A 144179-nucleotide genomic window follows, 5' to 3' on the forward strand; every position below is an offset into this window, starting at 1 on the left:
AGTGTGTTGTAAGCTACAGTGCCCACTTGTTACTGACCACAAATATCCAAAAGTTGAAACTAATCTACGTACAATAAAATGTTTAATAAAAGAATAAGAATTAAACAAAATATTTGAAGCTATTTACAATGTATTACTCAGCTATTATTTACATGGTACAGTATAAAAAATTAAGCTCATTGGGATCTATGACCATGGCTTCTTGAAGATGTATAAATGCACACCCAACTTTGTTTAATTTTTGCCTTGTCACATATCTGTTAGCAATAGATATTTAAACCCCAATAGACCTTGTGGAGTTTATTCACATGGAATAAAAGCAGACATTTGATGACCCAGATGTAATAGAAACTCTTCTTATTGATCTGTGTAGCCACTCCTTTTTAATACTATGAAGGGAAAATTAGGCAAAAATGCTCATTACATTGAAACATATTCAAAATATCTCCTACTCTCAATCTTAGGGTAGGATTGGGCTTGATAAATAAACCTCAGTGTTTTGTAATCCAGGAGGGCTCCGAGTATACGGCGGGTTCCATTCCAGCGCCCGCCGTATAGTGAAAATCGCCGGAAAGTGAATCCGGCAATTTTCAGTTATGCGCATGCGCAACTGGCATTTTTCGCGACTTAGGATCCAACATGGTGGCCCCCTTCTCAGTGCCACCATATCGGCGGACCGTCGAAAAGCGGAGTGCCGAGAAGCGGGGCCCTGATGTACCATACTGTATTATAAGAAGAAATAATCAAATAAAGATATAGTTCATTATTTTTTTATTTTTAAATCACAGCATAACATACCATGCTCAGTACTTGATTAATAGTAGATACATATTATTTGGTCATTCCAGTTTGTTAATGCACAGAGAAATAAAGAAATAGTTCGACATTCTTAAATAATTCGACATTCTTAAATAATTATATCGTTTTTGTTTGTGTTCATTTAGGTATATCCACAGAAGTTCATTAAATCTGGGCTACTAACTTGACGTTATCTAAATAGGTAACGTCTGTTAGTGTCCCTGAGTATAAAGGCTATTCTCAGAGCCAGAAGCTATTCTAGCCATCTCTTACCTACCAGGCAATGAGTGCATAATCTAGGGGTGCCTTATGACCCTACTGTATTTCTTTGGGTTTTCTGCTTTGTTGTTGAGGGAACGCCTATTTTGCATATCATTAGCACAAACGTCCATTATAATAATGCAGGGGCTCATTATGACTGAAAAGAGCTCTTAACATATTGTTATTGAGCTCTGAAGATCCCTGTTAGCACTTAACGATATATTAACTGAAGTAAATGTATTGGTAAGTATTTACAGTAACAGACTTGAGGATCCACCCCATTGTTGTCTCCTAAACATGGGGTATGGCGCAGATCATATGTGGTAATGGTTTGGTTGAAACTCCAATTCCTGAGTTTAGATTCACATCAGTGACACCAGAAGGTGGGCGGAATGTGAATTTCTGCAGTAGATTTGTGAAAAAGATGAAAACCTCCATTCTTGCAAGAGTCTCCCCAGCACAAACTCTAGGACCTGCAAAACAAAACACACAGCAGCGCTTATCAATCCAATAAAGGAATGCATCTTAAACGTATTAGGCAGTCAATATGGTAAATATTAAGTAGAGCTTGGTATGTGTTTAATTAGAGTTGATAGATCCCTAAACCTTCCTGAGCTTCTATTTTGTTTGTCTCCTTGGTGGGAGATGAGAAAATACACCAGTTGTAGAACTAAGCAAATTATGAGACGGATAAATGGTATAATTTAAGTAGCAGAATACTATAGGAAGAAAGCATTCTCTAATTTGGTTACGATAGTTTACAAGAATGCCTTTCTGCAAGTAGCAGTGTATGTCTACAGCTCTTGAAAATATCAAGTCAACTAGGCAATACTAGTACTACAATACTTCAAGCAATTTTAAAACATCTAACCCTTAAAACCCACAGAAAAGCAATACTGCAAGAATGAGCTCTTCTGTTTCTATTAATGATTGGAATAAGAAACACAAATTCACCTGTTTAAGAACTGTGACTCTCGTCAAAGGGGTATAAAGAAATGGATATTGTGGCGTTCCAAGTTAATAGAGATGCTAATCATTATTTTATTATGCGACATGTTAATATTTAAAATAGGTGTGCACTCTAATGAAGTCCTGCCAAACATGAACAAGATGTAACCTATTTATTTTTTAGCTTTCTTTTATTGTTTTGCAGGTTAATACAGAGATGAAGGACGGGGGGAGGGAAAGATTACAAAAATAAAAAGGAAGGCGATGGGGTAGCATTTGGGGCACTATGTACAGTAGGGGAAAGACACCTCCTGTGGTGCTGAGGAATGGTTTGGATGTGGTTGTAGACAAAAGTTCCTTTCTGGACGGATTCCCTCAGAAAAAAGAGAAAAAACAAGCATACACACTACAATAGTGCATTACCTAGGGACAACTAGGATATTAAGGGAGCAAAATTTAATACATGTAAAAATACAATAAAATGCAATGAATTACACTAAAAATACAATGAAATGACACTAAAAAATACTATCTGTGCCTTTGCATAGGAACCAGATGTCTTGAGATTTGCTCCTCTTTGGTGTAAAATTGGAAACCTACTCACCAAAAGTGACTAGGACATAAGCGTTATTGAATTGGTCTTGTCAACAGGTGAAACCGAAGCTGTAGGTGAGAATACGCCAGTGAACGGAAGAGGATCCCCTTCTTTGTTCGGGAGTCTGCTAGCTGCTGCCTGCTTGCTGCTTTCTCCCAGAATTCGGCCGATCCGCTCCTCCTGTGACGTCACCAGCTTGTGCTTCTCAGCTACGGTGTCCCTGTGATGCCAAAAGACCTCCTACGTGTTTCGAAACTCCAAATAGTGGGTTTCTTCCTCAGGGATAGTTACTGCATGTGTCCATACTCATATATATACACCCATTCCTTAATTTATGGAAATTGTTAACTGCAGAGTCTCATGATTGGTGTTAGATGTGAATGAACCATCTGAGTGACAATACATTAGTGCATAATACATACATAGCAATATAACATTATAGATTTGTATTCAATTTAGCAAATAAACAAATCAATGAAATAAGCAAATAAGCAAATTAATGAAAAGAGCAAATTAATAAAATAATAATAAAAAAGAGCCAATTAATCAAAGGCAATTGAGCAAGTCAATGAAAAGCAATTAAGCAAATAGATGAAAAGCAATTAAGCAAATAAATAAAATGCAACAGCAATCTATATAGGCTTTGGTTGTGATTCTGTGAATTACAGAAAAATGATCTTCCTTAATAGTGTTTAACCATATAATTAGTCACTACACATAAGCCAATATATAGATGGATATGTCTTGCATAAAATTAAATAAAATTAAATGCTAGAGTGAGATTATAAATAACAATTTCAATACAGTGATGTTAGTTTTCACAGATCTTAAATAACAAACATGATCAGCTAAATACAATTGAACTAATTGCTGATTTATATATGAGAGACTATGTATCATGAAGGAACTTTAGGACATTATTCTTATAGTTAAAGAGTGAACTAATCAATTAATATATATTTAAAGAGTGAAATAATCAATTATTATATATAAAGTGAAGGTAATGTTATTTTTTATAATTAATAATATATAAAAGTGACCCTAAACTACGTATTTGTTGATACTTAATATAATATAATATTAAAGTGTACTAAGTGTACACTTTAATATTATATTAAGTATCAACAAATACGTAGTTTAGGGTCACTTTTATATATTATTAATTATAAAAAATAACATTACCTTCACTTTATATATAATAATTGATTATTTCACTCTTTAAATATATATTAATTGATTAGTTCACTCTTTAACTATAAGAATAATGTCCTAAAGTTCCTTCATGATACATAGTCTCTCATATATAAATCAGCAAATAGTTCAATTGTATTTAGCTGATCATGTTTGTTATTTAAGATCTGTGAAAACTAACATCACTGTATTGAAATTGTTATTTATAATCTCACTCTAGCATTTAATTTTATTTAATTTTATGCAAGACATATCCATCTATATATTGGCTTATGTGTAGTGACTAATTATATGGTTAAACACTATTAAGGAAGATCATTTTTTCTGTAATTCACAGAATCACAACCAAAGCCTATATAGATTGCTGTTGCATTTTATTTATTTGCTTAATTGCTTTTTATCTATTTGCTTAATTGCTTTTCATTGACTTGCTCAATTGCCTTTGATTAATTTGCTCTTTTTTATTAATTTTTTAATTAATTTGCTATTTTCATTAATTTGCTTATATGCTTATTTCATTGATTTGCTTATTTGCTAAATTGAATACAAATCTATAATGTTATATTGCTATGTATGTATTATGCACTAATGTATTGTCACTCAGATGGTTCATTCACATCTAACACCAATCATGAGACTCTGCAGTTAACAATTACCATAAATTAAGGAATGGGTGTATATATATGAGTATGGACACATGCAGTAACTATCCCTGAGGAAGAAACCCACTATTTGGAGTTTCGAAACGCGTAGGAGGTCTTTTGGCATCACAGGGACACCGTAGCTGAGAAGCACAAGCTGGTGATGTCACAGGAGGAGCGGATCGGCCGAATTCGGGGAGAAAGCAGCAAGCAGGCAGCAGCTAGCAGACTCCCGAACAAAGAAGGGGATCCTCTTCCGTTCACTGACGTATTCTCACCTACAGCTTGCGGTTTCACCTGTTGACAAGACCAATTCAATAACGCTTATGTCCTAGTCACTTTTGGTGAGTAGGTTTCCAATTTTACACCAAAGAGGAGCAAATCTCAAGACATCTGGTTCCTATGCAAAGGCACAGATAGTATTTTTTAGTGTACAGTAATTTCATTGTATTTTTAGTGTAATTCATTGCATTTTATTGTATTTTTACATGTATTAAATTTTGCTCCCTTAATATCCTAGTTGTCCCTGGGTAATGCACTACTGTAGTGTGTATGCTTGTTTTTTCTCTTTTTCTGAGGGAATCCGTCCAGAAAGGAACTTTTGTCTACAACCACATCCAAACCATTCCTCAGCGCCACAGGAGGTGTCTTTCCCCTACAAATACCAAATCTGGGAAGGAGATTCCAGATTCACTTCTTTGGGCAGCTCCAGGACTACCTTCGGACTTTATATCACAGGTTTTTGTAAATCAGTGTTTGCATGAGCGCTTTTTGTACACCTTTATTTTCACCAATTTGGGGCACTATGCATACATTTGCTCATCATACTCTTAGACATAGTTACATAGTAGATGAGGTTGAAAAAAGTCCATCAAGTTCAACCTATGCTAAATTTAGACAGCAGATACTTTATCCTATATCTATACTTACTGTATTTTGATCCAGAGGAAGGCAAACAAAAAACCTCAGTGAAATATCATCCAATGATATCTCAGAAGGGGAAAAATAAAGTCCTTCTTTACTCCAAGAATTGGCAATCAGATTACTCCCTTGATCAACATCCTTCCCATGTTTACTTATTTGGTATATCCCTGAATACCTTTCCTTTCTAAAAAAAAAAGATGTCCAATCTTTTTCTGAACAAATCAATTGTATCTGCCATCACAGTCTCCAAAGGTGATTTATTCCACATTTTAACTGCCCTTACTGTAAAGAACCCTTTACTTTGTTGCTTGTGAAATCTCCTTTCCAATCTTAAGGGATGGCCCGAGTCCTTTGTACTGCCCTTGGGATGAATAGTTCTTTTGATAGCTCCTTGTACTGTCCCCGAATATATTTGCATATAGTTATTATTGCCCCTCTTAGACGCCTCTTTTCTTTTTTTTGTAACTTAAAACTTTTATTTTCAATCAGCAATGATACAATGTTATATCCATATAATACGGTACAATTTTCAGCATCCAATGCACTATATCCAGAACGCATTTAGTACAAGTAGTTGTACTCACATATAAACACAAAAAACTTGAGGGGGAGAGGGTGAAGTGAAGTTGGGGGGATTCCCCCAATTTATCCCCATTTAATTTGTAAATCACCTGTTTATTCTTGCTTCCCAAATTCATAACCTTACATTCACCTGTATTACACCTCATCAGTTACATAGTTAGATAGCAGATGGGGTTCAAAAAAGACATATATCCATCAAATTCAATCTATGCTAAATTTAAACGACAGATACTTTATCCTATATTTGTATTTACAGTATTTTGATCCAGAGGAAGGCAAATAAAAAAAATCCAGTGAAACATCATACAGTAATATGCAGTCTCATTTAGGGAAAATTTAATTCCTTCTTGACTCCAAATATTGACAATCAGATTTTTCCTGGATCAACATCTTTCCAATGTTGACCTTTTTGGTATATCCCTGTATACCTTTCCTTTCTAAAAAGATGCCCAACGTTTTTATGAAGATATCTATTGTATCTGCCATCACAGTCTCCACTATTAAGTCCTTCTCCATCAAGGATTAATTATTCTTGCTTCCCAAATGCATAACCTTACATGAATCTGTATTAAACCTCAGAAGAAGGAAGAGATCGATGCTGCAGCCACTCGAGAGGGACAGAGACTCACCAGGGTGATTAAAAACAGGAGCATTTATTTAAACTACATGAAGGGAACACTCAGGACAATACAAGAATGTGAGAACATCCTCCCACGTTTTTCGGGCCTAGCCTGCCCTTTCTCAAGGAGTATTACGTTACAGTGGGAGGGAGCTATTTAAAGCTTGTTAGTAGATGTGAAACACCTGAACAAATTAATGAATATAAAATAACAATTGCAAAGGATAAAAACAGATTAACATAAGAGACATTAAAATGGATATCAATACAAGGATATAAAATATGTAAAAATATGTAAAATGTAAATAGATATACTTTTAAGTGAATAAAGTCATGATGAAATTCAAGATATATCAACGCCAGGGATTAATTATATCATAGAATAACAAATGTTAGCATATTGAGTATCCCAACATCAAAATTATATAACACAAAGAGTGTTAATTCCTAGCGGATATATAATTATATCAGGATATTGTTATGTTAGTCTTATGAATTATCCTTATATGAACACATCTGTATAATCAACTTAAACCATATAAATCATTATATAATATATACCTAACTTTCATAGAGAACTAGATACCATATTATGGAACATCCAATACATTCTCATATGTATTATATAAAGCATGAATATAATAACAGAATAAAGATGTAGTATATGGTTATTTAATGTAAATGCATGAGAGGGGACAGGAGGGGGGAGGGAGAAGGGGGAAAAGGAAGGGGAGGGGAAGGGGAGAGGAGGGAGAGGGGAAGGGAAGGGGGGGGAGGAAAGGAGGGGAGGGGAGAAGGGGAGGGGAAGGGGAAAAAAAAGAAAAGCACAATACTAGAATGGAATTCCAGAAAATCTTTTAGGTCCCATTCTGTATTGAGACCCTTTGGAATGATTGTGTCAATAGTGAAAATCCAAAAAGCTTCTCTTTGATATAAGATTTTTGAAATGTCTCCTCCACGTATACTGTCCCGGCCAGCTTTATTCTAAAGCTTGCCGGGATGAAACCGGGGCTTTTCCTCCGATTTAAACAGAGTTTCCCGCAGTTTCCCGCGCGGTGGCCGCTTCACAAGATAAGCGCTAATGGCGCTTATCATTTCAAAGCGCCCGAGGCGCGGGAAACCGGCCGAAAATGGCCGAAAACAGCCGCGCACCGTCCGCGGGTTTAAAAATCCCCGCGGTGGCTCTCGGCTTAGATTAACGCTGGCCGCCACTGTATGTGTTTTAATGCGTTCAAAGGCAATACATTTAAAGTTTTTTAGACTTCCATATTGGCAGTCTTTAAAGTGACTGGAGACTGGATGAGTATTATCCATATTTTTTTATATGTCTCATGTGTTCTATCATCCCTATTTTGAATGCTCTATTAGTAAGTCCCAAGTATCTTTTATTGCACCCACATGTGATCATATAGATCACATGATCAGAGTTGCAACTAATGAAGGAGAGGATTCTAAACTTTTTGTTATTTTCACTATTGCTAAAGGTATTAGATTTTTGAACATATTGGTAGATTTTGCATTTTTCACATGGGAAGCAACCTCAAAGGTTGGGGAACAAAGTATATTTATTAGCATCATTTTTATTTGTAGAGACCACATTTGGTGAAACCATGTTTCCTAAGGTTTGGGCCTTTTTAAATACAAATTTTGGATCCATAGCAGCCATATCTTTCAAAAGTACATCAGTATTTAAAATCTTCCAATGTTTCTTAATTATGGACTTAATATTAATTGACTGTGTACTAAATTGCGTGATGAAAAATGGTGATTCAGAAATATCTGATTTTGAATCATGACTATTTTTAATCTATTTAACACGAGAAAAAGTAGAGAGATCTGTATTAATCAATTGATCTCTAGGTATATCTCTTGCTCGAATAAAGGCCTGATGTAAATTACCAGAGTCATAACCCCTTCTGTGAGCTCTTGAGAGCTGATATCATAGTCTTCCAGAGTGGAACAATTCCTACGAAGACACAGGAATTATCTATATTGCAGACCTTTAATAAGATTGCGATTGTGGCAACTGGACGCATGTAGCAAGGTATTACGAGATTGTTGTTTCCTATATATTTTGGTATATACTTGCATGTCCAAACCGACATAAAGGCACAAGTCTGAGAAATTGATGTGGTGTTGGTGATAGTGATGTGTAAAGGTGAGATTATAACTGTTGGTGTTAAAATAAGAAAACAAGTTATCTAATTCAGTGATAGTGCCAGATCAGACAATGATGAGATCATCAATGTACCGGTGGTAAGTGACTATGTGTTGTCGATAGGGGTTTCTATCTCCAAACACATGGATCTCCTCCCACCAACCCATGAATAGGTTGGCTTAGGAAGGGGCAAATGATGACCCCATTGCTGTACCACGTGTCTGGAGATAGAAACCCCCATCAAACCCCCATAAAACATAAAGTAGTTGTGAGTGAGGAGGAACCGGATGCCATCCAGCAGAAAGGCAATCTGTGCGGGAGAGAGGGTAGCATCCGATTTGAGGAAGTGTTGTGCAGCAGTGAGTCCGTGATGGTGAGAAAAACTGATATAATTATATATCCGCTAGGAATTAACACTCTTTGTGTTATATAATTTGGATGTTGACAAAAAATATATCTATGGCGCTCTGCACTAGTAATATACCATATATATTATATAAATAAATTTATACAACCAGTGTCGTGGATATTCTCCCTTTGGTATAGATGCTCCACACGTGGTGGGTACACATGTAAGGAAAGAAAATCAAAACATAGTGTAATACTGTTATACACACATATAAACATGCAACATGAGACAGACGCTGAGAACAACAGGTGACAAATTACAAACACATTTAATAAGGTATATCATTAAAAATACATAAAAATACATAAAAACATATATAAGGATCTGGTAGGATACTCCAACTCAAGTGGGGGTTCCTGCTTACCGAATGTAAGAAGGTATCAGGCAGTGGATATTGTTAAAGAGTATCCCCTCTTGTGGATGGCTGCTGCTGTAACAAACTCCTGGGCTCACACGTGGAGTCTCCTGCGTGGATAGTGCCGGGTCCTTCAGCCTGTGGCATCCGCCTCTGTACGCCGTGGACACGTGATGCTGGCGTGTAGGCTGGCCGCTGTAGACGCCTCCTGCCTGGCCGCTGAAAGCGCGCCAACCGGAGCAGATTCAAATGCAGATGGATTTGCGCCAAGAAACAGCAGTCCGCAGGTAGCAGCTATCGATTCCAAGGGGGACAATAATCACCACTAAGTGTGGGAGACCTCACAGAACCACCCTACGCGTTTCGAAAGTAAAACTTTCTTCCTCAGGGGTAAACGTGATATAAAAAAGTAGTCCCTGTATGTCCCGGTATATAAAGTCCCGTATTAAAGGTGCAGTACACCATTGTGAACTTGATCATGCGCAGATGGATGCGCTGGGACTCTCAGCGTCACAAACATAACATAGACACAAGACAAAAATGAAAAATGACAATAAACAATTATTATTAAGTAATATATTACACAAAAGTATATTATTAGTACATACATCATTTTGGAACCATAGGATACAATAAAACATTATCACTATATAACATGATAAAACTGAAGGTGGATAAAGCTGTTAGACCACATAAGTAATAGTATATGTGGCCAAACCACAATTATGCGAGAAGTATATTGAGCAGAATGTGACTTAGTGTAAACCAAATTGATTGGCTAATATAATAGGTGACTAAGGGGTGAAATGTGCCCCGTGATGTGTTAAAATATTTGGTGTGCCAATATGTGTAAAAATATATGTAAATGTATATAGGTGTGGCATATACTATAGGGGGAGTGATGTGTGAATATATAATAATATACACTAATGTGTATAAAGATGTGAGTGTATATATAATGATGTGTGAGACAATAATAATATACTATATAAAATACAGTGACTAGTAAATACAATATTACCTAGAAATATTAAATAATATTTCGTGATAAAGTGATTAATGTGAATTGCTTATAAACCATATATTAATATTTATTATTAGATAATATTATCACAGGGAGTGAAGTGCTCCTATGGTGATTGAAAAATTAATAAAATAGAATATAGTGTCTAATAAATGGCCTACGATATTTAGCCAAAGGAACCTATGTGATGGAGTATAGATCATGGGGATGGATGGTTTATCTTTCCAGAAGGAATGGCTTAAGGTCGAATTCTATGTTTAGTCCCAAGGGGGTTAATGTTTGCAATTCGTAAATCCAAAAGGATTCTCTCTTACCTAACGTACCTCCCCTATTCCCACCGCGCCAGTTGGTCGTAACAGCCTCAATCGCTACACATTTTAGACCCTTAGGGTTTTTACCGTGCACTAGGAGAAAATGGCTCGACACGCTATGTGAATCCAGACCTCTTTTAATATTATAGATGTGTTCGTAGAACCGACGTTTAATCGGTCTAGTGATCATGCCCACATACTGCAGACCACAAGGACATTCAAGGAGATAAATAATATTTGTGCTGTTGCATGTAATGTGTTGTTGAATGGTATATTGTTTTGAAGTTTGAGTTGAAGTGAAAGTTAATTGTTTAGAACTAAATTTACATGCTGTGCATGTATTACATGTGTAGTACCCTTTAGTGACATTTTTGTTTATATTTGTTCGACATTTAGATCTAAGTGGACAACTGGGAGCTAACCTTTGGCCTATGTTTGGTGCATTGGTAAATATTATTTTTGGTTTCAAAAGGGAGTATTTTTGATAAATCCGTGTCTTTTCTCAGAATTGGCCAATACTTTTGAATAGTTTTCCTTATCCCTGGTGCCATCTGGTTAAATTGTGTTATGAATGGTATTTGAGTTTGTGTATTGGATGATTTGAGTTTATACTCCAAAAGAGTCGATCTGTCTAATGCTTCGACCTCAGAGATAATTTTATCAAGATGATTTGATGGATAATTTTTATCGATAAATCTATTTTTAAGGTCCTGCGCTTGGGTTTGGAATGCTTCTGTTGTGGAACTATTTCTTTTAAGTCTGATAAATTGACCTTTGGGGATGTTATTGATCCACGCAGACCTTTGGGGATGTTATTGATCCACGCAGGGCTGTGATGGCTATTGGCGTGCAGATAATTATTCGCCTGAACCTTTTTAAAATGAGTTTTAGTAAGGATGGTGTTATTATAAATATATATAACTAAATCTAAAAATTCTAATGAAGTATTACTGGAGGCAAATGAAAATTTTAAATTAAAAGGATTATTATTAATGTACATTTGAAACCTGTCAAGCTCATCTAGTGAGCCAGACCAAATAAAGAAAATATCGTCTATGTAGCGCCGCCATAGCACCAGGTTCGCTCCAAAGGGGCAGCTGGACCAGATGTAATTATTTTCCCAGCTGCCCATGAATAAATTAGCATAACTGGGAGCAAACCTGGTACCCATGGCGGTACCACATATCTGCAAATAATATAAATCATTAAAATTAAAATAATTATGTGAAAGTATAAATTGAATGCCTGAGGTGAGAAATGATTTAAGTGATGCTGTAATGGAGGGATCATTATCTAAGAAATGGTCAATAGCCTCACAGCCCTGAACGTGGTCGATAACTGTATATAGTGATGTGACGTCGGCTGTGACTAAATAATAATGTGGTTGCCATTGAATGTCCTTGAGTGTCTGCAGCATGTGGGTAGTATCCCTAAGGTATGAGGGGAGTTTTATAACGTACGGTTGTAGATGATGATCGATGAATTGCGACAAATTTGATGTAAGAGACCGGATGCCCGACACAATGGGGCGTCCCGGCGGTTGGTTGAGATTTTTATGGATTTTGGGTATTATATAAAAGATAGGGATAATGGGAAACTGGTTATATAAAAATTCAAATTCCTGTTTTGTTATGGCATTTGTATCCAAACCTGTGTTAAGAAATACAGATAGTTGTTGCAAATAATTGTCAGTGGGATTAGAGGAGAGGGGTTGGTAAGTAGAGACATCTCCAAGAATACGCATTGATTCCTGGAGATAATATGTTTTGTCCATAATTACCAACCCCCCTCCTTTATCGGCTGGCTTCATTACGATCGAGCCATTCTCTCCAAGTGCGCGCAGCAGATGTTTTTCCTCCATAGTGAGGTTATGTTTTTTAATTTTGTAGTTTCGACTCTGCTGTTCCAGGTCGTCGGTGACCATTTGTGCAAAAGCATTAACAAATGGCCCACCCGCAAACCTGGGAAAGAAAGTCGAAGGTTTTTTTAAACTGGTATTGGTACTAGGTACAGGGTTGATAGGGAGATTTAGACTGCTGTCCTGACGTGACACTGCGTCTTTGACGAAATATTTTTTGAGACATAGCTTTCTGACATATTTCTGTACGTCCACACAAAGTTGAAAGCTATTCGGGCCTATAACAGGGGCAAAGGACAGTCCTTTAGAGAGTACCTCCTTTTCTTTATTAGATATTGGCTGTTTACTAATATTAAATATATTGGTGTAAATGGGAGTTACCGTCTGAGTTGTTTCCCTAGTCTTTCTGCCTCCTCTCTTTCCTCTATTGTGTTTTTTCTTTTTCTGTCTCTTGATGTCCCTTCTTTCCCTAGCAGATCTTTTATTGCTTCTCTGGCGTTCTGCTGCTCTCTTGTCCTTCTCCAGTCTAAAAAAGAAAAAGTTGGTTTATCCCCTTTAGTCTGGTTGGAGCTATTATTTTCTTGCTCAAAGTCTACCAGTGGTTGATACTTATTGCTTTGCTAGTACTGCTCAAAGATGCTGTCAATTTCCCTATCTAAATGTACAACTGGTGTTTCAGGTTTATTAGTCTGATTGGGCTTCATGCGTTTATCTACTCTCTTAGGTTTGGGGGACAAAAATTGAACTGGTTTAGGAGTAGTCTCTTTATTGCTGATGATCACTTTTTTATAGTGATCCGGTATCTTGTGAGAGTAATCCTTTGGAATATTGGCTTTAGGGTGTCTATATTTAACATTTTCTTTTGATGTTTTTTTCCAACTCCTATAGCACCCCGTCTTATAGTCAATTCTATCTCTTTGGAATTTGGACTGTTTGCGACCTATAGTTTCCTTCTGGAAAGTGTCCATCTTTAATTTAATTTTATTTTCCAGGGCTGGCAATTCACTATGGTCTTTGAAAACTTCAAACTGCTCCTTTAAATGATTGATCTCACTATCCAACGTCTGTAATAGAATTTTACGTTTGGATATGAGTAATCGAATGAGTTCAAAGGAACAGTTATCAAGAATTCTATTCCATTCCAAGAGGAACTCCTCACTATGGAAATCTGTAGTAGATGGTTTAAAAATTCTTTATCCACGTGGTATTCTTTTCTGCTCAACATACTTCTCAAGTGTGATCACATCCCACATTTGCTTGATCTCACTCATAAGTGATTTTTCAAGTCTTTCAACAAGATCATACATGTTATCTGGGACTTCCTCCCTATCAACTGGTGGGTCATCATCTGAGAAGATTTTATCAATATCAATATGTCTATTTGCTCGTAGGGCAAATAACTGAGACATGTGAATGTATAGGGATTTAAGCTGCTAACCTAGGGGAATGGGTACAGAGTGGAAAACAAATAGGTAGCGCTATATCCCAATAGGCAGGCAGCCTGTGATATAATCCTGACCCCCAGTCAGGTAATGAGTATGACAAAAAATATATCTATGGCACTCTGCACTAGTAATATACCATATATATTATATAAATAAATTTATACAACCAGTGTCGTGGATATTATCCCTTTGGTATAGATGCTCCACACGTGGTGGGTACACATGTAAGGAAAGAAAATCAAAACATAGTGTAATACTGTTATACACACATATAAACATGCAACATGAGACAGACGTGGAGAACAACAGGTGACAAACTCGCATAATTGTGGTTTGGCCACATACACTATTACTTATGTGGTCTAACAGCTTTATCCACCTTCAGTTTTATCATGTTATATAGTGATAATGTTTTATTGTATCCTATGGTTCCAAAATTATGTATGTACTAATAATATACTTTTGTGTAATATATTACTTAATAATAATTGTTTATTGTCATTTTTCATTTTTGTCTTGTGTCTATGTTATGTTTGTGACGCTGAGAGTCCCAGCGCATCCATCTGCGCATGATCAAGTTCACAATGGTGTACTGCACCTTTAATACGGGACTTTATATACCGGGACATACAGGGACTACTTTTTTATATCACGTTTACCCCTGAGGAAGAAAGTTTTACTTTCGAAACGCGTAGGGTGGTTCTGTGAGGTCTCCCACACTCAGTGGTGATTATTGTCCCCCTTGGAATCGATAGCTGCTACCTGCGGACTGCTGTTTCTTGGCGCAAATCCATCTGCATTTGAATCTGCTCCGGTTGGCGCGCTTTCAGCGGCCAGGCAGGAGGCGTCTACAGCGGCCAGCCTACACGCCAGCATCACGTGTCCACGGCGTACAGAGGCGGATGCCACAGGCTGAAGGACCCGGCACTATCCACGCAGGAGACTCCACGTGTGAGCCCAGGAGTTTGTTACAGCAGCAGCCATCCACAAGAGGGGATACTCTTTAACAATATCCACTGCCTGATACCTTCTTACATTCGGTAAGCAGGAACCCCCACTTGAGTTGGAGTATCCTACCAGATCCTTATATATGTTTTTATGTATTTTTATGTATTTTTAATGATATACCTTATTAAATGTGTTTGTAATTTGTCACCTGTTGTTCTCAGCGTCTGTCTCATGTTGCATGTTTATATGTGTGTATAACAGTATTACACTATGTTTTGATTTTCTTTCCTTACATGTGTACCCACCACGTGTGGAGCATCTATACCAAAGGGAGAATATCCACGACACTGGTTGTATAAATTTATTTATATAATATATATGGTATATTACTAGTGCAGAGCGCCATAGATATATTTTTTGTCATACTCATTACCTGACTGGGGGTCAGGATTATATCACAGGCTGCCTGCCTATTGGGATATAGCGCTACCTATTTGTTTTCCACTCTGTACCCATTCCCCTAGGTTAGCAGCTTAAATCCCTATACATTCACATGTCTCAGTTATTTGCCCTACGAGCAAATAGACATATTGATATTGATAAAATCTTCTCAGATGATGACCCACCAGTTGATAGGGAGGAAGTCCCAGATAACATGTATGATCTTGTTGAAAGACTTGAAAAATCACTTATGAGTGAGATCAAGCAAATGTGGGATGTGATCACACTTGAGAAGTATGTTGAGCAGAAAAGAATACCACGTGGATTAAGAATTTTTAAACCATCTACTACAGATTTCCATAGTGAGGAGTTCCTCTTGGAATGGAATAGAATTCTTGATAACTGTTCCTTTGAACTCATTCGATTACTCAAATCCAAACGTAAAATTCTATTACAGACGTTGGATAGTGAGATCAATCATTTAAAGGAGCAGTTTGAAGTTTTCAAAGACCATAGTGAATTGCCAGCCCTGGAAAATAAAATTAAATTAAAGATTGACACTTTCCAGAAGGAAACTATAGGTCGCAAACAGTCCAAATACCAAAGAGATAGAATTGACTATAAGACGGGGTGCTATAGGAGTTGGAAAAAAACATCAAAAGAAAATGTTAAATATAGACACCCTAAAGCCAATACTCCAAAGGATTACTCTCACAAGATACCGGATCACTATAAAAAAGTGATCATCAGCAATAAAGAGACTACTCCTAAACCAGTTCAATTTTTGTCCCCCAAACCTAATAGAGTAGATAAACGCATGAAGCCCAATCAGACTAATAAACCTGAAACACCAGTTGTACATTTAGATAGGGAAATTGACAGCATCTTTGAGCAGTACCAGCAAAGCAATAAGTATCAACCACTGGTAGACTTTGAGCAAGAAAATAATAGCTCCAACCAGACTAAAGGGGATAAACCAACTTTTTCTTTTTTAGACTGGAGAAGGACAAGAGAGCAGCAGAACGCCAGAGAAGCAATAAAAGATCTGCTAGGGAAAGAAGGGACATCAAGAGACAGAAAAAAAAAAAACACAATAGAGGAAAGAGAGGAGGCAGAAAGACTAGGGAAACAACTCAGACGGTAACTCCCATTTACACCAATATATTTAATATTAGTCAACAGCCAATATCTAATAAAGAAAAGGAGGTACTCTCTAAAGGACTGTCCTTTGCCCCTGTTATAGGCCCGAATAGCTTTCAACTTTATGTGGACGTACAGAAATATGTCAGAAAGCTATGTCTCAAAAAATATTTCGTCAAAGACGCAGTGTCACGTCAGGACAGCAGTCTAAATCTCCCTATCAACCCTGTACCTAGTACCAATACCAGTTTAAAAAAACCTTCGACTTTCTTTCCCAGGTTTGCGGGTGGGCCATTTGTTAATGCTTTTGCACAAATGGTCACCGACGACCTGGAACAGCAGAGTCGAAACTACAAAATTAAAAAACATAACCTCACTATGGAGGAAAAACATCTGCTGCGCGCACTTGGAGAGAATGGCTCAATCGTAATGAAGCCAGCCGATAAAGGAGGGGGGTTGGTAATTATGGACAAAACATATTATCTCCAGGAATCAATGCGTATTCTTGGAGATGTCTCTACTTACCAACCCCTCTCCTCTAATCCCACTGACAATTATTTGCAACAACTATCTGTATTTCTTAACACAGGTTTGGATACAAATGCCATAACAAAACAGGAATTTGAATTTTTATATAACCAGTTTCCCATTATCCCTATCTTTTATATAATACCCAAAATCCATAAAAATCTCAACCAACCGCCGGGACGCCCCATTGTGTCGGGCATCCGGTCTCTTACATCAAATTTGTCGCAATTCATCGATCATCATCTACAACCGTACGTTATAAAACTCCCCTCATACCTTAGGGATACTACCCACATGCTGCAGACACTCAAGGACATTCAATGGCAACCACATTATTATTTAGTCACAGCCGACGTCACATCACTATATACAGTTATCGACCACGTTCAGGGCTGTGAGGCTATTGACCATTTCTTAGATAATGATCCCTCCATTACAGCATCACTTAAATCATTTCTCACCTCAGGCATTCAATTTATACTTTCACATAATTATTTTAATTTTAATGATTTATATTATTTGCAGATATGTGGCACCGCCATGGGTACCAGGTTTGCTCCCAGTTATGCTAATTTATTCATGGGCAGCTGGGAAAATAATTACATCTGGTCCAGCTGCCCCTTTGGAGCGAACCTGGTGCTATGGCGGCGCTACATAGACGATATTTTCTTTATTTGGTCTGGCTCACTAGATGAGCTTGACAGGTTTCAAATGTACATTAATAATAATCCTTTTAATTTAAAATTTTCATTTGCCTCCAGTAATACTTCATTAGAATTTTTAGATTTAGTTATATATATTTATAATAACACCATCCTTACTAAAACTCATTTTAAAAAGGTTCAGGCGAATAATTATCTGCACGCCAATAGCCATCACAGCCCTGCGTGGATCAATAACATCCCCAAAGGTCAATTTATCAGACTTAAAAGAAATAGTTCCACAACAGAAGCATTCCAAACCCAAGCGCAGGACCTTAAAAATAGATTTATCGATAAAAATTATCCATCAAATCATCTTGATAAAATTATCTCTGAGGTCGAAGCATTAGACAGATCGACTCTTTTGGAGTATAAACTCAAATCATCCAATACACAAACTCAAATACCATTCATAACACAATTTAACCAGATGGCACCAGGGATAAGAAAAACTATTCAAAAGTATTGGCCAATTCTGAGAAAAGACACGGATTTATCAAAAATACTCCCTTTTGAAACCAAAAATAATATTTACCAATGCACCAAACATACACTGGCGACACACTTTATTCGAGCTCGGCTAGTCCCACGAATTCGGGTATACCCGGGTGTATTGAGGTTTGTGACTGTTTTCTGCCCGAGTGCATTGAGGTATTTTCCATGCAGGGATTGAAGCATTTTATTCCCGCTGGCTGCAATACTGCACAGTACATATATATATACTGCATTACAATTCATGAATTTATGCCATCTGGTAGACACGCGAAGCATTGCAGCCTATTAAATCCTAATCATTATCATTTAACAGATCAGCCGCCCGTCAGCCAGGCATGAACCCAGGCTGGGAAGGCAAATGCAACGGGGCTTGTCAGAGGTGAGGAGCGGCGCATTCCAGGTATCTGCCAGGTACATACCGGGTATTTGCTCGAATAAAGTGTGTCGGTGCAGTAGGCCAAAGGTTAGCTCCCAGTTGTCCACTTAGATCTAAATGTCGAACAAATATAAACAAAAATGTCACTAAAGGGTACTACACATGTAATACATGCACAGCATGTAAATTTAGTTCTAAACAATTAACTTTCACTTCAACTCAAACTTCAAAACAATATACCATTCAACAACACATTACATGCAACAGCACAAATATTATTTATCTCCTTGAATGTCCTTGTGGTCTGCAGTATGTGGGCATGATCACTAGACCGATTAAACGTCGGTTCTACGAACACATCTATAATATTAAAAGAGGTCTGGATTCACATAGCGTGTCGAGCCATTTTCTCCTAGTGCACGGTAAAAACCCTAAGGGTCTAAAATGTGTAGCGATTGAGGCTGTTACGACCAACTGGCGCGGTGGGAATAGGGGAGGTACGTTAGGTAAGAGAGAATCCTTTTGGATTTACGAATTGCAAACATTAACCCCCTTGGGACTAAACATAGAATTCGACCTTAAGCCATTCCTTCTGGAAAGATAAACCATCCATCCCCATGATCTATACTCCATCACATAGGTTCCTTTGGCTAAATATCGTAGGCCATTTATTAGACACTATATTCTATTTTATTAATTTTTCAATCACCATAGGAGCACTTCACTCCCTGTGATAATATTATCTAATAATAAATATTAATATATGGTTTATAAGCAATTCACATTAATCACTTTATCACGAAATATTATTTAATATTTCTAGGTAATATTGTATTTACTAGTCACTGTATTTTATATAGTATATTATTATTGTCTCACACATCATTATATATACACTCACATTTTTATACACATTAGTGTATATTATTATATATTCACACATCACTCCCCCTATAGTATATGCCACACCTATATACATTTACATATATTTTTACACATATTGGCACACCAAATATTTTAACACATCACGGGGCACATTTCACCCCTTAGTCACCTATTATATTAGCCAATCAATTTGGATTACACTAAGTCACATTCTGCTCAATATATTTCTCGCATAATTGTGGTTTGGCCACATACACTATTACTTATGTGGTCTAACAGCTTTATCCACCTTCAGTTTTATCATGTTATATAGTGATAATGTTTTATTGTATCCTATGGTTCCAAAATGATGTATGTACTAATAATATACTTTTGTGTAATATATTACTTAATAATAATTGTTTATTGTCATTTTTCATTTTTGTCTTGTGTCTATGTTATGTTTGTGACGCTGAGAGTCCCAGCGCATCCATCTGCGCATGATCAAGTTCACAATGGTGTACTGCACCTTTAATACGGGACTATATATACCGGGACATACAGGGACTACTTTTTTATATCACGTTTACCCCTGAGGAAGAAAGTTTTACTTTCGAAACGCGTAGGGTGGTTCTGTGAGGTCTCCCACACTTAGTGGTGATTATTGTCCCCCTTGGAATCGATAGCTGCTACCTACGGACTGCTGTTTCTTGGCGCAAATCCATCTGCATTTGAATCTGCTCCGGTTGGCGCGCTTTCAGCGGCCAGGCAGGAGGCGTCTACAGCAGCCAGCCTACACGCCAGCATCACGTGTCCACGGCGTACAGAGGCGGATGCCACAGGCTGAAGGACCCGGCACTATCCACGCAGGAGACTCCACGTGTGAGCCCTGGAGTTTGTTACAGCAGCAGCCATCCACAAGAGGGGATACTCTTTAACAATATCCACTGCCTGATACCTTCTTACATTCAGTAAGCAGGAACCCCTACTTGAGTTGGAGTATCCTACCAGATCCTTATATATGTTTTTATGTATTTTTATGTATTTTTAATGATATACCTTATTAAATGTGTTTGTAATTTGTCACCTGTTGTTCTCAGCGTCTGTCTCATGTTGCATGTTTATATGTGTGTATAACATTATTACACTATGTTTTGATTTTCTTTCCTTACATGTGTACCCACCACGTGTGGAGCATCTACTGTATACCAAAGGGAGAATATCCATGACACTGGTTGTATAAATTTATTTATATAATATATATGGTATATTACTAGTGCAGAGCGTCATAGATATATTTTTTGTCATACTCATTACCTGACTGGGGGTCAGGATTATATCACAGGCTGCCTGCCTATTGGGATATAGCGCTACCTATTTGTTTTCTATAATTTGGATGTTGGTATACCCAATATGCTACCATTTGTTATTCTATGATATAATGAATCCCTGGCGTGGATATATCTTGAATTTCATCATGACTTTATTCACTTAAAAGTATATCTATTTACATATTTTTACATTTGTTTATATCCTTATATAGATATCCATTTTTTTTTTGTAAGTTACATTTTATTGCAAATTTCAGACAAAAGATACAATTTACAATACATCATACTTGTGATCTGAAGAGTAATCTCAACTGTGAATTGTTATCTAATCTGAGAGAATTCCCGGCTTTTCGGGTGCTACTCTGCCGTGAATAACAATAATAAATAATAAAGAATAAGAATAATAAAAATTTTTTTTTTTTTTTTATAATAACAAAAAAAAATGGGGGGGCTGGGGGGAGGAAAGGTAGGGTGAGGGAGGGTCTGGGAGGGGCACCACTCCAGGCACTATCTGCTATCTACTGTTCACCATCGACAAATCGCTGCCTTTCCTACACCGTCCTACATCGTCCCAGTCAGGTCATCCCCGCCACTGTCTTGTCTGTGTACTCGTCTCATTTCGGGATCTCACACCCAAAAGAGAACGCATCTAAAACTATCATCGCCAGATTGTTTACTCTCTACCCCGGGGATATCTGTCTGCGCCAGCCAAGGTGTCCATACTTTTAGGAAATTGGTGCCAGTGTCGTTAACTAAACTCGTCAACTTTTCCATCTGGCAGATAAACCACATTCGATACCGAATCTTTGGGATACTTGGAATATCGGGGCGTTTCCATAATGCTGCGATCTCGCTCCGCGTTGCTATTGCGAAATGTGCTATTAATTTATTGTGTTCTTTGGACAGTCCCATTAATGGTCTGTTCAAGAGGAACAGCTGTGGGTCTGGGGGAATAGTGAGGTCGAATATCCTCTGTATCCAATTTCTAATTTCTTCCCGCACTGGGGAGATCCCCGGGCAGGACCACAGCATATGTAACAGGTTGGCTGATCCCACACACTGCCTAGGGCACAGCGGGGAGGATCCCGGCACGAACTTGGTTAATTTCATTGGGGTAAGGTACCACCGCATTAAAACCTTATATGCATTCTCCTTAAGTGTGATGCAAATTGAGCTTTTTGCCGTAGCTAGGTATATAGCATTCCACTCCTCATCTTCTAGGGTCTCTCCCAAATCTTTCTCCCATTGGATTCTAAAAGACAGTGTTTGCTGTCTAGAACCTGCATAATCGATCACCTCTCCGTACAGCTGTGATGTGAGTCCCCTAGTGTCGGTCTCTGCCAGACAGAGCTTTTCAAAATTCGTCATGGGGGATAAGGGGCAAATTTATTGTAGAATGCTCGGAGCTGGAGGTATCTAAAAAAATCCGAATGGGGTATATCTTTCTCTAACCTGACGTGGTCAAATGTTTTAATCTTTCTGTTGTAACCCTCCAGGTCTTTGATCCGTATAAATCCTTTTTGTTTCCAAATTGACTCATCTTCCCCTAGCAGGCCCGGAGCGAACTTGGGATTGTTCCAAATTGGGGACATTGAGGAATTACCTGTTGTGAGGGAGTATTTAATCTTAGCAGCCTCGCAGACAGATAACGAGTTGGTCATCGAGGAGAGCGGCGCGCACGCGAATTGTCACGCTGTTTTAGGTAGCCAAATCAAGCTGCTGAGTTTTAATGGAGCACATGAAGCACTCTCTAGCTCCACTCATCTTTTCAGTTGCGGGTTGGATTGCCATTGTACAATTTGGCTTAATTGAGCCGCTTTGTAGTATGAAAGCAGGCAGGGTATTGCTAGGCCACCCGCTAGTGCAGGTCTTTTCATATTTAATTTATTGACTCTCGGTTTTTTCCCTCCCCAGATAAACTTAGAGATTTCAGACTGAAGTGAGAGCAGAGCCTTCAGTCTAAGTGGCACTGGTAACGTCTGGAAAAGCTATAGGGTACGGGGGAGTAAGTTCATTTTGACGCTATGTATCCTACCTATCCAGGATATCCGTATGGAAGACCACCTATGTACTGTAGGTCAGATATCAATGTCCGAATTAGGTTGGGATAATTTGCGTTACAGATGTCTCTGGAGTCTTTGGTTATGTAGACTCCTAGATATTTTATGTATTTCTGTTGCCAATTGAATTTAAAGTTTAGTTGTATCAGCTTCTCTACATGTCTAGGGAGATTGATGTTGAGGGCAAATTTAGATTGATTTATTTTGAATCCAGAAATGTCCGAAAATCTGTTTAATAAGTCTAAGAGGTTTGGAAGGGATGTGAGGGGTTTTGAAATAATTAAAAGGATATCATCTGCATACAGGGCCGCTTTATGTGATTGAGAATATGCGTTTAACCCTGTGATGTCCGGATTTCCTCTAATTTGCACCACCAGTGGTTCAATACATAGGGCCAACAGAAGAGGGGACAACTGGCATCCCTGTCTCGTGCCGCTTTCAATTTGAAAGGGAAGTGATGGGAAGCCCTAATGTATCACCCTGGCGGTAGGTCCTGAGTATAGATAGAGAATCGCCCCACTAACCCGATCCCCAAAGACAAATGCCCCAAGCGTCTCTCTCAGGTACGGCCAGTCTATCCTATCAAAAGCCTTGTTGGCATCCAGACTTAACAGCATACTTTGTGTGTTATTTGTATTGGCTAATTCTACCAGATCAATAAATCACGAGTTTTGTCCGCTGCCTGTCTTCCCTTAATGAATCCAACCTGATCTGGGTGTATAAGTCTGTGTAGTATTAGACATAATCTATTGGCCAATAATTTAGCATATATCTTAATATCGGTATTAATTAGGGATATGGGCCTATAACTTTTGCAATCCAGCGGATCCTTACCAGGTTTATGAATTAATGATATAGAGGGGTTTCTATCTCCAGACACGTGGTACAGCAATGGGGTCATCATTTGCTCCTTCCTATGCCAACCTATTCATGGGTTGGTGGGAGGAGATCCACGTGTTTGGAGATAGAAAACCCTATCGACAACACATAGTAACTTACCACCGGTACATTGATGATCTCATCATTGTCTGATTGGCACTATCACTGAATTAGATAACTTTTTTTTCTTATCTTATCACCAACAGTTATAATCTCACCTTTACACATCACTATCACTAACACCACATCAATTTCTTGGACTTGTGCCTTTATGTCGGTTTGGACATGCAAGTATATTCCAAAATATATTGGAAACAACACTCTCGTAATACCTTGCTACATGCGTCCAGTTGCCACAATCCCAATCTTATTAAAGTTTTGCCATATGGACAATTCCTGCGTCTTCGTAGAATTGTTCCACTCTGGAAGACTATGATATCAGCTCTCAAGAGCTCACAGAAGGGGTTATGACTCTGGTAATTTACATCAGGCCTTTATTCGAGCAAGAGATATACCTAGAGATCAATTGATTAATACAGATCTCGCTACTTATTGTCATATTAAACAGATTAAAAATAGTCATGATTCAAAATCAGATTTTTCTGAACCACCATATTTCATCATGCAATTTAGTACACAGTCAATTAATATTAAGTTCATAATTAAGAAACATTGGAAGATTTTAAATACTGATGTACTTTTGAAAGATATGGCTGCTATGGATCCAAAATTTCTATTTAAAAAGGCCCACACCTTAGGAAACATGGTTTCACCAAGTATGGTCTCTACAAATAAAAATGATGCTAATAAATATACTTTGTTCCCCAACCTGTTAGGTTGCTTCCCATGTGAAAAATGCAAAATCTGGCAATATGTTCAAAAATCTAATACCTTTAGCAATAGTGAAAATAACAAAAGTTTAAAATCCTCTCCTTCATCAATTGCAACTCTGATCATGTTACATAGTTACATAGTAGATGAGGTTGAAAAAAGACGTACGTCCATCAAGTTCAACCTATGCTAAGTTTAGACAACAGATACTTTATCCTATATCTATACTTACTTATTGATCCAGAGGAAGGCAAACAAAAAAACACATTAAGAGGAAAAATTAATTCCTTCCTGACTCCAAGAATTGGCAATTGGATTAATCCCTGGATCAACATCCTTCCCATGTATACTTATTTAGTATATCCCTGTATACCATTCCCATCTAAAAAGATGTCCAACCTTTTTTTGAACAAATCTATTGTATCTGCCATCACATTCTCCATGGGTAATGAATTCCACATTTTAACTGCCTTATTGTAAAGAACCCATTCCTTTGTTGCTGGTGAAATTTCCTTTCCTCCAACCTTAAGGGATGGCCCCGAGTCCTTTGTACTGCCCGTAGGATGAATAGTTCTTTTGAAAGCTCCTTGTATTGTCCCTGAATATATTTGTATATAGTTATCATATCCCCTCTTAGACGCCTCTTTTCTAATGTAAATAAATCTAATTTAGCTAGCCTCTCCTCATAAGTTAGAATGTCCATCCCCTTTATCAATTTGGTGGCTCTTCTCTTCACTCTCTCTAGTTCCATAATGTCTTTTCTTAGGATTGGTGCCCAAAATTGTACTCCACATTCAAGGTGTGGCCTTACTAATGCTTTGTAAAGGGGAATAATTATGTTTACTTCCCTTCCATCCATTGCCCGTTTGATGCAAGATAAGATCTTGTTTGCCTTTGCAGCTACTGCATGACATTCGGCACTATTGCTAAGCCTGCTGTCTACAAGCACTCCTAAATCCTTCTCCATCAAGGATTCCCCCAATATATCTCCATTTAATTTGTAAGTCGCCTTTTTATTCTTGCATCCCAAATGCATAACCTTACATTTATCTGTATTAAACCTCATTTGCCATTTACCTGCCCACGTTTACAGTCTCTCCAAGTCCTTCTGAAGAGAAATTACATCCTGCTCTGATTCTATGACCTTACACAATTTAGTATCATCAGCAAAGATGGAGACTTTGCTCTCGATCCCAACCTCAAGGTCATTAATAAACAAGTTAAAAAGCAGGGGTCCCAGTACCGATCCTTGAGGTACTCCACTCACGACTTTAGCCCAACCTGAAAAAGTTCCATTTATGACAACCCTCTGTTGTCTGTCCTTTAACCAGTTTTCAATCCAGGTGCATATATTATTACTGAGTCCAATTTTCTTTATTTTGTACACCAACCTCTTGGTTGAAACCGTATCAAAAGCCTTTGCAAAATCTAAGTAGACCACATTAACTGCATTACCCTGGTCTAAATTCCTACTTACCTCCTCAAAGAATCAAATAAGGTTAGTTTGGCAAGATCTATCCTTCATAAATCCATGCTGACTATTTCTAATAATTTTGTTTTCCATTGGGTATTCCTGAATATTATCCCGTATTAAACCTTCAAGTAGTTTCCCTAGTATTGAAGTCAGGCTTACAGGTCTGTAATTCCCTGGGTGTGATCTAGCTCTCTTTTTAAATATAGGCATCACATCTGCTTTACGCCAATCTTGTGGTACTGAGCCTGTGGAAATGGAGTCCTTGAATATTAAATATAATGGTTTTGCTATTACTGATCTTAACCCCTTGAGAACTCTTGAATGTATGCCATCGGGGCCAGGTGCCTTATTTACTTTAATTTTTTCAAGTCGCTTATGAACTTCTTAATCAGTTAACCAATTGTTCATGAATATGGAGGTTGTGGCTTCCTCCTGTGGCGCTACTATTGAACTTGATTCTTCCCTGGTAAACACAGAGGCAAAGAATGTGTTTAATACCTCTGCTTTTTCCTTATCTCCAATAATCTGCCTACCCGTCTCACACTGTAAGGGTCCTATATTTTCTTTTCTCATTTTTTTGTTATTAAGGTACTTAAAGAACTTTTTAGGGTTGACCTTACTTTCTATTGCAATCCTTTTTTCATTATCCATTTTTGCTAAATTAATTGCCCTTTTGCAATTTTTGTTACATTCCTTATAATTCTGATACGATGTCTCTGTCCCTTCTGACTTAAAGAATCTAAACGCCTTCCTCTTCTTGTCCATTTCCTCCCCTACCTGTTTATTTAGCCACATTTTGGTTTTGACTTATTTTTTTTATACTTATTACCCAAGGTATACACTGATAAGTGTGCTTTTCTAACAATGTTTTAAAGACTGCCCATTTATCTTCTACATTTTTCCCTGCAAAAACATCATCCCATTGTATTACTACTAGATTAGACCTCAGTTTATTAAAATCTGCCTTTCTAAAGTTTAAAATCTTTGTTGAACCCAAGTAATCTGTTTTTTGATCATTTATTTCAAATGAGACCATGTTATGATCACTGTTACCCAAATGTTCCAGGACTTGAATATTTGTTATTACTTCTACATTGTTTGATATGACCAAATCCAGAACTGCCCCTCTTCTGGTTGGTTCCTCAATAATTTGGGTCAAATAAATATCTTTAAGCACCCCCAAAAACCTGTTTCCTTTTGTTGTAACGCTAATCTCATTGCCCCAGTCTATGTCTGGATAATTAAAATCCCCCTGTAACAGGGGATTTATCCCTGTTCAGGTAATGTGCCTCTAATCCAGCAGTGTGGTGGTTAACTGCTGGTAGTCAATTAACAAAACACCACCTGCCTGATTAGATGGCTTAGAAAGCCTGTCTTTTGAAACAGGAAGTGAGAACTCTTTAGCTGACACCTGAGCTGAACTTTTAGACACACTTGACTTGAGCTCTGCCAAAAGATAGAAGAGCTGCTTTCAAGACACAGGGAAAACTTCTACACCTGTATGCTGACCAACCCTGGAGACAAGGGAGCTGAAGCAGGGACAGTGAAGATTTTCCCTCCAAACCACAAGGAACAGATAAGACTTTCATTCTTAAAAGACTGCTTATATCTGCTTATTGCATGCTATGTGTTTAGGGTTGGGAGAATTGCTTAACTAACGGAGATGTGAATTAATTGCATAGGAGTTCACTAGAAATACTCCCAAGTGGATAGAAGCTTTGTACCCCCCCCCCCTGTGTTTGGATACTTTCCTGATGAAAAGGTAAAGGCACAATAAAGTCTATTATAATTTCACCTTATAAAGCCTCCCATTGTGTACCTCTGTGAACGTCCGTCTACACCCCCATTATGCAAACATGACCCAGTTTTGATGCCTTCTCCATTTGCAAAAGTATTTTAGCTTCCTCAATCTCACAGATATTTGGTGGTTTATAGCATATTCCCACAAACATTTTCTTTATACTTTTAACTCCACTGCTAATTTCTATCCACATGATGAAAAGGAAAAGGCACAATAAAGCCTATTATAATTTCACCTTATAAAGCCTCCCATTGGGTACCTCTGTGAATGTCCGTCTACATATGGTGTCCGAGGTGGGACAAGAGGTGTCTTTGTAGTTAAAAAGGACCGGAGATTTTTATGTGAAATTTTTTTGTTATGCTTTTTGCCTACAAACAGTCTAAACAACTTGAAAAAAAATAAACCTCTCATGCAGCAGAGGCAGAGTTAAAGTGATACACACCACTGAAACTTACACTGCACTGAAACTTACAAAAACCACAGATGGACTCTTTTCCCCAATCCCAAGAGACTGCTGAAGCAGGTAAACCTTTAATTTCCTATCACAAAGTTTAATGCGGTCATTGAAATAGGGATTTTTCCTTTTAGCCATAGTCAGGGTTCAAGAAGTGAGCCAGCCCTTAAAAAGGGATAGGTGTTTGTTGTTTTCAAAAGTTTCGCTGAAGCAGTGAGTACAGATGGTGACCCATGAGGGGTACTGATTTTGCAAATAAAGGTTGCCACACCGCATAGGGCTACCAGCTGTGAATGGAGTATATGCAGAAAAGTGTAAAAATTGATACAAGACTGTGCTGAAGCAGGGGAATTTTTAGCAAACAAATGCTGAGTGTATAATTTCCCTATAAAGGAAAAGGTTTTTCAAAGCCAATTGCTGAGTGTTGAGTCCACTACAAAGAATGTTTTTTTTTTCTGCAAGTAAAAAAGTATGCCTATTATCTTGGGAGCAAAACAGACACCCAAAGTGTGAAGTGTGAATGCCATAATACCCAAAGATGAGACTGAAAATTACTGAACTCAGGCAGAAAACCAAATTCTGTTGCTGAAGCGGAGGATTACACCTAGCAAGTAAATGGTGTATAGCAAATAGACTTTTTTACCTAGCAACTGCACATCTTGTATACCTGATAAAAGAAAATGCATGCACTGTACTGCTGATATTGAAAAAAAAAATTACCCAAGAAAGAAAAGTCTACAGAGATGCCTGTGAGAGCTACGACCTCTACAAGCACAATATGACCATCTGTAGGACTACCACAATTGGGGGTTCTAGCAAATACGGTGGCAACAACTGCAATAGCGCCTCCTGAGGTCAGGAAGAAAATTACACCTGATAGCCTAAAAATGGAGGACAAGATACAGCATTCCTGTAATGAACCCTACCCCACGGAAGAGTGGCCCTTACAGTCCAATAAAGAGGAAGACATCTCTTACGGGGAAACCGAACCCCAAGAATGGTGGGGGTGCCTGAACTTGGCACGAACAGAAAAGACCGCTCCCTTTGATGACGAACATGATCAGCAGGAGACAGAGCGGGAGCAGTGGATCACCGAATACGGTGTCATCCAAATCAAAAAGGAAGAAAAAGAAAAGTGGTTCTTCACTTACCGTGGAAGTAACAGACACGTCCGCAGATCCTGTGGAGGAAAAGGGGGACCGAATTGCTCTGCAGCCTAGAAAAAATGGAGAATTCGTCCCACGGTTAACCGAATATCCAGAGGGCCCAAGGCAGAAATTGTGTACCCCAAAGAAGTGTCTGTCCGGTGCCAACAGTGAGGAACCCTCAACCAGTCATCCCAGGGAAGTGAAGCCGGAACCAGTGAGTGACGATCCCTCGACCAGCCCTGAAGACGCCCTAAAAATTGCCAGGCATGACTGTGATCTGCTCTGTGAAGAATTGGAAAGGGAGAGAAAAAATAATGCTGAGATACAGAAGACTGTGCTCGCAATTTACTCTGCGGCCAGGACAGAATTGGACGATCTCAAGACTGAGCTAGATACTGCAAAGGCTACTATTTCCGCCATGGATGAAAAGCAGAGCCAATCTGATAAAATGGTGGCTACGCTAAAGCGGAAGTATGAGGAGGCACTGAAGCAGATGACAGTCTTCCAGCAAGAGGTTCACCCTCTTCGTATAGAGCTGAATGCCTCACAACAGGAGGTCAACAGTGTCCGGATAGAAGTGGACGTATCTCAGAAAGAGGTTCAGACACTCCACAGAGCACTGGATGCCTCACATCATGGGACCAACAGCTGCCGCACAGACCTGGAAGTTTCCAAAAAGGAACTACACAGTCTCACTGAGGAGCTGGACATTGCTAAAGAAACTATTGGTAATCTTGATACAGATCTCAAAGTCTCTCAGAAGGAGCTTCAGACCCTCAACCTAGAGAAGGATGTCTCACGCCAGGAGAGTGTCATTCTCAAAGCAGATGTGCGTAAATGGAAGGAGGACTGCAAAGAAGCCCTGAAGAATACAGAGACTGAAAAAAGAGAAAATTCAAGATTAAAAATAGAAAACTTAAAACTGAAAGAAGAAAATTTTCAGTTGACAGAAGAAGTCAAGGAAAAGTTTGAAGCAGAGCACCGACTGCAGAACCAACTGCAAGGTCTGCGTACACACCTCCAGTATGTTGAGGAGAAGCAGCAAACGCTGCAGGAAGAAAAGCTGCAGGCTGCTAAAGAAATTCAAGTGCTGCAGGAACGTCTGATGACCCAGTATGTCCCCGCAAAGCAGCATGAGAAACTGAAGGCTACCCTGAGCATCACCAAAGCAACGCTAAAAGCCAAGTTTAGAACCCAGGTGACGCGGCACAAAAGGGAGCACAAGAAGGTCCAGAAACTGAAACAAGTAACTGTGGCCCAAGCAAAGAAGTTCATAGTGCGCCACAAGGCAACAAAAATTACAGAGCTCCAGAATATGAATGAGACTCTGATACAGACTCAGAGAAAGCACCAGTATCCCACAGTAACTAATACCCGTGAGGACAAGGGTACAGTGAGAGTTGGGGACTCCATGCAACTTCAAAACAAAATTACGAAGTTTGAGCCACCTAAGAAAGCACTAGCCAAACCTACAGGTGCCCAACAGGCAACAAACAGAGGTAGGAGTGCAGAATCAAAACAAGAAGAGTCCTTAGCTGAGGAAGCTGAAAAAATAGGACGGTCTCTGGAAAAGGAGGTGGAGGTGCAACTCGGTCCCAAAGAAGCTGAACTGGCGACTCCGTGGTTTGGAGAAACTGCAGAAAGACCACTTCAAGAGCAGAAAACTCTAAGGGCTAGTCCTAACGGCCCTACAACTGTTGCCATACACTTTGTCTACAAAAAGAGGAGTGCCCGACGCAACAGAAATCTCATGACCGCGCACGAGATAAAAAGACTTTACGTGGAAAAAGTCCTCCTCGAGCGACTGAGGAGTGCTGCTCTCAAGCACCTTCGGGAGGAGACAAAAATAAACTGGAGAAAGGGCTCCAATCCCAGCGGGACAGAGGATTCTCTTCCTCCATCCACTCTCATTCAAGTCACAGAAAGATCTCAAATGAGAGTGGAAGGATGGGCTTTGGCCGTGGTAAGCCAGAGCTTCCCACAAACAGGGGAGGTATGTAACAGGGGACTTATCCCTGTTCAGGTAATGTGCCTCTAATCCAGCAGTGTGGTGGTTAACTGCTGAAAGTCAATTAACAAAACACCACCTGCCTGATTAGATGGCTTAGAAAGCTTGTCTTTTGAAACAGGAAGTGAGAACTCTTTAGCTGACACCTGAGCTGAACTTGGAGACACACTTGACTTGAGCTCTGCCAAAAGATAGCAGAGCTGCTTTCAAGACACAGGGAAAACTTCTAAACCTGTATGCTGACCAACCCTGGAGACAAGGGAGCTGAAGCAGGGACAGTGAAGATTTTCCCTCCAAACCACAAGGAACAGATAAGACTTTCATTCTTAAAAGACTGCTTATATCTGCTTATTGCATGCTATGTGTTTAGGGTTGGGAGAATTGCTTAACTAACGGAGATGTGAATTAATTGCATAGGAGTTCACTAGAAATACTCCCAAGTGGATAGAAGCTTTGTACCCCCCCCCCCTGTGTTTGGATACTTTCCTGATGAAAAGGTAAAGGCACAATAAAGTCTATTATAATTTCACCTTATAAAGCCTCCCATTGTGTACCTCTGTGAACGTCCGTCTACACCCCCATTATGCAAACATGACCCAGTTTTGATGCCTTCTCCATTTGCAAAAGTATTTTAGCTTCCTCAATCTCACAGATATTTGGTGGTTTATAGCATATTCCCACAAACATTTTCTTTATACTTTTAACTCCACTGCTAATTTCTATCCACAAGGTCTCTACATTTTCATCATTCCCTTCATAGACATCATCCCTTATAATAGGTTTTAGATCCGGTTTAACATATAGACATACTCCACCTCCCCTTCTATTTGTTAGATCCTTCCGAAAATCCCTGGCTGTGCTCAAAGCTGTGACCATGCAGCAAGCTTAAGCCTATAGGGAACCATGTTAAAAATGGTTTTTGAAGCAAAAAGTGGCACTGTGTGCTCATTTGCATGTCATTTCCCAGAATCCCTTGCTGCAGTGGAAGTGCTGTGTGCAGGGTGATAATGGTGAAAGGCGGGGTTGCAGACCTGCCTAAGACATGCAGATGAGCATACAGTTGTATTTACATTTGCATATTTGCTTTGCTGTAGAGGGTTTTTGTCACTTTTTTTACTCACCATAACTTAACTCAGTATGGTAAACCACATCCTTTAGCTTCTTTGCATACCCAGTTCACCAACCCTACACTGATGAGACCATTAAGGTCAAAACAGCTGTCTGTGGGTGGTTTTCTGGGTATGCACCTTAACCCTGGCTGTGCTCAAAACTGTGACCATGCAGCAAGCTTAAGTCTATAGGGAACCATGTTAAAAAAGGTTTTTGAAGCAAAAAGTGGCACTGTATGCTCATTTGCATGTCATTTCCCAGAATCCCTTGCTGCAGTGGAAGCTATGTGCTGGGTGATAATGGTGAAAGGCGGTGCCTAAGACATGCAGATGACCATACAGTTATATATATATATATATATATATATATATATATATATATATATATATATATATATATATATATATATATATATATATACAGTGTTCGACAAACCTATACATTTGCACGCCCCGGGCGAGTGGATTTAACATCGTGGCGAGTGCCTCACACGTTTGGTACTAGGTGGCGAGTAGATTTTTTTGTTCGGCGAGTAGATTTTTTGGTGATTTGTCGACCACTGTATATATATATATATATATATAGATCAAATGTAATACAATATTACTGTGCATGTCAGAATGATTCAAAATATTCACACCCGGAGTTATGTGCTGTATTTAATACATTTATTTTCATTCACCTGAGTGCTGTCTCCCTTTTTGCTGCTATGCGGTAATGTATACTTTTATTATTTATATGGGACATGCACCTATTCATTATTGAATTTCTATTGGAGTGCCAGTGATTTTTTATAATATATATATATATATATCAAATGTAATACAATATTACTGTGCATGTCAGAATGATTCAAAATATTCACACCAAAAACACTACTTTATGAGCTTGTCACAGTATACAGTCCAAAATATAAATTTTCTATCAAAATGAAAGACAATTCTATTTCACAAGCACAGATACCTGCAGAAAATGGCATAAAAGCTGCTTTCTTTATGAAATTGCCCTCTGAATCAAGGAAATGATTTGGATTGAATTGATCTGGCTCTTCAAATTGTGTCTTGTCATGCAGAACAGATGTGAGCAATGGGATAATAAATGTCCCCTGGAAATGAAAAAAAATGTGGATTAGCTTAAATAAATGGTTTAAAAAAGGAAGCATTCACACTCCCTTCCTTCCTTCACTTAGCCTATATAGAGGACAATTTAAACTGAAAATAATATTCATGGTTTTTTTTAAAACAAAAATGCTTTTACAGTACACATATTAACATAATATTTAATAATTGTATTAATTATTTCTTGGAGTCAATGGAAAATCACATTGTTCATAAAAATCCCAGACAGTGATGAGTTTCTTTTACTTGGAAAGATGTTATTTAATAAATAACAATATCCTGTAAACTATGCTTTATGTCCCAAATACCAGAAGGCTCGCTTTGCACATGCCTCCGAGATAAAGTATATTAACCAGACAATTTCAATCACAATTTTAAGATAGAGACCCTGAAAACACACATTTTAAATTAAAGCTCAGCAATTAAGCATTTTCATAGTTCTCTAATGTGACTACATGACTCACTGCATACAGTATGTACTTACCCTTTTGATCATGCCTTCCAAATGTTGAACTTCCATGCAGTGCTTCTGCCTGCCATCGTACATAAACTATTTTGGGTAAGAGACTCCTTGCTTTTAAATGGGATGCACATATCCTCATTTGTATTCTTTTCCCCTGTATTATATCTTATAAAACACTGCACTGAGTGCACGGTTGTCACTATATAAAATAGAAATAGACTATGCAGTGCAGTAAAACCCTGACAAGTATGTACTTCATGTCTAAATAAAGAAATTGTAAGGATTCTGCTCGATTCGTGCTGGATTTTGCGGCCAGTTCAGGTTTTCCAGACTCCTGCCCTTTCTGCTTAACTGGCCATTTTGTGTACTGGTAGCCTGCTATACAAGGTGGCAGTTCCTGGTGGGAGTCACCAAGCAAAGTTCATACGTTGCAGATCTTGTTGGTTTTTGCTGTCACGCTTTACCTTTTTGCCTATTTTGGTTCCCCTGTTGCTGACCCTGGACCGTGACCCCGACCTCGCTGCTTTCTGCCTGCCCTGAGCTCAGCTTGTCTTATGGACTTTGCAACTCTGCTGCCAGCCCTGACCCCTGCCTGCTTACTGACCACGGATACTCTTACAGGACTCTGTCCCTGGACTCAGTTCGGTTTATTTACATCCCTACCTCAGCCCTGCAGTTCCGCTACCTGATTTGAGATGAGCACCATCACATAAATGTACAAATGTTGATTTCTTAGGCCTACCACAGAGTACAGTATTTCACTTATAAGTGCCCGAGGATGGGAATTGATGCTGGATTCAGCTAAAGCCAGTAGCAGGGTTGAGCAATACTGTACTAACACAATTATTGTCAGGTAATCAGATTCCAACAGTATTGTCTAAACAATAAATGCTAGCTTTAGTTTGGAATGCAAATAATAGACTTACTTTTGGAATAAGATATCCTTTAAAATTGACATCTTTAGTAGTTTCATGTGGCAAGCCCATTGGAGCAGCGACAGCAAATCTCTGGATTTCATGCATAACTGCATTTGTGAAAGGCATTTTTGTATGGTGATTATAGTTAGGTTGTGCTGATCCTATCACTCTCGTGATCTCTTCCTGTACCTTTTCTGAACATAAGAAAAAAAAGAATGTATATATATATATATATATATATATATATATATATATATATATATATATATATATATATATATAAAATATATTATTTGTAACCCACACTGCTCGGCTCCTTAGGAGTTTATATCAAATGGCTCTTAACTTAGCTTGCTCAGTCTTTGTTACCTTGTCAGGGTGCTAAACCTGTGCAGGGTGGGCATTGGTAATGCAATGGTGGGTGTCAGAAACTTTATATAAATGAACAGCAGATTTTTAATCATCGTCGATTAAGTCTCATTTACATTGTGAAATACAAACTAACTAAAAAACTCTCTATCGGCGCTCGATCCAAGTGACAGGTGATTATAAATGATTACACCAAAATGAGTGACTCAAGTGTAAACAACAAATGCTGCCTAGGGGGCAATCAACAATAGATCGTTCAAATCCAAATAACAATACAAATAAATACAAATAATGTCCCCGGCGCAAAAATGTGGTGATGACGTCAGTGGCGCAGCGCCCAAAGTGCTTCCCCACACACCAGGATACGACGCGGGTGACGGCTGACAGCGTGCACTGTACTAGGCTCCTCCTCCCTACGCGTTTCGTGACGCTACGTCACTTCCTCAGGGGAAGGAGGAGTCCAGTACTCTTGTGCCTTAAATACATGCACTAAACTAGTATCTGCCCACAGATGGGCGGCGTTACTTAATATCAAGTGGGAGGTTAATTTAAAGGACCAGAAACAGCTCGCTTCCTATATTGCGCCGTTGGGGTCATGCTAGTCCTAACTTATAACCCTCTCACACTGACATTCCAAGTCTCCTTAAAAATGCATAATTAAACATACTATGACATTAAAATAAGCACTTGTTGTTGGGATTAATTGCTTATATAAAAAAACATATAAAACAATTGATAAAATTACATAAAAGATGGTGACATAATACAAAGATGGATATACAGTAGCAGATCAATTTAGGGATCTTTCAAAAAAGAAGCTAAGTCAAAATCAATATTTAGACCTAAAGGGGACAGGGTTTTTAATACATATATCCAATAACTTTCTCTTTTTGACAGCATTCCCAGCCTGTCCCCCCCACGCCAATTTGGTTTTAGATGTTCAATACCCATACATACAAGGCCATCAGGAATCTGATTGTGCACTAGCTTGAAATGATTAGAGACACTATGCGTCTCGAGACCCCTCTTAATGTTATATATATGCTCGGCAAATCGCCTTTTGAGGGGTCTCCCTGTGCGCCCTATATATTGCAACCCGCATGGGCATTGCAGTAAATAAACACAATAGTCTGTCTTGCAGTTAATAAATGTTTCTATATCATAGACCACTCCTGTTTGGTTTGATTGAAAGGTTTTACTCCTAACACTATTCTTGCACCCAATGCATTTGCAGCATGTATAATAACCTTTAAGGTTATTTAACCATGTGACGATTGCGGAATCTACATCACACATTCCCCAATCTGTGAGGTCAATAAAATAGATAGAAAAAGTATTCTATGTAAGGACCCTCCAATAACCACTATAAAGAAATCTGATTCATTTCCATTTTTTGTAACCCAGTACAGTGGTCTGGCCCCTACGATAACAAAGGTCCTCACTAAGCATTGGGGCATACTACAGAGGAACCCAGTTCTGAAAGAGATTGTCCCAGATAAACCCAAGATAGTATATAGACGGGCAAAGAACTTGAAATCCCGGCTGTCACCAAGTTGTCCCTTTGGTGGCCTTCGAGACCGCCACGTCACATGGTTAAATAACCTTAAAGGTTATTATACATGCTGCAAATGCATTGGGTGCAAGAATAGTGTTAGGAGTAAAACCTTTCAATCAAACCAAACAGGAGTGGTCTATGATATAGAAACATTTATTAACTGCAAGACAGACTATTGTGTTTATTTACTGCAATGCCCATGCGGGTTGCAATATATAGGGCGCACAGGGAGACCCCTCAAAAGGCGATTTGCCGAGCATATATATAACATTAAGAGGGGTCTCCCACGCATAGCGTCTCTAATCATTTCAAGCTAGTGCACAATCAGATTCCTGATGGCCTTGTATGTATGGGTATTGAACATCTAAAACCAAATTGGCGAGGGGGGGACAGGCTGGGAATGCTGTCAAAAAGAGAAAGTTATTGGATATATGTATTAAAAACCCTGTCCCCTTTAGGTCTAAATATTGATTTTGACTTAGCTTCTTTTTTGAAAGATCCCTAAATTGATCTGCTATATCCATCTTTGTATTATGTCACCATCTTTTATGTAATTTTATCAATTGTTTTATATGTTTTTTTATATAAGCAATTAATCCCAACAACAAGTGCTTATTTTAATGTCATAGTATGTTTAATTATGCATTTTTAAGGAGACTTGGAATGTCAGTGTGAGAGGGTTATAAGTTAGGACTAGCATGACCCCAACGGCGCAATATAGGAAGCGAGCTGTTTCTGGTCCTTTAAATTAACCTCCCACTTGATATTAAGTAACGCCGCCCATCTGTGGGCAGATACTAGTTTAGTGCATGTATTTAAAGCACAAGAGAACTGGACTCCTCCTTCCCCTGAGGAAGGTACGTAGCGTCACGAAACGCGTAGGGAGGAGGAGCCTAGTACAGTGCACGCTGTCAGCCGTCACCCGCGTTGTATCCTGGTGTGTGGGGAAGCACTTCGGGCGCTGCGCCACTGACGTCATCGGTAGGCGCGCGACCTCGTGGACAACTCACCACCAACGGAGTACAAGCTGCGGACGGCATCCTTGAGTGGCACGTTTGCCCTCACACATTGTGAGTGTATAAATTGCTGCTTTTTAATAGTGTTTAATAAATTTTTATGCGGAGTACACTAGGCTTCTTTTCTATTCTCTCCAACCGCGGCTGTTGCTGTGTATGCTGCTTCTGGAACGAGTTGAAGAGAACCTTCTTGGGAACCACGGGGGGTCCGTGGGGATCAAAGTGGAAGAAAAGAGCCTAAAACAGATTCTCTCCCCTGAATGAGCAAGAGTCTATCTTGTAAGTAAGGATATTCTTCAACTGGTGGGGGTATCTGAGTCAATATACTGCGCAATGGTGTGTTTTTTTCTTTATTTGTGATTGCAGACACCACCTGGAAATCACACCTGGAAGAAAACTCACCTCATTCAATTTGTTGATGTAACACTCCACTAACAGGACTGCCAATATATCCAGGACTGTCTTTTGATATGGTACTGTAATCATCATCACCACATTTTTGCACCGGGTCATTATTTGTATTTATATTTGTATTGTTATTTGGATTTGAACTCATTTACATTGTACATATTATTTTGTGTATAGTCTCATCACTGTTTTCTATGTGTGCTGTCGGTATCCTCTGCCCTAGCTGCTCCCAATCTCAACCTGCTAGGAAGGCTTTACTAACTCCTGTTACCTAAGTAATCACTCTACTGTGGATCGTCGATAGTGTTACCTCTCCTTTGGGCCCTTGCTGAGCCTTGTACTACTTTCTCTCTCTCTCTGTCTGTTGTCAGTATCCCCATCTCGGGTACTGCATGCCATCATGTATCCTGTGTGAGAGTCTGCTATGGACCCTCCGATGGGGCTGGTCCAACTATGCCTCGGGGCATAGGCTGCCTCTATGTGAATTATTAGAGTTGTGGAATTATTAGATTAGTGGAATTATTAGGGTAGTGTGGAGCTATTTCTGGGGGTGCTATCTAAACAGAGTACTGTCCCTAACTAGAAAATTATAAAGGGATCCTTAACGTATACTAAGCATATCTAGATTATAAACACTATTCATAGTGAGGTCTCTCACATGCAACTCCTCCCACAACTGCACCATCTAGAACCTTCTTGCTCCTATATATACAGTATTCTGCTATGATATCACTATCACTAGGCAGAAGTGGACAGAGCTATAATTCTGCCTATTAACTCTGCACCATGTAATAGGGTTAAGGGTGTTATTCTGTGTGGGTCCAAAACGTTAACCCTCTAAGGCCATAGTAATCACAAAGGTGGGTTACATATGTAATACAATTATATTTTTCTCTGCTGTACAGTATATTATATTTCCCTTCAGAGAGGTTACATTGATAACCAATGTTTAAAGAAGCCTACATACCATATAATATTGAATGTATACAAAATTATTACAATATATTCAGTCAGTAATATATCTGGAAATTGTGATCTAGCTATTATACTGTAAGCAGAAGTTCTAAACCAAGGAAATGCAAATGGTAATGAATAACCCCATTGTATCTGCTCAAAAAGACATAACATGGTACAGTACACCCAGCTGTGAGGAAGCCTTTGCTTTGGTGGTTTAGAGGATTATCTCCTAAACGTATGATTGAAGGTTAGATTGTAATACATTTGAAGCAAGAACACCATTCTCTCAGTGCTTACTTTGTATTCACCTATTCCCATATTAGTGCATATTTGCTGCATTAAGCTTATCATTGTATAGCCTTTCAGTGGCTTTATAAGTAAAAATTGTTAATGGTACGTACAGTACATGAAACCTTAAACAATGGTAAATACCCAACCCAATTGAGACAGCTGAATTTACTAGATGAGGTCTTCCTAAAGTAAATATTGTAGCAATCAATGCAATCAAATATTATTATATGATCAAAGCACAAGATTATGAGATCTGAGAAGAACCTGTGTAAGCTAACAAACCCAGAAGTTTTTTTTTTAAATAGTATTTAGTATACAATACTTTAGTAGTTAGTCATTAAACCCATATATTTTAAAGCTTGGTCACCTGGGGAGTCTCGATGTGATTTTCTGTTTTGCAGAAAAATATTACACCGAGAAAAACTAAATGTTAAGAGTCGTACCTGTGTCATTCTGCTAGTAGACAATAAAAATTATTGCATTTTGCAAAAACTTCTTAAAAAGAACTCACATAGTACAATATATTGAAGTCACTACAAAAAGTAAGTAACCATCATTTCAGCATCATAGCCAAATAGATGGAGAACCAGATTCTGGAATGCACAGTTCATTTGGTTACGGATCAATAACAATTACCTTGAATATCTGGGTATTTCATCATCAGAAGAAGACCCCAGCGAAGGGTGGTAGCTGTTGTTTCCAGTCCTGCACAAAGCATATTTCTTACAACACTGGTCAGGCTTTCATGATGGAAATATGATTGAGGATTTCTTTCCTCCTGAAAATTAGAAGATAAGTAATGTATTGTTACAGTATTATTGCCAGTTTATTGTCATGTGACTGAAGACTGTGCCCAAATAGAAAGTGAAATACAGAGGTGTATTTCTTACAAAATGTCAAGCTGTGGCAGGAACGTTTAGTGTGTCAGGCAAACACATTTAGAAGTTAATAGCATTGTGTGATAAATCAATCTGTTGTCCAATTAAGTGTGTGTAGCAATTTGAGTAATAATTAAATACATTATTTAATAATGGAGGGTCTGATGAAAAAGATTGCCAAGGTAACAAACCCTGAGGTTATATTAAATGTATGGAAGGAACCTCAGATCCATGGTTTTAGGCTCAGGGTTATGTGGCCACGCCAATAATGGAAAAACGTCATTCCAAATCAAAGTGAAAGAATGCACGATTTTGCTGCCTGCTGGATAGCAGAACAGTATACAGTCATAAGTGTGCAAAAACAGAAGTTAGAAGATAAAGGGAATGTTTTAAAAAAAAAATCACTGAAAACACTGCTGCTGCTGCTGCAGTGGGCGTAGGAAAACAGCAAACACAGTTGAAAAACGGGGAACTTTGCAAAGAAAATTAACAGCTTGTGCAAAGGATGAAAAATGACATGGGGACAAGTAGGTCGCCTGTCTTCTAGCAATACAGAAGATGATTATTCATACTGTATAAAATAAATAAATAAGTTAAAGAACAGTGTTATGATAATACCATGAGATAATACATCTGGTGCTTTAGGGGTTAATATAGCTAGTTTGATTTAAAAAAAAATACAAAATATTGGGTTTCTGACAGGTCAAGACTCTTCCTAAGTCTGTCCAGAGCTTCAAATAGGACTTTATTGGTGGGTTATCACTTATGGCCCACTAAAAGTACAATATGTGTTGTATGGAGCTGATAAAGTCTCGGGATAAGGGCATTTGTTTTTCCAGAGATGGGATTAAAATATATCTCTCTTGACAAATTTATAAATAGGACCCTTTCAAGCTACTTTCAAAGGCATTCTCTAGTGAGTTCTGCAAGGATCAGGGTGCATGGCTGTAATAGGGGAGTTATCCCTGTTCAGGAAATATGCCTCTAATCCAGCAGTGTGGTCGTTAACTGCTGGTAGTCAATTAACAAACACCACCTGCCTGATTAGGTTGCTTAGAAAAGCCTGCCCTTGAAACAGAAAGGGAGAGTGTGCCTGAAGTCTCACAACTTGTGAGACTGAACATGGGGACAGATGTTTTCAGCCTGTCTGAAGAAATACTGTAGCAGAGCTGCTTGCAAGACACAGGGGAAACTTCTAAACCTGAAAGCTGACAAACCCTGAGGAAAATGTAGCAACCCAAGAACAGAGAAGACTTTCCCTCCAACTACAAGGAACAGATAAGACTTTCCTTTATAAGACTTTTTATATCTGCTCATTTCATGATATATGTTTGGGGCGGGGAGACATGCTTATCTAAAGGGAGTTGTGGACTACACTAGAAATACTCCCAAGTGAATAGAAGCTTTGTTTACCCCTTGTTTGGATGGTTTCCTGATGTTAAGGAAACAGGTGCAATAAAAGCTTTATTTAATTTCACCATAACAAGTCCCCCTTGCATAACTCTGTGAGCGTCCGCCTACATATGGTCGTCAGAAGTGGGATGAGAGGTGGTCATTGAAGTTAGAAGGGACCCGGAGATTGCCTGTCAAATTTGTTTGTGGTTTTTGCCTACAAACAGCCTGACCAGAGATCTCATGCAGCAGAGACAGAGTTAAAGTGATACACACCCAGGCAGGAAATCTACACTGCACTGAAACTTACAAAACCACAGATGGACTCTTTTCCCCAATCCCAAGAGGAGAGAGAGAGAGAGAGACTGCTGAAGCAGGTAAACCTTATTTGCCTATCACAATAAAGTGTAATATGGTCATTGAAATAGGGGGTTTGCCTTCCAGCCATAGTCAAGAAGTGAGTTAGCCCTTAAAAGGGATAGGCGTTTGTTGATTTCAAATGTTTCGCTGAAGCAGTGAATCCAGATGGTGACCCACGAGCGATACTAATTCTGCAAGTAAAGGCTGCCACACCGCATAGGACTACCAGTTGTGAATGGAGTATATGCAGAAAAGTGTGAAAATTGATGCAAGACTGTGCTGAAGCAGGATAATTTTCAGTAAACAAGTGCTGAGGCTAAAATTGCCCTACTGGGCAAAAAGGAATTGCTGAGCTGTGTAAAAGGTATCCCAAAGTGTGAAGAGTGAATGTCATAATACCCAAAGTTGAGACTGAACTCAAGCAGAAAACCACATTATTTGGCTGGAGCAGAGAGAGACAAAAACCTAGCAAGTAAATGGTGTAAAGCAAACAGAAGTTTTTACCTAGCAACTGCATATCCAGCATACCTAATGAGAAATTATACCGAGCAAGTAAATGATGTAAAGCAAATAGATGTTTTTACCTAGCAACTGCACATCCTACCTGATGAGAGAAAATGCGTGCACAGCACTGCTGATATTGTAAAATTTACCCAAGAAATAAAAAGTCTACAGAGATGCCTGTGAGAGCTAAGACTTCTACGAGCAAAATATGCCCACCTGTAGGACTACCACAATTGGGGGTTCTAGCAAATACAGTGGCAACAGCTACAATAGCGCCTCCTGAGGTCAGGAAGAAAATTACACCTGATAGCCTCAAAATGGAGGACAAGATGCAGCGTTCCTGTAATGAACCCTACCCAACGGAAGAGTGGCCCTTCCAGTCCAATAAAGAGGAAGACATCTCTTACGGGGAACCCAAATCAAGTCACATCCACAAAACACCCCAAGAATGGTGGGGGTGTCTGAACTCGGCACGAACCGAATATCCAGAGGGCCCAAGGCAGAAGTCGTGTACCCCAAAGAAGTGTCTGTCCGGTGACAACAGTGAGGAACCCTCAACCAATCATCCCAGGGAAGCGGAGCTGGAACCAGTGAATGACGATCCCTTGACCAGCCCTGAAGACGCCCTAAAAATTGCCAGGCGTGACTGTGATCTACTCCGGGAACAACTGAAACTTGAGAGGGAAGATAATGCTGAGTTACAAAAGACGGTGCTCACAATGTACTCTGAATCTGGAATAGAATTGGACGATCTCAAGACTGAGCTAGATACTGCAAACGCTACTATTTCCGCCATGGATTAAAAGCAAAGCCAGTCTGATAAAATGATGACTATGCTGAAGCGGAAGTATGAGGAGGCACAAAAGCAGATGACAGTCTTTCAGGAAGAGGATCACACTCTTCGCGTAGAGCTGAATGCCTCACAACAGAAGGTCAACAATGTCTGGACAGAGGTGGACGTATCTGATAAAGAGCTTCAGACACTCAACCTAGAGAAGGAAGTCTCACGCCAGGAGACTGTCATTCTCAAAGCAGATGTGCGTATATGGAAGGAGGACTGCAAGGAGGCCCTGAATAGTACATAGACTAAAAAAGGAGAAAATTTAAGATTAAAAAGAGATAACTTAAAACTGGAAGAAGAAAATTTTCATTTGACAGACGAAGTCAAGGAAAAGAATGAAAAGCTGCAAGAGCTTAAGGAAATAAATAGACTGTTGGAAGGTGAGAAGTTTGAAGCAGAGCACCGACTGGAGAACCAACTGCAAGTTCTGCGTACGCACCTCCAGATGTCCGAGGAGAAGCTGTGAACTCTGCTGGAAGACAATCTGCAGGCTGCTAAAGAAATACAAGTGATGCAGGAACGTCTGATTACCCAGTATGTCCCCGCAAAGCAGCATGAGAAACTGGAGGCTACCCTGAGTATCACCAAAGCATCGCTAAGGGCCAAGCTTAGAACCCAGGTAACTCGGCACAAAAGGGAGCACAAGAAGGTCCAGAAACTGAAACAAGTAACTGTGGCCCAAGCAAAGAAGTTCATAGTGTTTCACAATGCAGTGAAAATGTGGAAGCAAGCTCAGAAAAAACAAAGTGTACAGATAAATTCCCTAAGAAGAGACTTGCAAGATGCACTCAAACATTGATCATTCGCGGTTGAGATTACAGTTCTACAAGGACAAGTATTGACCCTGACTAAGCTTCAGTATCCCACAGCCACAAAATCCCATGAAGACAAGGGTGCAGTGAGAGCTAGGAATACCGCTCGTCTGAAAAACAAGGTTGCAAAATTTGAACCACCTAAACGAGCACTAGCAAACCCTTCAGCCACTCAACAGGCAACAAAAGAAGGTACACGTGCTGAATCAAAACCAGAAGAATCCTTAGCTGAAAAGATGGGACATTCTCTGGAAGTGGATATCGATTTGCAACTTAATCCCAAAGAGGCTGAACTAGCAACTCCATTAAGTGGAAAAAGTGCAGAGAGACAGCTTCAAGAGCGGAAAACTCAAAGGGCTGATTTTAAACGCTCTGCAACTGCTGCCATATAGTTTACCGTCAATAAAACGAGCACCCGACGCGAGGGAAATCTCATGACCGCGCATGTAGCAAAAAGACTATACTTAGAAAAAGTCCTCCTCGAGGGACTGAGGAGTGCTGATCTCAAGCACCTTTGGGGGGAGACACGAATGAACTGGAGAAAGGGCTCCGATCCCAGTGGACTGAGGGTTCTCTTCCTCCATCCACTCTCGTTCAAGTCACAGAGATATCTAGAATGAGAGTGGAAGGATGGGCTTTGGCCGTGGCAAGCCCGAGCTTCCCACAAACAGGGGAGGTATGTAAAAGGGGAGTTATCCCTGTTCAGGAAATATGCCTCTAATCCAGCAGTGTGGTGGTTAACTGCTGGTAGTCAATTAACAAACACCACCTGCCTGATTAGGTTGCTTAGAAAAGCCTGCCCTTGAAACAGAAAGGGAGATTGTGCCTGAAGTCTCACAACTTGTGAGACTGAACATGGGGACAGATGTCTTGAGCCTGTCAGAAGAAATACTGTAGCAGAGCTGCTTGCAAGACACAGGGGAAACTTCTAAACCTGAATGCTGACAAACCCTGAGGAAAAGGTAGAAACCCAGGAATAGAGAAGACTTTCCCTCCAACTACAAGGAACAGATAAGACTTTCCTTTATAAGACTTTTTATATCTGCTCATTTCATGATATATGTTTGGGGCTGGGAGACATGCTTATCTAAAGGGAGTTGTGGACTACACTAGAAATACTGCCAACCTTGAGAAAGTCCTGAGGGATGAAACGCATTGGTGCGTGGTCCTGTACTATTGTCAAGCTGACTACTAAAGGCTAATATATATTTTTATCCCATGTTTGGAGTTGCCCTTATTTTTCTGCGTTCCTGGATGCTGTGAGCTGTGCTCCTTTTCTCTTCTACCTCCAAGTGGATAGAAGCTTTGTTTACCCCCTTGTTTGGATGGTTTCCTGATGTTAAGGAAACAGGCGCAATAAAAACCTTATTTAATTTCACCATAACAAGTCTACCTTGCATACCTCTGTGAGTGTACGCCTACAGTGGCAAATAACATTTTCAACCAAAAAGAGTTTATTTATTAAAAATGAGAATATCATGTGATGTCATCTATTCTGCATGATAACAGGTCAATCTCTGTAATCGTGGCAAAAAGTCAAATCTAACCATAACACACACTACATGGGTAAGAGGTGCCAAGGACAGACATCCATTTGAACCTCAAATTTAGCAGCAAGAAGGTTATAATTAGTTACATATGTCATATGTCATAATTGCCTTAATCTATTGATATCAATCACATGTGTCTAAGTTTTAGAGAAAGGAAGTTATGAGTGCATTTATATATTGAGGCAAAGAGTAAAAAACAAATGTGCAGATGCCTTTTTTCTCTGTTGTAACACAGTCAACCTAGCAGCTCGTTTACGACAAGGTTGGGTTTTTGAGTTTGTCAATGGGAAAAAAATGGTATATAGGGCTTGCCCTGGAATTATGAAAACAGAATTCAACAGAGGTGTGTTTGGGACCAAACACGTGAATTCTCATATTTCTATGCCAGTCACCTCTCTGGGGAAAATCTATGGCATATAGAAAAGTGCTGTATTTGGTATTTCTGTTTTAACCTGTTATTTTAAGAAACTGTTTTGCATTAACTCTAATTGTATGTTCTTATAATTATATTTTTCTGTTATCTGAAGCGCTGTATTTTCATATATTTTACAATTCTTTGATAAGTAAAACTTTGGGGTTCTGAATGAACTGTTGCATGCTCTGGAGAGAGTATTTACATTTTTGGTCACATTTTGCAACAACAGATTTGTAACTGGTTGCATGGTGCTTAATTTATTCTATAATAAATAAATAGGGACCTGAGACCCTAGCAGATATATTCATTTACATATTTTGTATAACTTCTCTGGTGGTAGAAGCATATACTGTAGATATGATTTCAATTGAGTAAGGGGTTAATATTAACTAATTGAATGTACCTTGCATAGGAGAAAGTTGAGTTGGCAAGAGTAGCCATGTGTATTAACCCTGGTTGCATATCTAAGTCACGTGATCACTTGTGTGCTACTTGTGACAGATGGTATATTGGGACAGATTGCGGGGAGATATTGTTAATTTGAGGGAACTTAGCGATGGTGAATAGTGGACCAGCTTGCAAGGTGTGTTAACTCTTGTCTTGTATGCAGGGCACGTGCTCACAGGTGTGCAGTATGTGACAAAGAGTTAGAAAACAGGAGTGCTGCGGTGGCTGCTTTTAAAGTACCTAAAATGAAGGAAAGAGATATTTATGATATGGATTGGGATGTTATAGAAAATGTATTGGTGATTGCGAGACAGAGTATGACCATGGGACGTCAGTTGAAATAGGGGTCATTCGAACAGCTAGGTGGATGTACAGGGACTTACAATTTCAGAAGCCACTGTACTGTACATCGTTCACCCTCTAGGTGGGAAACTGTAAGAAAAGGAGGCTGGTGTTTTTGTGTGTGCTTGTGTCATATGAAATGTCAATTTGATGATGAAAAGATTTATAAGTAAGACTAAATTTACTTTGAAGATAGATAATTTCAAGTTGCGGTGATATGTATGAAAGTACTGTATATAAGGCACTTACCTTCTTTTGCCGCACAAGGAATGCATCAATGAAGCTCCTCTGATCATTTACGTCTAAATCCTGTATATGTCTGACATACATACTTTTAATTAAAGCATCTAGTACTTTCACCTTGTTTAAAACAGATTTGTGACTGCCAGGAAGAAATCCAAGAACTGGGCAGATATTATACAACTAGAAAACGGAAATAAAGCAGTAAAATCAATGAAATCTAGCCTAATACAGTACATTACATTTTCTTAGAGAAAAGATTTTATTTGTCTCTGCCTCAAGCACTAAGCGGTCAGGACGGAACAAGAAGAAAAAAATTACATTGCATTAGAAGATGAGGAGCTCCGAATGAACCTTGGGGCTTACAGAAGGTTTCCTTGATAGGCCCTGGCCTTATCCAGTGTGTGTTACTGCTATTACACTTTTATAAGACTGTTTAGATTAGGAAGACATTTAAAGCTACAGTAGGTTTAACCTATAGTTATATATGGTTCAGGTTAAACCCTTCATCCCAAGCTAATCTCAATAGGTTTAATATTATTTTATATATTCTACGTACAGTCAAAAGCATTTACTGATGCTATTGCATACTTTAAAAATGTTACTTATAAATGTTGTAATCTATTGTGATAAAACTGATAACCATAACATTGCATTCTTTACAGTACATGTCAGAGGAAGATGTATACTTCAGCCTACTAATTCTTAATTAATACTTTCTACAGTATTTGCCTAAGTAAAACATATCTGCAACATTTAAAGTATTGAAGTTACAGCTTTTAACATACAGAAGTATTTTAAAGTAACTTCTTATGGAATGTTACAAAGCAGGCCTGCACAACTCGTAAAGTGTGAAGGGCCGAACTGCTCCAAGGAAAAAAAAATTGGTCCGCACGGGTAAAATCATCATTATCACCATCATCTCTCCTCCAGCACCTCATCATCATCATCATCATCCTCATATCTCCCCCAGCACCCTTCATTCATCATCCTCATATCTCCCTCAGAACCCCTCACTATCAACCTTTGCGATTCTCCCCATCTATCTCTAATACTCCCATCTCTCCCACTCACCCACACACATAATACTCCCCCTCCACATCAAACACAAAATACCCCCCTGCACAGCACACACATCACACCCCCCTGCACCTCACATCCCTCTCCCCCCTTGCACCTCACATCAATCTCCCCCTTGCACCTCACATCACTCTCCCCCCTTACACCTCACATCACTCTCCCCCCTTACACCTTACATCACTCTCCCCCCTTGCACCTCACATCACTCTCCCCCTTTGTACCTCACATCACTCTCCCCCCTTGCACCTCAAATCACCCCCTTTCACCTCCAATGACCCCCCTGTACCTCAAATCACCCCCATGCACCTCAAATCATCCTGTTGTACCTCAAATCACCCCCTTGCACTTCCAATCACCCCCTTGTACCTCCAATCACCCCCCTTGCACCTCCAATCACCCCCTTGCACCTCAAATCACCCCCCATGCACCTCAAAGCACCCTCCTTGCACCTCCAATGTCCCTTCTGCACCTCCAATCACCCCCCTGCACCTCCCATTACTCATCACCCTCCCCCTGCACCTCACATCACCCATCACCCTCTCCCCCCCTGCACCTCCCATCACCCTCCCCCCTGCACCTCACATCACTCTCCCCCTTGCACCTCCAATGACCCCCCCTGCACCTCCCATCACTTATCACCCTCCCCCCTGCACCTCACATCACCCATCAGCCTCTCCCCCCCTGCACCTCACATCACCCTCGCCCCCTGCACCTCACATCACTCTCCCCCTTGCACCTCACCTCCCTCTCCCCCTTGCACCTTATATCGCTCTCCCCCCTTGCACCTCACATCACTTTCCCCACTGCACCTCACATCACTCTCCCCCCTTGCACCTCACATCACTCTCCCCCCTTGCACCTCACATCACTGTCCCCTTTTGCACCTCACATCACTCTCCCCCCTTGCACCTCAAATCACCCCCCTTGCACCTCAAATCACCCCCCATGCACCTCAAATCACCTCCCATACACCTCAAATCACTGCCCATGAAACTCAAATCACCCCCCTGCACCTTCCATCACTCATCACCCTCCCACTGCACCTCACATCACCCATCACCCTCTCCCCCCCTGCACCTCCATCACCCATCACCCCCCCTGCACCTCACATCACCCATCACCCTCTCCCCCCTGCACCTCACATCACCCATTACCCTCTCCCCCCCGCACCTCACATCACCTACAGGGCCCCAACAGAAATCATGGGGCCCAGGACAAATAAAAGGAGCAGCCCCCCCCCCCCGAACCCATAGCGCACCTACCACGAAAAAATATCTTTTAGCGCGCAACTTTTACTTAACTGTTTTCTTATTGTGATACAGAAAAAAACATTACATCTCCCCCTCCTCATACCTCACCCCTCCCCTCCTCATACCTCCCCCCCTCCCTCTCCCTCCACCCACCCTCTCTCCCTTCTGCCCCCTCTCTCCCTTCTGCCTCCTCTCCCCCCCACCCCTTCTCCCCCCCCACCAGCAGCCCGTTTCTCACACCCACCCCCGCACCAGCATGTTTTTCATACCCACCCCCCACCAGCCTGGTTTTAACACCCACCCCTCCACCAGCCCGTTTTTCACACCCACCCCCCCACCAGCCCGTTTTCCACATCCACCCCCCTGCACCAGCCCGTTTTTCACACCCACACCGTGCACCAGCCCGTTTTTCACACCCACACCCTGCACCAGCCCGTTTTTCACAAACACCAGCCCGTTTTTCACACCCACCCCCCCAGCGCTGCACCAGCCCGTTTTTCACACCCACCCCCCCAGCCCTGCACCAGCCTGTTTTTCACAAGGGGATGTGAAGGAAAGGTGAAGGGGTGAGGTGGGGAAGTGGATTGGGCACTCCCTGGTGAACCAATATTGTTGTTGGGAATACAACTAATAACACACAATATAACACCAATAGTGGAATAGTGAAAAAATAAATGTGTGTAAAAGCAGCTCAACTTCCTCTGATGGGACAGTTCCAGGTCCCAGAAGGGTAGATTGTTTCTTGGAGATGAGGAGGAGCGCAGGTAGGTGTAGCAAAATATGCAAAAAAGAATAACAAATATATAGTGCAGATGGTAAACACTGTGTAAGTAGATGTAATCTATAGAATAGAACTCACATAGATCGCAGAAAATATCACGTGTCAGAGATCCTTCTCTCTCTGACTGGAGCCCTTTAAATGGTAACAGGGAAATCCCTCAAGGCACGGATATATATGGATAAGAAGAAAAGCCACAATAGTGCATACTATTCCAATAATGTATTATGCATACAAATAACACGAGTATATCACACTCACATTCGCCATGTATAAATCGGGTGGGGGAGAGAACCGCAGCTCGTTGTATATTGGTGTAGGTGTAGGCAGCTTCACAGCATTCAGGATTCTCTTCCGCGTGTGTCACAGCCGTCGCGTCACTTCCGCTATCGCGTCACGGCTGAGGGCGGAAGTTCCCAATGGAAGAGATCTAAGACCGAGTTCTGCCAGTCCTTCAGAGCTTGTTCTCTCTCTTCAAACTCTACGCGTTTCGTGACGAAGCATCTGCCGTGACGCGATAGCGGAAGTGACGCGACGGCAGTGACACACGCGGAAGAGAATCCTGAATGCTGTGAAGCTGCCTACACCTACACCAATATACAACGAGCTGCGGTTCTCTCCCCCACCCGATTTATACATGGCGAATGTGAGTGTGATATACTCGTGTTATTTGTATGCATAATACATTATTGGAATAGTATGCACTATTGTGGCTTTTCTTCTTATCCATATATATCCGTGCCTTGAGGGATTTCCCTGTTACCATTTAAAGGGCTCCAGTCAGAGAGAGAAGGATCTCTGACACGTGATATTTTCTGCGATCTATGTGAGTTCTATTCTATAGATTACATCTACTTACACAGTGTTTACCATCTGCACTATATATTTGTTATTCTGGTTTTCCAAACCGGGGCCTGTAACTCAGAAAGCAGGGGGTCTCTGAGGCAGAAATCAATGCGGTTCAGCTCAGGGAACCCCCTGCTCCCGCACACTATTATTAAAATTTACATTAATGCAGCTTCATTACCTTAGTGGATAGCCGCTAAGGCAATGAAGGGGTTTAAGGCACATTAGCATGTTTATTGGGGACAATTGCCCCCAATAAACAACACACATCCCCCCTGCCCCCTAACACATACATTACTGTAATGGGCAAAATTACTACAGTATTATCCACATATGGGTAATAATGCATTTGCCCATTTTAAATACATATAAATTACAATAAATACAGTCAATATATATTTGACACTTACCTTTTACAGGCACCCACGATGAAGGCCGTCTACATCCTCCTCTTCATTCTGCCCATGCCCCTCCAGTGCTGCAAAACATGCACAACAATCACAATAGCCAATGTAATGTCCCCTAACCCCTTAATCACCATAGCAGTTATTAACCGCTACAGTCATTAAGGGGTTAACCCACCCTCCCCCACCACTCGGGAGGCCTACATACCCTCCCCCACTAATCCCCCACCCTGTGAGGCCTAACCACCATCAACCACTACCCACAAGGGAGGTCTACCCACATACCCTTGGGGCCAATACCCCCCCCCCCAGCACCCACAATAAAAACAACACACAGCCCCACAATAAACATCATTATATTTATTAAATACATTACCCACCCCCTGTGCCCCCCCCATAAATACATGATTTATCATTTAACATACAGGGATCATACCCCAGCACCACGTGAGTCCCCGGTGGGCCTGACGGGTCACCTCACAAACCTACAGGTTACCAGCAACTTGTTTCATACAGGTTCTGGAGGCCTGGTGGTGGGTCCCGCCAGGCGCCATGGCCCCCAGGAGGTCTCCTCGGGTCACCGTGAGCCACAATTGGGTCCCCACGGTAGGCCCGCAGATGTCTGGGAGCCCCGGGGTCAGACCTACAGGTGTCTGAGGGGCCTCGGGTGGTTCCCACGGGGGTCTGGTGACCCACGGGTGGGCACTATGGGTCTACGGTGTCCCCACAGATGTGGGGCCACCGGTTCTTCCCCGCACACTACGGGTCCTTGGTGCCCCCACAGATGTGGGGCCACCGGTTCTTCCCCGCAGACTACGGGTCTGGTACCCATGAGATAACCGAGGATACCTCAGGTGGTCTCCAGAGGTCTCACGCAGAACCAAGGAACAAACCCTGAATGTAAAAAAAATAAACCGGGCCTATACATTAAATACATCCATGCACCCCCCCACCCCTAACACATACAGTACAATAATGTGCAAAATAACTATTATCCAGATATGGATAATAAATTATTTGCCCAATATTACACACATAAAACATGCATAAATCAAAACATGAATTTTTAATTTTAAAATCACCACATTGCATGTTAAAATAAATCCAGCATCGATTGTAAATATAAGCCAACAAATCAGCAGCTACACAAATGTATATGAAATGTCACACGATTGCATTGAGTGTGTACATGATGCAATTAATCTGTGCATCATGTAACACTATGCAAAATATATGTAACAATAAAATACAATATGAACAATGTCCCCTAACCAGCAATCCCATTATGAAAATAAAATTGAAAGTAAGCCACATCAATACAATTAGCATCAATCAATTAATCCATCTCCTCAAACAATTACATTACAATACAAATCAATTATACAATTCCCTTTTCAATTCCTAAAGCCAAACCATTGCCAAAATAATTCTAATTTAAAATAACCTCCATCATTCTAATCTAACTACCATAAAGAAGCCATTACAATTAACCTGTAACTAAATACAATTTACATTATTCACAACAATGACAAAATAAAGCTGATAAATACATTAGCCAAACATGAAAAGAACATAAACATTAGCAAAACAATCAATTATTATCCGTGTATGTCTATCCATACAGATAGATAAACATTACATACATGGGCAATAATAGAGCATAAAATACAATGCATTTACATACAAAAATCACATAGAATACACCCATTCAGTGTCCGTGAAAGTATTATATACATAGGTACATAGCTACATTCACGGGCATTAAATGGGACTGAAAAAAATAAAAGACATGAATCAAAAATCATAAAAACCTGTGAAAGTAAAAATAATAAACTTTTCTTTTGTTTACTCACCATTAGATGTCCACTCACCGAAATCAAGGCGATTGATGGATAGATTCTCCAAGCAGGCACATTTTGTACCCCTCAAGGGCCTTCCTAATTCCGCCACGTTAGCCGATGTTTATACTAAAGAAATCTTCAGATTACATGGTATTCCTCACACTATTGTCTCAGACTGAGGCACACAATTTATTTCTAAATTCTGGCGAGCATTCTCCCAAATGCTTAGCATTTCCCTTCTGTTCTCCTCGGGCTACCACTCGCTGACCAATGGTCAAACTGAGAGGATGAACCAGTCCTTGGAACAGTACCTGAGATATTTTGTGTCCGAATCTCAAGACAATTGGGTGGACTTATTACCATGGGCAGAGTTCGCAATCAATTCTCTCAGGAACGAATCTACGCAGGAATCCCTTTTTTTTGTTAATTATGGTTTCCATCCCAGCCGCCTCCCTCTTTCCTCCACCCTATCTGGAGTCCAGGGTTGATGTTCGGGTTGCTAACCTACAAGACTCCTGGATAAAGATTCAAAGGGCGTTGCTAGGGGAAGTCCAAAAACAGAAGACTCCGGCGGATCAGCGCCGACTGATGGCACCGGAATATAAGCCACGATACAGAGTCTGGCTTTCCTCCAGGAATATTAAACTCAAAACACCTTCCCCGAAGTTGGCGCTCAGATTCTTGGGTCCTTTCAAAATCCTCGAACAAATAAACCTAGTAGCATATCGTCTCCAGCTACCACCATCCATGAAATTACCCACAGTCTTTCATGTCACCCTTCTGAATCCATTTTTTCAGAATATACACTTTCCAGATCGCCCTCTCAGACCCAATCCTGTTACTATACAGAGGCAACATGGTGATCACCTAAGTAAGGCCCACAACTATTAATCTTACTACATACAATCACACTCTCAGTATACTGAGTAACTTTAAAGTTTCTCCATCAGGACTTCATGTTGGTCGCGCTCTATGACGAGTATAGTGACGTCATTATTAATAGTTGTGGACCTTACTCAGGTAACCACTAGTTGAGTCAGAGTGTGTGTGGTGTCATCTGAATGGCCAGGGAGAGTTACATAATAACTCCTATCATTCATACAATGCACGCTCTCCTCTGTAGACCGTGAACATCATTAAGTACAAACCATTCAGTCTTCCTACAGGGGAGGGGGCTATCCCGCGAGATCGGCGGGTGCCGATTTCACTCATGACGTCACTCTGAGTGGAGTCTTGTCTTACCACCTAGAGCGTGGCTGCAGCACTTACATTCAGTCTAATACACATTATTGCTTGTGTGCTGCTGATGACAAACAGTGGTCATTTACATTTATTAAAAGGCCACACTAAGGGCCTTATTCAGAAAGACTCGATAATTATCGCCCAAAATAGGTACTCATATTCCGATAGCCTCGATAAGTGCTCGATAACGGCCTGTATCGACGCAAAATTTTACCACCATCCGAAATTCGCCAACTGAGCGGCGATCAGCCGCTTATCGACCATTTTCGGAGGGTTGATAAACTTGCACGATTCAGATACCCGCGAGTCCGCTGTTGCGGCCTATCGCAGCCCATCGCAGCCCATCGCAGCCCTAAAAGGCGTTCTTCTCCCCAAATCCAATTCACCACAACATTTTTGGTAAATTGGTGGGGAAATGGCCTCGATGAGCTGCGATGTGTCGGGACTTAGAAAAAATCAGGCCCTTTTCCTGCCTCGGATTGATGCCGGGGGTCTCCGGAGCTGATAGCCATTAATAGCAGCTCCGGATCCCCCCGGCATGCATCCGAGGCAGGAAACATGCATGTACAGCATCTTCATTACCTTAGCGGCTAACCGCTAAGGCAATGAAGGGGTTAAACACCCATGCCAGGCTTACTGTAAAAACATACAATACAATACAATACAATAATGTGGCTAGCGGGGGTGGGTGAAGAGGGAATTTGGCCCTTAGTGGCTGTTTAGGCATTGCGGGGGGGATTGCGGGGGGAGTTAACCCCTTCATTACCTTAGCGGTTAATAACGCTAAGGTAATAAAGGGGTTAACCCAACTGCTACCCACCCGCAAGGTCTAAACACCCATCCTTAGGGCTAAAACCCCCCTCACCCACCTGTGAGGCCTAAACACCCACCCCTGACTGACTATACCCACCCTATACCCATTGAGTAGTATTGTGGTAAATCATACCCATATAATAATAATATGGGCATAATAAGCCTCTATAGCACTCAATGGGCACCCTATCACAATACAGTAATACACAAGACACACAGTAATAAAACATAACTAAACTCAAAAAAATCACACGTCACTAAATAAAATCAGTAGCCAGCTAATCCAATCAATAGAAGCAATTACATCAACAATGAATTAATTAAACCATTACCCAATCAAACCAATTAATTCCTAAACCAACTCAAAATGAATAGTAACACTAACCAATCCAAACAATTAATTACTCCAACATTAATGAATGTAACCATTAAAAGACAAAGAAATAAATTAAAACAATCTCTGAAGTAACCATAAAACACATTAGCTAACATAATATAGCATTAAGTACAAGCGAACACCAATCGCAAACCTTTTATTACATTAAGCATGAACAAACAAACAATCACATCCACATAATAAACTGCAATGAAAAATAGCAACAGCAAAACCAAGCGAGAAATGCCCCCAAATATTGGCATAATAATGTATTAATCTGTACCCTAAAGAGGTACAGATTAATATATTATCAGTCAATGTGCCTCCCGCAAAAAATCAAAAAACACATCCAAAGATGAAACCTGTAAAAAGAGACATTTACAAACATTGAATATATTACTTACCATTATAAGCGGTGGCCCTCCGACTCCCAGGGAAACAGGAAGCTCCCGTACCTTGAAGGCCTCCAACAGCATCCGATGCCATCCGCAATGAAAATCCGGCTCAGGTACCCCAATCTTCTGTTTTCTTTCTTTAATCACCTTCTTCTATCTTCATCTGTAACCATTTCTTGTTCTTCTTTATCTTCTTTCTTCATCTGTCAATCCAAAATACCCCATGTTAAATCCCAGCCGATGCTGTCTCGTCGGCTTCTTGGGCTCAAATGAGGCGTCACGGCTTAAATAGGGCTTGTGACGTCACATTTAGCCTCAAAATGGTTAACAGCCACCTGATTGGCTGTTAAAACCATGTTCCGACTTAAAAAAATTTTTTTGGACATGACGTCACTTAAAGGGAATGATGCCAGCCAATCAGAATGGCTGTGCTTCATTTGCCTTTAAGATGATGTCACTAAATCCAAGATGGCCGCTGTGTCACACGGTATTTCAGCCAATCAGAGTGTGGAATTGGTTCTGAATACCGTGATAGCAACACCCAAAAAAACGGCATTTTACATTCCCTGGCGATATTTTTTTATCAACCCTCTCTGAATAAGGCCCTAAGTGACATATTTGTACAAACAGGAGACATATAAATATGTAGGCAAATATGTAGGAAAGATGTAAACAAATTTGTTTACCAATTTGGAACAATCTTTCCCTGTTTATATGACAGCACAACATCACAATTCATTCATTGTGGGGTATGGTTTAGCTGCCAACAGTACTCAGCATCATCTGTATGCAGCTGTGAGTGTACCTATCTCTCAGCATGTTTATAGTTGTGGTATAGCTAGTACATTTAATCGTGGGACATATTCAGGTATCCACTAGAAGAGCCAGTATATGATAGTACCTGGATCTATTTACAGTTTTATATAGATCAGTACAGCTACATTGGCACAATATAGTATCATATAGTGCACCCAGGCTACCCTCAGAGGGAAACTATCAAGACACCCAGGTGGAGGGGGTTACCTGTGGGGTAGCTGATTATCAGGTGCATCAGTCAGTGTTTCTCATAGACAAGAGAGATACACCTTTTCCCCTTTGGCTGTTTAGAGATAGGTAGGATACTCAGCCGTTCACTATGCATATGAGGCCTCACACCAATCACACTACATGAGAGTTTGGTGCACACTGCATGCATCAAAACCCTGATATCACAATATACTTGCTCTACAACTAGATTTCCACACAATAACAACTATAGTTGTTATAGGGTGTTTATGTATATTCTTTAGGTGGTTAGTCATGTGCAGGCTGCACACAACTTTGGCTACATTGTCCATCTAATATAGCCTTCATAACACATATTCCACGTGTTTATCACCCAGCATAAGTATCCACACAGTTCGAGATACTGTTTGTGCATTTGCTGTTGGCAGGGATTCTAAGTAACCAAATCTGCTTCTAAAGACCCTGTGACAGGGTGAATAAACGTCGCCAGCCCTATGCCTGGCAGACATGTGTAGGTCTGCAGTGCAGCAGTGACGAGGTTAACTTTCAGCTGAGTTAATTAGTCTGATCCCAGCTGCCTCATCAAGGAGTTTTAAAAACCCCAGGCTGTACACGCATGCAAGCTGGCTGAATAAGAGAGAGGACTGAAATGCTGAAGTAGGATTACTGCTATAAGGTCTGTCTTCAGAATATTTTGATGAACTGTTTGTGTACTGTTCCGCTGGAATCTAAACAGCCCTCGTTGGGAAAGGGCAAGCCCTGCTCAGGACTTAAATTCTGTTTTGTATGCTGAAAAGAAGCTGTTTTTGTTTTTGTGTGCTGTATTTAATAAGGCTCAATAAATAAGCATTTGCTAGAAACCTACGTGTGGTTGCATGTACCCTGCAACAGACCCACTTAGGATATATAACAGTCTGGCGACACTTTGGAGCTCTAGTATGGTTTTTAAATGATATTATTTGTGTATAGTTCAGATTTCAATACAACTTTATTATTTTTAATATTATTAGGGTAGTGTGGATCTCCAAGGGTTCTTTTCTCTTCTCGTGCCTCTTCATGTGCCTCAACCCTAATAGCACCTCTCTAGCACGTACATACATACTGCTGCGGCAGACTTTATTCTAACAAATCACCGGTTTGTACCGGGCAGGTACCTGGAATGTGACACTGTTCACCTGGAGCATGCCGCGTTCCAAGCCAGGGGTGATGCCCGGCTGACGCGCGGCTGATGTGTTAATTTATAATGGTTCAGGATTTATTAGGCTGCAATGTTTTGCGTGTCTGCCAGATGGCATAAATGCATGAATTGTAATGCAGTATATATATATATTGTACAGTATATATATATACTGTATAACAACCCCTATAACCCCTAACATACAGTACTGTACACATACAGTACTGTACAGTATATGCACATCAATGATACTATGGGCCGGCGGGGGCGAGGTGTGTTTGCAGCAGAGAGAGATCCGCTGCTCTCTCTGCGCAAACATCGGCACATTAAAAATTATTTAAAATACATTTTTATTCATAGTGTACATGTGCAGGGGGTCTCCGGAGCTGAACCGCTGTGGTTTTAGGTCCGGGGACCCCCTGCTCCCCGAGATACAGGCCCCTTTAGGGGGTGCCGGTATCCCTCTGCTTGGTTTACAGGCCGCGGTCACGTTATCGGGACCTTTAAATGCAGATTGATACCGGCACCTCATAAAGGAGGCTGTATCTCGGGGAGCAGGGGGTCCCCCGATCTGAAACCAACGCGGTTCAGCTCCCGAGACCCCCTGCACATCTACACTATAAATAAAAATGTATTTCAAATGTATTTATTTATATTGATTTATTTATTTAGATTTATTTATTTATTTTTTGGGCGGCTGCTGTGTGTGAGTTTTTTTTATTGTGGGTAGTGGGGGTGGGTGAAGGGGGTATTAGCCCCAACAGTGGTTGTTTAGGGCTTGCGGGGGGTAGCGGGAGGGCTTAACCCCTTCATGACCGTAGCGGTATTAACTGCTATGGTAGTGAAGGGGTTAAGTGCACCCGCAACCCCCCCACAAGTCCTAAACTCACACCAAGGGCCAAATACCCCCTTCACCCATCCCCGCTACCCACAATAAAGCGGGCACGGTGGGTTAACCCCTTCATTGCCTTAGCGGCTATACGCTATGGTAATGAAGCAGCATTTCTGTATTTTTAATAATATTGTGCAGGAGCAGGGGGTCCCCTGAGCATTAATTTCTGGCTCAGGGAATCCCCTGCTCACTGTACAATATTATTAAAATACAGAAATGCTGCTTCGTTACTGTAGCACATAGCCGCTAAGGTACGGAATGAGTTTTTATTTATAGTGCAGAGGGTCTTCGGAGCAGAACCGCTGTAGTTTTAGGTCCGGGGACCCCCTGCTCCCCGAGATACAGGCCCCTTTAGGCGGTGCCGGTATCCCTCTGCTTTGTTTACAGGCCGCGGTCACGTGATCGGGATCTTGAAACGCAGAGGGATACCGGCACCTCATAAAGGGGGCTGTATCTCGGGGAGCAGGGGTCCCCCGACCTGAAACCAATGCGGTTCAGCTCTGGAGACCCCCTGCACATGTACACTATGAATAAAAATGTACAGTACTGTATGTTAGGGGTTATAGGGGACGGCTTCAAACACAACAGCTCGCAAACGCCCCCATGTGTTTTTACATGGCATTGCAGTATTGCAGCCAGCGGGAATAAAATGTTTAAATCACAGCCGGGAAAATAACGCAATACACTCCGGCCGAAAACGATACAAAACCGAACATCACCGGGATATACCCAAATTTGCGGAACTAGCCGAGTTAGAATAAAGTTGGTTGCCTCTGTATAACACATTTTGGTTGAGCAGGAACCCTCCATTTTCTGTCTTACACTTTATCCTCGACTCTCGATTCTCAAGAGGCAAGCTACAGTTCCTCAGCTACTGCAAGGGTTACGGGCCAGAGGAACGATCTTGGGTGCCCAATCAACACATTCATGCTCCAGCTTTCTCAAGCTCTTCTATCTGAAGTTTCCTCACAAACCATGGGAGGATCGTCCGGAGTCTGATCCTCAAGGGGGATACTGTAAGGAATTGGGGGGGACATCCCCCGCGGCGTGTACCCACCTTTACCTAGTTTGAGTGCTGTTTCACCCGCCGCTCCTTCTTCCTGCCAGGTCCACGACTCCTCCGGCCAAATGCCACTCCGGTCTCAGTCTTCAGCGGCACATGACGCCACTGCCACCACGCATCCAATCTTTTCTCCCCTCACGTCGCACTGCTGGCCTCGCCCCCGCCAATCGCAGGATGCCACGTCACTCTGCCACGTCACTCACCCCAGCCAAGCACCTGACTCCCATCTCCTCTCTGGTCCTGAGCCTATGACAGGGACTGCCTGGACTGACCTCTGCCCCACCTCTACCCTCTATTGGTCAACCGCAGTATATTACCCCAGTCCTTCCTCTCCTTCCTCGCTCTGCATAGCTTCTTGTGGCTAAGTGCTGTTCGGAGTACTGTGCTTGGCTCTCTTCTGTGTTTCAGCACTTGTTCATGAACCTGTCCCTCTGTGTACCTCTCTGGACTTTATCATAGCTTCCAGTTTGACTACGTGTACCTCTCTTACCTCTGAACTTGGCTTTGGATTATGACTAAGGGAAAATACTCCAACGCACAGCCCTATTTTCTGCATTATCACTAAAAGGATTTATATCAGGATTGGATTTATATGTTGGAGCGCATATCACTAATTGACTGTTTGGACTATGACTATGCTGTTTTCTCCAACACTTGACCCACGGCTTTTGGACTTCACTACTTGGACCTCTGGCGCTCAGGACTCGGCAAGTATCTGGCTAACCTTCTCTCACCAGACCTGGCAACGCACCCTACCACACTCCGGGCATGCCCTAATTGCTGTGGGTGTGTGATAGTCTTACCCACCTCAGTACTGGGGACTGGTCTGGTCTACGGGCAGTACAGGGTTACAATGTATCTATAGCCCGAATGGGCATAGATAAACACATTGGTAGTCAATGGGCAATCTAGAAAAAAAAATAAGCATAATAAAAAACATTTAGAAAAAACTAGCATGAAAAAAACAGAATTAGAAAAAACAAGAATCCAAAAAACAGAATTAAAAAAATAAAGAATCCAAAATATAGAATAAAAAAAACCAAGATTTCAAAAAACAAAATGAATAAAAATACAATCAATCTTTTTATTACTCTTGACGTCTTCACCATCCAATTCCGAGTCCATCAGCAAAGCAGGAACCACTTACTTCATGCAATGATACTCAACAGCCAGTAACACATTCTTCCTTCTTCTTCGCCCTCCTCGATTCCTCCTCCTCCTTCTTCTTTTTCATTCTTCTTCTTTTTCCTCCTTCTTTATCCTCCTTCTTCTTTTTCCCCCTTCTTCTTTTTCCTCCTTCTTCTTTTTCCTCCTTCTTCTTTTACCTCCTTCTTCTTTTACCTCCTTCTTTTTCTTCTTCTTTTCTTCTTCCTCCTTCTTCCTCCTACTTCCTTCTTCTTCTTTCTTTCTTCTTTCTTCCTTCTTCCTAATTTCTTCTTTTGTTATGCTTTCATCTTCTTCTTTTGTTATTCTTTCATCTTCTTCTTTTGTTATTCTTTCATCTTTCTTCATCTGTATCTTAATCTGTCCTCTGTAATCCACTGTAATCCAATAGGGTGGATATTGTCCATCAGCTTCTTAAGATAAAATGAGAGGGGAGGCCTGTGACATCACATTTTAAGGTCAGATGCTACAGCTCAAAGCCGATTAGATGCTGTACCATATGACCGGGATCCTTTTTTTTAAGGATGTGAAGTCATATTCAAGGGAGGTACGTCACATCCTTAAAACGAAATGGCTGTCATCCCTTAATACTATAACCAATTGGATTGTAGATATACCATGTGAGGCATCACATGGTACATCCCCCAATCTGATTGGTTGAAGTTCCCTGTGACATGTTTCATTTTTTTAAAGGATGTGACATCATTTTTAAGTGATGATGTCACATCCTTTTTAAAACAAATGGCTGCCATCACATGGTAATACAACCAATCGGATTGGTTTAAAAACTGAGATCAGATTGCAGCTATGCCAAGCGGCATTGGCAATTTCCTACCTCACGGTGTTAGATGGTTTAAGATTATTTCTGAATAACGTGATAACACAAATGACAAACCATTTGATAGGAACATGCCAAACCATTCAAGATGGCAGCAAAGATATCAAACCTACTAGTATAGGCTCACAGGTAAATGTCATGAATACAAGATGCCATAGGAATAGCACTTCCAGTGCCATTTGCCAAAAACAACTATGAACTCAAAAGGGATAGAATATCAGCCACTGAATTACTTAAACTGGGGACATGCTTTGACGGATATCCCATATTTTAATCAAGGCAACAGCATACAAATTTTTTGCAGCAACTAATGAATGGGGGATAAGATGCTGATAAGTAGTTAAGATCATAATTACGCTCATATTACATAGTTACATAGTTACATATTAGATGCGGTTGAAAAAAGACATACATCCATCAAGTTCAATTTATGCAAAATGTAGATGACAGATATTCATATACCTTATCCTATATTTGTACTTGCAGTATACAGATCTAGGGGAAGTAAAAATATCTCTTAAGGAGAAAAATAAATTCCTTCCTGACTCCAAGTATTGGCAATCAGATTAATCCCTATATCAACATCCTTCCCATTTTTACTTATTTGGTATATCCCTGTATAACTTAACTTTCTAAAAAGATGTCCAACTATTTTTTATGATATCTATTGTACAGTATATATCATCTCTGTCTCCATGGGTAATGAATTCCACATTTTAACAGCCCTTAAGTAAATAACCATTTCTTTGTTGCTGGTAAAATCTCCTTTCTTCCAACCTTAAGGGATGGCCCGAGTCCTTTGTACTGCCCGTGGAATTAATAGTTCTTTTTTTTTTTTTTTTTTTTCATATTTTTTTATTAGGCAGTTATGACATTACATGGTATGTACGGTATAAGCAATATGTCAGCCTAATGTACATTTTTTCTTTTTCTTGAGAGAAAAGAGAAAAGGAAAGGCTCAACGTCTCCCTGACCTCATGAAGTCCATCAGGGAGGCGCGAGTATGGAAACAGAGAGGGAGTAGAGAAGGGGGGGCAGGGTGTGGGGGGGGGGGTGGAGAGGATACAAAGGGTATAGCGGGGGGTGGTCATGATCCCCAGTACCTTGGTGTTTCTGGTTTGAGCTTTAATGTGAATTGGGCCTCTAGTTTGCTAGGGGGCGTTTCGCCTTATATGCGCCAAATAGGTGTACCATGGGTCCCAAATTGCTGTAAATGAGGATGAAGACCTCTTAAGGAAAGCAGATAGTCTCTCCATGTCCATTACTTCTTGCACCCTTCTTATTATTGTTTGTTTCGAGGGGGGAGACATTTTCTTCCAGGCGGCCGCCACCGCACATCTAGCCGCCGTGAGGATGAAGGAGACTAATTTTCCTGTTGGTCGGTCCAGATAGTCTAGGGGCCTGGCCAACAGGTAGGCAGCGGTTCAACAGGTATTTTGAGGTCTGTGACCTCCTCTATTAATTTTTGTGTCGTTTCCCAGTATTTCTGAATTTCCGGACATGTCCACCAGATGTGGGCCATGTCCCCCTTTTGACCGCAGCCTCTCCAACATAGATCGGATGCCAGAGGGTAAATTTGATTTATTCTGACTGGAGTGAGATACCAGCGGAACAGTATTTTGTAAATGTTTTCTTTGATTGTGGTACATATGGAAGTTCCTGAGGCATTTTCCCAAATACTTTCCCAGTCCTCTCGGTCTATAACTATATCCAATTCTGCTGCCCAATGCAGCATGTAGTCATGCGTGGGGACTTCTGTAGTCCCTCCTAGCTCTGTGCAAATTTGTGTTATTAGACCTTTCTGGTTATCTGTTTCGCTGCAAAGTCTCTCGAAACCTGTGAGAGGGGGAAATTCCAATGTTGGGGATACTGTTTGGAGAAAGTGCCGAATTTGTAGGTACTTGAACACGTTCAGTCCTAATATGTCATACTTGGTTTGTAGGTTTTGGTAGCTCAGGAACTTCCCGAGGCTCGGGAGGTCGGCAATCGTTTTAATGTTTTTGGCTTGAAATTGGTTAAATTGTCTGGGCTCACAGCCAGGTGGAAATTTCGGGTTTCTGTGGATTGGTATGAGTTGGGATTGTGGTGATGTGAGCTTGTACTTGAGTTTGCTTTTCGTCCAGGTCTCCCAGGTGTGTCTCATTGGGCCTAATTTGAATTTGTTATTTTGCATGTCCTCCTTGCTCAGGGACCAAAGGCAAGCCGGCAGTGAAGGCGTTCCGGCATATTGCGTTTCTATATCCAGCCAGCAATATTGATTTGGGTTTGCGTTCCAGACTACCACCTGTCTCAATTGTGCGGCCAGATAGTATTTTGTGACGTCTGGAACTCCAAGTCCTCCTCTCCCCCTTGAAGCCAAGAGAACTGATCTGGGGACTCTAGGTTTTTTACCTTGCCAAATGAAATGGAAGATTGATTTTTGAATATTTTTCAATTCTGAGCCAGGGATGTGGACCGGGAGAGTCTGGAAGTAATATAATAACCTAGGGAGTATATTCATTTTGACCGAGATCATTCTCCCGATCCATGATATTTGATATCCTCCCCATTTTTCCAAGTCTTGTTTGATTTTATGGAACAAGGTCGGATAGTTATGTTTATATAGTGATTGGTAGGTCCTCGATATCTTAACTCCCAAGTACTTGATACAAGAGGAACTCTAACTAATTAAAGTTTAGTTTGAGGAGTTTCACCTCTGGCTCTGGCAGACTTAAGTTCAAGGCTTCTGATTTGTCATTATTTATCTTATATCCTGAGATCTTTCCAAAATCTCGGAGTTCTTTTTGAAGGTTGGGTAATGAGGTTTGTGGTTTAGAGAGGGTTAAGATGACATCATCTGCGAATAGAGAGATTTTATGCTGCCTATTTCCAATGTCTATTCCCTAGATGTCTTTATTGAGTCGTATTGCTGAAGCCAGTGGTTCTATCGTTAGCGCAAAGAGGAGAGGAGATAGGGGGCATCCCTGTCGAGTCCCATTTGTTATCTCGAATCTTTGGTTAATCCCCCCTGGTAGTTTTACCGTTGCTGATGGATTTTGATATAGTCTACGGACCCCCTCTAGGTATGTGTCTTTAAAGCCAAATTTACACATAGTCTGGTCCAGAAATTGCCAGTATATTCTATCGAACGCCTTCTCTGCGTCTAAGCTTAACAGTAGTGCTTTGGTGCCTGTGAGGTGGACATGATCGATAATATCGATTATTTTTCGGGTGTTGTCAGAGGCTTGTCTCCCCGCAACAAATCCTACTTGATCGATGTTGATTAACCTCGGTAATATTGGGTTTAATCTGTTTGCTAAAAATTTGCTATATAGCTTGAGATCACTGTTGAGGAGGAAGATTGGACGGTAGCTTCCACATTGCATCGGGTCTCTGCCTTCCTTATGTATTATTGCCAAATTGGCTAGAGACATTGTTGGAGGGATTTGGTTCCCTTCCATAAAATGGTTGAATGTTTTTAGCAGATGCGTGGATAGGGTTGGCAAGAATCTTTTATAGTAGACATTTGTGAAACCGTCAGGGCCAGGAGACTTAGTGAGCTTTAATGATTTGACCGCCTCTTCCAGTTCCTCTTTTGAAATCTCAGCATTGAGGACTGTGTTTTCCTCCTCCGTCAGTGAGGGGAGTTGACATTTATTTAAATATTAAGTTATAGTTTCTGACGCTATCGGTTCGGGTCGGCCGTTTTTAGTTCTTAGGTTGTATAGTTCTGTGTAATATTTAGTAAATTCTGCTGCTATTTTGCTTTCACTATATTGAATTTCTCCAGACCTACTCTTGATCGCCGTTATCTGGGATCTTTTTTGTATCCCTCTTAATTTACTTGCTAATAGTCTGTCAGCTTTGTTCCCTTTGTCATAATATTGTTGATTGGTCCATTTGAGGGCCTATTTAACGTCTTCCAGCAGGGTTTGTCTAAGTTTTGCTCTAGCTTCTATTAATGTTTTGTATACTTTTTTTGATGGATTTGCTTTATGAGCTTGCTCTATTACTTTTATATTATCTGTGAGTTCTTTAATTAGCGTTTGGCGGGCTTTTTTCCTGTGGGATGCGATGGAAATAAATTTCCCTCTGATAGTTGCCTTATGGGCTTCCCATAGGATTGCTGGAGAGGAGACTGTTCCCACGTTGAGGGAGAAATAGTCCTTAAGTGAGGATCTTATCTCTCTCTCAATCTCTGGGTGATTAAGTAGTGAATCATTCAGTCTCCATGCATAGGTTGTTGTTTTTTCAAAGGGGATTGACAGTGTCAGGGTGATCGGGGCATGGTCTGACCATGTGATTGAGCCAATGTCTGATTCTATGGCTGCCGCCATCACATTTTTGGTGGTCAAAAAGTGGTCTATTCGAGAGTAAGTCTGGTGAGGCACTGAGTAAAAAGTATAGTCACTCTGGCCCTGATGTTGGGTTCTCCAAATGTCCACTAACGAGAATTCGCTCATGATGTCCCTAAACCTTTTCCCCTTGATCTGGGAGTGGGTTGTACGGGAGGGGCCCACTGTGGTTGATCTGTCCTCGGAGGGGTTTAAGACCATGTTTAGGTCTCCTCCCACTATTATCGATGACAGATATCCCGGGTCAACGCCCTCGAGAACAGTTTGTAGGAATTCTGTTTGGCTCTCGTTTGGGGCGTACACATTGATTAGAACGATTGCTGAGCCCGCAAGGGAGCCATATACCATTAGAAATCTACCCTCTGGGTCCGCCGTTGTTTTGACATGATTAAATGGGGTGCCTTGTCTGATCAGGATAGCCACACCCCTTTTCTTGCTACTAAATGATGCAAAAAAGCACATTGGGAAGAATTTTTTGAATAAATTTGGGGGGTCTTGTGATGTGAAGTGGGTCTCCTGCAAGAATATAATGTCTCCCCCTAATTTTTTCATGTCCATGAAAGCTAGCCTTCTTTTTCGGTTATTCTGTAGTCCTTTAACGTTCAAGGAACGGATTTTAATTGGGGCCTTAGTGGCCATTGTTGGTTTCTAGTTGTTCGGGGTCTTGGGGTCCCTCCTTTCCCACTAGGGGAGACCTTGTTTTTATATTCTAAAGTCCCTGTGTGACTGAGGTCGCCTATTGGGCTGGGCCTCCTTCTAGGGGGGGTGTGCTGGGTTTGCCTTTGGGGAGGGGGAGAGGGGTGGAGAGGAGGGGGAGGGGGGTAAAGATCTGCTGGGACAGGACCAGCAGGTGGAGAAAAGATAGAAGTAGGGCCAGTTTTGGTCCTGAAGTGGTTTCGCCTGGTCTTTGGACGACCAGCGTTTGGGCTTGGGCGCCCTTCTGGGGTGTGTCTGGATCCGACGATTGGGTCGCAACAGAGGGGGGCCAGACCCTGAGCTACTGTTGTGTGGCTCCTTTCCCATTCGTCACCTTTATTCAATTTTAGAACCCCGCCAATTATTATATTTGCTGGTAACTAGATGGGGGAGGGAGGGAGGGGACACAGGAGGGGGGGCGGGGGGAGCATTATATGGCTGTCTAGGGGGGGGGGGCTGGTGGGGTGAAGGATGTAAGCACGGAAGGTAAGGGAGGGGGAGGGAGGGGGGGGGTGAGTGGGAGGGAGGGGAAGGGAGGTGGAGGGAGGGGGGGTGAGGGGGAGGGAGGGGGAGGGAGGGGGAGGGAGGGGGAGGGAGGGGGGGGGGGTGGGAGGGAGGGAGGGAAAAGGGAGGGGGGGGTGGGAGGGAGGGAAAAGGGAGGGGGGGGGAGTCTATGGTGTTAGTTTTATTAAGTACCTGTTACATGAGCAGTCATATATCACATATCCAGGGTATCATCACATTTTTGTCTAGGAGAGACACTCCCCTAGTGGATCTCACATTTTTGGCATAATATAACATAATTTAACTTATCATAACATAACTCAACAACATTTCACATAACATAGCATCATCTATTGCTAGATAACATTCTAGACCAGTTTGAAGCAGACTTTAACATTGTCTTGATGGAGGGGGGGAGGGGAGGGGGGAGGAGGGGGAGGGGGGGGAGGGGGGCGGAGGGGGAGGGAGGGGAAGGGAAGGGAGGGGGGGAGGGGGAGTGGAGGGGGAGGGGGGGAGGGAAGGGGGGGGGGAAGGGGGGGAGGGGGGGAGGGGCGGGAGGAGGGGGAATGGAGGGGGGAGGGGGGAGGGGGGGTGGATAGGGGGAGGGGGGGTGTCGGGGGGGGGGATAGGTAGGGCCGGGGAGAGGGGGGGACAGTCTAGCTATGTTGTGTTGGTGATGTTTGTTTTCTATTTGTGTATCTGACTCTGTCGCGTGATCGCTGTATATGGTGTTTGTTCCTGCTAGAAGCAGCCTTTGTGTATATGCTTCGGCGGGTGGCTTAGCACTTCCTTTAGCACTTCCTTTAGCCCGAGGCCATTGATGCTTATCACCGTTCCTTATGGCTAAGCGAGTGGGCGGGTGACAACTTCAAACTTAATTGTCCCGGCTCGGTGTCTCTTCTCTGTCAGGCCTCCCCCGGCTGCGGGGCACCAGGCCGTGAGTATGGGTATCGCCCGAGGGGAAAGCGCGGGGACCACCCGGGGAGGGGAGAGGGGGGGGGGGGGATCCACTCTCCTCAGCAGAACCAGTCCACGGAGATCCCCGACCCCATATCCCAGCCGCAAGGCCAGACCAAGGGTCTTCCAGGCCGCGGGGCTGGGCCACCCGCTAACATCCAGCCAGTGAGGCGTAGCCTCCGTGCATCGCCCCCCTCCAACTCGCCACGTGACCCCCCCCCCCCAACCCGCCCGGCACCGTCAATCTCTCCAGGGATTTTTTAGGGATTACTCACGGTTGCTGGAGCAGTTCGTCCTGGGCTCGGGAGATCATAAGGCCGGGAAGGTCCGGCTCTCCGCCTCCAGGGACCCCACACGGGGAGGGTCGGGGGCCAAAAGAAGCCGAAAGGCCGTAGGTAGCCAACAAGAAGACGGGACATGGTGAGAAAGGGAAAAAAAAAGGAAGGGGGGGGGGGGGGGCGGCGCTCCCCCCCTCTCCCCTCCACCGCAGAATGCTGGTCCCTCCATCTCCCGCCGACCGGAGCCTCGTCTCACTTTTCAGATAAGTGAAGTGGGTGTTGCAACCGGTTGTGAAGATTTGAGAGCGGTGCTGTTCCCTCGTCAGCTGTCTCTCCTCTCCCGGTGGGTCGGTGTAGTCATCTCCAGCAGTGCTCGTCCTCTCCCTGCAGTGCTGGTAAGGTGGGGTCTTTGTGTCATTCTTGGGGATGGTGCCTTTGTATGTGCTGAGAGTGTGGGGTTGAGTTCTTCTACTTAATCCTCTGACCCCTCTGTCCCGCCAGCCTTTCCGAGGCTCTGGTTGGGGGCTCTTCTTGTCTGGGTCCTTCGTTTCTCCAGCTGGCAGGAGGGGTGAGGTTTAGTGCTTTAGCAAAGTGCTCCATATCTTCTTGATGTTTAATTGAAAGCATCTTTCCATTGCGCTGCACCATTAGTCTAAATGGGAAGCCCCATTTATACTTTACTCCGCTGTCCCGCAGTAGTATGGTTAGGGGTCTTAGTTCCTTGCGGCGATCTACAGTTCTTTTGGATAGATCGTTGTAAAGTTGCAGTTGGCTGTCCTCAAATGGGATGAGATCTTTGGTTCGGGCAACCTCCATTATTTTTTCTTTTGCCGAAAATTTATGAAGTCTGACTATGACGTCTCTCATCCTTTTTGGATCCTCTGATCTAGGGCCAAGGGAGCGGTGAACCCTGTCCAGTTCAAGGTCTGTCTGATTCAAGTCTCCACATAGGGAGGTGAAGAGCTCCAGGAGGTAAGTCTTTAACGACTGGGGGATGCCTCTGATTCTTATGTTTTGTCTCCTGTCGCGATTCTCCTGATCTTCTAGGGACTCGCAGAGACTTTCTACCTCAGCCCCGAGCCGGAATATCTCGTTTGCAGCTAATTCTTGGGCCTGTGTGGAGGCCTCCATTTTGCCTTCCAGTTCATCCGTGCGCTCCCTTAGGCCTGTCAGTTCTTGCTTTAGCTCAGTGACTGCTGATCTGAGATCGGCCTTTAGCGATTTGTGCAGGTCATGCAGCATTTCTGCCATAAGCTCTTTCATGTCCTCTCGGGTGAGTGTTGCCGCCGGCTGCGCTGGCATTTCTTGCCGGTCTTGCGTTTGGGCAGTTTGTTTGGGGCCTCGTGCGCCTGATGGGCCTGCGCCATCCTGGTTTCTTGCCGCCGCCTCTGAGTTTCGCGGGGAGAATAGCTTGTTAACAGCCTGTGCTGTTTGGGATTTTTGTTTGTTAGCCATTTCTTCTAGGGCTGCGGGTCTAGGGTAGTGCTTTAGGAGGGGGAATTTTCGGGGGAAAAGAGCCTCTATTTGCTTATATATTAGGGGGTCTGGTGAGCTCCTCTGCTACACGTCCATCTCCGTCGGCGTCCTGGCCACGCCCCTACATAGTTTTGTTTATGTGTTCATAGGTTGTAGCGGGGAGGGGCAGGGGGAATTGGGAAGCGTGGCAGTGTAGCTTTTCTGGCTCTCAATGTTGGACACTCATATATTTGTGGCAGCCATTTTAGAGTGTTGTTGATTTGGACGATTTTGCAGGTTGTGCTGCCAGGAGGTTTTGTGCCAGGATGGGGTTGGGCCGTTGATTAAGCCCGTGGGTCTCGGACGGCAGACTCTGGCAGCTGTTAGAGATTGTCAACCTCAGTTTTTTTTTTGGGGGGGGGCCTGTAATTATGGCTTTGGGTGTAAGTGGGAGGGGGAGGGTGAAGGTCCACTTTGCAGTTGTATTTCTGACCAGGGGGGGAGAGGGGGCACCCACTCCTTCTGCACTGTTTTTGCTGAACCCTGCTGTGCTCTAATGGCAGGGTGTCTCTGGGAGCTTCTGTGCAGCAGGGCTCCGTTGTCCCCCAACTGTCTGTCCCCTCCTTACCCTTCCCCAGCTCCGGCTGAGCCTGATTGTCTCTCCGTCTGTCCTGCACGCCTCCCCTCCGCCTCCGGTTCTGCAGCGTGTCGTGGTGTTGCCTCCTCCTAAGCTGTTCTGTGCCGCGGATCAGCCTAAGCTTCCGATCCGGCGGCTATCTTGGTTCCCCTGCCTCGTGGGGACTCGTGGGGAGCGCTGTCGGCTGGCTGCTCTATTTCCAGCGGTGGGAGCTCCTGGTGCCGCCCGCAGAGCCGGGGTCCCGTGCGCGAAGCTGTGACACAGATTTAGGGCTTTTTGGGGGGAGATTTGTGTGGTCGGATGAGCAGTGTAATTGCTGCTACCGCCGGAGCTAAGCAAGCCTCATTAATAGTTCTTTTTAAAGCTCCCTTTATTGTCCCCAAATATATTTTTATATAGTTATCATATCCCTTGTTTGATATTTCTTTTCTAATGTAAGCAAATCAAATCTAGCAAGCCTCTCCTCATTAATTAGATTATCCGTCCCCTTTATTCATTTGATGGCTTTTCTTGCACTTTCTCTAGTTCCATAATGTATTTTCAAGTCTATCCAAGTCCTTCTGGAGATAAATTACATCCTGCTCTGATTCTACTACCTGACACCTTTAGTGTCATCAGCAAAGAGACTTTGCTCTCTATGCCAACCTCAAGGTCAATAATAAACAAGTTAAAAAGCAGAGGTCCCAGTACCGATCATTGAGGTACTCCACTCACAACTTTAGCCCAACCTGAAAAAGTTAAAATTATTACAACTCTCTGCTTTCCATCCTTCAATCAGTTTCCAAGCCAAATGCAAAGATATTTATAGAGGCCAATATGCTTTATTTTCTACACTAACCTCTTGTAAGAGTAAAACATAACAAATTAATCTTTTTGTTAGACAAAAATATGCCATTTCTGTTTTCCAGCAAATGCCCCATTTTTCAACTCCTACAACATTAGCAAAAAGCTCCAATAATGTTAAATTGTGCAAAAGACCATCTTGGAACCAAGTATTCGTCCCACACTCCGTGCTCCACTATATATGTGCTACAGCTAAATAATTCTGCTGCATCAGTATAAAGATTATGCTCCAAATAGCCTGAGCTAACTGATGCATGCAGATCGCCTATTACAACCTTCAAAACAATTCTGACGCTTTTTTAATGATAAGCAATGTGAAAAATCTCTCCCTTTTTGCATAATTCTCAAAGCAAAGCAGGATGGCCTAATAAAGATCGCATATGCTTCACTTTTAACTTCCGAAAAGATGCATCAACTTACAAGGTTTTGTAAAAATCATGGAGTGAGCTTCAATTTCAATACCCAGCCAACAATAACCCTCGTTCCTCTAAACTTTCTAGCAAGAAGGTGAAAGGTCATAAGTAACATCGTGTGAACATCAGTGCCATCCTAAGAAAAAAGAAGTGATCCAAATAATGCATCACATACTGTAGTTGAATGCAGAGTGAGATCCTCACATAATGAGCACTCATGCATACATTTGCAGATTGTTTGTTATCTGCAAAACTGTCATTGTACAATACAGCAGCAGCTCTGTCACTAACCGCCTACTGTACCTGCCAGGCTGATCATGCATGTCGACATTTCTGGCAAAGAGAGTAGTCATACATAATTGACAGTAATATATCTATATATTTCATACCCTCATGATGCATTGTACATACTATACAGACATCTTCTTGCAATATATATCATCAAAAATCCACGCTAGACCCCAATACACCATATGTGCTTTAAAAATGATGTCCTGATACTTAAATAATGCATAACACGTGTGTGGCTTCCTTTGGTCACTTATACTAGCAATATCATTGAAGTCTGCAAACAATTATTAAAGGGCTTTCGGATAATCTTTTTTTATTTATTTAATTATTCCTAAACTCCTTATCAAATGCTAATAATAATACGCTCCTGTTTAACTATCAAAAGTTAATGTAAACCAAGAGGTGTTGCAGTACAGTTCAACATCTTAGATTATGGCATAATATTATTTACAAAAACGTAGGCATTCGGGAGTGGCTATAGACATGGGTCACAATTAACCAGTAAAAAATCATTTGATGGTGTAAGATCTTTCACTGCTGTCTCAAGGAAAATTCTGCAAGACTAAACTTTTCCTTCCTTCTCAATATCATTTTCTAATTAAATTCACAGCTTTTCAGTATGACAAGAAAAATGACCACACCTTGCTTTATAATTCATCTTTGAGGCAGGTTCTGTATTGAAAGTGATAGGATTGGGTTTGATAACTGAATTTTTAATTTGATTTTAGAAAAATAAACAGTGTTAGGACAGAAACATCTTAAGTCAAATTACCAAAGTCATGGGAGCTCCCAGATGTCTTAGGCCTTCATTTGTCAAACTTAGGACCCTCAGAAATGTTGGATCTTCATATTCCATGCGATGTCCAAGTAAAATTGACAGAATGATATTGGCAAATGCTGCATTCAATATCATAGTGTTATCAAACGGCTTTCCTATGAATGTAAGATTGATGATAAGCATTAAAGAAACCAATCAACAGTGTTATAAAATAAACAATAAAGTATAGGATATAAAATATTACAAATGTAATATAATACATATAATATGAAAAGTAATCTCATCATATGTGGACAATGCTCCCCGGTGCCTAGTAATGAAAAATAGACTTCTCTCACGTATTTCATTTAATAAAAATAACCATATCTGTATTCCATTTTTACAATATAATAACTACCATATTACATTACACATTATCACATGTGAAAATATAAAGAAGTAAAGAGAGACAATAATGAGGGCTTAGCAAAATACCCCTGCCATGTATGCTGATAGATGTAAAAAAAAACTCCAACAAGTCTGTTGCTAGCACAAATACATACAATTCCGTGCTCAACTTAAAGTCCCAGATAGAGTGATAATAATAAAAAAAGGCTACAGTGCTTAGTCTTGTAAGGCTTGGTTACTCGACCCTTCCGGGTCCTACCAGGAGACCCCCAAATATGTGAAAGGCAAAAAAAAAAAGACAAGAATGGCCTTCTTAAGAAAAATGCAATAAATATATTGTGAGCTAAAATAGCTCCAATTCTCACTTACACGTACACAATAGGTAAAATTAGTACAGCATCATAGAGGCGCAGACAAGAGAAGAGTCTATATAGTCACCATCGATATTGTATACAGGTGAGTCAGACATTCTTGGGAGTAGACCGCCTATGGAGTGCTGCCCTGGCCGGCACACGGTTGCGCTCTAGGCGCTCGCATTCACATGTATTTCTCCATTCTCTTCCAGACTGTTTTCCTCTGTCTGACATCACTGGTGACACTTTGCAATAAACTCACGTCTTCTCGCACCTCCTCTGGTTTAGAAACTGCACCACCTAGCAAACCCTATATATTTCACTTGTCCAAAAGATTTGGCAAGGGTCGATGGCTTTAGCAGACTTATCACCTTATATACCTTCACCAATAATATTGGTGGTGACTTTCTAGATTCTATTCGTGTCTGTCCCTCACTGATGCTGCACTCATTTTACCTATGATGTACTGTACTGTAAGTGAGAATTGGGGTTATTATGTCTCATAATATATTTTTTGCATTTTTCTAAAGAAGGCCGTGCTTGTCTTTTCTTCTTGTCTTTCACAAGTCAGTTGCTTGTGTCTCATGGTTTGGGGTGATTCCCATGATCGGGTATTATGTTTATGTTTTGCTTCTCTAGAACTTAAAGATTTGTATTCACTCAATTTTATTTCGAAACTTTTTTTTGTACTTATATGAGAAATATGAATACAATAAATACTATTCCTGAAACATATACAAGTAAATGATTTAATAATACTGTCAGATTACAGGGATCTTGTTGTCTTTTGGTATCTTCAGAAAGAACACATTTCCTAACGCATTTTAATTGAGCAGCTACTGACTTTACTGTCGGTAAACCATCTTCCTCAAACTGTGAAGCTGTCTTACTCTTCTTCTCCACGCTTGAGAAGATTTTATACCCATAATTGGAACTGAACTCTTCCCAAACACAAGGTACACATCTTCATAGCATTTAACAGGGGGTTCGTTTTAGCATATTATTTTTTTACCTAGTGAAACGACAGTATGAACCAATCACAAGCATTACAAAAAATACTTTTGTCTCTGTGGTACATATTGAAAAAAAATACTTTATACAATTATCCCTTTTTGCCCAAAGGTATCTCTAGTTTTACCAATTAATGTTAAAAAAGCATCCTCTAAGAGGTATCACAACCTATAATTAATCTGACATTTCTTTAATAGAACACATAGAACAAGACATGCATTTATGGCCCATGAAGAGTGAAACGAAGCCCTCAATTATTTAAATTATTGTAAAGACCAAACATAATAAAGAATCCTTCAACTGACATGTTCTTACTCTCATGTTATCTTCAATGTTGAACCCTTCCTATGTCCCTTTCAAGAAACCCTGTAAACTTTCCTGACCAATCAAATCTTCTTTTTTCTTCATAACTCTCCCATACTCTTATCTTTAGCCTTAGCACCCCTATTTCCCTCCATGTTCCCTCAATATTCCTCTCCTGTGCCTTAACCCATTGTGTCCTTCTTTTGTGTACTTATATCCCTCTTGTTAAATATTTCCTGTGCCTACCTGCAGGCCTGCCAACAAGGGGGGGGGGGCAGAATGTACTGGTTTCCCGGGCCCTTTGAGTCAGGGGGCTCGGCCGCCTGGGCCCCCTGCATGGCCGTGCCCGTCTAAAAAATATCCCTGTGTGCATTGCTGACAAATCCGACCTTCCGGTTGCCCCTGGCAACTAGATTGTGTCCTACAATTCCCCTGCCGGAACCCCCCCCCCAACCTTATTGGCTGGCGCGTTGCCAGGATTGTTTTTCTGGGGGTGCTTGCAGCCAGGCTCTGAGCTGTAAAGCCGCCATTTCTTCTATCCAGAACAGAGCAGGTAAGCAATGTCCCATGTCCTCCCATGCCTCTCCCCTGGTCCCCCACTGGTCTCCTCTGCCCCCCCATGGCCTCCCCTGGTCTCCCCACACCCTTTCACGACCTCCCCTAGTCTCCCCTTGACTCTACTGACCCACCAATGCCTGCCTTGGTTCTCCTCTGGTCACACCATGGCCTCCCTTGGTCTCCCATGCCCCCGCTGTCTCCAGTCAGTCACCTACCCACCCACCCTGTCTCACTCTGTCATCCTGTCTCACTCTGTCATCCTGTCTCACTCTGTCATCCTGTCTCACTCTGTCATCCTGTCTCACTCTGTCATCCTGTCTCACTCTGTCATCCTGTCTCACTCTTTCATCCTGTCTCTGTCTGTCACCCTGTCTCTCTGTCTGTCACTCTCTGTCTGTCACTCTCTGTCTGTCTCACTCCCTGTCTGTCTCACTCTCTGTCTGTCTCACTCTCTGTCTGTCTCACTCTCTGTCTGTCTCACTCTCTGTCTGTCTCACTCTCTGTCTGTCTCACTCTCTGTCTGTCTCACTCTCTGTCTGTCTCACTGTCTGTCTCTGTCTGTCTCACTGTCTGTCAGTCTCACTCTCTGTCTCTCACTCTCTGTCTCTGTCTGTCTCTCTGTCCCTCTGTCTGTCTCACTCTCTGTCTCTGTCTGTCTCTCTGTCCCTCTGTCTGTCTCACTCTCTGTCTCTCTGTCTGTCTTTCTGTCTCTCTGTCTGTCTCTCTGTCTGTCTGTCTCACTCTTTGTCTGTCTCATGCTCTGTCTGTCTCACTCTCTGTCTGTGTAACGGATCAGGGGACACGTGTCTCTCAGCGGGTCGCCGTCACCTCTAGCCCCACGATAGCCTCCAGCCCTGTGTCATCCCCTCTCTCAGCAGCTTACCTCCTCCACGCCTAGCCGCTCCTCCATGGCGCATGCCGCATCTGCATGCACGCGATCGGGGCGCGCGCACGGCAGCCTTACAGAAGATGTGCGCACCCGATCCTCTTACCTGCCCTCCCATGCTGCTTGTGCTGCCCCAAATCAGCTGCAGGCTATTAGCAGGTATCACTCCTCTGTCTCCCATCCTGTTTACTTGGACCTATCATTGCAACCACTCAGCCAAGCCTCCGTTCAACCCTTTGCTACCATTGGTTCCTACTCCTTTATAACCCCAGTCTTCCCTCTCCGTCGTCGCTCAGCACAGCTTTTCTGTGGTTCCTGTGTGCAGTGACTTTGCAAGCCCTCTCTTCCAGCTCCATGTTCCTGTCCCTGCCTCTGTTTGGATTTCGTTGGTTTGATCTCGGCTCGACTTTACTACTGTACGTGTACCTCTCTACTCCTGGACTTTGCTTTGGACCTCACTACACTGTTCTCTCCTGCCCCTGACACTTGGCTCTTGGACATTAACTCTCCGACTTCTGGCACCCAGGACTCAGCAAGTATATCGTTAACCCTTTTCTCACCAGGCCCGGCAATGCAACTTATCACACTCCGGGCACACCTTCACTGCTGTGGGTGCGTGTTATACCCTTACCCACCTCAGTACTGGGGACTGGATAGGTCTGCAGGCATACAGGTGTTACAGTCTGTCTCACTCTCTGTCTCACTCTCTGTCTCACTCTATGTCTCACTCTCTGTCTCACTCTATGTCTCACTCTCTATGTCTCACTCTCTATGTCTCACTCTCTATGTCTCACTCTCTATGTCTCACTCTCTATGTCTCACTCTCTATGTCTCACTCTCTATGTCTCACTCCCTATGTCTCACTCTCTATGTCTCACTCTCTATGTCTCACTCTCTATGTCTCACTCTCTATGTCTCACTCTCTATGTCTCACGCTCTATGTCTCACGCTCTCTGTTTCTGTCTCTCTCAGTTTCTGTCTCTCTCAGTTTCTGTCTCTCTCAGTTTCTGTCTCAGTTTCTGTCTCTCTCTGTTTCTGTCTCTCTCTGTCACACACACGCTCTCTCTGTCACACACACACACTCACACACACTCACACACACACACATGCACACACACTCACTCTCGCTCTGTCTAACGCACACACACACTCTCTCTGTCTCTCACACACACACACACTATGTCACACACACAAACTCTGTCTCACACTCTGGATCTGGATATCTTTTTTACCCTATATATCCTAACTGCCCTATACCTACACCAAAATAAACTATACTGCTTTCTTCCAGATCTGGCTCTCAAGCTTCACATGGGAGACATCGGAATCCCCCCTAACCCAGATGACATGTAGGGAACACCTCCCCTCCAGTATATAACTTTGCAGGAATGAGGGATACCTGGACAATGAGGGACTGCGGATCAGGTAAGATCCCAGGTGGGATTGCTGCCTTTGCAAATTGTGCATCAGGGGCATCCAGACACTGGTTAATAGTTATTTACATTTGTTTTTTTCTTCCTAGATTAGTGAGTTCATCTAACACACACACACACACACACACACACACACACACACACACACACACACACACACACACACACACACACACACACACACACACACACACACACACACACACACACACACACACACACACACACACACACACACACGCGTAACTATGTAACAAGGACTATTTGTAGTAAAGTATAATTTTAATACAATAAGTAAATTGTTATGTCATAAACAAATGTTATTAGTTTTTTCTAGGAATTAATTCAATTTCTTTTTTTAAAAGTGGGGCTGGGGACGAGGCTGGGGGCCTGGCTAAGTGGTGAGTCAATGTTTTGGTTCGACGGCTAGATTTTGGGTGATATGTCAAGCACTGCCCCTGCGCATGCGCCGAAGTCTCGGCGCGCATGTGCTGAGTGTCTAGCCTGCAGGGGTGGGATGAGTGGTCTCTGGTGGGCTGCCCCGCTCCCAATGTGTGACAGATTGGAAGCACCGTATTGAGCATGCGCCCGCCATCCCAGCTCCCCCTGCGCCAGCCTCCTGCCCCGGCCCCAGTCGTTAAGGTAAGCTGTTAGCTTCTTGCAGTGAAGTGTTTGCCAAATGTTATTCATTATCTTATTGATGTGTGTGGTTGGACCTATATATGTATTGGGAGTGTGTTTTTATATGTTTTGGGGGGGTTGGGGTGTAATAAACAGATTGCATTGTAATGTTTTTTTCCGTATTACAATAAGAAGAAATCAGTTAAGTAAAATGTATGCGATAAAAACTATTTTTTTCATGGTAGGTGCGCTATGAGGTGTGGGGGGGCCCTGCTCCTATCATTTATCTTGGGCCTCATAATTTCTGTTGGCAGCCCTGCCCACCTGTGACCACCTTGAACCCTCCCATGCTGCTCTTCTAAACATGTCCCCATCCTTACTGTGTCTCACTCTGTTCTCCTGCCATAATATTTTCCTATGTTACATATACATCTAGCGCTATTTACTTTCAGTGTGGGCACGACGAAAAGTGCTACTTCAATTCCTATAAGGTTTGCATTGAATGCCAATATGGCTATCTGTGTCAGCATTGAGGGCATAGCTAACCACAGTGACAATCAATTAATTAAATGACTAGTATTTCATTTTAATTTAATGTGTATAATGTTACAGTTAATTTATTGTGTATGCTTCTCAATGGACAAAGACTCTATTAGCCATATTTGGCAAATAGGGCTGCTGTCCATTACTAAGTGTGGTGGTAAAGGGTTGTTGGGGGTAGATGGGCTGGGCAGTAGGTGTAGTTGCGCCAGGAAGGGTGGCTAAGCCTCCCGGGGAACAGGGGTTGGGAGTGTTTAACCCCTTCATTACCTTAGCTCTTAACCATTAAGGTCATGAAGGGGGGTTATTAATGTATTTTAATTGTCAATGGGTTTTCTGAATGACAGCTTAATATTGATTGCTGATTTGGCTATCTAGTCTCTCCATTAAGAAGGTCTAGTTATCCTCAGTGACAAACAATGGTATTATCCTTCAAATGTATTTTATTTATTTATTTTTGGTAAATACTGTATGTGTTTATTTTAGTTAATCCCGCAAACCACTATTAGATATATTAATAGTGACATTGGGCATTAGTTTAGAGGGAAGAGGTTGGTTAGGCCTTTTGGCCTTCAGCCATTAAGGTAATGAAGCTTTGCTTTAATTTGTATTTTTAGAGAAGCAGGGGACCGCGGACCTGAAATTAATGGGGGTTAGCTCATGAGACACCTGCTTCAATACTGTGTACTAAAAATAATTATACAATTAGCAAGAATCGCTGTAAGAGATGCGCGTGAGACATAGAGTGAGAGACTGCTTCTCTCTGACCTGTCTGAGCAGCTCTTACAGACAGATTGCAGTCCAGTAGGATTAACTCTCAGGGATTTCAATTCAGAAAACATACTGTAGAGGGTGGTAATCACTGCTCAACCTTATTACTCTAAACCATATAGGTAAATGTATACAGGTGCATGGGAAATAGGGACTTATTAACTACACAAAGGTGATCATAGAGTGACCACCCAAAAGAATTCCCAATGTATTGCACTCTGCTTAATGGTAGCAATTACCAAAGGGAATAAATTCCAGACCATATAAGGAACAAGAGGGTTTAAAATCTCAAAAACAAAAAATTATTTATTAACACTTCTAAGTAATGGAATAAAAACAATTAAAAAGAATAACGATGGAGTATGCTGTCTCAATGATAGTAAACATGCATATGGGTATGGGTGAAGAGAGTGGATTATGTGTCACCGCAGTGACTTTGCAGACACAAGTATTATATCATTCCATATGGTAACCAAGTACCGTGTCTGTAAAATGCTCTCTCTTATTCCAAAAAACCAAACCTCACTATGCGTGAATTACAAACTGCCAAGGTTGTAGCAACGGTATGTTATAAATGCCTTTAACAACATATGTGTGCAAACATGTTGCCTCCGGTTATGGCTATTAAATCGCCGCCTGTGACACAAACGCTACTTGCAGTAGTTAAGTATGTAGTCAAAGTAACGCCTGCATAACAGGGTAGCGCCCAAAAGCTCATAAATCCTAGATTGTAATATCAAAGTATCTACAAAGTGGTTCATATATATCTGTGTGGTGAACCTAATAGGCAACTCAAATATAAAGGCTGCCCGTGATACAAGTATAACTCTCAATAGTCTGGCTGCATAGTAGCAAGATTGGGCCCAGAGTTCATACAACCGTTCAGCTAAACTGTATCCAAATTGGCCTCATACTCCATCCGCTCCTCCCCCTTTGAAGAAGCGCCAAAGCGGCGCGAAAGATCATCGGGCATTAGGCGACGCGCTATCTGATGACGTCAGCCGGTTTCGTTTTCGGAGCGGATGGAGTATGAGGCCAATTCAGAAGCAAGGACCCTTGCTGTGTTAATCCTTCTGGGAAATTCACTCTCCTCTGGGCTGACATTGAGCGTTTCCATGAGGCGGCCACATTTGGGCTGCACTCCATCGGCTCCATGTGACACTGACAACGACAGTGAATACCGCTATATCTGTATATAGACCCTGTGCCATATTCCTAGTCATTCTGTACATTAAAGTCTGTTGTGATCTTTGCTTATATAGCATAGCCTACTGGCCGCTATGTATTTTCTTGGGCACTACCAGTATAAGCCATGTTAGGTGCAGGCAGTGGTTGGGCTAATTCCTTCAAAAGGCCCTGTGTGCTTTTGCAGCCTTGGATACATTAAATGTATCCAAGGACGGGCCTAGCAACAACCAGAAAGTGTCAGCCTAAGGGAAGCATACTGATAGGTCATCACATATTACAGATGAACCAATCAGTATTCAACCTGCTCTGTTAAGGGGCAGGGTTACAAACACCAACCCAAAGGCTATAAGTATCTTTCCTCCCTATGCAGTGTGAGCACCATCTACCCTCCATCTCACATCGGAGATGCGAGGAGGAGTCCAACAGGCCTGGTCTGGGCCTCAAGCTTGAATCAGAGCACTGTCATTAGGGAAGAATGCACCAGCTCTATTTATCTATCCTGTTTGCAATAAAGATGTACCAGGCACAAAGCCCAGAAAAACGCTGCACCACAAAAACGCAAAAGGGAGATAGAAAAAAACAATTTAATGTGTGTGATGGGGTTTACAAACCCCTCACTTGCAAACGAGCAATACTAACAATGGTTTGTCAGGCATGCTTGCCTGACTGCTAGAAACTCCCCTGCTCAAAAGTCAGGTAGCTAATTAAGACAGAGGGCTTGCACCTGCAGCCAAACTCAGGAGCGATATATTCAGGCTTCTGAGAACACACAGAGGCTCATTCTGGTCTCAGCCAAGTAGGAGACAGGACCCCATGAGGCTAGTGGTTATATTGCTGTACAGAAACACTTGTATGTATATCCTTATGTTAAGAAGTGTCATATGTAAACCTTATACTAAGAAGTGTGTCCTCAGCTTCTTGAGAGGTATTAAGGGACTGGAAATTAAAATACTTGACACTTTGTGCTTGCATAAGGACTAATTATTAAACAGACTAGGGAAGTTTGTTACAATGTGCCAAAAAGAGAAGGTTACACTGACATGTTTCGCCAACAAATGGCTTTATCAAAGGGCATTATTTCCCACCTCCTTGCTGGGTATTTGTATGTCCGCCGAACCAGGAAGTAAATGACCTGTTTTGGCACCATACAAGGTCACATGGTGACGTCAGTGACGTCATCATGCATACCCACAATGTTAAAATCCAACAAGAACAACCCCTTTGCCCTGCAAGTGAATAAACTTCTGTCGATGTGTCTTTGACTAGGGAGTGACCATTATTGTTCATTTCAACTGTGAGTATCATTTTAATTGTTGCTGGACTTACATGCTGGACTTATATGCTGTACTCAAGAGGTGATTCCTATGCGTTTGAATACATATATGGTCAGATGACCGCAGTTCAATGCTAAATCCTCTATAAGTGCATTTCAAACTCACATGGTCAAGGCTTGCATAATGGTGCTACTCTGCTTCTTGCATGTTACAATACATTAATGGATTATGGAAAGTGTTCCGGAAATACACTAGTGGATTTCTTTCGTCCTATGATCCCATATATTTGAGCCCCGGGTGTTTTCCCCTTTCTAGGGTAATTCATTTAGCAGGGATCCAGTTTTACCATCATCAGTGTGATTCACTGTCTTGCTGCTGAAAGAACAAAGGTGTCAGTATGGACCATCCACTGCTATCAAAGAGGATCCATGCTGACTGCACCAATGAAGAACTAAGGTAACATGTAAACCTGTCCTGTTCTCCCCACAACACCGCGGAGAACTCTGCCCTCCTGTTGCAACACAGGTACAGCACAATACCTAAAGAAGTAGCTAGAGAAATAGCAGACCCCACAATACCACTTAGGGTGGGGGTAAAAGGGCTACATTTGAAGGCGCTGCTAAGATGTGGATATGCTCACAGGACATGTTTTTCCAGCAGCAGGACTTTTGGACTTATTGTGTTTATGTATCACAGACTGTACTTCCCAGCCACTGAGAAAGAAAATATGTTGGGGTATACTCTGGGCTTCGTGTCAGGGAGTGTGGTCGCCCACATATCAGCGCACTACTAATCTGTGGGGCGTCTCCTTGAGGCTTCACCAAGGAGCGTGGACACCCACATTCACTGCTGAAAATATTTATTTATTTATTTTATTTATTTATAAAATATTTTACCAGGAAGTAATACATTGAGAGTTACCTCTCGTTTTCAAGTATGTCCTGGGCACAGAGTAAAACAAAATAATACATGGTTACAAATACAGTTACATAAAGGAACAAGCTATACATTATATACAAGACATTGCATGCACAGTTAAAGAAAATATATATTATGAGCGTATGAAACAGTTACAGACCAGATTAAAGTGTGAGACAGCCTTAGATTTGAAAGAACTTAAGCTGGTGGTGGATATGAGAGCCTCTGGTAGGTTGTTCCAGTTTTGGGGTGCACGGAAGGAGAAGGAGGAACGTCCGGATACTTTGTTGAGTCTTGGGACCATGAATAGTCTTTTGGAGTCTGATCTCAGGTGATAGGTACTGCATGTGGTAGGGGTGAGGAGCTTGTTCAGGTAGCTGGGTAGCTTGCCCAGAAAGTATTTGAGGGTGAGCCAGGAAAGGTGAACTTTGCGCCTAGACTCTAGTGATGACCAATCTAGTTCTATGAGTATTTGATTTGGGGCAACCCCCTTAGGCTTCATCAGGGAGTGTGTATACCCTGCATATCAGAACATAAAAGGGTTGAGGGAGCAGGTCTCTGAGCCATTACCAGGGAGCCTGCTGCCTTTTTACCAAGCACTATAGTTGGGGCCTGAGTTCTGTTCTCCCCACAACATCGCATAGCACTCAGCGCTCCTGTTGCCACACAGGTACAGCACGACACCTAACAAAGTATCTAGACAAACATCAGACCCCTCAATATCACTTAGGGTGGGGGTACAAGGCTATACTTATAATCCAAAATTCTAGCCTCAAATTTTAACACTATCTAGAAATCTGCTCTGAATTCTTTTTGTTGACATGTTCACTGCTTGAGTCATTTTTGATGTCTTCAAATCAACCAGATTATTATTCTATGCCATGTACACTGCCCTGCATCTAACCATCTAACTTTGGAACAGCCCTTTTACTGGTTTCTGCCATACATTTTACACAGAATAAACCACCCAGCAAAACTCAGATTGTAGCAGAAGCACCGTGTAAACAGACACTAAAAAGGTAGACACAGTAATATAATTTATTTATAGCATTTTCTGGAAGTGTATGTTGTGCGATAAGGAAAACATTGACTATACAAAATACAGAGAAAAAAGGAGTCATGTTTCTAGAATAACTATTGGAAGAAGTAGAAGAGAGTTTTTTCATGTCTACCACAGGTTCCCTGATTGATTCATCATCATTAAGTGGTTAGGCTTCAGAAAAGGATTCTAGATAGTCGCATGAAAATACACTAATTTAACAGCTGTTTTTCAGTGGATCCACTAAATCTGTATGCTCCCTGTGCTAGCTCAGCTATATAATGTATTATAGGCTAAAGCTGTTACATTCCAGGCATTATTGAAATCCCTGCTCTTTGATTGGTTAAAATTCCGGGTATTATCTTATCAGTAATGGCCAGGAATTTTTGGCACCCTGCCAAGTTTTCAGCCAATCAGCTTTCAGTTCTCATTCACAAACTGTGAGATTAGCTCACAGACAGGGGAGGTGATTGGATAGGAGGCACCAGCAAGGCACTGACTCCTCACCCCACCCTACCTGCAGAGAGCTCCGCACAGGAGAGTGAGGGGAAAGGCTTGTGTGTCTGCTGTGTGTTTTGTGGGTTTAAGGGGCCAGGAGAGTGTTTTATCGGTGTGTGGGTGTAGAGGAGGCAGTAGAGTCGGTTTTGTTGGTGTGTATCTTGTGGGTGGAGGAGGGGTGCAGAGTGTTATGTTGGTGTGTGTGTCTAAAGTGTTTGGGTTTACATTGGGGCTGCAGTAGGTGTAGAGAGGGGGCTGCTGGTGTGTGTTATGTGGATGTAGAGTTGTCAGAGCCTGGTTTATTTGTGTGTGTCTGCATTGTGTGTTTTTTGGGTGCAGAGGGGGGGCTGCAGTGCGTTTTGTGGATAGAGGAGGGGTGTAGAGTGTTTTGTGTGTGTGTGTGTGTGTGTCTGCATTGTGTGGGTTTCCACGGGGCTGCAGTGGGGGCTGCTGGTGTGTGTTTTGTGGATGTAGAGGGGGCAGCAGTTTGTTTAGTTGGTGTGTGTGTGTGTGTGTGTGTGTGTGTGTGTGTGTCTGCACTGTTTTGTGGGTGTAGAGTGGGGCTGCAGTGTGTGTGTCAGTCAATGGGTGTGTATCAGTGGGTGTAGAGGGTGGAGGAGGGCTGCAGAGTGTGTTTTGGTGTGTGTGCAGTTTTGTGGGTTTACAAGGGGGCTGAAGTGTGTATTTGTGGGTGTAGAGGGGGACTGCTGTGTGTGTTGTGTGAGTGTTGAAGAGGGTGGGGGGGCTGCAGTGTGTTTGTGTGTGTATAGAGGGGGCAGCTGCAGTGTGCGTGTATGTGTGTGTGTGTATATATACTGTATATGTATATGTGTGTGTCTGTCATTTCCAAGAATCCCTTGCTGCAGTGGAAACACTGTGTGCAGGGTGACAATGGTGAAATGCAGGGTTGCAGACATACATACTGTATAAGACATACAAATAAGCATACAGTAATATTTACATTTGCTATATAACCCTATGGAGGGTTTTTGTCACTTTTTTTACCCACCACACCATAACTACTGTTCTGTAAGTGTGGTGAAACCTATCCTAAGCTTAATTTTGCAAAGCCATTATAACCAACCCCACACTGACGAGACCCATTAAGGTCAAAACAGCTGTCTGTAGGTAGGTTTACTGGCTATGTATCTTAACCCAGGATGTGCTCAAAGCTGTTAAATGCGGCAAGCAAAAGCTTACAGGGAACCATGTTAAATGGTTTTGAAGCAAAAGGTGGCACTGTGTGTTCATTTGCATGTCATTTCCCAGAATCACTTGCTGCAGTGTAAACACGATGTGCTGCGTGATAATGGTATATATATATATATATATATATATATATATATATATATATATATATACAGTATGTACAATCTGTGTATGTACAATTTAATTTTAATAAACTTGCCGTAAAAGCAAAATAAATGTATAAAATCATGCTGATAAAAATCAATATGACTATAAAAGTGTCTAGCTTTTTTATGAAAAATGTAAAAAAAAAAAAGGCTACAGTTAGCCTATAATTGTAATAATCCCCTCAGAACAGGGCATTACTGGCCAACAATGCCCTGTCTGGGTTAAAGTCCCTCGACTTCGCCTCTCGCCTTCAAATCTTCCAGCAAGGGTTTTATTGGCCAGTAATGCCCTGTTCTTCGGGGATTATTACTTAATTAACATTGTTGAATATAAAGTTACTACAATGTTACAAATGTATTGCATTATACAATGTACATATCCACATTATATTCCTACTGTACCTTTGAATGACTCAAAACGTTGAGTTAGGTGATCACATTCTTCAAATATTTTGTCTTCTATGCTGCTCTTGCCCATTCCAAAAGCACGTAAAGATGCAAAAGTAAATCTTCTCATCACCTTCCAGTAGTCACCTTGAGAAAAAATTATTCCTAAAACAGTGTGTTAAAAATTCAAAATGTAGTTAAACAAGAAACAGTGGAAAAAAAATCTATTATATGAAAATAACTTTATATCTCACATATTCAACATTTGTTTAAAATACTGAGAACTTTAGGAAAAAATTATTAAACGTTGGCAAGTTACAGTATTAATATTCAATCTTTCTTTGTTTGCACTGCAGAATGCACCAAAACATCCAGGATACAGTACATGAAAAAAAAAAAAAAAACTAAATATGTAGAAAACAGTCAAACATATGATGAAATGGAAGAGATCAATCCTAGTCACATAATGTAGAGATTAAGTAAGCATATGTTGCAAACCCAAAGTCTTCTAGCAGTCTTCAATGTAACGTAGCCATGCAGCCCTGGCTTCTAATTTCTCTGCCTAAGTCCTGGTACCAGTGCAGGTAGTGTTGGGGTTAAATCTTCCCTTGCTGTAGTAAGCAGTTCACGTGAGTGACAGGGGGGGGTTGCTTATGGCCTGGGGCTGTCCATACGGTCTGAGATTTAGAGCCCCTCCCCTTGTAACAAGAAGGAGCTGCATTTCCAAATTTAGTGAGTTGTAGGAGAGTGGTGCCAGGGCTTTGCTTCACCTTCTATCCCCTCCCTCAGAGGAGTTGGATCACCTACCCCATACTCCACCAAGGAGTGTGGGAGTCAGTGATAGACCATTAGGGCCTCAAGATCTGGGGGTTGAGTCCAGGGACCAGGAGAAGAGCAAGCTGTGAGGTGACACTATGATGGGTTATGTAGGGTCCAGTGGGGGGATAATCTCTCTTGCTCCTGTCAGAGAAAAGGGTGTACGGATGTATACTGTTCATGTTGGTATGCTGTTGCTGTACTATCCAGAAGAAAGACCCCAGTTACTTTTTTATCCCTATTTACTTGGAGACACTATTTCAATTTATCCCTTATACAGGTTATGTTTATGTTTGTATATAATTCCACGGCATCTTTGCAATGGTTTACATGTTCCCCAACCAGTGACTTAGAGTATAGGAGGTTACAGGTATCTCAGTTGTGAGATGTTTCTTATTTTCTAAGTGCTCATTGGTTACTTTGCAGGGGTATTATGGGTGTTTTAAGGATGTGTGTTTGTCATTATGTTGTACTCTAATAAAGCGCTGTTTGCCGCGTAAAACACGCAAGAGGTGATTTTTTGGTGTTTATGTGCCAATAAAAAGTTTTTTGTACTGACAGTGAGCAGTCCGGGCCATACTTATTCCCAAAGGCAGCTGCACTGCCTCACAACTCCATTTCCCTGTGGTTTCCTGATCGGCAGGAGCATACCGGCAGGGTCCGGAAACCCACGAGAAACAAATTGAGTTATTTTGCTTATATATTCTCACTAGTTTATTGAACACGAAATACAAAGGGCATTATTGCAATCTCATACAAGGTATACCTAAATTATAAGGCTATTGTGCATGCAGAGTTGCTATTGTTTATACATTGATTACGTTGGATAATATCAACGGATTCAATACTCTGGGAGCATACAGTATATTTACAGATGCAGCAGCCGTTTTTCGAACACTTCACGCGTTGTATACCATGTCATGGCGCGTGATTTCTACCAACCGTACCGCCTTAAGATGCGAAAAAAATGAATTTTTGTGTTCTGGTTTTAAAACACCTGAAATTGACTCAGTAGCACAGTACTGTACACAAAACAATTCATTTATTTCTGCCACAGATACGCGAAGAATTGCACCCAAAGAAACAGAATCCATGAAATTCAAACAAAGCAACCGCGATAAACACGCGTGCCTGGTATGATTGGCGGCGTGAATGCTCGTGGAATACAGCAGAGCACACAAAAACGGCTCCGTGAAATGTTCGAATAACGGCCAGTGCATCTGTATGTGTGTATTATATGAACATTTTTTGAGTAGCATCACTGTTTTTTTTTACTCCCACCACCTCTTTTGATCCTTTAACATTGAGTGTTACATGGTTGTGACTGGCTGTGGGATCTTGGCATACTGTATGTGTTAGCAGAGTTTGCAAAGTGCGTTGTTGCACGGTTTTGTTCCATTGTCAATATCTTTAAGTTTGCTGTGAAGTTTTCTGCTGACTAATTTCTATTTGAGGGTTTGGTGATTGCCGGAACGCAAGAATGGGACGTTTGGGGAAGATTGCTTTTAATGTCACATCCTCTGCCAACATGGGTTGCAGATCTTTGATTAATTTTCGTATACCCTCTTGGGTATGGTTGTATGTGGTCACTAGTGGTATGCGTGTGGTAGGTTCTTTCTGTCTGTATTGTAGCAGGTGTTCTCGTGGGGCTTTTAGTGCAGATGTAATAGTTTTGGCCATAGTCTTTGGTTTGTATCCCTTCTGTCTGAACGATTCGTTCAGGGCTGTGAGATGCCTGTTTCTGTCTTCAGTGTCAGAGCATATGCGGTGGTATTTTATAGCCATACTGTATGATACCTTGTGTAACCCATATACCCCCCCCCCAATCGCAGATAGAGTGTATGTGAAGGAATCTATATGCATTACCCAGTGTGGTGCTTTACCTGTTAGGCTCACAGGAGGCCTAAGCCTCCGCCACGGAGAGCCTGGGGCACGTATAACAATTTATATATCCTCGTACTTGGTGCAGTGCCTCACCTTCAATGGCTCCCACCAGAGGGGAGTGGTTCCTCGCAGGACAATATATATATATCACTCCACACACAGTATGTAAAACAACCAATGGCTTTACTATAGCAAACACAAGCTTCATATATCAACAGGTGTCCCCCCCTAGAGAGACACTAACTACTGAGTCTCGCAGGACGCTACCTCCACCGGATGATCCCACCCAGTGACCAGTAACTCCACATGGTATTTCCCCCACCCTTCAAGTGAGATATGTATATGTGACTGCGCAGCCACTATGTCCCGTTTGAATATGATAGGACTCGTTGGTGCACTTGTTTATTACCTGCCGGGCACTCTGGTGCCCGGGCCTGCCAAGGAACTTCAAAAAGGATCCTGATGTCGGCTTTACACAGGAACTTGATGTCGGCTTTACACAGGAACTACCGTTCAGGGCGATCCCACCCGGATGGCTGCTGGAGCGACAGCGAAGGTCTGAGCCCAAACCTCTGGATGGACGTGCAGTGTCTACTGGGTCCCTAACTGACTCTGGATAGTAAGGGGCAGGGTCCCTAACCTGGGGCCTGTCCCTACACAACTCACAATACTGGGTGACAGGACTATCTGGGGCCTTGGGGGCTGCTGGGCTAGTGCAGGGAGTCACTAACTCCTGCACCCTACCTTCTTCCCCTAGCTTCTCCTGGTGCCGACTGATCCTCTCCTCAAAACCCTGCAAAATGTATCTCTTTTCCTTTCAGGGCAATCCTCCAGCCCTATTGGCTACTCTGGGACACCTGGTGCCTTCCAACCTTAGCCTCCTGGGAATTGTAGTCCCGTGGAGGCTATTCCTACATTGTGGACGCATGTGCGACTCTACTGCGCATGCGCAACTCCTCAATGGCCACCGCAACTCCCTGGCCCCATCCGCCATGCACGATCATGCTGCATGCGTGCGCAACGACAATGGTGGCCCCCGCTAGCCGGGTGCGCAGCAGAGCCTCCTAAGGCTCGTAACGCTCCCTGCTCCGGCCCCCACCTTTGGAAGCAGCCGGCAGGTCCGTTGCTGGTTCCGGCGGCACCCGCGACCATGCTGCCACAAAGGAGGGGAGTCTCTAGAGCTGCAGGGGACTTGGCTACACTCTCCCCCTGGTGAAATCCCAACGACCTCGCTTGGGTAGCAGACATAACCATGTACTAACGTTATATAATCAAAATGCAGTACATAGAATATACAACTTATCACATGGGCTTTAGATGACTTGGTACACCACATAATAACCACCGTAATACCCGAGGCCAGCTGAGTGTTTGCTGTTTGCCGATACCAATCGTGGGGTGCCCCTAACTGATCATGAGGGGGTACCTCACTTTGACTTTTGTGAGCATCCGCCGGGATAATCCTTTGAAGATCATGCTCTGGGATAACAGTCACAGGTTCCGTACAACTTCATCCCCCTGTTGGAAGGAATAGCATAGTGTCTCTTGGCCAGACCTTTACCCAGCCATCCGCATCGCACATGCGGTATACAGGGAGGCCCTGACCTTTTCCTCTGTCCATCACATGATGAATAAAGCGATCCATGTTGCGCATGAAGAAGGCAAAAGTTACCAGAGTGGTCACAGCACAATCTTTGTTTGCTCCATCAGTCACCTCTGAAGTGATGTCTTTTGGACATATCACGAGCTCAGAGTCTTGAGACAGACGAACTTGGTGATCCTTTGCGTAGAAGTAAGCGTCGAGCAGTGCCTCTTCACCGGATATCTCCATCAGATCCTTGTAATGAACAGGGAGTCACGTCACTCTCGGCGTGCTCCCCACTTACCCGCAGCTCTGCTAGGGCCTCCCGCGCCTCACATGGATCTCTCCTCCAGGACACCGATCCCCGTCTCCTCTGCACGCGCGCGTGCACGTCAGTTTCCCTCTTCTGCTATCGGGTCTGGGCGCGTGCCCGGTCACGCGCCCGCAGGCGCAGCCACACGGAGGCGCGGCCACACGGAGGCGCACCAGCCTCTTAAAGGCACATTACCCTTTTCCAATGCTGCAATCAAATGCAGCCTTACTACTGGGCTCTATAGCTCCTCCTCCCGGAGCTCTTCTGGACCTATCCCTGTCACAGCCTGGCCCATCCACACACCCCCACCTGGCTACACTGCCATTGGATCCTCTCACCTATATATACCCTGCAGTGTCACTGGCTCGTCGGCTGAGCATAGAACCAGTTGTTCTCATCACACTATGCCTCCCTAGTCCTGTCCTGTCCTGTCTTGTTTTGCAGTCTTCCTCGTGTACCGAACCGGCTTTCTCTACGACTATCCGCACCTCTGGCATCCCAAACTTGGCTTACGGCAATACGACTCTCCGCACCTCTGGCACCCCGAACCCGGCAAACGGTAAATGATTACATCTCTCTCTCTCTAACCCCGGACTTGGCTAACAGCACCTCCACCATCCGTACCTCTCCTGCCCCGACTCAGACTCCCAGACCATTCTACTCTCAAGACGTGCCCTCGTGGCTGTGGGTGGCGTTATATCTTATCACACCTCAGCACCGCGGTCCCGCCTCGTTTGTGGTGAGCTCGTCCTGACATTATGCTCAGCCCAACAAACATGGACCCCGCTGAGGTGGAGCATACATTAAATTCTCACACGAATCTCTTCACCAGGCTAGAGACTTATCTGGAACAAAATGATAGGCGGATGGATTTTCTTCAGCAGAGCCTTCATTCCCTTACCGTTCAGGCCCGAGCTTCCAGTCCTGGGACCTTCACCTATGGCCTCTACAGCCTTCGCAACAGTCTTTGCATTTCCTCCGTCTGCTATGGAACCCCGTATTCCTGCCCCTAACCGCTATGCTGGGGATCCCCAAGGATGTAGGGGTTTCCTTAATCAATGTTTCATCCAATTCTAACTCTCACCCTCTCGTTTTGTTTCTTCCATTTCTAAAGTCGGCTATATCGTGGTTCTTCTCTCTGACGAGGCACAGGCCTGGGCCTCTCCCATTTGGGAACAACAAGCGCCCATCACACAGGACATCGACCTCTTCGCCCATGAGTTCCGAAGGGTCTTCGACACACCAGTGCGGCAATTAACGGCAGCTTCCTCTCTCCACCACATAACCCAGGCAAATCGTTCCGTCGCCCGGTACGCTGTGGAGTTCCGCACCCTTGCTGCTGAGACGGGATGGAACAATGAAGCACTATCTTCGGCGTTTTGGCAGGGCCTGTCAGAATCCCTAAAGGATGAGCTTTCGGCGCGGGAACGTCCTACTAAGCTAGAGGATTTGATCGCCCTGTGCATTCGGGTGGACCAGCGTCTGCAGGAGCGGAGGACTGAACGTTCTCGTTACCGTCAACGGGTTTCAAGGTCTCTCGCTCCATCGTTCGTGTCTCCAACACGCCCATCTTTGGACGTCCCAGAACCAATGCAATTGGGAGGGAATAAGCTGTCCTCTGCCGAGAAACAACGCCGGCGCAGTGCAGGTCTCTGTATGTACTGTGGCAATTCCGGTCACTTAGTGCTCCAGTGTCCCCACAAGCCGGGAAACGCCAAATCCCAATGAGATCCCGGAGAGTCTCGTTGGGAACATTGCCTCTCTCTCCCATCATCAAGGACGTTCTTCCCACCAGGATCCAGCTGCCAATGACACTGTCTGGAGAGAGGTTTCATACTCAAGCACTGGCATTTGTGGACTCCGGTTCAGCAGGCAATTTCATTGATCAAACATTTGCTGGATGGAACAATATTCAACTTACCAGCAAGAGGATGCCAGTGGGTCGGGATGCCATTGATGGTCGACCTCTACAGCTGGCTTTCATCACGCTTCAGACGGTGCCTCTCAAACTGCAGTTCGCCGACGCTAATACGGAGATCATTACCCTCGATGTCATCCACACTCCCTCCGCTGAGTTGATTCTGGGTCTTCCTTGGCTCCAAGTCCACAATCCTCATATCGACTGGACCAACCGGGAACCCATCCAGTGGGGTGCTCAATGTGCCAAGACCTGTAGCAGGCTGTTCCAGAAGATTGGTGGTTTGTGTACCCTGCCAGAGAAGGTCGACTTCTTGCCTACTGTATATTTTGAATTCCGCAATGTGTTTGACAAAGCACGATCCGAGGTTCTACCTCCGCATCGACCTTTCGACTGTCCGATTGACTTGCTGCCCAGGGCAGTTCTTCCCAGGGGACGATCCTACCCACTCTCTCTCCCAGAGACTAAAGCCATGAACACTTACATCGCAGAGAATTTAGAGAGGGGTTTCATCCGAAAGTCCTCCTCCCCAGTTGGAGCGGGCTTCTTTTTTGTAAAGAAAAAGGACGGGTCTCTTCGTCCATGCATCGATTACCGAGGCTTGAATAACATCACGCGCAAAAAAAAACGCTACCCGCTTCCTTTGATTTCGGAGCTGTTTGACCACCTGCAAGGCGCAACCATTTTTTCCAAATTGGACATAAGGGGCGCCTACAATTTGGTTAGGATACGTGAGGGGGATGAGTGGAAGACTGCATTTAACACCCATGACGGCCATTATGAATACCTGGTCATGCCGTTTGGTCTGTGCAACGCACCAGCAGTCTTTCAGGACTTTATCAATTACATTTTCCGGGACATTCTTAACAAATTTCTTATCGTTTACCTAGACGACATCCTAATCTTTTCTAAATCCGTCCAGGAACACGTTAAACACGTTCAGCAGGTGCTGTTACGCCTCCGGGAGAACCATCTCTTTGCGAAATTGGAGAAATGCCAATTCCATCTAAAGTCTGTGGCGTTCCTGGGATACATTATCTCTGACTTCGGGTTCACTATGGATCCAGCGAAACTAAAAGCCATCCTGGACTGGCCCCGTCCAACCACCCTTAAAGCCGTGCAACGCTTTTTAGGTTTTGCTACACTACCGACACACTTTATCACACTGCGGCCAGATCCGCAAGCCGGGAGATTTCCCGGCTTGCTAGTGGCAGCCCCTCGGCGTGCCGCGCGTCACCGATGCGCGGTCACGCGTCATCGGGTGCCTGCGCCCCCTGCACGCGCGTCCAGGGCTCCCCGAGGGAGCTCTGGTGTCCCGCGATGTGGGGGACGGCGGCAGGGGGTTCCGGGGGACCCGGCGGACCCGGCAGCGGGAGGGAGAGTGCCCCGATCGGAGGGCGCTATTTCGCTGCTTCGGCGCGCGCCCGGCACCCTCCGGCGCGCCAGGTTACTGCTGCGGCCGAGAACGGGCAAATGCTCGAATAAACTCGGCCGCAGCAGTACCTACTACCGTCGCTTCATTTGAAATTTTTCCACCACTGTATCTCCCATCTCCGCTCTAACCAAGAAAGGTGCTGATCCCGCTTCATGGTCCGAATCCGCCATCCGGGCATTTAATCTCCTCAAGAAGGCGTTCGTGTCTGCCCCGATCCTCACCCACCCAGACCCTAAAATTCCATTTACACTGGAAGTGGATGCCTCTGACATCGGGGCTGGTGCCATTCTGTCCCAAAGGACTTCCCCCTTAGCCAGATTACATCCATGTGCCTTCTTTTCTAAAAAAAATTCTTCCGCAGAACGGAATTATGACGTCGGGAACCGGGAGCTCTTGGCTATCAAGTTGGCGTTGGAGGAATGGAGACACCTCTTAGAAGGTACGGAAATTCCCATAACCATCCTCACAGACCATAAGAACCTCCTCCTACTTAGAAGGGGCACGTCGATTGAACTCTCGACCAGCCCGCTGGGCGTTATTCTTCTCCCGGTTCAATTACTTCATCTCCTTCATTCCAGGCTCCAAAAACCTGAAGGCGGATGCCCTGTTGCGACAGTTCCTTGCAGAGGATAGATCTTAAGAGCGGCTAAAGACGATAATTCCCTCCAAATTTATCGTATCCGCCAACTCGTTCGATATCCTGGACAAGATCTGATCCGAGCAATCACAGTCGCCTAAGGGGCTCAAGGTTCCAGAGGGAAGGCTCTACACTGCACCACAACATCGCAAGAGAGTCCTCGAGTGGTGCCATTCCTCTAAATCGGCAGGACAACCAGGGATACGGAAGACCAACAACCTTGTCCAGCGAACCTTCTGGTGGCCAAGGATGTCTAAAGATGTGGAAGAGTTTGTAAAGGCGTGTGGTACATGTGCTCGCAACAAAGTACCCCGGGTCAGACCAGCAGGCTTTCTTCTTCCATTACCCATCCCAGAGCGGCCTTGGAACCACATTTCTATGGATTTTATCGTAGAGCTCCCAACCTCCAAAGGGATGAATACCATTCTCGTCGTAATTGACCGCTTTTCCAAACAGACGCACCTTGTTCCATTAAAAGGCCTTCCAAATTCCTCCAGACTTGCGGACGTTTTCATTCAGGAAATCTTTCGTCTCCATGGAGTGCCATCTACCATCGTTTCAGACCGAGGGTCGCAATTCGTGTCAAAATTTTGGCGAGCCTTTTCTCTAAAATTGGGCATTTCATTACAATTCTCCTCTGGATACCACCCACAGACCAATGGGCAGACGGAGAGAGCCAACCAAAACCTGGAACAATACTTTCGATGTTTCATTACCGATAATCAGGATGATTGGGTGGATCTGCTTCCTTGGGCCGTTTGCTCTCAACTCCCTTTGTAATGATTCCACTCAAGAATCTCCCTTCTTTATACATTTTGGCTTTCATACCTCCCGCTTACCCTTCTCCTCCCTATCCTCGGGGGTTCCAGCGGTCGACAAACTTATCTCCCGCCTGAAGGACTTATGGAGGAGGATTCAGGAAAACTTGAAGGTGGCTACTGGGAGACAGAAACTCCAAGAAGATCGCCTCTGATGTCAGGTTCCAGAATTTGCTCCAGGAGACAGGGTATGGCTTTCTTCCAGGAATATACGTCTAAAGGTCCCTACTATGAAGCTGGCACCCAAGTTCCTCGGCCCCTTTTCCGTGGTTAGGAGGATTAATCCTGTGACTTATCGTCTGCGCCTTCCACCCTCTATGAGGATTCCTCAGGTCTTTCATATATCCTTGCTAAAACCAGCATTTCAGAGTACTCGTTTTTCCAAGACAACTTCTCCTCCACTCCCTCTGCTGATCCAAGGCCAACAGGAGTACGAGGTCCAGTTTATCCTGGATTCTAGGATCTCCAGAGGAGGAGTACAATACCTGGTCCACTGGAGGAGGTTCGGACCTGAGGAACGCTCGTGGGTGCCCCACCGAGATCTCCACGCGCCTCGACTCCTCCAGGCTTTCCACCGTAGGAATCCCTCCAAGCCATGTCATGGACGCCCTGATGTCGCCACTGAAGGGGGGGTGGGGTACTGTAACAAACAGGGAGTCATGCCGCTTTCGGTGTGCTCCTCACTTACCCGCAGCTCTGCTAGTGCCTCCCGCGCCTCACACGGATCTCTCCTCCAGGACGCCGATCCCCGTCTCCACTGCACGCGCGCGTGCACGTCAGTTTCCCTATTCTGCCATCGGGTCTGGGCGCGTGCCCAGTCACGCGCCCGCAGGCGTAGCCACACAGAGGCGCGGCCACACGGAGGCGCACCAGCCTCTTAAAAGCACATTACCCTTTTCCAATGCTGCAATCAAATGCAGCCTTACTACTGGGCTCTATAGCTCCTCCTCCAGGAGCTCTTCTGGACCTATCCCTGTCACAGCCTGGCCCATCCACACATCCCCACCTGGCTACGCTGCCATTGGATCTTCTCACCTATATATACCCTGCAGTGTCACTGGCTCATCGGCTGAGCATAGAACCAGTTGTTCGCATCACTCTCTGCTTCCCTTGTCCTGTCCTGTCCTGTCTTGTTTTGCAGTCTTCCTCGTGTACCGAGCCGGCTTCCTATACGACTCGCCGCACCGCGGGCATCCCGAACTTGGCTTATGGCAATACGACTCTCCGCACCTCTGGCACCCCGAACCCGGCAAACGGTAAACGATTACGTCTCTCTCTCTCTAACCCCGGACTTGGCTAACAGCACCCTCCACCATCCGTACACTGGCGACACACTTTATTAGAGCTCGGCTAGTCCCACGAATTCGGGTATACCCGGGTGTATTGAGGTTTGTGACTGTTTTCTGCCCGAGTGCATTGAGTTATTTTCCAGGCAGGGATTGAAGCATTTTATTCCAGCTGGCTGCAATACTGCACAGTATATATACTGCATTACAATTCATGAATTTATGCCATCTGGTAGACACGCGAAGCATTGCAGCCTATTAAATTCTAATCATTATCATTTAACAGATCAGCCGCCCATCAGCCAGGCATGAACCCAGGCTGGGAAGGCAAATGCAACGGGGCTTGTCAGAGGTGAGGAGCGGCGCATTCCAGGTATCTGCCAGGTACATACCGGGTATTTGCTCGAATAAAGTGTGTCGGTGCAGTACCTCTCCTGCCTCGACTCGGACTCCAAGACCATTCTACTCTCAAGACGTGCCCTCGTGGCTGTGGGTGGCGTTATATCCTATCACACCTCAGCACCGCGGTCCCGCCTCGTTTGTAATGAGCTCGTCCTGACAATCCTGCAGGGAGTAAAGGTTTGGTGCCTCACCATTGTATTGACTCAGGGTGGCCAACAGGTCCTCGGGGACACTGTCAGTTTCCACCCCGGCTGTCTTGGGACCTGTCCCCTGAACTTCTGGGGCAGTCCATTCACTTTCTGCAAACTCAGAAACGTTGGATTCCAGTCCTGGGACCATTTGGGTTGGAGCGCACGGGCTCAGTTCAGGGCATAACTCAGTTCAGTTATGGCAGCACTGGACATCATGCTGGTGCTGACTTTCCTCTTCACCTGGACGATAGGCGGTGGGTACTGGTCCACTCGCACCACTGGACAGCAATTTTCTAAGGGGGACACCTCCGCCAGGATGCGTTGCCAAGTGGAGCCAATCGCTGTGCTCCGCGGTCACCTGGAAGCTCACACCTGACACCCTTGGGGCATTCAACTCACCCTTGTCGTCGTTAGGTACTGATCCCAAGCCTAGGACCGATGGTACCATTGTAGTAGGCCGGACTGGCAGTGGTAGGGCCCACGGGCCCACAGCATGGTGCACAGCAGATGGGACACATGTCTCTTTATTTTCAGCTTCACTTGGGTGGTCCGCCGGCTGGTGCATCACCACAGCTGGTTGTTGGTCGCTGGAATCACTAAGAGAGGATGAGTGTAGCGATACCTTACCCTGTGATTCTGGAATCTGTGGTTCTGGAAGCTGCGGTCCTGAGGGTGGAACCGAGTCTAGAACCGGGGTGCACGGACCCCCTGGAACATCTGGTATAGCACACTCTTTCAAAAATTGTTTCTGGCTCTGCACTGAGTCACTCACATTGCTGGGGCGGGGCTGTGTGTTTCCCTCCAATCCCGGACAGATTTTTGCAACATAATTTGGTGCAGGAGGACAGTCAGCAGCACATGTGCTCTCCTGATTTGGCGAGAGACGTCATTTTAGGTGTGACTCACTGTTAGCATTCCCTTGTGAGGGAGTCTCCATTTTGATCACAGTTCTGTTAATTTCACTAGGGCTCTTTGCATATATAAGGGCGTAGACTTCTGGTGGGGCCTCTGGAGCCTTCAACCTCCGAGGGGCCTTTTCCTGGCATATTTCCTGATCTACCGCCCATAATATGGAACACCAGTAAAAGGTGGGGTCATACTTTTCTCCTATCGCTCGCACTTTGCCTAAGCCCAGAAGTTTCCCTAGGGATTCCTGAAGTGCACTCCCCTCCTCAGGCCTGGGTACATTCCCTACTGCTACCACATGATTAGGCCGCTCCTGCAGCCTGACGGCCCAGTCATGAACCTCCTGGCTTTTGGGAAGTAACATATTGCTGCTGTTCCCGCAGGGTTGGGTCTCTGGTGTTTGCACCAGACCAGGACAGTTTTTTGCGGCACATTTCGGTTCAGGTTGAAGACAAGCATCATGTGCGCTCTCCTGCTTTGGCAGGAGACGCCATTTTACTGGGTCAGCGTAGACTAAGGGGTACCTCTCAGACGGGCATAATCAGTGCAGATGGTGCCTCTGACAGGCATATATCCTTAGTGTGGGTTGCCACAAAAAGTATCATTTTCCATGTGGACATGGGATCGTGTTCTTCATCTAAGATACAGGCCTGCGGCCACCCAGGAATTTTACACATATAATACCTGACCCTTGCAGCGGGTATAGTTGCGGGAAGGCCTCCTATCGCCACCACCTGGCCGGGTTCGAGATATTGCCTCAAGGCCCAGGCAAGGACCTCGTGTCCGGACTTTACAACCATGATGGACAATTTGACAAAAAATAGAATAGGGCACCCCAGGTCTGATCTCAGCAGCGCCTCCAAATGTAACCCATATTCCCCCCCCAATCGCAGATAGGGGGTATGTGAGGGATCTATATGCATTGCCCAGTGTGGTGCTTTACCTGTTAGGTTCACAGGAGGCCTAAGCCTCCACCACGGAGAGCCTGGGGCACGTATAACAATTTATATATCCTCGTACTTGGTGCAGTGCCTCACCAGCGATGGCTCCCACCAGAGGGGAGTGGTTCCTCGCAGGACAATATATATATCACTCCACATACAGTATGTAAAACAACCAATGACTTTACTATAGCAAACACAAGCTTCATATATCAACAGGTTTCCCCCCCTAGAGGAGACACTAACTACTGCATCTTGCAGGACGCTACCTCCACCTCCACCGGATGATATCACCCAGTGTCCAGTAACCCCACACAGCATTTAACCCACCCTTCAAGTGAGATATGTATGTGTGACTGTGAAGCCACTATGTCCCGTGTGAATATGATAGGACTCGTTGGTGCACTTGTTGATTACTTGCCGGGCACTCCGGTGCCCGGGCCTGCCAAGGAACTTCACAAAGGATCCTGATGTCGCCTTTACACAGGAACTACCGTCCGGGGCGATCCCACCCGAATGGCTGCTGCAGCGACAGCGAAGTTCTGAGCCCAAACCTCTGGATGGACGCGCAGCATCTACTGGGTCCCTAACTGACTCTGGATAGTAAGGGGCAGGGTCCCTAACCTGGGGCCTGTCCCTACACAACTCACAATACTGGGTGACAGGACTATCTGGGGCCTTGGGGGATGCTGACCTAGTGCAGTGAGTCACTGACTCCTGCACCCTACTTCCTTCCCCTAGCTTCTCCTGGCGCCGACTGATACTCTCCTCAAAACCCCGTGAAATGTATCTCTTTTCCTTGCACGGCAATCCTCCAGCCCCATTGGCTACTCTGGGACACCTGGTGCCTTCCACCCTTAGCCTCCTAGGAATTGTAGTCCCGTGGAGGCTATTCCTACATTGGGGCCGCGTGCGCGACTCTACTGCACATGCGCAACTCCTCCATGGCTGCCGCAACTCCCTGGACTTATCTGCGCATGCGTGATCACGCCGCATGCGCGCGCAACCACAATGGCAGCCCCTGCCAGCCAGCAAGTCCGTTGCTATCTCCGGCGGCACCCGCGACCGCGCTGCAACAAAGGAGGGGGGTCTGAAGGAGCCGCAGGGGACCGGGGCTTTCACTTGTTTTGTATGAATGGTAAGGAAGCTGGAGTTGGAGAGGTAACTGCATATGTCTGTTGGTTTCTTGTATACAGATGTTTGTAGTTTGCCAATTTTCAGTGTGGCGCGCTCGATAAATGCATTTGCCCACACACCACAGGCATGTGCATTTTAGCCACAGGCGACCGATAACTCACCCGTATTCTCCTTACGCTATCTATAGCGTAGGAAGAATAGAGCATAGAACAGAGTGCCTGCATGTGCAGGGTAAGAGGATCTTTGTGTCACTGATGACTCATCCAATAGGAGCATGGGAGGGGCTGGGTGCGGTCAGGCAGAAGCCACTAGGATGCAGGATGTCGTGGATGGCGGTGCAACTGCCTTTGAAAAAAACGTGTGACTAGAAATTGCAGGGTACTGGGTACAAAAGTTTATTGGCACATAAAAAACAGCACAGCAAGCACACGCGTTTCAGCCGCAAGGGCCTTTGTCAAAGAGTATATACTCTTGCGGCAGAAACGCGTCAGAGTGCTTGCTGTACTGTTTTTTTGTGCCAATAAACTTTTTTAACCAATCCCCTGCAATTTCCGGTCCCACGTTTTTTTCAATTCTGTTGCACCGCCATCCACGACTTCCTGCATCTTGAACTCATTAGGTAGGAGCATGCCTAACAGCACCCAGACCTCAAGCAAATAATTTATGTGAGTCTATTCCTTTTCTTTGCTATTCAGTTTATTCAGTTTCACTACATCATTGTACCTTTAGCCTGTGACACCCATACAAGATATACCTATTTTAAAGGTTAGTGGGAGTCCACACAGAGTGGCTATTAAGGGCCTGATAGTGACAATACTGATTGCAGACATTGTGGAGTTTTGGAGGTCTGATTTCAAGTATGCTGTTTTATCAGGAAAGACAATAAAGTGTGATATAAGGATATATTTATGCATGGACGTTCCCTGTGAGCATTCTATCACTCAGAATCCACTAGGAGAGTGTTGCGGGGGGCGTGGCTGCGCACTGCGGCAGCTGGTCACAGATGGTTTGTACTGCGGCATTGCGACATGAGGTGGAGGCAGCGACTGCAGCAAGTACTGAGGGATAGGGACACAGACACACACACACACATGTTGTCCCGGGCCGGGAGGCCCGGTGAGTGCTGACAGTTGTGCCTGACCTCAGCTGTCTCGGTACCGGCAGCTCCATGTCCGGCTGCCGTTCCTCAGATTTGTTCCCAGGCTGCGCCCCTGTGTCAGAAGTTTGGTGTGCAATGTGCAGGAGAGGAGGTGATCTGAGATGCAACGGGGGGGGGGGGGGGTGATGTGAAATGCAAGAGGGGATCTGAGATGCAAGGGAGAGGAGAGATCTGAGATGTAGGGAGAGGAGAGAGGGTGATGTGTGTGGGGGGGGAAGAGGGTGATGTGTGGGGGGGAGAGGGTGATGTGTGAGGTGGGGGGAGAGTGATGTGTGATGTGCAGAGGGGTGGTGATGTGTGTAAGTGGGAGAATGTTTGTGTAAGTGGGAATGTGTGTGCGAGCACTGGTAAGGGGAGAGAGGATGGAGGGGAGAGAGGATGGAGGGGAAAGAGGATGGAGGGGAGAGAAGAGGGAAGGGATAGAGGAGAGGGAGGATGGAGGATGGAGGGGAGGGATGATGGACGGGAGGATGGAGTGGAGGGAGGATGGAGTGGAGGGAGGATGGAGGGGTGGGAGGACGGAGGGTGGGAGGATGGAGGGGTGGGAGGATGGAGGGGAGGGGGGAAGGAGGATGGAGAGGAGAGAGGATGGAGAGGAGAGAGGATGGAGGGTAGAGAGGATGGAGGGGAGAGAGGATGGTGGAGATAGAAGATGGAGAAGAGAGAGGATAGAGGGCAGAGGAAGGGGTGATAGGATGGATGAATGGGAGAGGGAGGAGAAAGAGGAGGGAGGAGAGAGTGGATGGAGAGGAGAGATAATGGAGGGGAGAGGGAGGAGAGAGAGAGAATGGATGGGAGAGGATAGAGATGAGGGGGAGGGAGGGAGAGAGGAGGGGGGAGGTAGGAGAGAAAGGATGGGGGAGAGGGTGGAGAGGGAGGGGAGAGAGGATGGGGGAGAGGGTGGAGAGAGGGTGGAGAGAGAGTATAGAGGTGGAGGATGGGGAAGGGAGAGAGGCGGGAGTGGAGAGAGGATGGAGGGGAGATAGGAGGGAGGGGACAGAGAGGATGTAAGATAGAGATGATGGAGGGGAGATGGGGGAGGGGAGTGACACTAGAGGGGAGACAGAATGGAGTTGAGAGGAGGAGAGGGAGGATGGAGGGGAGAGGGAAGAGAGAGAGGAGAGGGAGAGAGGGAGGAAAGAGAGAATGGGTAGGGAGAGGGAGGAGATGCAGAATTGTAGACTTGTGCCACTACAGATGTGGCATATTGTTTTGGGAAAATAAAATGGGAAAAGAATGGTGCAGAAAGATGCAGAATTGTTCTTATTAGGAATTTATTCATTTATTTTTAAATTGGGGGTGGGACAGGGGTGGGGTCAGGTGGCGAGAAGCTTTTTTGGTCAACTTTAGGCTGTTGCGTACTGAGTTCCAACTCCGTCAACAAGTCGATATGCTGAGAGGTATTTCCCTCCCTAGAGCAGAGAGACGTTCTGCCACGGCAGTCGACAGCTAGATGGGAGTACACGCTGGCAGTGAACTCTGTTTTCCCGAAACCCGGAGGAACGGAGGTGTGGAGGAGATTAGTGCCACTCCAGAAGGAGGATCGGGGTAACCCTGGGAGGATGCCCATCTCGCCTCCTGGATATTGGGCAGCAGGCGAGAGATCACCTCTGTGGCGTCCGGATACTGGATTTTATACCTACATGCTTATGTTTACTATTTATATGTACATGCATATCTCACCACTTTATACCAATATACTTTATATTTAAATACTACACCATGGGGGTTCTGTGCTTTCATCTTTGTTTCTTACTGTAATTAAGCCGTTCCTTAACGGATGACCCTGTGTCGTTTGTTCTGCACTTGGGATAAATAGTTATTTTGAAAGCTCCTTGCATTATCCACAAATATATGTATATACAGTAGTTATCATATCTCCTTTTAAATGCCTGTTTTCTAATGTAAATAAATCTAATTTAGCTAGCCTCTCCTCATAAATCAAATTATCCATCCCTTTTATTAATTTGCTGGCTCTTCTCTGCACTCTATCTAGTTTCATCATGCATTTTCTAAGGAGTGGTGGACAAAATTGTACTCCATATTCAAGGTATGGTCTTACTAATAATTTATAAAGGGGCATAATTATGTTTACTTCCTTTCCATCCAGGGACGCCAACAGAAATCATGAGGCCCAGGACAAATGAAAGGAGCAACTCCCCCACCCCCCCAATTCATAGCGCAACTACCACAGAAAACATTTTTTTAGCGTGCAACTTTTACTTAACCCGCCAATACATATAAAATACAACCCCAATAAAAATAAAAATCAGACTTACCGTCTGGATGGTTTCAGGTCAGGCCCGGTGGCTGCAGGGTGGAGGTGGGGCATGGCTGTGGGAGGGCCGGTGGCTGCAGAGTGGGGGCGGTGGCTGCAGGATGGTTGGTGGGCCAGTGGCTGCTACTGAGGGGAGCAGTGAATGCTACAGGGGGGGGTCCGGTGGCTGCTATTGGGATTGGCAGTTGCTGCGTGAGGGCCGGTAGATGCGAAAGGGGTGCCGTTGCTACAGGGAGGGGAGGGCCTTAGGCTGGTGGCTGTAGGATGTCTGGGGGGGATGGGAGACGGCAGCTAGGGTTGCCAGATGGCGTGTTCAAACATACTGGACACAATGCTAAAATATGCGTGACCCTCCCAATACATATAAAAATATAGCCTCTCCCCAATACATATAATAAATACTCACCCCCCCATACATATACAAAAATACCCCAAACCCCCTGTAACAGGGGAGTAATCCCTGTTCAAGAAATGTGCCTCTAATCAAGCAGTGTGGTGGTTAACTGTTGGTAGTCAATTATCTAACACCACCTGGCTGATTAGGTTCCTTAGAAAAACCTCCCTTTGAGACAGGAAGGAAGTTTGGGCCTGAGTCTCACAACTTGTGAGACTGACCATGGGGACAGATGTCTTGAGCCTGCCAGAAGAAATACTGTAGCAGAGCTGCTTGCAAGACACAGGGGAAACTTCTAAACCTGACAAACCTGAGGAAAAGGTAGCAACCCAGGAACAGAGAAGACTTTCCCTCCAACTACAAGGAACAGATAAGACTTTCCTTTATAAGACTTTTTATATCTGCTCATTTCATGATATATGTTTGGGGCTGGGAGACATGCTTATCTAAAGGGAGTTGTGGACTGCATAGGTTCCACTAGAAATACTCCCAAGTGAATAGAAGCTTTGTTTGACCCCTTTGTTTGGATGGTTTCCTGATGTTAAGGAAACAGGCGCAATAAAAGCCTTATTTAATTTTACCACAACATGTCTCCCTTGCATACCTCTGTGCGCGTCCTCCTACATATGGTGTCAGAAGTGGGATGAGAGGGGGTACTTGAAGTTAAAAGGGATCCGGAGATTGCCTGTGAAATTTTTTTGTGCTTTTTGCCTACAAACAGCCTGACCAAAGAATCTCATACAGAAGAGACAGAGTTAAAGGGATACACACCCAGGCATGAAATCTACACTGCACTGAAACTTACAAGACCACAGATGGACTCTTTTCCCCAATCACAAGTGGAGAAAGAGAGAGACTGCTGAAGCAGGTAAACCTTATTTGCCTATCACAATAAAGTGTAATATGGTCATTGAAATAGGAGGTTTGCCTTCCAGCTGTAGTCAGGTTTCAAGAAGTGAGCTAGCCCTTAAAAGGGATAGTCGTTTGTTGTTTTCAAATGTTTAGCTGAAGCAGGGAATACAGAGGGTGACCCTCGAGTGGTACTGATTCTGCAAGTAAAGGCTGCAACACCGCATTGGACTACCAGCCATGAATGGAGTATATGCAGAAAAGTGTGAAAATTGATGCAACTATGCTGAAACAGGGGAATTTTCAGTAAACAAGTGCTGAGGGTAAAATTGCCCTACTGGGGAAAAAGGAATTGCTGAGCTGTGTAAAAGGCATCCCAAAGTGTTTATAGTGAATGCCATAATAACCAAAGTTGAGACTGAACTCAAGCAGAAAACCACATTGTTTGGCTGAAGCAGAGGGATGACCTAGCAAGTAAATGGTGTAAAGCAAACAGAAGTTTTTACCTAGCAACTGCACATCCAGCATACCTAATAAGAGATTATATCTTCTGTAGCAAGTAAATGGTGTAAAGCAAATAGACTTTTTTACCTAGCAACTGCACATCCTGTATACCTGATGAGAGAAAATGCGTGCACAATTACTGCTGATATTTAAAAACTTACCCAAGAAAGAAAAAGTCTACCGAGATGCCTGTGAGAGCTGAGGCCTCTACAAGCAAAATATGCCCACCTGTAGGACTAACACAATTGGGGGTTCTAGCAAATACAGTGGCAACAGCTGCAATAGCGCCTCCTGAGGTCAGGAAGAAAATTACACCTGATAGCCCCAAAATGCAGGACAAGATGCAGCGTTCCTGTAATGAACCCTACCCCACGAAAGAGTGGCCCTTCAGTCCAATAAAGGGGAACACATCTCTTATGGGGAACCCGAACCGAGTCACACCCACAAAACACCCGAAGAATGGTGGGGGTGCCTGAATCGGCACGAACCAAAAAGACCGCTCCCTATGATGACGAATATGATCAGCAGGAGGAAGAGCGGGAGCAGTGGATCACTGAATATTTCTGTCAGCTATTACAGTTGCAAGAAAAGCCAGGTGGATCCAGTGACGCTGCTAAAATGTAAAATGAAGATGGAGACCCCAGTATCCCTGAGGGGACGGTGTCATCCAAAACAAAAAGGCGAAAAAAGAAAAGTGGTTCTTCACTTACCGTGGAAGGAACAGACACGCCCGCAGATCCTGTGGAGAAAAAGGGGGGCCGAGATGCCCTGCAGCCTAGAGAAAATGGAGAATTTGTTCCGCGGATAACCGAATATCCAGAGGGCCCAAGGCAGAAGTTGTGTACCCCAAAGAAGTGTCTGTCCAGTGCTAACAGTGAGGAACCCTCAACTAATCATCCCAGGGAAGCGGAGCCGGAACCGGTGAGTGACAATCCCTTAACCAGCCCTGAAGACGCCCTGAAAATTGCCAGATGTGACAGTGATCTACTCCGGGAACAATTGAAACTTGAGAGGGAAGATAATGCTGAGTTACAGAAGATGGTGCTCGCAATGTACTGTGACAGAAACCAGGGTATGGTAATAAATTCCATATATAGGGCTCCCAGGATACTGAACAGTCTCTATCCTATTTAGGCTGAAAAGTGCAGCCTCAGAATGCATGCACTCCATCCCATAGTTTGGTAAGTGCTGGAAATGAGGGATGAGGGATCCAGACCAGAGTTTGTCTGCTGCCTGATTTCTGTCACCTTTTTTTGCTAGTTTGAAATCAGGTATTTAATGATGATTTCCTGGTTCCTCTTCCCTCTCCCCAAGAGCCTGAAGGAAGGAAGGCTGCTGGAAGCAGAGAGGGGAAACACCTCTCACCAAACAGGTTAAATCGTTCTGTTCCTTTTTTCTAAAACTGCAAAGTTCCTTATTTTTGTTGTTGGAAGTGGATAAGCCACTCCAACCCCCAGTCAGGGAAAACCTTAGTTTAGTTATTGCTCAGGTGAGCTGGGTTTGTTTGCTTATGTATTATTTGGTATTCCGTGTGGCAGTCTCAGTGCCTGGGACTGAATAAACCAGGCAGTAGCCTGTTTAAAGGAACAGCACGTTACGCATCATCATTTAACCTACCCTAAAAGACCGTGTTCTAACAGTCCCGTACAGACAGCGGAGCCCCGGAGTAAGCCGTTTGTAACAGTACTCTGAATCTGGAAAAGAATTGGATGATCTCAAGACTTAGCTAGATTCTGCAAACACTACTATTTCCGCCATGGATGAAAAGCAAAGCCAATCTGATACAATGATGACTAAGCTGAAGCGGAAGTATTAGGAGGCACTAAAGCAGATGACAGTCTTTCAGCAAAAGGTTCACACTCTTCGCGTAGAGCTGAATGCCACACAACAGGAGGTCAACAGTCTCTGGACAGAGGTGGACATATCTCAGAAAGAGGTTCAGACACACCGCAGAGCACTGGATGCCTCACATCATGAGACCAACAGCTGCCGCACAGACCTGGAAGTCTTCAGAAAGAAACTACACAGTCTCACTGAGGAGCTGGACATTTCTAAAGAAACTATTGTCTATCTTAATTCAGATCTCAAAGTCTCTCAGAAGGAGCTTCAGACCCTCAACCTAGAGAAGGAAGTCTAACGCCAGGAGACTGTCATTCTCAAAGCAGATGTGCGTAAATGGAAGGAGGACTGCAAGGAGGCCCTGAATAGTACAGAGACTGAAAAAGGAGAACATTTAAGATTAAAAAGAGAAAACTTAAAACTGGAAGAAGAAAATTTTCATTTTACAGACGAAGTTAAGGAAAAGAATGAAAAGCTGCTCGAGCTTAAGGAAATAAATAGACTGTTGGAAGGTGAGAAGTTTGAAGCAGAGCACCGACTGCAGAACCAACTGCAAGGTCTGCGTACGCACCTCCAGATGGCCGAGGAGAAGCAGCGAACTCTGCAGGATGATAATCTGCAGGCTGTTAAAGAAGTACAGGTGCTGCAGGAACGTCTGATTACCCAGTAAGTCCCCGCAAAGCAGCATGAGAAACTGAAGGCTACCCTGAGCATCACCAAAGCATCACTAGAGGCCAAGCTTAGAACCCAGGTGACTCGACACAAAATGGAGCACAAGAATGTCCAGAAACTGAGACAAGCTACTGTGGCCCGAGCAAAGAAATTCATAGTGCTTCACAATGCAGTAAAAATGTGGAAGCAAGCTCAGAGAAAGCAAAGTGTGCAGATAAATTCCATGAGAAGAGACTTGCAAGGCGTACTCAAAAAACAGAGATCTCTCACGGATGAGATGGCAGTTCTACAAGGACAATATTGACCCTGACTAAGCGTCAGTATCCCACAGCCACAAAATCCCATGATGACAAGGGTGCAGTGAGAGCTAGGAATACCACTCGTCTGAAAAACAAGGTTGCAAAAATTGAACCACCTAATCAAGCACTAGCAAAACCTTCAGCCACTCAACAGGCAACAAAAGAAGGCACACATGCTGAATCAAAACAAGAAGAATCCTTAGCTGATGAAGCTGAAAAGATGGGACATTCTCTGGAATTTGGTTTGTATTTGCAACTTAATCCAAAAGAGACTGAACTAGCAACTCCATTAAGTGGAAAAAGTGCAGAGAGACAGCTTCAAGAGTGGAAATTCTAAGGGCTGTTTTTAAACACTCTGCAACTGCTGCCATACAGTCTACCGGCAATAAAATTAGCATCCGACGCGAGTGAAATCTCATGACCATTCATGTAGCAAAAAGACTATACTTAGAAAAAGTCCACCTCGAGCGACTGAGGAGTGCTGATCTCAAGCACCTTCGGGAGGAGACACGAATGAACTGGAGAGAGGGTTCCGATCCCAGCAGGACTGAGGGTTCTCTTCCTCCATCCACTCTCATTCAAGTCACTGAGAGATCTAGAATTAGAGTGGAAGGATGGGCTTTGGCCGTGGCAAGCCCGAGCATCCTACATACAGAGGAGGTATGTAATAGGGGAGTTATCCCTGTTAAATAAATGTGCCTCTAATCCAGCAGTGTGGTGTTAACTGCTGGTAGTCAATTAACCAACACCACCTGGCTGATTAGGTTCCTTAGAAAAACCTCCCTTTGAGACAGGAAGGAAGTTTGGGCCTGAGTCTCACAACTTGTGAGACTGACCATGGGGACAGATGTCTTGAGCCTGCCAGAAGAAATACTGTAGCAGAGCTGCTTGCAAGACACAGGGGAAACTTCTAAACCTGACAAACCTGAGGAAAAGGTAGCAACCCAGGAACAGAGAAGACTTTCCCTCCAACTACAAGGAACAGATAAGACTTTCCTTTATAAGACTTTTTATATCTGCTCATTTCATGATATACAGTATGTTTGGGGCTGGGAGACATGCTTATCTAAAGGGAGTTTTGGACTGCATAGGTTTCACTAGAACTACTCCCAAGTGAATAGAAGCTTTGTTTGACCCCTTTGTTTGGATGGTTTCCTGATGTTAAGGAAACAGGTGCAATAAAAGCCTTATTTAATTTCACCACAAGTCTCCCTTGCATACCTCTGTGCATGTCCTCCTACACCCCCAAAACATATACAAAAATACCCCAAACCCCCAATACATATACAAAAATTCTCCAGCACCCCAATACATATAAAAAAATCCCCAGCACCCCAATACATATAGAAAATACCCCAAAAACCCCCAATATATATATATATATATATATATTTTAAAAACAGTCCCCTAACACATAAACAAATATACCCCAAACCCCCAATAAATATAAAAATCAGACTTACCTTGAGGAATGTCTCAGGTCAGGCCCGGTGGATGGCTGCAGGGGGGCAGTGTGCCTGTTGCTGCAGAGGGCCGATTGTTGCTGGAGGGAGCTGGTGGGTGCTGGGGGGGCAGCAGAAAATGCTGCAGGGGAGAGCCAATGGCTGCGTTGCTGTGGGGGGGGGGCGGCCCAGCGGCTGGCGGTACTGCGGTGTGGCCCTGTAGCTGTCAGTGCTGCGTGGGGGGGGTCGGACCAGCGTCTGGTTGTGCTGCGGGCGGGGGGGCCACCAGACAGCTGGGGGTTCTGTTGGGGGGACCAGATGGCTGGCAGTGCTGCGGGGGGGGGGGGGCGACAGACAGACAGCTGGGGTGCTGCAGGAGGGGGGGGCGACCAGGCGGCTGGCGGTGTTGCGGGGGGGCAGTGGTGCTTCGGTGGGGGCAATGACTGCGTTGGCCTGGCGGCTGGTCACAGCAGTTGCCGCCAGCCTTGACCCTCTGCAGGCAACTGTCCCACGCTGACGCTGCTCACAAATGCGCGCCGTGCCTCCCTCTCACCACGGCGCGCCAGAAACTTAGCTCAGCTGACTTCCGGCACTGCCGTCAGAGAAACCTGGTGCCGGTTTCAACCACACAGTTTTAAAAATATATATAATTAACGGGCTCGCAGGTGGCCCGGGCACCGGGGCCCCCTGGCTCACGGAGCCCAGGACGCCTACACCGGCTGTCCCCCCCTGTTGGCGGCCCTGTTTCCATCCATTTCCAATTTAATGCAAGATATTGTTTGCTTTGGCAGCTTCTGTTTGACTGTCAGGGGAGACCAGGAATTTACAGCTTTATACCGGGATCATATGAGTTTCTCTCTATGTTGTAAGACCCCGCAGGATTTTAAAACATAAAAATTCTTTCAAACGCATTTCGCCTTAGGCTTCCTCAGTGCCATATAGGATGAAATGCGTTTGACAGAATTTGGACATTCCAGGCCACCGTATTTGGAAGGAGGAAGCTCTACACGGCTTTAGGATTGGACTACGGCTGATGCGCATGTGCAGGAGCAGATTTGGAGCAGAGGATCAGTGAAGGGAGCGACCAGGGCTGTGCACGAGCCCAGGGAAGTCCCCCGCTGATGCCGACAGCAGATGTCACTTCCTACGCTGAGACAGACACCGCACCGATGCCCTGAGAGAAAAGGGAGAGGCCTGTGGAGTCCAGTGTGGAAACTATTTCAATGCCATATACCTATGGCCGTTTGCACATCTAAGAAGAAATTTTTTTCAAGTAGTTGCTGTTTATATTTGGGGACCACGATTATAACCATGTGCCGGAGGTCTCCTTTTTTTCCTTGACTGACTTTGTGTGGAGGACTTTGAATCACCTGTATGAACTCTGGCAGCAGGACTTCTCTGTGCATTTATTGCATATCTGCATTTGAAAAAACATACGGTTGGCGCTACTATACTTTTCCTCTATATGGTTTAGTTAATTTGTCCCCCATTCTTTTGCATTAATACATAAACCCATTGGCATGAAGAGAGGCAAGTTAAAAATGATGTCATTTCATCAGTTTTGCTCCAAATGTGCCAAAAGACATCATCACAGCCTAAACGTCTTAAAACTTTTAGATGTAATGTATTAATGGAAAGAAACAAACTTACCCATTCTTTTATCAATCTTCTGAAAAATTGGAATTCTTGCCCTTTCTCCGAATTCTTCAGCATGGTTCACAAGAGCATCTTTTACAGTCTCATATCCAGCCAAGACTACCATTTTCTTCATGCCCATTTGAATGCTGAACACAGAGCCATATATTTTTGATAGCTTAAATAGAAAATATTAAAGATAATAACAAATATTAAATATTAAGATCTGTGGATTAGGCTGCCACATCATCCCACACTTACATGGCTGAACAAATACTTTAATATTCTCCATGACCAAATTACTGGTCTGTATTACAACTTATATGTTTGCTTTTACAAATTGGATTCGCCATATTTTGCAGCACTACTAGGGACTATGTCACATTCCCTCACTTGTAATTCCAGATATTGAGTACTGTAGCACTAAAATCTTAACATCACTGCTAAATGTGTGATTATGGGGCCTATGCTATAAGCCTCGATAAGGCACTTATCGGCCCAAATTCCTACTGCTATTAAGTAACATTTGATAAGTGAGCGATTAAGGCATAAATCGCCCAAAAATTCAACCATCAAAAAATAATCGCTGAGTGAGTGGCGATAAGACACTTATCGGCAGGTTCTGCAACTCATGCAATTCTTGTAGCCCTGATTAGCTTATCGAGGCTAATCGTGGCTCTAGAATGGTGAGTTTCTCCCAAAATCCTCACGCCAGGAAATTTGGTGTGAAGCAGATGAAAAGCTGTTTGTGTCTCTGAAGCTAATACCTATAATATCAGCACTGGAGGCACTCAGCATGAATATCATGCAGTAAAAATGCATTTACAATCAACTTCATTAGCTTTGCAGCTAACTGCTAAGGCAATGAAGGGGTTAACTACCACTGCCAGGTCCTTTTGTGGGTAGCGGGGTGGGTGAAGGTGGTATTTGGCCCATAATGGGTGTTTAGGCCTTGCGGGGGTTGCGGGTGGAGTTAACATCTTCAGTACCTATTAGTAGCGATTAATAGTGCTAAGGTAATGAAGGGGTTAACCCCTCCTGCTACCCAGCCGGTAGGTATAAACACCCACCAAGGTTCAAATAAAAATAACAACCCTACTACCCACCTCCTCTGACCCTAAGAACCCCCACCAAACACATACAGTACAGTGATGGGAGAAATAACTATTATCCACATATGGATAATAGTGCATTTGCATATAAATAAAATGAAACATTAGCCAGCCAGCATTAATAAAGTAAATAAAACATTCAACTTACCCCTGCCATCATGAAGGTCGTCCTCATCAGCATTCTCCAGGTCCATGTCCTCCGATGCCAGCAAGAATACAAGAAACAGTACAATCTAAAGCCCCTAACCCTTTAATCATTTTAGCAGTTAATAACTGCTAAAGTAATTAAGTGGTTAATCCACCCTCCCCGCTGCGCACCCGGGAGGCCTAACTTCCCCCCCAGGACCACTATACCCACCCTGTACCAATTGATTGACACATTGGTATGTCGTACTCACATAACAAATGCATGATAAGCCACTATATCTCTCAATGGTCTACCTAATAAAAATAATTAAGGCCAAAAAAACACACTAATCAAAGACATACACCACGCCTAAACACCCAAAAAAAAAAAACTAAAATGCCTCAACTACACATCAATTACATGAATCTATCACTAAAACAGCAAAATAATTCCAATTATGTTATTACAAAACATGAGAATACAAATAAATAAACATATATCCAACCAATCGTGTAAATAAATGTAGCCCTGTATCCCCCAGAACACAAGAAGCTACCAGTGCTGCCCTTATACCTGTTGGCTCCAGGAGCCTGAGCCTCTGCCGTGGAGAGCCTGGGGTATATAGTTACTATGGTGCAGAGCCTCCACCTGTGAGGGTTCCCAGCAGATCAGAAGCAGCCCCTCACAGGACCCAATAATTAAACACATACTGATAAAAATAACAGTACCTTTACTGTAAATAGGTATAGAATATGCATAGTATGACTCTCACTCTGATAACTGTAGTAATTATATCCACAACTACCACAGTGATGCGTAGTCCCTTGGTCATGTAACCCAACAGTGTCCCCAAAGAACCCACCCTTATAGGCGTGATCAGCGCCTGTGTTGTACCGGTATGTTGGTGCACTTTACAGACTGTACCTGCTGGGCACTCCAGCACCTAGTCCACAGAGGCTTCAAAGAAGATCCGCCGATCCACGCTCCTCCGCGACATCTATCAGGGTTGATACCACCCGGTTAATGTCTCTCTCTCTGTTGAGGCCTGGTCCCAGACCTCCTCTCAGGGAATGTAGCATCCGCTGTGTCCCTAATCTATTATTGCAGTGCTAAGGGGTAGGGTCCCTATTCTAGGGCCTGTCCCTGGAGCAGCCACAAACTCAGTGAGGATTCAGGGCCTATTTCGGGCCTAGGGGGTATTCTGGCCTAGTGCAGAGGCTACTTGCTTCTCTGCACGGACCCTCTGTCCCCTATCCCTGTCTGGCAAACACTAACTAACTTGGTCCCTAATCAGTGACTATATCCTGTCATCCAGAGAATCCTTCTGTCCTATTGGCTACTGAGCAGCAGGTGACCGCCCCCGAGGCTCATGGAACCTGTAGTTCCCACTCCAGAGCCTATTCCTATTGGCTGCTGCTTTCCGCACTTTCCGTGCTTTCCTGCGCATGCGCCACACATTAATGGGCACCGTGCTAGTCGCATCCACTGCGCATGCGTGAACTACAAAATGGCGGCGCCTTGAGCGCTTGGGCCGCTGTGGAGCCTCCTGTAACAGATCCGCACCTTAGTTTACTGCTAACCTTGCCTTACAGACCTGTTCAGTCCTGGAATACTTCCCCTGATATTTACTGCAGCCTGGATTCACTCATTAAAGCAATACTGTCCTGAGGCCTGCTGCTAGTTTAACGCAGAGGCCTGTTCCTGTCTCCTGTGCTGAAGCGGAGTACTCTCCAGTGTTGACTTCAGCTCCCTGTTTCCTGAGGCCTGCTGTGCTTCCATAGCAGAGGCCTATCTACTGGTTCCTGAGGCCTGCTGCTAGTTTCACGCAGAGGCCTGTTCCTGACTCCTGTGCTGAAGCGGAGGACTCCCAAGTGTTGACTTCAGCTCCCTGTTTCCTGAGGCCTGCTGTGCTTCCATAGCAGAGGCCTATCTACTGGTTCCTGAGGCCTGCTGCTAGTTTCATGCAGAGGCCTGTTCTTGACTTCTGTCTTGAAGCGGAGGACTCTCCAGTGTGTACTTCAGCTCACTGTTTCCTGAGGCCTGCTGTCCTTCCATAGCAGAAGCCTGTCTACTGGTTCCTGGGGCCTGCTGCTCTCTCTCCATTGCAGAGGCCGTGTCCTGGTTCCTGTGCTGAAGCGGAGCACCTCCAGTGTATAATTCAACTCCTTGTTTCCTGAGGCCTGCTGCCCTTCCCTTAGCAGAGGCCAGTCTACGAGTCCTGAGGTCTGTAGCTCTCTCTCTCCTTGCACAGGCCCGCTCTGGACTTATGCGCTGAAGCACTGGTTTACCAGTGCTGCCAGGCGGTGTGCCCACTCCGGTCTGCCTATCCCTTCCTGAGACCGGTACCGCGCCCACACTCCTAAGCTGAAGCGGGGAACTCCTGACTACCTGTTGCCGAAACTCCGTTTGGATAACATTTACCCTGATGTCTCCAATCCTGACCCTGGCTTGTCCACTGACGATGTACGACTACGAACTGCGCAATCCAGATCAGCCTGTGCTGTCTAAGGTCGGTGCTTATACAACCCCACCTCAGCCACGCGGTCCGACCCTGGTTCGTGGCGAGCACAACCATGACGCCTCCCAAGCACCGGAGCGCTCCCTGCACGCTGCCCCCACCTTCCGCTGTAGCCAGCTTTCTGTCGCTGACTTCAGTGATACCCGCACCCGCATGACCCACGGAGGTAACCCACGGGGCCCAAGGGATCCGAGGCTACATAAATAAAACCACAAGCCAACAAAACAAAAAAAGATTTTGTTTGATGGTTACTTTGTCATAGATTAATTTACACAATGGTTTGATTGTAGGATTTGAAGTGTATAATTGAATTGGATTGTAATTGATTGATGATTGGATTAATTGATGGTAAATTAATTGTGTTGATGCTTTGTTTTTCTTTAATGATTGTATTTGTATCTTGTTTGGATTTGTGTCTTTGATTTGGAGCATTGTTTGACATAGTATATATCATGCAAAGATTATTTGTATCGTGTACACATTGTCAAATTGAGTGTTTGTATTTATTAGATATTGATTAAGCTTGGTGCTGTTTGATATTTGGAGAGATTTGTATTTGGCAATGTACTGTATTTATTTGTATATTAGTTAATCATGCATATACAGTATGTATATATATATATATATATATATATATATATATATATATATATATATTCATATATATACACATAATGAAGCCACTGAACAAATAAATGGGTGAAGGATGGGTATCGGGTCACGGTGGCTTAACCCCTTAATGACTGTAGCAGTTAATAACCGCTAAGGTCATTAAGGGTTTAGGGGACATTAGTTTGGCACTTGTTCTTATTTTGTATATTTTTCAGCACCCCAGTGTATGGATGAGGAGGAAGATGTGGCTGGCCTTCATCGTTGGTGCCGGACAAGGGTGAGTACAAGATGTATTTAATGTATTTATTGTATTAATGTATATTTAATGGGCAAAAGCATTATTATCCATTTTTTAATGTACTGTATGTGTTAGGGGACGGGGGTATTTTTTTACAGTCTTGTTTAATTTTTGGGAGCACACCACTGGTACCGCAGGCCCGCGGCAACCCCCGGACACCTCCGGATGGCCGCGGGGACCCCCAGGCACCCCCGCGGGCCTGTTGTATGGATGGTGTTCCAGCAAAAAGGTAAACAATGAAATTTTTTCTAAGTCCAGCTTCTTTTGCGCCTGCCTTTTGCTGGCACGTTTGTTTGGCGCATTTTTTAAGGCCGATTCACTTAGCGCTGCTTAGTTAATCGGTAGTACTGGCAAAAATCAGCGCAATAGGCTTATCGTGTGCATTTTGCGCCGATGGCAAAAAAAATACCTTTTAAGACCGATAAAGCGCCGTTATCACTGCTTAGTGAATCGCAATGCAGCTTTATCGGGCTTAAAGGGTACTTTGCGCTCTTTAAGCCACTTAACGGAGCTTAGTGAATCGGCCGCTAAGTGTGACATCACTTCAATCCCATTGGTTGTAATACCATGTGATATAGCCAGGTGGTTTTAAGGATGTGACATACGTCCCTTGGACCACCCGAGGGTCCACAACATAAGCGGGGACAACCGTAGGACCCCATGACACCCACAGCCTCTAGCATCAATCATGTGGGGGTAGAGGAGGTGGGTATTATTGTTTATTGTGGGTAGCGGTGGTGAGTGAAGGGGGTATTTGGCCCTTAGTGGGTAGCGAGAGGGGTTAACCCCTTAATTGCCTTAGCGGTTAGCCCCTAGGGTAATGAACTTGACTGTAAAAGCATTTTTGTTGCATGGGATTCATGCCGGGGTTCTCCGGTGCTAATATTAATGGATCAGCTCCAGAGACTCCCGGCATCAATCAGATACAGAAAAAAAAGCAATTATTTTTCTAAGTCCTGTCTCGCTGCTTCTCAGCAGGTTCTCACCACCATCATTTTTTCTGGCGTGAGCATTTGGGGAGAAACGCATCATTCTAAAGCCGCAATAGTCCTCGATAAACTAATCGCGGCTACTAGAATTGCACGAGTTTCAGAACCTGCCGATAAATCGCTTATCGCTGCTCACTCAGCGTTTTTTTTTTGAAGACTCCACATTTTGGCAATTCAGTCTTTTATCAACCACTTATCGATGCTTACAGAATCGTAGTAGGCATATTTGCCGATAAGTGTTCGATAAGTTGCTTATGAATGCTTAGAGCATAGGCCCCTATGTATTTTTTATTATTCGTTTTTACTTTATTATCGTGTCCAAATAAAACATTTAATTCCTAAAAATACTTTTTGATGTGTTCACATTTTTACTCTTTAGATTTCAATTCAATACACTTGAAGTACATGCAGTACAGTACTAAACATCTGTGTGATATCGGATCATGCACATATGAACGGGAATAAGTGACAGGTTGCATTGCAATTATATTTTTAAGCCAAAATAACTTGTGATTGCTGACATGAGTTTCTGGCTGGTATTGCACACAATGCTAAATTTCAATTTCTGCACTCTTTCAGACCACGGTTAAATTGTGGCTAACCTCACGAAAATTGCTGAAATCTCACTGCAGAGATAGACACGGCTTAGGTTTCCATGCGACCAGCAGTAGAGAACACACAATTACATCTGTAAGTACGTGCATGCTGTCTGTCAGTATGATGTGTGTAAGTATGATGTGTGTAAGTATGCTGTGTGTCAGTGTATATCAGTATGGTGTGTGTCAGTTTGCTGTGTGCCAGTGTGTGTGTAAGAATGCTGTGTGGCAGTGTGTGTAAGTGTGCTGTTTGAGTATGTGTAAGTATGCTGTGTCAGTGACTCTCACTGTGCTGTGTGTAAGTGTGCTGTCTGCCAGTGTGTGTAAGTATGCTGTGTGTCAGTGTCTGTTAATGTGCTGTTCTGTGTGTCTGTGTGTAAATATGCTGTGTGTCGCTGTGCTACAGATGCAGCGGCCGTTATTCGAACAAATTACGGAGCCGTTCTTGTGTGGTCTGCTGCATTCCACGCGGCCAATCACGTTGTTGCATTGTTTGAATTTTCATGGATTCTGATTCTTTAGGTGCAATTCTTCATGTTTCCGTGGCAGAAATGAATGAATTGCAATGTGTACAGTACAGTACTGTGTCAATTTGCAGGTGTTTAAAAACCATAAAAATAAAATTACATTTCTACACTCGATAAAAACGAGTCACTACGCGGTAAAGACGTGCTATGACGTGGGCATTTCGGAGTATGTAACGCGTGGTGTTTGAATAACTCCCGCTGCATTGGTATGCAGTATTCTGTGTGTTAGTGTCTGTCAGTGTGCTACAGTATGTAGTATGCTATCACTGTCTGTCAGTGTACTGTGTTCTGGTCAGTGTCTGTCTGTGCTTTGTGTTGCCATGCGTCAGTGTCTGTCAGTGTGCTGTGTGTGAGTGGTGGGGTACACTTGGAGAAACTTGCTTCGGGCAAAAAAAATCCTAGTTACGCCTCTGTGTGACTTTAGCAGGAGCAATAACGTCTGCTACAGCTGTACCTCTATTAAAAACTGCTAACATGAGAGTAAATATCACCCATTGTGTTACCAAAATTACAATTACCTTGGTATTAAAAATCTATGGTAATTATGTAATGAAAATAGCTACAGATGTACACTAGCAGGCACTAATGAATATGCTGTTGCGTTATTCTTGACCCCTTTTCAAACGTGGCTAATAATAAAGAAATATTAAGCACAACTTTCTTAGAAAAATATCAGTGAATAAATTACCTTTAGCGAATTGTCTCTCAGATCAACATATAAAGTCACAGCTAAAAAAAACAGCAGTTTACCCAGTTGGTAAATAGAATCGTAGAAACATGAATTTACCTTCGTTAAAGTGTGTTGGGGCTCCTTAAAATCTATAATATGTAAATTTCCAATCAGGGGTAGGCATCTGGGTCCAGGAGGGAAATTTTTGGCTGTGCTTGTAGTCCAATTTCTCAAAATATTTAGGATATATAAAGCAGTGAGTGCAAGTACAATATATGTTACTGCAGAATATGTCACATCCATTTCTTTAGTCAGCAGGATTTCAGAAGACTAACAGGTTGGTTGGATAAATCAGTTTAAAACCCAAACTCTCGGAGAGTGTTTCCTACTTTATAAACTCTTCTCTCCGCCTCTATCTCTCACACAAAGTGCCACCCTCATACTTTAATATATTCAGTCAAATCAAAATTGCTATTGAGTAACATTACATCTAAATTAGGGAAGATTGTTTCTAAAATTGATCCCTTTTCCAATGTTACTCTGTTTTTTTAGACTATACTGTAGGGTTATAGTGCATATGTTTTCCTCATTTTGCTGCACACCATTGGTTAAATAGGACAGAGTTTACTCCTTTTGGTCTCAATATTGATGTTGATTTGAATTCTTTTATCAGTTATATGGTTATCTTTTATATGATAATTATTTTATACTGTTTATAAGTAGTAATGCAAGTTTCTGTCTCCAATTTTTGTTTTTCAGACCCTTAAAAGTGAAAAGTAATTGTTCGTTTTTTTATATTGCATTAGAATATGTTCTCTTTTATACATTTGTGTTTATACGTTTTATATATTTTAATTCATGTCATTTGTAGATAATGTAGATTAGGTATTAAAGCAATTTATTGTATTATATAATTAGTGTGATGTATACATTAGCCTTATAATTTGATATAAATTATATAATATGTTATAATAACTAGTTTCATTTAAAGACAACTCAGGCTTCTGAATGGATAGTACCCTACCAATTGGGTATAAAATGCAAAGAGGTTGTGAGAGGCGGTGCAGCTGCCTTGGAAGAAGATTATGAACCAGCACTGCAAAAACTTCTAGGTACAAAAATGTATTGTTGACACATTAAAAACAGTAAGAGAGTACTCTTGCGTGTTTCGCGTGATCACCCATTCTTTATCAAAGAGTGATAAAGCGTGGGTGATCACGCGAAACGCGTAAGAGTGCTCTCTCACTGTTTTTAATGTGCCAAATTTAAATTTTTGTAGCTAGAAGTTTTTGCAGTGCTGGTTCATAGTCTTCTTTCAAGGCAGCTGCACCGCCTCTCACAACCTCTTTGCATGCTGAATCCATTCGGTAGGAGCACGCCGACAGCGCCCGGATCTCCACAGGGTTATGAGTGAGTAATCTTTTCATAATATGTTGCTTATCTATGTTTGACTTCAACTGCAATCAAGCTTCAAGTTTGCCGCTGACACCCATACAAGACATACAGAACTAACAAGGCTATTGGGTGTTTGCAGATGGTGGTTCTTAAGAGACTCATGCAGTGGTTTACATGCTCATCACAGTGTTTGTGGAATATGGATTTAGTGGCTAATTAAGCTGTTTTGTTTCGTTGGCAAACAAAGCTTCAAGTGCTACATACTTTATTGCATATTCACTACATGGATATTTTCCTGGCTAGCATCTCTAGGGGTATATTCCTCTATCTTTTCTCAATTGGGTATAAAAGAAAAGATTCAGACACAACCCAGTCTGTTCTGAAGCAACTATTCCTGAACAGACATCATATAATTATTTCCCACCAAAGAATAAACCTATGCATAGCTTTGTTACTAAGCTCTGTCACTATTAGACAATCGAAGCTTCATATTATAAACAGAAAACAAACAAACACATTTGCATTATTGCAAAGAACTATCAGCAGTCGGGGCATTTTGTCATATTCTAATCTAAACCGTGATTTGTTTACTGTACCAACTTCTGTTCAATAAACAATCACTTGTTTACTCTAAATATACTTCTCATATTCCACGATCTTTCTCATAGTTACATAGTTACATAGTAGATGAGGTTGAAAAAAGACATACGTCCATCAAGTTCAACCTATGCTATATTTAGACAACAGATACTTTATCCTATATCAATACTTCCTTATTGATCCAGAGGAAGGCAAACAAAAAACCCAAGTGTTATATCATCCAATGAAATCTCATAAGGGGAAAAATAAATTCCTTCCTGGCTCCAAGAATTGGCAATTGGATTATAACCTGGATCAACATTCTTCCAATGTTTACTTATTTGGTATATCCCTGTATACCTTTCCTTTTTAAAAAGATGTCCAAACTTTTTTTGAACAAATCTATTGTATCTTTTTTTGTATATATTTTTTGGCTGTGTTAAAGTGTCAGGCAGAGTTAATTTTGGATGTTTTCTTTCTATATCTTTAATCATGGATGCATTCTGAATATCTAGACTAACATTCTGATTTATTTCTACAAGCAAGTATGTGGCTGGGCTGAATTCTTCCATCAATTGCTACAGAATTTAAAATCTAATCAGTATGTCTGTGAGAGTTGATTAGGCAAGCCCTTCCCTTAATTGTTAGTCAAGTGGCTGTGTTTTAGAGTATTTAAGACATCCATCTAGGCTGTGAAGCCATTTGGCTGTGTGTCCCATCTGAAGTGTCATATTTAAAGTGTCTGGCAGAGTTAATTTTGGAGTTGGAATTGGAGGTGAAGATCTGGACTCTGCACAACAACTCTGTAACTGTGAGAATTTAACTTGCTAAAAACTGTGATTAGTTGTACTCTTCCTATCCTCTAGTACCTGGGAAGTCTCTCCTCCTGCATCTCACTATGCCCTCCCTACTGCTTTTTCAGTTTACTGTTTCCTCACTGCTTTGTGAATGTATCTGTTCTCTCCAACTTCCCCATTCCCCACTGCACCACGTTTTATACACCTCTCTCCCAACAACTTCTTTACACCTCAATAAAAACACCCACACAAATCCTCTATTCACACCCTCTATCTACTCCATACTGCTGCTGGGGATCTCCCCTAAGCATGAACAAAGACATACACACCTGATCTCACCCATGCCTCCCTGCCATCTCTTCCCCTGTAAATTGTATTAACCCTCAAATTTTAATACGGACTCACCTTAAAACTTGCTCCACAAATCAAGCATCCCAATAGCCTGCACTCATGGTTACTGTCCCACACTCAGTCACTCCAACCACACATTGTGATCAAGCTCTGCCATCCACATTTACTTCTCTTACATCCATTGTCCCATTTAATGCAAGGTACGATCTTGTTTGCCTTAGCAGCTACTGCATGACTTTGGGCACTCTTGCTAAGCCTGCTGTCTACAAGCACTCCTAAATCCTTCTCCATCATGGATTCCCCCAATATATCCCAATTTTATTTGTAAGTCGCCTGTTCATTCTTGCTTACCAAATACATAACCTTACATTTACCTGTATTAAATCTCATCTGCCATTTACCTGCCCAAGTTTTCAGTCTCTCCAAGTCCTTCTGGAGAGAAATTACATCCTGCTCTGATTCTACTACCTTAAACAATTTACTATCATCAGCAAAGATGGAGACTTACCTACTCAAATAAACAAATGAGGTTAGTTTGGCTTGATTTATCCTTCATAAATCCATGCTGACTATTAGTAATAATTAGTTTCCAATTAGGTATTCCTGAATACTATCCCATATTAAACTTTCAAGTAGTTTCCCCACTATTGAAGTCAAGCTTACAGGTCTGTAATTCCCCGGTTGTGATCTAGCTCTCTTTTTAAATATATGCACCACATCTGATTTTTGCTAATCTTGTGGAATTGAGCCTGTCGAAATTGAGTCCTTGAAAATTAACTGTAATGGTTTGGCTATTACTAAACTTAACTCCTTGACAACTCTTGGATGTATGCCATCGGGGCCAGGTGCTCTGTTTACTTTAAATTTTTCAAGCTGCTTACATGTATGAACTTCTTCATCAGTTAACCAATTGTTCACTAATACGGAGATTGTGGTTTCCTCTTGCATCACTAGAATTGAAATTGATTCTTACCTGGTAAACAGAGGCAAATAATTTGTTTAATACCTCTGCTTTTTCCTTATCTCCAATAATCTGCCCGCCCATCTCACACTAAAAGGGTCCTATATTTTCTTTTCTAATTTTTTTGTTAATAAGGTACTTAATCCGCATGGTCTCTACATTTTCATCATTCCCTTCATAAACATCTTCTCTTATAATAGGTTTTAGACCTAGTTTAACATATAAGCATACTCCACCTCCTCTTCTATTTGCTCGATCCTTCTGAAAAAGGGAATAACCCTCTAAATTAACTGTCCAGTCATATTTTTCATTCCACCATGTTTCAGTAATGCCTACAGTATGATATAATAGTGTTCCCTTGCAGCTATTAATTCAATCACCCCCATTTTATCTGTCAGGCTTCTTGCATTAGCAAGCATGCATTTACGTTTTTTTTCAACCTGTACTATTATCTTCTTCTTCCATTTTACGCCAACTTGATTTAGTCTTTAGAAGTTTTCTAGTATTATCTGTATTTCTATGAGTGTTTCGCCGCTTGTCAAACTACCAATTTCCCCCATTCTACCTCCATAATCCCTTGTTTCCTCATCTATTCTATTTAGTTCGTTATCTGTTTCATTCCCCTCCCCCCACCGTCCTAGTTTAAAATCTTCCCCAACCTTTTTAACATTGTCCGCCCCAGCATAGCATGATCTCTCTTCATTGAGGTGCAATCCATTACCAGAATAAAGATGGCATCTCTCAGAAAAGCAGTCCCAATGCTCTAAAAGAACAAAGCACTCCTTCCTACACCACTTTATTAGCCATATATTAACCTCCCTAAGCTCTTTCTGTCTCCCTGCGGTAGCGCATGGCACTGATAGTATTTTAGAAAATACTACCTTGGGGGTCCTTCCCTTAAGCTTTTGGCCTAGATCCCTGAAATTATTTTTTAGGACCCTCCATTTTTGTCTAACTTTATCATTGGTGCCAACATGTACCAAGACCACTGGGTCAATCCCAGCCCTCCCAACAATCTGTCTACCCGATCAACAATGTGCCGAACCCGAGCACCCGGGAGGCAACAAACTGTTTGGTTGATGCGGTCATGGCAACAGATTGCCCTATCTACCTTCCTAATAATGGAATCCCCTACCTCCGTAATCTGCCTTGGTATCTGTGCATCCTGAGTCCTATCTGTGCTGGAGGAACTGCAGTATTCCCCTGGCTGCTAGAGGAAACAGTCTCCCCCAGCCTTGCCATTTCTGCCCTGACACACCCAATAGCTTCACTCAACATGGAAAATCTATTGGGATGGGTCAGCTCAGAACTGGCCTGCCTCTCCCTATTGCCCCTGCTTCTAACTGTTACCCAGCTTAGTGAGCCCTAAATCCCTTTCAAGATTGTCAATGTCCATCAATATTGCAAGTTTCCTCTTCAGATCACAGAAAGGAAGGAGGGAGACCTGAGAGTGAGGCCCCATCCGGTGGAAGCAAAAGAGCGCGAATTGCTGAGATCATTGAGATCATTGAGATCTAAATGCTGTTTTTAACCTATCAATATGTGAGTAGATTGGATTTTGTCTACCTTTTTTATTAAATGCCCTACAGTCTACGCTATGTCCAGTGTCTTCCTACCCTAAGGTCATCTGGGAATCTGTTTGCTGTGGCATCACCTTGCACCATAGGCTGAAGCCAGTCCTTAAAGATACCTTTATGTGCCTATACTCCACCTCACGTTTGTGAGTATCCTGTGTACACATTCTGTGCTAGCAACTTTCCATACCACTGTTTGCACAATATTGCACAAAAAGCACTTTTCTCTCTTATGTTTCCACATGGTATGCGCTTCCTGATGATCCATTTCCCTAATAAAAATTACAATAGATATTTTACACAGGATTAATACTACATGCAAGCGGGAGTCCCCGAGTGGTCCGCAGGACCCACAGTGCACCCCGGGGGCTACCCACAGTTGTCTCAGGTGGTCCCTGCTAGTCTCCGTGGGCCTCCAGTTTGTCCTTGTGAGTCCCCAATGGGGTTCACGTGTTGTCCTGCACGGGTGTCTGGGGGTCCCCAGGTCATCCCCATGGGTGTCTGGTGGCCCTCGGGTTGTTTCCACAGGGTTCTGTGGGCCCTCAGGTGGTTCCCACGTGGCCTGTTGGCCCTCGGATGGTCCCGGCGGGTTCCTGGGCCCCCCACAGCTGTGGGACTCCCGGTTTTTGCCCACAGGTTTCCCCTGTGGGTACTCAGGTGGTCCCCGTGGGCATCTGGGGGTCCTCAGGTGGGCCCTGTGGGTATCCGTGGTTCCTCGGTTGGTCCCTCTGGGTCCCCGCTGGCCTGCGGTTACAATCCTGTATGTAAAAGAACAAAAACATGGCCTACATTTCAATTAATACACCTCCCCCCCCCCCAAACACATACAGTACAGTAATGGGCAAAATAACTATTATCTAAATATGGATAATACAGTTATCAGAAGTAAATAAAGAAAGAGGAAAAGGACTTTTGATTGTTTTACCAATTGTTTTATGTGGGCCGTTGGTGTTCCGGATCGTGGATTGATTCTAGAGCATGTGGCAATCATGGAAATCAGAGGGTAAAGACATCTAAAGGTAAGAAAAAATATTGAATGTATGTTATTTTTATTTTATAGGTTTTTTTTATTTATTTTTTATTGGTATTTTATTTTAATTTTATTGGTGATTCTTAGCTATTGTAATTTTTATTGGGGGCCTTGGAGGTAGGTAGTGGGCCTGTTGTGAGTATTTTGTTTTATTGTGGGTAGCGGTGGTGGGTGAAGGCGGTAGTAGCCCCAAGGATGGGTGTTTAGGCCTACCAGGTGGGTATGTAGGGTCCACAGGTTGGTGCAATGGAGAACAGCATGCAGAAAAAAGAGAGTGGTGGCTATGATGCCAAAATTGATGAAATAATTTTTTGTAGAAGTGCACACATGGCATAACACAGGTGGATACAACTCTAACGCGTTTTTCGCAAAGGCGCTTTGTCAAAGAGTATTACTGGGTGGGTAGCGGGAGGGTTTAAGCCCTTCATTACCTTAGCAGTATTAATAACCGCTAAGGTAATGAAGGGGTTAACTCGAACAGCAAACTCCCCCGCAAGGCCTAAACACCCACAAAGGGTCAAATACCACCTTTACCCACCCCTGCTATACACAATAAGCATGGCAGTGGTGGTTCACTCCAAGACGAAGCACTGTTCTATAGCGTGAAACGCATTGAGGGGGAGACCGTAGTGTAGCCTTGTGTGTGTGATGTCCGAATAAAGTTTTTTCATTCAACCCGGAAGTAGCCTGGATATTTGCCACTTGCAGTAGCGCCGGATCTTCTTTCTATCCACTTGACAATTCTGACGGCTGCATGCTGGAAAACGGAGGTCATAGGAGAGCAGGACCCAGATCGGAGAGTGTCTAGAGGTAAGGGATTTCCCTCCCAGTCCTGATCCAATCAGAGGTTCATATCTGCATCCTCCACCCCATTCCCAAGTGACTCACACTGACACCTACGGGTGCTTGGACTGTATACCGGAGCGCAGGACAGTTCCTTTGTACAATGGTGGTTAACCCCTTCCTTGCCTTAGCGGTTCATGCATCGGATTCATTTTGAACGATAAGTGCTTGATAAGTGTCTCATGAATGCTTACTGCTTACACCCCTAATTGGTTGTTGTTAATTCTATGCATGGTACAGTATAACCAAAACATTAATATTGACCATGCTCCTCAGTCTATTACAACATTATCTTGTTTTCTTACTGAAACATCTTGAGAGGGCACCAGAAAATATTCAGAAATGTTAGTATACCAAAGTGTAAGTTCTTCTGGAACTAAGAAAAAAGCAATAGTCTTGTGGCGGAAACAAAGTTTTTTTCCCTGTTTTTTTCTTTCTCTCTCTCTTTCTCTCATGTAAAAATAATGATGTTAACGTTAAAATCAGTTTTATTGCACTTCTTAGCGGAGTCTTAACAGAATATTTTTCCGGGATTCGTGTACCTCCTCAATAAGGCATCTCTTCTCTTTTATAAATTTTCATTTAAAATGTTTTAATTTCAGATCATTTTAAAATAATTTAGACTGTGTATTGATTCAATTGATTATATTGTATAATTAGTGTGATGTATACATTAGCCTTTCAATTTAATATTGACTATATAATATGTTATAGCTAATTTCATTTAAAGACAACTCAGACTTCTGATTGGTTAGCAATCCTACCAATTGGGTATTAAAAAACAGATATGGGGCACAACCCAGAGATCCCGTAGGAAGACATCCCCCTGGTGAAACGCATAGAATTTGTGAGCTATTGAGGACAACATACTTAATGTTAGCAGACATCTTGTTTCACCCGATCAGCTGGAACCAGAGTGGGACCTTAAGAACCTCAAAAGTAACCATATCCATTGGCATTTGATTAGTTATTCATACTCGAGTGCTGATAACCTAATTAGACGGACTATGTGTTTCTGTTCTATAGAAACTATCCCAGAACAGACATCATATACAGTAGTTATATCCCACCAAAAATTTAACTTATGCATAGCTTTGTTACTAAGCTCTGTCACTATTACACAATCAAAGCTTCATATTATAAACAGAAAAACAAACAAACACATTTGCATCTTTGCAAAGAACTATCAGCAGTCGGGGCATTTTGCCATATTGTAATCTAAACCTTTATTTGTTTACTGTAACAACTTCTGTTCAACAAAAAAATCATTTATTTACTCTAAATGTACTTTTTCTCATACCCCACAATCTTTCTCAGTTTAGTCTTTATAGAGTCTGGGGAAACAAAATGGATACTGAATGACATAAATCAAATACAGTCTCTGAATCACAAAAATCTATTTTCATTGCTCTACAAAAAAGTAAAATTGTTTTTGGGATTTTAATTCTGTTACTAACGATAAATGAAAATATTAGTAACATAAGTACTAATAATAGTACAAAAATGCTTAACATTAGCAGTGTTAATACAATGTGTAAGTTCTTCTGCAACTAAGAAAAAAGCAATAGTCTTGTGATTGAAACCAATTTAGTTTTTTTTCCCTTGTTTTTTCTTTCTCTCTTTTCTCTCATGTAACAATAATGATGTTAAATTTAAAATCAGTCTTATTGCTCTTCTTAGCGGAGTCTTATCAGAATATTTTTCTGGGATTCATGTGCCTCCTCAATATGGCATCTCTTCTCTTTTATATATTTGAGAATATACATTTTACATAGAACTTATACAGTAGAAGTTTAAAAGTCCGTATACTTGAACATTTACGGTTGATCATCAAAAAAGATTCTAACCACCCAGTGTCCCAGCATTTCACTAATTGCAGTTTGGGCAATGTGGACAATTTCTCATTTTTAGGCATAGAGCATGTACAGAGTCCAGTTAGAGGAGGCAATAGATTAAATATCCTAATAAAAGAGAAATATATTGGATTTTTACACTTCAAACACGTATCCCACATGGTCTGAAATCAGACTGGGATATATGGCCCCTTCTTTTTGATAAATGAGTTTATGTCCATGCTGATCCACATGGTCTCAGTTATTGTTATTTCCTATAGCAAAATACAGGATGTGTAAATATTCACCATTGTTTAATATTGATCACATTTAATATTGATTATATATGAATACTTATTGTTTATGCATTAATGATTAATATATTTATATCCAATATGCATTGTCATTTGAGTTTCAGTCTTAAATCATTCCTTTTTATGTATTGGGTTCTAAGAAAATATTTTTTTTATGTTTGATAAAATTATTATTATTTTTTTATATATGATTTATTTACTTTAATATTTTTGTCACATTAACATGAAAATATTTTCAAACCCTTTCAAATACATTACCTCACGTTAGTAGGGTATATTTATACCCAATATCTAAGGATAACATCTACACTTGGTTTAATTGCTTTTAGTTTTTTGTTGTGTGTTTTCTTTCATTTTCATTTGTTTTTATTATTGTGTATGTTCTTAGTATAACTATTCTGGAGTATTATGGTTTATGTATTAATAAAGTTGTTGTTGTCAGTTTAGTTATATGATCTTAGCGCATTGGCATGACGCGCCTTGCATCATCTGACGCGTTGATGTGGGCATCGCATGGGGCAATGACGTTCGGCGCCCAGTGTCATTTGACACACTTTGGAGGGTGGAGATTGGCGTTGGGGGCATCGCAGTCACTGTTACAGTACATACAGCGATCACTGCTGCAAGTGGCTGAAATGACATGCTTCTGCCCGGCGCCTTGCGCCACTCGGCGTAATGACGTCACACGCCACGCATCGGTTGACGCTATTGGAAATGGTGGCGATTGACGTCTACTATGTCCTGAGCATCATAGTCTCTGCTACAGGCAGTGATTACTGCTACTATGACAATAGGGATGCGTTCACGCCCCACTCCTGGCGCTGACTGGCGTGATGACGTCACACACCGCATATCAGGTGACGCATTAAGCAATGGTGACGTTTGGCGCCAATTTCGCCTTGATCATGTATAAATGGCACTCCAGAAGGTAAGTTTGTATTCACCTTGATAAACGGCTTTTTATAGTCCGAAACACGTTGGTGTTTTGTTTGTATTTTGGGGACCAATTATATAAGCTTTCATTTTTATTGTGGGATCGCACTCTTGTTGTTATTTACTGGCTTTCCAGCACTGAATATAGTGCTCCGTTTTTTCTTCCTTCTTATCATGTCAATCTACAGATGGAGGCACGCAACCCCTAGACCATTGGATACCGTGGACTCACTTCTGATTGAGGACATTCATCCTATGTGAGTTTATTCCAGTTGGTCTACATTTTTATTTGAGTACTGAATTGATGCCATAGTATTGCTCTGTGGAATTTGATGTTTTACTAGTACTGGTGTCCGGCACGTGTTATTATTGTATCCTTACTACTGTGCTTCGGCCTAGATATCTACTCAAGGGGTTAATTATTCCAATCATTCTGATTATGAATTCATCATCTTTAATGCTGTTTTTCCTACTATAGAGCACCATACAACATTTTTTTCATATTGTACACACATGGAGGCTAACTGGTCAGGAGACAGGACTCAAATACTGAAGAGATTACTGCTATAAGTCTGTTTTCAAAGTACACATGTGATGAACTGTCTGTGTCCTGCATGCTGAAGAGAAGCTGCCTTGTTTTCTATGCTGAAGAGAAGCTAGTTTGTTTTTGTCTGCTGAAGAGAAGCTATTTTGTTTTTGTGTGCTGTACTGTATGTATGAAGGCTCAATAAACAAGTTTTATCAAGAGAACCCACGTGTGTGGTTGCATGTACCCTGCAACATATGGTGTCAGAGTGGGATTTTGAGAGGCCCCTGCAGTTGAAGGGCCACACACACACACACAAATGGAAGAATTTTTCAAAGTGTTTCTGTGCGAGCAGACCACACAGCAGGGACTGTTAATGCAGGAGCAGACCAAACAGCAGGGTCTGTTAATGCAGGAACAGACCAAACAGCAGGCACAACTACAAGCAGAGAGAGATGAAAGACTATTGCAGCAGGAAACACAGCTCCTAACTAAGCAGCAGGCAGCACAGGATGAGTGGATGGCAAAGCTGCTGACCCAATTCCAGGGTTCTGCCAGTCCAGAAATTACGAACAAACCCCCGTCCTCCTGAGGAAAATGGCTCCGAACGAGGATCCAGAGGCTTTTCTACTGACGTTTGAAAGGGTTGCCGAAGCCCATGGCTGGTCTGCAGACCGCTGGGCAATCGCTTTGGCCCCGCTCCTCATAGGAGAATCCCAGGCCTCATATCAGGGCCTCCCAGTGGACCAGGCAATGGATTACAAACAAGTAAAAGCCGTCATACTGGATCGCTTAGGTCTGACCCCAGAGACCTACCGGCAGCAGTTCCGGAACCTGAAGTACACCTCTAAGATGAGACCCCGGTCCTAGCTCAGCGGTTATTGGACTTGTGTAACCGCTGGATACAACCTGAGCAACACACTAAGGAAACTGTTCTTGAACAAGTTGTGTTGGAACAATTCCTACAAGTAATAACCCCTTCCACATGCTCTTGGGTAAAACGCCATGCTGCTGATACCCTAGCTTTGGCGGTCCGACTATTTGAGAACTTCCTTGGGGCCGAGGACCAGGCGAGTGTCTTGGACCCGACGGATCAGGCTTTACCGGCGCATGCGGACGCCCAAAGAGGGAGACCGGACCAACAGGAAAAATACGGCCCCTCCATACGCAACCGCCAAGTGCCACGAAAGGAACAGTCCTTCCAACAAGGAAGAAGTCAAAATGCCGGGCACCGCTGAGACCCTCATCCCCTTCCTGATGTCGGCTTGTCGCCAAATGAGAGGAACTTCCGAGAACATTGCCTACATGATTCACCAGATGCCTCGTCTCCAGTATCCGGTCCAGCAGAGCGCTATCCGCAGCACCCTCCAGCGAGGGAACCATCTCCATGTTCCACCTGCGGAGAACAAGGCCACCGGCATGTGGACTGTCCGCAGATGGATTGTTCCCTCAGCAGGACCGTCGCATCGGCCTTCAATGGAGAAAATTACAAGCCCTGGCCACTTCCAGCCCAGGTTGGGGGAAAAACCATCCAGGCCCTTGTAGATTCGGGCTCTGGGATAACTCTGGTCTTCCAGGAACTGTTACCGCCTAACTTGTGTTCTTTTGACTCTCCATGGAGTATAGAATGTATACATGGCGATATAAAATGGTATTATTCCTGACCCTTTTTCACACGTGGCTAATAATAAAGAAATATTAAGCACAACTTTCTTAGAAAAATATCAGTGAATAAATTACCTTTAGCGAATTGTCTCTCAGATCAACATATAAAGTCACAGCTAAAAAAAACAGCAGATTACCCAGTTGGTAAATAGAATCGTAGAAACATGAATTTACCTTTGTTAAAGTGTGTTGGGGTTCCTTAAAATCTATAATATGTAAATTTCCAATCAGGGGTAGGCATCTGGGTCCAGGAGGGAAATTTTTGGCTGTGCTTGTAGTCCAATTTCTCAAAATATTTAGGATATATAAAGCAGTGAGTGCAAGTACAATATATGTTACTGCAGAATATGCCACATCAATTTCTTTAGTCAGCAGGATTTCAGAAGACTAACAGGTTGGTTGGATAAATCAGTTTAAAACCCAAACTCTCGGAGAGTGTTTCCTACTTTATAAACTCTTCTCTCCGCCCCTATCTCTCACACAAAGTGCCACCCTCATACTTTAATATATTCAGTCAAATCAAAATTTCTATTGAGTAACATTACATCTAAATTAGGGAAGATTGTTTCTAAAATTGATCCCTTTTCCAATGTTACTCTGTTTTTTTACGATATTTTCTCAACCCAGGGGGAGCATGTGGGAGAAAACACAACAAGAAAACACACTAAGTGCAGACTGAAATGTACAGGTGTGAGATGATTGTGATGCTTGGCCTCTAAGTGCTGCCTACTCACAGGATGTAGGTAGGATATAAATGATGGCGTGATCAGTAGAATCTGGTGGGTCCCTCTGAGTAGACACAGGGGGTAGCTGGAACTGGGGTGTCATTAGCAGGTGTACATGGAATGATAAAAAGAGACCTCCATGGTGCAGATCAATGGTATACAAAAAACTTTATGAAAGGATATAAAATGTGCACTCACAATGTTTAAAAACAATTTCAGCGTTTTTCACTATATAAGTGATAGGAGGGTAGGGATGGTTGCCTCAGCTCACCGCACCGCCGATATCCTGGATAGTTCTCCTCCGCAGGCTCCCTGCTACACACAGACAGTGTGGGGATCTCCAGCTGCAGTCTCTCCGGTGCGTCGCGTCACTTCCGGTCTGCACGATCAGCTCCGTTGCGTCACTTCCGGTTCGACGGTTGATTGACAGTTCGCAGGCACCAATCCTCTCACCTCCTGGGCGGGTCCACTCTACGCGTTTCGCCAATGGAATGGCTGGCTTCATCAGGAGAATGGACCCCCCCCCCTTCCAGTGTTGCTTTATATACCCTATACAATTGCTGGTTAAATTAACCTCTGCAGTACTGGTGGAAAGTCTATAAAAATGTTTGGATGTATTCACAAATTCATGGTGAAAAACAGGGTGAGGATGGGGAGATCTGAAATGCCTCTCCAATCAAATAATTAATTAATGAGTTTATAATTAATGAATTTAGGCTGTAGGTAGTGGAGGGAGAAAAACGAATAGACAAAAAAGTAGCAAAAAAAGTGTGGGCTAAAAAATAAATAAATAAGCTTAGTAAAAAAACTTAGTAATAAATGCAAATCATTAAAATAAAGTTCAGTTGAATAGATGTATTAGATAATGAGGATGTGAATACATCTCCAAAGCAATATTCCAGCATGGTTCTTAGTTAAAGGGACAGTGTAGTAGCAGCATAAACATCACTGTTATTCGTATTAGGTGCTAATGCTTTTCAACATTTATAACATTTTTAACATTTATATAATATTTCCAAAGAGACTTTAATCTTTTCTGAACATGACCTCATGGACTATATACTATTTAAACTAAATCTAAAACCATAAACGGCGCATATGGAAACGGAGGTTCCTGTTTAACCTACTGTATGGAGGGCTGGAATGAATAGAGAGGAAAGGAATCCATATTAGAATACATGTGACACTCACAAATATGCAATCATGGCAGTGTAGACAATGACAGTATAAGGAAAGAGAGAGTCCTTAAAATGAATTAAAAAACATATAAAACCTCTAAGATTAATGCAAGGACTATATTCTATTTTAGAAAGGATTGTATTTTATTTAAGGAAGGGGGCCACATCTATCTCCATATTTAATCCTCTGGGATGAAGTGATCTCAATTTGTGTATCCAAAAGGACTCTCTTTTGATAAGTTCTGTATTCCTATCTCCGCCACGCCAGTGTTGTTTAACCATTTCTATGGGCATGTATGTGAGTCCCTTGGGATCCCCCTGATGTTTATCTGAGAAGTGATTAGGAACACTATGAGTGACTAGCTGCCTGTTTATGCAGCTAAGGTGTTCTAGTATCCTTGTTCTGACTGGTCTTTCTGTTTTCCCCACGTACTGCAACCCGCATGGGCACTCCAGGATATAGATTACGTGGTCTGTCCTGCATGTCAAACATGATTCTATTTGGAAAACTTCTTTTGTCACATTTGAACAGAACTCGGTTATTTTCTCTGATTTGAATTTGCATGCCCTGCATTTGTTGCAGCCAAAAAAACCTTTTCCTGTTTGAAGCCAGCTATCAGGATTTATGTCACTTTTTTTCTTCAATGCACTTGGGGCTAATCTGTTTTTAAGGTTATTTGCCTTCCTGAAGATGATATTCGGTTTCTCAGGAATGGCTTCCCCCAAGATCGGGTCATTTCTGAGAATGTCCCAGTGCTTGTTGATAATGTTCCTTATAATTTTTGCTTCCCCACTGTAATTTGTGAGGAAAGCAAAGTCAAATTTCTCATTTCTCCCTTTTTTCTTTTCCTTAGGTCTAAGTAAATCCTCGCGATTAATGCCCTCCACTCTCCTTATATCATCGTCCAACCTCTCCTCTCTATATTCCTTCTCTATAAATCTTTTCTTAAGATACTCTGCCTGTTCTCGATACGTGGTGTTGTCACTGCAGTTCCTTTTTAGCCTAGTAAACTGTCCAGGGGGTACACCATCCATCCACCTGGGCAGGTGACAACTAGATCTTAGTATATAGTTGTTTTTATCAGTTTCTTTAAAATAGGTTTTTGTTTTAATCCTATTCTCATCAATAATGATAACAAGATCTAAAAAATTTACACTTGTTTGACTGGAACTGCTCGTGAATTTTAGATTGTTCTCGTTCACATTTAGAGATGCTAGAAACTCTTCCAGGGATTCCTGACCCCCCCTCCATATCAGGAACACATCATCGATGAAACGACGCCAGAGGACAAGATTCTCCCCCAGAATGCCATCCGACCTCCGTTTCCATATGCGCCGTTTATGGTTTTAGATTTAGTTTAAATAGTATATGATTGCATGATTGCATATTTGTGAGTGTCACATGTATTCTAATATGGATTCCTTTCCTCTCTATTCATTCCAGCCCTCCATACAGTAGGTTAAACAGGAACCTCCGTTTCCATATGCGCCGTTTATGGTTTTAGATTTAGTTTAAATAGTATATAGTCCATGAGGTCATGTTCAGAAAAGATTAAAGTCTCTTTGGAAATATTATATAAATGTTAAAAATGTTATAAATGTTGAAAAGCATTAGCACCTAATACGAATAACAGTGATGTTTATGCTGCTACTACACTGTCCCTATAACTAAGAACCATGCTGGAATATTGCTTTGGAGATGTATTCACATCCTCATTATCTAATACATCTATTCAACTGAACTTTATTTTAATGATTTGCATTTTTTACTAAGTTTTTTTACTAAGCTTATTTATTTATTTATTTTTTAGCCCACACTTTTTTTGCTACTTTTTTGTCTATTCGTTTTTCTCCCTCCACTACCTACAGCCTAAATTCATTAATTATAAACTCATTAATTAATTATTTGATTGGAGAGGCATTTCAGATCTCCCCATCCTCACCCTGTTTTTCACCATGAATTTGTGAATACATCCAAACATTTTTATAGACTTTCCACCAGTACTGCAGAGGTTCATTTAACCAGCAATTGTATAGGGTATATAAAGCAACACTGGAAGGGGGGGGTCCATACTCCTGACAAAGCCAGCCATTCCATTGGCGAAACGCGTAGAGTGGACCCGCCCAGGAGGTGAGAGGATTGGTGCCTGCGAACTGTCAATCAACCGTCGAACCGGAAGTGACGCAATGGAGCTGATCATGCAGACCAGAAGTGACGCGACGCACCGGAGAGACTGCAGCTGGAGATCCCCACACTGTCTGTGTGTAGCAGGGAGCCTGCGGAGGAGAACTATCCAGGATATCGGCGGTGCGGTGAGCTGAGGCAACCATCCCTACCCTCCTATCACTTATATAGTGAAAAACGCTGAAATTGTTTTTAAACATTGTGAGTGCACATTTTATATCCTTTCATAAAGTTTTTTGTATACCATTGATCTGCACCATGGAGGTCTCTTTTTATCATTCCATGTACACCTGCTAATGACACCCCAGTTCCAGCTACCCCCTGTGTCTACTCAGAGGGACCCACCAGATTCTACTGATCACGCCATCATTTATATCCTACCTACATCCTGTGAGTAGGCAGCACTTAAAGGCCAAGCATCACAATCATCTCACACCTGTACATTTCAGTCTGCACTTAGTGTGTTTTCTTGTTGTGTTTTCTCCCACATGCTCCCCCTGGGTTGAGAAAATATCGTTTGATCTTCTGGGACCAGTCAAGACAGTCCCTTCCAGAGGGTCTGAGCAGGGGGTTACAACTTTTATTATATTTTCACCATTGCACTATTAGAGTCACTATTTTCTTTGATATAACTATTTATGTGTTATATATTTTCACTGTATTTTAAGTGATCACTAGCACGTAATTAGCGCCAGTTTTTTCACCAATCACGTTGTTACATTTACTTGTCTTTTTTTGGTGTTTTGGCTGTTTACTGCTAGTCTAAATATGGAGAATGCTAAGAGTAGTTTGAATGTCTTCGCTAAAAGATTATTAAGAAATGTTAATTTTAACAAAGAACTAGAGGACGAAATTATAGTAGATGAAAGTGTGGGACACCTTGTTGAGGTTGAATTTGTGAAACTAGAAAAACTCCTAGTGAAAGATACCAGAAAATGGCTAGATGTTGTATTCCTAGAAGAATACAAGAATTGCAACAGGATTCCTAGGGGTCTAAGGATTCCTATAGTTCCCTCCTTTGACTTAGAAGATAATGTGTTTCTAAAAACATGGAATGAGGTGCTAGACATATGTTCTCAGACACTAATTGATCTCATTATTAAACAACAAAAGGCACACCTAAAGATATTAGGGGAGGAAATAGATGCCATCCAGGATATTCTTACACCACTAGTTAACATGCCGGAGTTTATTGAGAAAGACACAGCACTTCAAAAGAAATTAAACACTTTGGAAAAGGAGGTAGAAACAACAAAAATGCGTAAATTTATACGAGATGAAGAAGATTATAACAAAGGGGAGCAACGTACATGGAAGAAAAATAGGATTAATAAGAGAACATGGGGACGAGGAAAGAGTAAAGATGTGGGTGAATACCAGGGTTCCCATAAAAAACAATTCTTTAAAAAGAATTATCATGAAAGTAAAGAAAGACCTAAATATATGGGAGATAAAACCAAAATAGAAGAGGAGAAAACAAATACTAAGTCATATAGAGATCAGTCCAGATCGACGCATGAATTCCAAGAAAGAGGAAGGTCCAATTATACCCCTATAAATAAAGAAAAAAGAGATCAAAGAGAAAAAGAAAGAGCATCTAAAGCAAATAAATCTCCAGTTGAGACGGAGAGAAGAGTGAACTCTTTTGATAGAAGGGATAAAGAGAGGGATCTAAGCCCCAAAAACCACAAAAGGGAGAAGGATTTTTTAGGGGAGGGACCTTCCACTTTGTGGGACAAGGGGATGCAAACCTGTCCAAAAACAAGGAAGGATTCAAAAAGAAGCCGAGATTCAGAGGAAAGAGAGGGAGAAGAAAGAGGACACAAAAGAAGCAACAAGTGAGGGAGACAAACATTTTTAATCTAAGTTCAGCAACGATCAATAAAGCTCAGCATAGTGTTTTATCTAAGGGTTTGAGTTTTGCACCTATGAGAGGTCATAGCTCATTTGACCTATTCATAGATGCAAATAAATTCCTCCGCAAAATGACCATAAAAAGGTACTTCCTTGGTAGAGAGGGAGTGAGGAAGTCAGAACCAACTATTTCACCAGTGGTTCTAGAAGAGAGAAGTATTGTCCATACGGATTTGAAACCGAGATCAACCTTCTATCCCCACCATGCCAAAGGTGACCATCTAGATGTCTTTTTTAAAATGATTAATAAAGACTTTGAAGACCTAGCTACAAATCAAGGGAAAATGTGCAATAATCTTTCAAAAGAAGAAAAAATAGCCCTTAAAGACCTTACTGATAATGAGAACTTGGTCATAAAACCTGCTGACAAAGGAGGGGGAATAGTACTATTGGATAGAGAGGCATATGACAAGGAGTGCCTCAGACTTTTAGGAGATACGAATACTGTACGTATGTGAAATTGAAATCAAACCCAATGAGAAAGTTCACGGAGGAGTTGAAAAACTTCTTAGATGAAGGGAAGGAACTAAATGTATTGAATGACAATGAGTATAAGTTTATGTACAGTGACAGATCTAGATTACCTATTTTTACCATCTACCCAAGGTCCATAAAAGTGTAGTCAATCCCCCAGGCAGACCTATAGTCTCGGGGATTGACTCACTGACGGCTAATCTGTCACTGTACATAGATACATTCCTTCAGAAATATGTAGAGCAGCAGAAGGCATACCTGAAGGATACAACAGATATCATCAACACCTTAAACAAAGTAAGATGGGAAGAACATTTTATTATGTCCACCTGTGATGTAACATCGCTCTACACAGTAATAGAACATGAAAAAGGGTGTAGAGCGATCAAACAGGTACTGCTGCGGCCAAGTTTATTCGAGCATTTGCCCGTTCTTGGCCGCAGCAGTATCCTGGCGCGCGCCGCAGGGTGACGGGCACGCGCCGAAGCAGCGGAAGAGCGCCCTCCGATCGGGGCGCTCTCCCTACCGCTGCCGGGTCCGCCGGGTCCCCCGGAACCCCCTGCCGCCGTCCCGCGATCCCTCGGGGAGCCCTGGACGCGCGTGCAGGGGGCGCTGGCACCCGATGATGCGTGACCGCGCATCGGTGATGCGCGGCACGCTGAGGGAGTGCGGCTCGCAAGCCGGGACATTTCCCGGCTTGCGGAATGAGCCACACTCGGATAAACTGTGTCGGCAGTGTACTATCTAGGGACAAGGACCTCACCGAGACTCAGATTGGTTTTATTATAGATAGCTTTAGATTTATTTTAAATCATAATTTTTTCTGGTACGGAGAAGAGTATTATCTCCAAAAATGTGGAACGGCGATGGGGAAAGATTCGCCCCCAGCTATGCAAACCTATTTATGGCCGTTTGGGAGGATGATAAGATCTGGCCGGGTGGCATTCTGGGGGAGAATCTTGTCCTCTGGCGCCGTTTCATCGATGATGTGTTCCTGATATGGAGGGGGGGTCAGGAATCCCTGGAAGAGTTTCTAGCATCTCTAAATGTGAACGAGAACAATCTAAAATTCACGAGCAGTTCCAGTCAAACAAGTGTAAATTTTTTAGATCTTGTTATCATTATTGATGAGAATAGGATTAAAACAAAAACCTATTTTAAAGAAACTGATAAAAACAACTATATACTAAGATCTAGTTGTCACCTGCCCAGGTGGATGGATGGTGTACCCCCTGGACAGTTTACTAGGCTAAAAAGGAACTGCAGTGACAACACCACGTATCGAGAACAGGCAGAGTATCTTAAGAAAAGATTTATAGAGAAGGAATATAGAGAGGAGAGGTTGGACGATGATATAAGGAGAGTGGAGGGCATTAATCGCGAGGATTTACTTAGACCTAAGGAAAAGAAAAAAGGGAGAAATGAGAAATTTGACTTTGCTTTCCTCACAAATTACAGTGGGGAAGCAAAAATTATAAGGAACATTATCAACAAGCACTGGGACATTCTCAGAAATGACCCGATCTTGGGGGAAGCCATTCCTGAGAAACCGAATATCATCTTCAGGAAGGCAAATAACCTTAAAAACAGATTAGCTCCAAGTGCATTGAAGAAAAAAGTGACATAAATCCTGATAGCTGACTTCAAACAGGAAAAGGTTTTTTTGGCTGCAACAAATGCAGGGCATGCGAATTCAAATCAGAGAAAAAAAACGAGTTCTGTTCAAATGTGACAAAAGAAGTTTTCCAAATAGAATCATGTTTGACATGCAGGACAGACCACGTAATCTATATCCTGGAGTGCCCATGCGGGTTGCAGTACGTGGGGAAAACAGAAAGACCAGTCAGAACAAGGATACTAGAACACCTTAGCTGCATAAACAGGCAGCTAGTCACTCATAGTGTTCCTAATCACTTCTCAGATAAACATCAGGGGGATCCCAAGGGACTCACATACATGCCCATAGAAATGGTTAAACAACACTGGCGTGGCGGAGATAGGAATACAGAACTTATCAAAAGAGAGTCCTTTTGGATACACAAATTGAGATCACTTCATCCCAGAGGATTAAATATGGAGATAGATGTGGCCCCCTTCCTTAAATAAAATACAATCCTTTCTAAAATAGAATATAGTCCTTGCATTAATCTTAGAGGTTTTATATGTTTTTTAATTCATTTTAAGGACTCTCTCTTTCCTTATACTGTCATTGTCTACACTGCCATGATTGCATATTTGTGAGTGTCACATGTATTCTAATATGGATTCCTTTCCTCTCTATTCATTCCAGCCCTCCATACAGTAGGTTAAACAGGAACCTCCGTTTCCATATGCGCCGTTTATGGTTTTAGATTTAGTTTAAATAGTATATAGTCCATGAGGTCATGTTCAGAAAAGATTAAAGTCTCTTTGGAAATATTATATAAATGTTAAAAATGTTATAAATGTTGAAAAGCATTAGCACCTAATACGAATAACAGTGATGTTTATGCTGCTACTACACTGTCCCTTTAACTAAGAACCATTCTGGAATATTGCTTTGGAGATGTATTCACATCCTCATTATCTAATACATCTATTCAACTGAACTTTATTTTAATGATTTGCATTTATTACTAAGTTTTTTTACTAAGCTTATTTATTTATTTTTTAGCCCACACTTTTTTTGCTACTTTTTTGTCTATTCGTTTTTCTCCCTCCACTACCTACAGCCTAAATTCATTAATTATAAACTCATTAATTAATTATTTGATTGGAGAGGCATTTCAGATCTCCCCATCCTCACCCTGTTTTTCACCATGAATTTGTGAATACATCCAAACATTTTTATAGACTTTCCACCAGTACTGCAGAGGTTAATTTAACCAGCAATTGTATAGGGTATACAGTATAAAGCAACACTGGAAGGGGGGGGTCCATACTCCTGACGAAGCCAGCCATTCCATTGGCGAAACGCGTAGAGTGGACCCGCCCAGGAGGTGAGAGGATTGGTGCCTGCGAACTGTCAATCAACCGTCGAACCGGAAGTGACGCGACGGAGCTGATCGTGCAGACCGGAAGTGACGCGACGTACCGGAGAGACTGCAGCTGGAGATCCCCACACTTTCTGTGTGTAGCAGGGAGCCTGCGGAGGAGAACTATCCAGGATATCGGCGGTGCGGTGAGCTGAGGCAACCATCCCTACCCTCCTATCACTTATACTGTATAGTGAAAAACGCTGAAATTGTTTTTAAACATTGTGAGTGCACATTTTATATCCTTTCATAAAGTTTTTTGTATACCATTGATCTGCACCATGGAGGTCTCTTTTTATCATTCCATGTACACCTGCTAATGACACCCCAGTTCCAGCTACCCCCTGTGTCTACTCAGAGGGACCCACCAGATTCTACTGATCACGCCATCATTTATATCCTACCTACATCCTGTGAGTAGGCTGCACTTAGAGGCCAAGCATCACAATCATCTCACACCTGTACATTTCAGTCTGCACTTAGTGTGTTTTCTTGTTGTGTTTTCTCCCACATGCTCCCCCTGGGTTGAGAAAATATCGTTTGATCTTCTGGGACCAGTCAAGACAGTCCCTTCCAGAGGGTCTGAGCAGGGGGTTACAACTTTTATTATATTTTCACCATTGCACTATTAGAGTCACTATTTTCTTTGATATAACTATTTATGTGTTATATATTTTCACTGTATTTTAAGTGATCACTAGCACGTAATTAGCGCCAGTTTTTTCACCAATCACGTTGTTACATTTACTTGTCTTTTTTTGGTGTTTTGGCTGTTTACTGCTAGTCTAAATATGGAGAATGCTAAGAGTAGTTTGAATGTCTTCGCTAAAAGATTATTAAGAAATGTTAATTTTAACAAAGAACTAGAGGACGAAATTATAGTAGATGAAAGTGTGGGACACCTTGTTGAGGTTGAATTTGTGAAACTTGAAAAACTCCTAGTGAAAGATACCAGAAAATGGCTAGATGTTGTATTCCTAGAAGAATACAAGAATTGCAACAGGATTCCTAGGGGTCTAAGGATTCCTATAGTTCCCTCCTTTGACTTAGAAGATAATGTGTTTCTAAAAACATGGAATGAGGTGCTAGACATATGTTCTCAGACACTAATTGATCTCATTATTAAACAACAAAAGGCACACCTAAAGATATTAGGGGAGGAAATAGATGCCATCCAGGATATTCTTACACCACTAGTTAACATGCCGGAGTTTATTGAGAAAGACACAGCACTTCAAAAGAAATTAAACACTTTGGAAAAGGAGGTAGAAACAACAAAAATGCGTAAATTTATACGAGATGAAGAAGATTATAACAAAGGGGAGCAACATACATGGAAGAAAAATAGGATTAATAAGAGGACATGGGGACGAGGAAAGAGTAAAGATGTGGGTGAATACCAGGGTTCCCATAAAAAACAATTCTTTAAATAGAATTATCATGAAAGTAAAGAAAGACCTAAATATATGGGAGATAAAACCAAAATAGAAGGGGAGAAAACAAATACTAAGTCATATAGAGATCAGTCCAGATCGACGCATGAATCCCAAGAAAGAGGAAGGTCCAATTATACCCCTATAAATAAAGAAAAAAGAGATCAAAGAGAAAAAGAAAGAGCATCTAAAGCAAATAAATCTCCAGTTGAGAC

The 144179-nt window shown here is 42.8% G+C and overlaps 1 protein-coding gene across 1 annotated transcript; it reads right to left on the bottom strand.

Annotated features, from left to right (window-relative positions):
• Positions 1 to 1350: 1350 nt before the first annotated feature.
• On the bottom strand, positions 1351 to 120544 carry LOC142493880 (cytochrome P450 2K1-like). The gene is made up of 9 exons (XM_075598575.1): positions 120359 to 120544; positions 112808 to 112970; positions 87471 to 87620; positions 73928 to 74088; positions 47593 to 47766; positions 40439 to 40580; positions 35216 to 35400; positions 33672 to 33813; positions 1351 to 1532 (listed from the first exon to the last, which is right to left on the bottom strand). The coding sequence occupies exons 1-9, from the start codon at positions 120542 to 120544 to the stop codon at positions 1351 to 1353; spliced, it is 1485 nt and encodes a 494-aa protein (XP_075454690.1).
• Between the last annotated feature and the right edge of the window lie 23635 nt (positions 120545 to 144179).

The sequence above is a fragment of the Ascaphus truei genome, chromosome 4 (genome assembly GCF_040206685.1).
Source record: "Ascaphus truei isolate aAscTru1 chromosome 4, aAscTru1.hap1, whole genome shotgun sequence".
In the NCBI taxonomy this organism is placed as follows: Eukaryota; Metazoa; Chordata; class Amphibia; order Anura; family Ascaphidae; genus Ascaphus; species Ascaphus truei.

Excerpts from the sequence above, each read along its gene's own strand:
- LOC142493880 (XM_075598575.1), bottom strand. The coding sequence starts at position 120,544 with ATGGATGTGACATATTCTGCAGTAACATATATTGTACTTGCACTCACT. Across the intron at positions 33,814-35,215 it reads AAGGATATCTTATTCCAAAA|GGGACATTTATTATCCCATT; the intron begins GTAAGTCTATTA and ends TTTCATTTCCAG. Across the intron at positions 1,533-33,671 it reads TTTTATGCCATTTTCTGCAG|GTCCTAGAGTTTGTGCTGGG; the intron begins GTATCTGTGCTT and ends TTTGTTTTGCAG.